This window comes from Bubalus bubalis, chromosome 4 (genome assembly GCF_019923935.1).
Source record: "Bubalus bubalis isolate 160015118507 breed Murrah chromosome 4, NDDB_SH_1, whole genome shotgun sequence".
Classification (NCBI taxonomy): Eukaryota; Metazoa; Chordata; class Mammalia; order Artiodactyla; family Bovidae; genus Bubalus; species Bubalus bubalis.
The window spans coordinates 128,595,497-128,739,675 of record NC_059160.1 but is presented as its reverse complement, the minus strand read 5'-3'; the positions used below and the strand labels follow the sequence as shown (position 1 = coordinate 128,739,675).

At 41.4% G+C, this 144,179-nt stretch overlaps 2 protein-coding genes and 1 long non-coding RNA gene across 5 annotated transcripts; 2 read left to right on the top strand and 1 right to left on the bottom strand.

Annotated features, from left to right (window-relative positions):
- The first annotated feature begins 27,253 nt into the window (after positions 1-27,253).
- Positions 27,254-37,950, top strand: LOC123333402. The gene is made up of 4 exons (XR_006550720.2): positions 27,254-27,427; positions 31,935-32,976; positions 33,499-33,881; positions 37,637-37,950. It is a non-coding gene; the product is annotated as an uncharacterized LOC123333402 (long non-coding RNA).
- A 29,201-nt stretch (positions 37,951-67,151) lies between these two features.
- Positions 67,152-118,168, top strand: HEATR1 (HEAT repeat containing 1). The gene is made up of 45 exons (XM_044942055.2): positions 67,152-67,305; positions 67,622-67,782; positions 68,296-68,512; positions 70,561-70,702; positions 72,194-72,295; positions 72,722-72,862; positions 73,801-74,012; positions 74,171-74,304; positions 76,082-76,184; positions 77,311-77,421; positions 77,852-77,969; positions 79,343-79,450; positions 84,170-84,265; positions 84,721-84,809; positions 85,769-85,980; positions 86,335-86,456; positions 87,034-87,225; positions 89,047-89,230; positions 89,378-89,514; positions 90,488-90,680; positions 94,551-94,720; positions 95,111-95,269; positions 97,469-97,711; positions 97,972-98,103; positions 98,919-99,022; positions 99,166-99,309; positions 99,932-100,050; positions 100,145-100,266; positions 101,989-102,117; positions 103,801-104,031; positions 105,082-105,208; positions 106,392-106,552; positions 109,050-109,096; positions 109,200-109,323; positions 109,938-110,078; positions 110,582-110,871; positions 111,856-112,006; positions 112,967-113,125; positions 113,286-113,420; positions 113,565-113,669; positions 113,758-113,926; positions 114,595-114,749; positions 115,242-115,400; positions 116,775-116,883; positions 117,865-118,168. The coding sequence occupies exons 2-45, from the start codon at positions 67,641-67,643 to the stop codon at positions 117,951-117,953; spliced, it is 6,429 nt and encodes a 2,142-aa protein (XP_044797990.2). The 5' UTR covers positions 67,152-67,305; positions 67,622-67,640; the 3' UTR covers positions 117,954-118,168.
- On the bottom strand, positions 115,907-143,565 carry LGALS8 (galectin 8). Of its 3 annotated transcripts, none has more exons than XM_006075503.4 (11): positions 143,124-143,565; positions 140,485-140,632; positions 130,282-130,370; positions 129,184-129,394; positions 127,612-127,731; positions 126,619-126,675; positions 125,765-125,791; positions 125,520-125,642; positions 124,940-125,028; positions 123,878-124,043; positions 115,907-121,095 (listed from the first exon to the last, which is right to left on the bottom strand). In XM_006075503.4, exons 2-11 carry the CDS (start codon positions 140,527-140,529, stop codon positions 120,946-120,948), a joined length of 1,077 nt encoding a protein of 358 aa, XP_006075565.3. In that variant the 5' UTR covers positions 140,530-140,632; positions 143,124-143,565; the 3' UTR covers positions 115,907-120,945. The 3 variants fall into 3 exon arrangements, with proteins under 3 accessions (XP_006075565.3, XP_044797991.1, XP_044797992.1); XM_044942056.2 differs by lacking the exon at positions 143,124-143,565 and adding an exon at positions 142,817-143,070; XM_044942057.2 differs by lacking the exon at positions 125,520-125,642 and having other exon boundaries at positions 143,124-143,552.
- Between the last annotated feature and the right edge of the window lie 614 nt (positions 143,566-144,179).

The following is a 144,179-nucleotide window of genomic DNA, read 5'->3' as shown; positions in this document are numbered from 1 at the left end:
CCTTCTGGGAAGGACTCACCAATCTATATGCCATTAAGAAGAACCATTATTCATGGGATAAAGTAAAAATATCAACAATGACAGGACTTTGGAAGATGTTGATTCCAACCTTCACAGATGACTCTGAGTGATTCAAGATTTTAGTGGAGGAAGTAAGTAGTTGAACTGGATTTAGAAGTGAGGTCTGAAGGTGTGACTCAATTGCTGCAATCTCAATAAAACTTGAACAGATGAAGAGTTCTTTTGAATGAGCAAAGAAAGTGGTTGTGTAGATGGAGTCTACTCCTGGGGAAGATGCTATGAAAATTATCAAAATGACAACTAAGGATTTGAATATTACATAAACTTAGTTGATAGAGCAGTGGCAGGGTTTGAGAGCACTGACTTCAATTTTGAAAAAAATTCTACTGTGGGTAAAATGCTATCAAAGGTCATTGCAAAGAAATCATTTATGAAAAGAAGAGTCAAATAATGTGACAAACTTCTTGTGTTGTTGTAAGAAATTGCCACAGCCACTCAGTCTTCAGCAACCACCACCCATAAACATCGAGGCAGGACCCGCCACCAGCAAAAAGATTGCGACTTGCTGAAGGCTTAGATGATGGTTAGCATTTTTATGAGACCAGTGCTCTAACCCCTGAGCTACAGAGCCTGCTAGCATTTTTAAACAATAAAATTTATAAAGTCTCTATCCTTCCTTCCGCAACTTCTCCCCAACTTCTCCCACCTACATGTAAAGATTAATGGTGAAGGACAGATGAATGGGTAAAACACACGCATACATACACACACACACACACACACAGGAATTTACTCAGCCACAAAAAAGGATGAAATAATGCCATTTGCAGCAACATGGGATGGGCCTAGAGATTATCATACTAAGGGAAGTGAGTCAGACAGAGAAAGGCAAATATCATATGATATCACTTATATGTAGAGCCTAAAATTTGATACAAATTAACTTGTTTATAGAACAGAGTCACAGACATAGAAAACAAACTTATGGTTACCAAAGGGGAAAGGGGGGGCAAAGCACAAATTAGGAAGGAGCTTGGAATTCACAGATACATACTACTACATATAAAATAGATAAACAACAGCAAAGACCTCCTATATAGCACAGGGAACTATATTCAATATGTCATAATAGCCTATAACAAAAAAGAATGTATATATACACACATATAAATATATATATCTTTATATATGTATATATATTTATAGATGTATATATATATTTATATATATGAATCACTTTGCTGTACACCAGAAACTAACCAAACATTGTAAACCAACTATACTTTAATTTTTAAAAATTGATGGTCAAAGTTAAATGAACATTACTGAGAAGATTCTGCCTTTAGGAATAATGATTTACATGCAGTAATATAGAAACATATCCAAGATGTAGTGTTACATTAAAAAAAGAAGTTGCACGATCATATAGTTTGATCTTATTTTAAAAACTTATGGAAAAGCATTACATTCACAAATGTACATTTATTTTTTAAAAAAATTGAAATACCCCCAAGCACTGTCAAATACCCCTAACTGCACACACCACCCACCTGTCCTTTTTCACTCCCTTAAGAGACAATGAACATCATGGAAACTCAAGGAAATCATAAACATAATCAATAGAAAAGAGAACGTGGGTTGATGTATGAATAAATGTTGGAAATGCCAAGCATTTCATGTTGTTTTAAGTCTGTTGTTAACAATAAGCAACAATAATTGGACTGAATTTTATCTCTTGTTTTTTTTTAACCCACACTGCTTTCTGTGAAAAAGACCTGGGTGTCTTAACTGACAGCAAGTTCAATAGAAGCCAAGTGTAGGCGGACCAAAAAAATAAAATGCAAAGTTAAACTGAATTAATAGATGTGATGTTCAGTTCTGGATGATGCATTGTTCTCTGAGCTGGCAAGAATACAGCTGGAGTAATAAAGGCTATCATTTATTATAAATGTGACACGTACTCCAGGTAAAAAACAAATAGTACAAAACTGTAGGAAATAAATAGCTGACGTCCCCACATGTTTCTGGCCCATACCCATTCGCCATGGTTTGATGATATGAACAGTTTGGAGTGTTTTCTTCTAAATACAAATATTTTATAGACATATGTTATTTTCTTCCACAAAAGAAATCACTTTTGCAAGTTGCCTTTCATTTCCAAATCACAGACATCAACATTTAGAGATGTTTCATAATTTCCTTAATCAATCCCCTACACATGGACATTTGTCTATATCTGTAGGATAGGTTTATAAAAATGGAATTTTGGGGCCAAAGGATCCATTTACAGATTTTTTTTAAAAATTATTTGCATATAGTTGCTTTATATTATTGTGTTCAGATCAGATCAGTCACTCAGTCGTGTCCGACTCTTTGTGACCCCATGAATCGCAGCACGCCAGGGCCTCCCTGTCCATCACCAACTCTCGGAGTTCACCCAGACTCACGTCCATCGAGTCAGTGATGCCATCCAGCCATCTCATCCTCTGTTGTCCCCTTCTCCTCTTGCCCCCAATCCCTCCCAACATCAGAGTCTTTTCCAATGAGTCAACTCTTCGCATGAGGTGGCCAAAGTACTGGAGTTTCAGCTTCAGCATCATTCCCTCCAAAGAAATCCCAGGGCTGATCTCCTTCAGAATGGACAGGTTGGATCTCCTTGCAGTCCAAGGGACTCTCCAAGAGTCTTCTTCAACACCACAGTTCAAAAGCATCAATTCTTTGGCGCTCAGCCTTCTTCACAGTCCAACTCTCACATCCATACATGACCACAGGAAAAACCATAGCCTTGACTAGACGGACCTTTGTTGGCAAAGTAATGTCTCTGCTTTTGAATATGCATGCTATCTAGGTTGGTCATAACTTTTCTTCCAAGGAATAAGCGTCTTTTAATTTGCAAAGCCGAAATAGAGACATAGATGTAGAGAACAAATGTATGGACGTTAAGGGGGAAAGGGGGGTGGTGGATGACTTGGGAGCCTGGGATTGATATACATACAATGTTGATAGTATGTATAAAATAGTATATATTCTGGAGGAGGTAACGGCAACCCCCCCCAGTATACTTGCTGTAAGAACCTCATGAACTATATAAAAGGACAAAAATGACACCAAAAGAGGAGTCCCCCAGGTCCGAAGGTGTCCAATATGCTACTGGGGGAGAGTGGAGGAGGAGTACTAATGGCCCCCAGAAAGAAGGAAGTGGCTGGGCCAAAGCAGAAACAACGCTCAGTTGTGGATGTGTCTGGTGATGAAATCCGATGCTGCAAAGAACAGCATTGCATAGGAAACCTGGAATGTTAGGTCCATGAATCAAGGTAAATTGAACGTGGTCAAGCAGGAGATGGTAAGAATAAACATCGACATCCTAAGAATCAGTGAACTAAAATGGATGTGAATGGGTCAATTTAACTCAGATGACCATTATATCTACTAGTGTGGGCAGGAATCCAATAGAAAAAATGGAGTAGCCCTCATAATCAACAAGAGAGTCCGAAATACAATACCTGGGTGCAACTTCAAAAATGACAGAATGATCTCGGTTTGTTTCCAAGGCAAGCCATTCAATATCACATAATCCAAGCCTATGCCCCAACCACTGATGCTGAAGAAGCTGAAGTTGATCAGTTCTATGAAGCTGAAGTTGATCAGTTCTATGAAGACCTACAAGACTTTCTGGAACTAACACCAAAAAAGATGTTCTATTCATTACTGGGAATTGGAATGCAAAAGTAGGAAGTCAAGAGACACCTGGAACAGGTAAGTTTGGCCTTAGAGAACAAAATGAAGCAGGACATAGGCTAACTGAATTCTGCCAAAAGACAACACTGGTCATAGCAAATACCTTTTTTCAACAACACAAGAGATGACTTTACACATGGACATCACCAAATGATGTAGCTGAAGATGGAGAAGCTGTACACAGTCAGCAAAAACAGACCTGCAGCTGATTGTGGCTCAGACCATCAGCTTCTCAAAGAAAAATTCAGGCTTAAACTAAAGAAAGCAGGGAAAACCACTAGGCCAGCCAGGTACAACTTAAATCAAGTCCCCTGTGAATATGCAGTGGAGTAATGAATAGATTCAAGAGATTAGAATTTGTAAAGAATGTGCCTGAAGAACTGTGGATGAAAGTCCATACTGTACACGTGGCAGCAAACAAAACCAACCCAAAGAGAAAGAAGAGCAAGAAGGCAAAGTGGTTATCTGAGGAGGCCTTACAAATAGCTGGAATCCCTGGTGGCTCAGAGGTTAAAGCATCTGCCCGCAATGCGGGAGACCCAGGTTCAATCCCTGAGCTGGGAAGATCCCCTGGAGAAGGAAATGGCAACCCACTCCAGTATTCTTGCCTGGAGAATCCCATGGAAGGAAGAGCCTGATAGGCTACAGTCCACCGGGTCGCAAAGAGTCGGACACGACTGAGCTACTTCACTTTCATTTTCACTTAGAAATAGCTAAAGAAAGAAGAGAAGCAAAAAAGCAAGGGAGGAAAGCAAAGGTATATCCAACTAAATGCAGATTTCCTAAGAACAGCACAGAGAGACAGGAAGGCCTTCTTCAATGAACAGTGTATAGACATAGAAGAAAACAACAGAAGGGGAAAGACTAGAGATCTTTTAGGGAAAATTGGAGATATCAAGGGAACATTTCCCAAAGGTGGGCACAATAAAGGATAGAGATGATAGAGATCGAGTAGACACTGAAGAGATCAAAAACAGATGGAAAATATACAGGGAAGAACTGTACAAAAAAGATGTTAATGAACCAGATTACTCTGATGGTGTGGTCAGGCATCCAGAGCCAGACCTTCTGGAGAGTGAAGTCAAGTGGGCTTTAGGAAGCACTGCTGTTAATCAAGCTAGTGGATGCGACAGAATTCCAGTAAAACTATTCAAAACCCTAAAGGATGATGCCTAGGTGTTGCATTCAATATGTCAGCAAATCTGGAAGACCCAGCAGTGGCCACAGGACTGGAAAAGGTTAGTTCTCATTCCAGTTCCCAAGAAGGGTAGTACTAAAGAATGTGCTAACCATCGGACAATTGCACTCATCTCCCATGCTAGTATGGTCATGCTTAAAATCTTGCATGCTAGGCTGCAGCATTATGCAAACCAAAGACTTCCAGATATCCAAGCTAAGTTTAGAAAAGGCAGAGGAACCAGAGATCAAATTGCCAACATTCGCTGGATCATTGAGAAAGCTAGGGAATTCCAGAAAAACATCTATCTCTGTTTCCTTGACTACACCAAAACCTTAACTGTGTGGATCATAATAAACTGTGGAAAGCTCTTAAAATGGGAATGAAAGTGAAAGTCGCTCAGTCATGTCTGACTCTTTGCAACTCCATGGACTGTATAGTCCATGGAATTCTTCAGGCCTGAATACTGGGTGGGTAGCCTTTCCCTTCTCCAGGGGATCTTCCCAACCCAGGGATCAAACCCACGTCTCCTGCATTGCAGGCAGATTCTTTACCAGCTGAGCCACAAGGGAAGCCCAAACGGGAATACCAGACCATCTTACCTGTCTCCTAAGAAACCTGTATGCAGGTCAAGAAACAACAGTTAGTACCCTGTATGGAACAGATTGGTTCAAGATTGAGAAAGGAGTGTGATAGGGCAGTCTGCCATCACTCTGTTTAATCTATGCACTGACCACATCATAAGAAACGCCGGGCTGAATGAGTTACAAGCTGGAATCAAGATAGGCGGGAGAAACATCAACAACCTCACACATGCAGATGATACCACTCTAATGGCAGAAAGCGAAGAGAAGTAAAAAGCCTCTTGATGAGGGTGAAGGAGGAAAGTGAAAGAGCCAGCTTAAAACTAAATATTACAAAACTAAGATCACAGCATCCAGCCCCATTACTGCATGGCAAATAGAAGGGGGAAAGGTGGAAGTAGTGACAGATTGCCTCTTCTTGGGCTCTAAAATCACTGCGGATGGTGACTGCAGCCATGAAATCAGAAGGCATTTGCTTCTTGACAGGAAAGCTATGACAAACCTAACAGTGTGTTGAAAAGTAGAGACATTATTCTGCTGACAAAGCTCTGTCTACGTCAAGGCTATGTCTTCCCAGTGGTCACGTACGGTTATGAGAGGTGAACCATAAAGGCTGTGGATCACCGCCTTCAAACTGTGGTGCTGGAGAAGACTCCTGAGAGCCCCTTGGACAGCAAGGAAATCAAGCCAGCCAATCTTGAGGGAAGTCAACCCTGAATAGTCATTGGAAAGACTGATGCTAAAGATGAAACTCCAGTATTTTGGGCATCTGATGCGAACAGCTGACTCATTGGGAAAGCCCCTGATGCTGGGAAAGATTGACGGCAGAAGGAGAAGAGGGCATCAGAGGATAAGATGGCTGGATGGCATCACTGATGCAATGGACATGAACTTGGGCAAACTTCAGGAGATGGTGAGAGACAGAGAGGCCTGGCATGCTGCAGATCATGGGGTTGCAAAGACTCGGACACGACTAGGTGGCTGGACAACAACAACAACATGGAATAGATAACTAATGAGAACCGTCTGTATAGCACAGGGAACTCTACTCATTTACAGTGTTTGATAGATAATCTCCAAGGAAGAGACCCTCTCCCTGTCAGAAATGCCCTTCTGACTTCACCTGAACCAAGTTCACCCCAGGAGAGCATTCTCCCATATGTGGGGGGTTGTGGTTGGAAGGCTGGAGAACATACAGTGTTAACTCTTCCTGTTTATAAATGTCCATCCATGCCAATTGTTTTATTCATGCAATGTCTGAGATGATCTTGTGAATCTGAGTTTAGGTTCTAGGCAGCGAGGTTTAATTTGGAGTTTGGGGAAATGGGAAGGCCTGGGTGGGTGGGGATGTAGGATGTTAGATGGTAAAGAACAGAACACAGTGCTGGGAGAGAAGAAGAAGGAAGTGAGAAAGGTGGGCAAAGACTTTTACATACTTTATAATTTTGACAGAGCTTGGATAATGGCCGGAATCATTTCTTAAAAGCTCTCTAATGCTATTGGCAGATTTAGGTTCCATAGGGTTTCAGTGTCTGAATTTGGGATCTTTCTAACGGGATAATCTAATTATGAGCCCTTCGTAAATTCTCTAGTAGCTCCCCCTGTCTTAGAGACCAAACCTGCATTGTCCAGTGCGGTGCATAAGGCCCCTCCTCAGGGTTTGCATCAGCCCACATGCACTGTGTCTGCTCTAACTTCCTGCTATGGTCACTCTGTCCACCTCACATTAGAGTCCCACACTTAGGGCTCTAATAGGCATACATGCTATTGCATGTATCTTTTCCTTCTTCCTAAACACCAGTTCCAGCATAGGTACCTGGAAAACTGCTCATCTTTCACAGCCCCCACCTCCCCTGTAGAGTCTGCCTTGTCTCACCTGATCAGACCTGAGTCCCGCCTTCCCGTACACCTGTGCATTTGTGTGCAAACTTCTATCACAGCTACTGCATGACTGTCCTGTTAAGCCCTCATTTGTGTGACCCTCTCCCCTTTAGTCTGTGAGCTCCTTGAAGGTGGGAGCAATTGGCCTTATTCTTGGTGTCCCTGCAGCTACCTTTGTCTTTGGTACTTAGAACCTGCTCAAAAATTATTTGCTGAATAAAGAAGTGACCTTTTTTGACCTGCCTTTTCCAAATTGTTCGGCTGTGACAGAGCTGATTCAGAGAAGATTCTGGAAGTTCTTCACTTGTTATATGGGAGTATGTCTACATTGGAGTGGCCCAGGGAAGTGGGTCATTCAAGAACAAAAATTGAACCTACTTTTCTCCAACCACATGTTTGGCAAATTCTTTTGCCTTGAGTTTCCACACGTTCTTTTGCAGAGAATCACTAAATTCAAAATTGCTTCAGACTGCAACTATAGATTAGCATACTAAGAGAAGTAAGTCAGAAAGAGAAAGACGAATACCACATGATTTCACTCATATGTGGGATCTAAAATATGACCCAAATGAACCTATCTACAGAACAGAAACAGACTCAGAGACAGAACAGACTTGTGCTTGCCAGGGGGAGGGCGGTGGGGAAGGGCTGGATTGGGAATTTAGGGTTAGCAGATGTAAACTATTATACAGAGAATGGATAAGCAGCATGGTCCAACTCTATATCACAAGGAACTATATCAATATCCTTTAATAAACCGTAATCAAAAATAATATATAAAAAAATGAATGTCTATATGTGTTTAACTGAGTTACTTTGCTGTAAGCAGAAATCGACACTACATTGTAAATCAACTATACTTCAACTTAAAAAAAGTAACATTTGAAAAAAATGCATCAGATGATATTTGACTAGCTTGGATCAGAGTCTAACAGCTGAAATGAGATAGACTAAGATTATTGCCTCTGATAAAAGCAGTATAGGGGGATTTTCCTGGTGGTCCAGTGGCTGGGACTCTTCACTCCCAATGAAGAGAACCCTGGTTCAATCCCAGATCAGGGAACTAGATCCTACGTGCCGCAACTGGGAGTTCTCAGGCCGCAACTAAATATCTCATATGCCACAACTAAGACCCAGAGCAGCCAAATAAATAAACATTGAAGGGAAAAGAAAAGCTTAAAAAAATATAAAAGCGGTATACGACAATAGCTAAAGAGTTTGAAATCAGAAAGATCTATGTTTGAATCCTGACTGCAGCTCTTAACTAGCTGTGGGCGAATTTGCTCACTGATGTGACAATCATTTTTTTAACAGCCTACTGCTTTCATTAGCAAAGATTCAAAATACCTATTGTTAGCTGGAATTTAATCAGGATGTATAGATCTACTGAATATACCAAAAGGCTAGCTATTTTTCTTTGACAGGAAGCCAGAAAATTTTCTGTCCTATTTCAGTCTCCTTTTTCTTTCTTTTGTATGTGTGTTTGAGTAATACGGTTTCTTTTTTCTGAATATTCATACAAATATGCTTGTTTTCTAGAAAGTTATAAAATCATTAGGAATTTTTATTTCTTTTATGGAAGAGAAATCTTCAAACACATCTTCTAAAGACCAATTACAGTCTGAGTGTTTCTTTCTCAATCCCCAGTAATGGACCCTGACCCTCTAAACGAAATGAAAAGTCAAGCAGTGGAAGAAGTGTAGGAAGACCACAACTGAAGGGCTATTAAAGTTCCCTACTGGAAGATTTGGCAATGATAAAGGGACAGGATGATGAGTTTTTGTTGTTATGTCTTCATCCCAGAAAGGAAGCCAAGTTCCAAGTCTGCCCTATAATTTAGTCTTTAAGGCAACTCAGCAGAAAATAAGACAAGTGCTTTGAGGCAAAACAATTTTCTCACTTGACAGAGACTGAGAAAATCAGGGGACTTGCTTCTCACGGTGAAAAGAGTACATTCCCACTTGAAATTTTATTTTAAACAACACTTTGTGCTTGCGTTAATTCCCTTCAGTCTAAACTTCTATAGGAGGAGGCGACCCATCTCTTATCTTTCTATTCTTTTCCCACAGGAGAAGTAGGGAAGATTCAAGTTTCAGAGAGGATTAGAGGTGGTGGAATCTTAGTGATCATGTCTAACCCTCTCATTTTACATGTAAGGATACTTACTGAGGCCGAGGGATTAAGGGACCTGTCCCAGGGCTAATCATCACTGATGTCTGGAGAGGCTGTGTGTGGTGGCAGCAAAGAACTGCTCCTAGAGGGACTTCCATGGTGGTCCAGTGGTTAAGACTCCACGCTTCCAATTTAGGGGGTGTGGGTTCGATCCCTGGTCAGGGAACTAAGATCCCACATGCCAAGAGGTGCATCCAAACAAACATACAAACAAAAAGAACGGATACTAGAGCCAGGTTTACTTGGGCTCTGGTTCTGCTCTGACCTCAGAAAGGTTTAGTTACCTTTCTGAGCTAGATTTCCATACATGTAAAAATGAAAAACCTGGATTGTAAAATCTCTACACTCACTTCAAGTGATAGAAGCCACTGCCTTGACCACTTAGCCACCAAAGTCTTGGGGCTGGGGGATGGGTCACACTGGAAGCGGGAGGGGGGGCCACTCATGGACAGCAGCTAAGTGACTTTTTAAAATTAATTAATTATTTTGTGCTCTGCTGGGCCTTCGGTGCTGCTCAGGCTTTTCTCTAGTTGCAGCAAGCAGGACCTATTCTCTGGTTGCAGCAAGTGGGACCTATTCTCTGGTTGCAGCACTCGGGACCTACTCTCTAGTTGTGTTGTGTGGGCTCCTAGCTGCAGTGACATCTTTTGTTGCTGAGCACAGGCTCTAGGGTGCGTGGGGTTCAGCAGATGTGGCTTCTGGACTTTAGAGCACAGGGTCAGAAGTGGTGCACGGGCTTAGATGCTACACGCCATGTGGGATTTTGAGGGACCACGCATTGGACCCATGTCTCCTGCATTAGCAGGCGGATTCTTTATCACCGAGCCATCAGGGAAGCCCCCAAGTGGCTTTTTACGGTTGGAGCCAACATTACCTGGTCCCTCCTCTAGGACATTTTAACCACACTTTACTGGCCCTCTCACCTAAGTTCTTATTTATAAAACTTATGAAACCTTTGCTGCTCAAAGAGTGGTCTGCCTGCAGACCTGCAGCTACACTTGGGGGCTGGCTTATTAGACAGTAGAGCTTGGTGGTCAAACCCTAGACTAGACCTTGAGAATTAGAATCTGCGTTTTAAAAAGATACACCTGGGTGTAAAACCGGCGCACCTTCGCAGTCCAGGTTTGATGCACGATACTGGATGCTTGGGGCTGGTGCACTGGGAGGACCCAGAGAGATGGAATGGGGAGGGAGGAGGGAGGAGGGTTCAGGATGGGGAACACATGTATACCTGTGGCGGATTCATTTTGATATTTGGCAAAACTAATACAATTATGTAAAGTTTAAAAATCAAATAAAATTAAAAAAAAAAACCATCACACACAGCTTTGAAAAATTGTAAGAAAAAAAAATAAAAAAAAATAAAAATAAAAAGATACACCATTGGCTTGTAGTTTGAGAAGCACTGTGCTTAAATACTTTGTGCTGTAGTATTGATCATGCTGCTGCTAAGTCTCTTCAGTCGTGTCCAACTCTGTGTGACCCCATAGACGGCAGGCAGCCCACCAGGCTCCCCCGTCCCTGGGATTCTCCAGGCAAGAACACTGGAATGGGTTGCCATTTCCTTCTCCAATAGTATTGATCATAAACACTCTAATTAAGTTAACATTACCTGTATATGTATATTATTTATTTATACTTATATTATTTATATATGTATAGTAACATTACATGTAATGTGTTTAAACTTAAAAAAACATAAATTAGAAGCATATATAAGCAAATCACTTACTGTAAGGATCACATTCATATTTCACATCATCAGGACTTGAGAATCTAGACTCAAGCCCCAGCATTATCACTTTTGGCGCTGGCTAAAAAGTTCACTGGGGTTTTTCCAAACACCGTACAGAAAAACCCGAATGAACACTTTGGCCAACCCAGTACTTGGGTGATACTGGACAAATCATTCTCCAAGTTTCAGCTTCCCCAGCTGTGAATGTGAGTAATTCCTGCCTTGCACACATACACCAGGGGTATTATGAAGAGCAAATGAAATACTACATGCAGAAAAACTTTGCAAATGTTTATTATAAAGAATCAACTTTTAAGAAAGTGGATTATCCTGACTCTACTGACAGTAGAACAAAGTACCTTTAAGAAGTTGAGAGGGTAGATTTTGTTTAAATAGAGAGATAATTATTACCTGCACAGTGACGTTTATAAAACGATGAGAAGACTTCTTCCATCTTCTTCATTCTCTCATCTAGAAAATGTTAGAGTTTTTCTAATGGAAGCCTGGGATTGAAAGAAGTTCAACACAATAAATAAATTAAGAGACTTGAGGTAATATCTTAAAACATCTTTGTGAATACATTAATGAGCTGACATTAAAGTAAGACATATCTAGAAAGCAGAACTAAGTGAGAAGTAGGAGCTGTGAGAAGTAATACAAACATCTAAACCTAGATTTTGTCCTGAGGGCATTTGATCAAAAAAACAAAAACAAAACAAGACTTTCTGGGCATGCAGGGTACAAAGCACAGAAGACTAAGGCTAGGGAATACAGGAAATACTCCACAGAGAAAGTCTAATAGAAGATTCTTCCCCTTAAAAAGCTGAAACTCCAAAGGGTCAGTCAGTGACTGGTGTGCTAGAATGACTGGCAGAGGATAATAGGAATGGCCTGCTGGGAGGGTCCTGAGTGCAGGAGCCTGTGTCCCCATGGAGTTGGTAGGGGCAGGGGGCAGGGGGGACGTATCATCTCCCAGTGTGGAGATATTTGCAACCTGAAAGCTCTCCAAACCCCATGCTATTGGGTTGTATGGAGTCATCCTTGCTCAGTTCAGTTCAGTTGCTCAGTCTTGTCCAACTCTTGGTGACCCCATGAATCGCAGCACACCAGGCCTCCCTATCCATCACCAACTCCCGGAGTTCACTCAGACTCACGTCCATCTAGTCAGTGATGCCATCCAGCCATCTCATCCTCGGCGTCCCCTTCTTCTCCTGCCCCCAATCCCTCCCAGCTTCACGGTCTTTTCCAATGAGTCAGCCCTTCACAAGAGGTGGCCAAAGTATTGGAGTTTCAGCTTCAGCATCAGTCCTTCCAATAAGCACCCAGGACTGATCTCCTTTAGGATGGACTGGTTGGATCTCCTTGCAGTCCAAGGGACTCTCCAAGAGTCTTCTCCAACACCACAGTTCAAAAGCATCAATTCTTCGGCGCTCAGCTTTCTTCACAGTCCAACACTCACATACATGACCACTGGAAGAACCATAGCCTTGACTAGATGGACCTTTGTTGGGAAAGTAATATCTCTGCTTTTTAATGTGCTATCTAGGTTGGTCATAACTTTCCTTCCAAGGAGTAAGTGTCTTTTAATTTCATGGCTGCAATCACCATCTGCAGTGATTTTGGAGCCCAAAAAAATAAAGTCTGACACTGTTTCCACTGTTTCCCCATCTATTTCCCATGAAGTGATGGGACCAGATGCCATGATCTTAGTTTTCTGCATGTTGAGCTTTAAGCCAACTTTTTCACTCTCCACTGTCACTTTCATCAAGAGGCTTTTGAGTTCCTCTTCACTTTCTGCCATAAGGGTGGTGTCATCTGCATATCTGAGGTTATTGATATTTCTCCCAGCAATCTTGATTCCAGCTTGTGCTTCCTCCAGCCCAGCGTTTCTCATGATGTACTCTACATATAAGTTAAATAAGCAGGGTGACAATATACAGCCTTGATGTACTCCTTTTCCTATTTGGAACCAGTCTGTTGTTCCATGTCCAGTTCTAACTGTTGCTTCCTGACCTGCATATAGGTTTCTCAAGAGATCCTTGCTTGGGCAGGATCAAAAATCAACTCCATTTCCAGCTGCTCTCCCATCTCTGGAGGATGGAGGGTAAGGCTGAAAATTTCTAGCTTTTAATCATGACTTGGCCTTTCTGGTGACCAGCCCCTCTCCAGGAGCCATCCAGAGTCATTCATTATATAAAAAAATGTTCTTATTGCTCTTATTACTTAGGAATGTACAAGCATTTTAGGAGCTCTGTGCCAGAAACTGTGGGCAGAGACCAATATATATTTTTTCTATTGTTTCACAATAATAAAGAAATATTATGAACAACTGTATTGCCAGCCTCCTCCCACACAGATACAACTTGGATAAAATGGATGGATTCCTTTAAAGACATAACTTACTAAATTTCACTCAACAAAAAATAGATGTTCTAGGATTTCCTGGCTGTCCAGTGCTTAAGACTCCAGTCTTCCACTGCAGGGGGCAAGGGTTTGATCCCTGGTCAGAGAACTAAGATTCTACATGTCGAGTGGTGCAGCCAAAAAAAGATGCCCTAAACAGTCTTGTTGAAGATACTGAAACTTTAAAGACCTTTCCACAAAGAAACCTCCAGACCCTGATGGCTTAACTGATTAATTCCACCAGTGAGTTTTATAAGGTTGCAGGAATACAAGACTGATGTATAAAAATCTATTATATATCTATATACTATCAATGAAGAACCAGAAAATGTAATTTTAAAATAATGGCACTTATTAACAGCATCAAAAATATTAACTACTTAGGAATAAATCTAACAAAAGACATATAAAACCTTTACACTGAAAACTACAAAAGTTTATTAAAGAAATACCTAAATAAAAGCAGTGATATACTATGTTCATGGTCTAGAAAAGTCAACATTGTCAAGATGTATTTTCTACTCAAATTGATCTATGGGGTAAATGCAGTCATGATCAAAATCATAGCAGGCTTTTTGTAAAAATTGAAAAATGTAATTCCAAAAGGCATATAGAAATGCAAAGGATCTATAGTAGCCAACACAAACTTGAAAAAGAAGGACAAATTGAAGAGCTAACACTACCTAATTTCAAGAATTTTTATAAACCTATGGTAAACAAACAAAAAACAATTAGTATTGACGTCACGATAGACAAACAGATCAATGGGACAGAGTAGAAAACCCCAAAATAGACTCACACGTATATGAGCAATTGGTTTTAAAAGCTGCCAGTTTTTTTTTCAGTTTTCTCATGACTTGATTTTATTTTATTTATTTTTATTTTCTATTTTTTATTAGAGTATAATTGCTTTACAAGGTTGTATTACTTATGCTGTACAACATCATGAATCAGCAATATGTATACATATATGCTCTCCCTCTTGAGCCTCCCAAGATGTTAGTTTGTTTTTTTTTTAAGAATTTTACTGAAATATAGTTGATTTATAATGCTGTGTTAATTTCTGCCATACAGCAAAATGACTGAGGAACCGATTTTTGACAAAGTTGCAGAGGTATTAATCAGAGAATGAATAATCTTTTCAACACAGGTGCTAGAACAATTGAATAACCATACGAAAAACTAAACTTCAATTTATACATTGCACGATACACAAAAAATAATTCAAAGTGGATCATAGATGTAAATGTAAAACCTAGAACTATAAAACTTCTGAAAGAAAACCTTGTGGAAAGTCTGTTTACCCTTTGGTTAGACAAATATCATTATTTTAGACATGATATGACACCCAAAGCATTATCCATGAAGGGAAATAAATTGATAAATTGGGGTTCCTCAAAATTAAGAGATTCTGTTTTTCAAAAGACACTGGTAAGAAAATGAAAAAACAAATTGCGCATGGGAGAAAATATATACAAGCCCTATCTTGTAAATAGGTAAATACCTAAATGTAGGTAAAATATCAAGAATATGTAAAGATGTTTCAAAACTCAATCATAATAAAACCAGCAATCCAATTAAAAAATGGGCAAAATATTTAAACAGGCTCTTCACCAATAAAAATATAGGAGTGGCAAATAAACACTGTAAAAGATGCCAATATCAATTGTTAACCATGGAAATGAATATCAAAAGTATAATGAAATAACATCACATGCATGTTAGAATGGCTAGAATTAAAAAGATTTACTGTACCAAGTGTTAGGCTTCCCTGGTGGCTGAGATGGCAAAGAATCTGCCCATAATGCAGAAGACCTGGGTTTGATCCCTGGGTTGGGAAGATTCCTTGGAGAAGGGAATAGCTACCCATTCCAGTGTATTCCTGCCATCTCTTCTTAATATCTTCTGCTTCTGTTAGGTCCATACCATTTCTGGTAAGAATACACAGAAGAACTATATAAGAAAGATCTTCACAACCCAGATAATCACAAAGGTGTGATCACTCACCTAGAGCCTGACATCCTGGAATTCAAAGTCAAATGGGCCTTGGGAAGCATCACTACAAACAAAGCTAGTGGAAGTGATGGAATTCCAGTTGAGCTATTTCAAATCCTAAAAGATGATGCTGTGAAAGTGCTGCACTCAATATGCCACCAAATTTGGAAGACTCAGCAGTGGCCACAGGACTGGAAAAGGTCAGTTTTCATTCCAATCCCAAAGAAGGCAATGCCAAAGAACGCTCAGACTACTGCACAATTGCACTCATCTCACGCTAGTAAAGTAATGCTCAAAATTCTCCAAGCCAGGCTTCAGCAGTATGTGAACTGTGAACTTCCAGATGTTCAAACTGGATTTAGGAAAGGCAGAGGAACCAGAGATCAAATTGCCAGGATCCACTGGATCATTGAAAAAGCAAGCAAGTTCCAGAAAAACATCTACTTCTGCTTTATTGACTATGCCAACGCCTTTGACTTTGTGGATCACAACAAACTGTGGAAAATTCTGAAAGAGATGGGAATACCAGACCACCTGACCTGCCTCCTGAGAAATCTGTATGCAAGTCAAGAAGCAACAGTTACGACTGGACATGGAACAACAGACTGGTTCCAAATTGGGAAAGAGTATGTTAAGGCTGTATATTGTCACCCTACTTATATAACTTATATGCAGAGTACATCCTGAGAAATCCTGGACTGGATGAAGCACAAGCTGGAATCAAGATTGCCGGGAGAAATATCAATCACCTCAGATATGCAGATGACACCACCCTTATGGTAGACAGCAAAGAAGAACTAAAGAGCCTTTTGATGAAAGTAAAAGAGGAGAGTGAAAAACCTGGCTTAAAACTCAACATTCAGAACACTAAGATCATGGCATCTGGTCCCATCACTTCATGGCAAATAGATGGGAAAACAGTGGTAACAGTGTCAGACTTTATTTTGGGGGGCTCCAAAATCACTGCAGATGGTGACTGCAGCCATGAAATTAAAAGATGCTTACTCCTTGGAAGGAAAGTTATGACCAACCTAGACAGCATATTAAAAAGCAGAGACATTACTTTGCCAACAAAGTTCCATCTAGTCAAAGCTATAGTTTTTCCAGTGGTCAGGTATGGATGTGAGAGTTGAGCTATAAGGAAAGCTGAGCACTGAAGAACTGATGCTTTTGAACTATGGTGTTGGAGAAGACTCTTGAGAGTCCCTTGGACTGCAAGGAGATCCAACCAGTCCATCCTAAAGGAGATCAACCATGAATATTCATTGGAAGTGCTGATGTTGAAGCTGAAACTCCAATTGTCCACCTGATGCAAAGAACTGATTCATTTGAAAAGATGAATTGGGAAAGATTTAAGGCAGGAGGAGAAGGGGACAACAGAGGATGAGATGGTTGGATGACATCACTGACTCAATGGACATGAGTTTGAGTAAACTCTGGGAGTTAGCGATGGACAGGGAGGCCTGGCATGGTGCAATTCATGGGGTCGCAAAGAGTCAGACATGGCTGAGTGACTGAACTGAACTGAACCCACTCCAGTATTTTTGCCTGTAGAATCCCATGGACAGAGGAGCCTGGTAGGCTACCGTCCACAGGATCTCAAAAAGTCAGACATGACTGAACGACTCATGTTTTCATACCAAGTGTTAGCCAGGATGTGGAAAAAACAGAACTCTCAGACATTGCTGATGAAAAATGATTTGCCAGTTTCTTTAAAAGTTAGGTATATGCCTACCATATCTTCCAACCAATCCACTCCTAGATATATACCTAGAGATATGAAAACATGTGTACATACTCAGACTTATTCATGAGTGTTCATATTTGTAGTAGCCAAAAACTGAAAATAATTGCCAGCAACAGGTGTGTAGATTAAAGAATTGTGGTGTATCCATTCTGTGGTAGGCTGAAAAACTGCCCCCCAAAGACATCCAGATATAATGCCCAAAACCTCTGAATGTTACTTTATTTGGAAAAAGGGTCCTTTTTTTTTTTTTTTTTTTTACGAATTTTCTAATGAAAAGATAATCCCGGATTTTCCAGATGGACCTAAAATACCATAATAGTGACCTGATTAGAGACCTGAAGAGAAGAGGAGGAGGCCCTCTGACCACAGAGGCAGAGATTATGATGCAGCAATAAGTAAAGGGTTCCGCACTTTTGCCAGGAACTGGAAAAGGTGAGGAATAGTTTCTCCCCTGCAGCCCCTGGAAAAAGAGTGGTCTTCTGAAATTTCGGACTTTCAGCTGCCAGAACTGTGGAAAGAATACATTTCTGTTGTTTCAAGCCATTTGGTTTGTGGAAATTTGTTGCAGAAGCCCCAGGAAATGAGTATACATTCAAGAGAAAAGTTTTCGGTAATAAAAAAGAAATGAACACTTCATCCGCATAATAATACAGCTAAATTGGAAAATAATTATGCCGAGGAAAAGAAGCAAGACCAAAAACAAGACTGCATATGGCAGGATTCCACTTGCTGCAAACTATGGAGACAGAAAGCAGAAGAGTGCTTGCCTAGGGTGGTAAGGGGCAGAAATGAGACATGACAAAGGGCACGAGAAAACTCTGGGGGGTGATATATATCTTCAGTATCTTGACTCTGGTGATGGTTTCACAGGTATATACATATGACAGCTTTATTAAATTAGACATTTTAAATGTATGCACATTATTATATGTTCATGATGCTCTATTATATTTTAAACAAAGCAAAGCAAATCGAGGGCCAAATATAGAGGGCCATCGATCGCTAGTGCCCATAGTGTCCTGGTAGAAGTAAATCCAGATGCTGTCTGGAGGACCAGACACTTTCAACAGTGGGGTTAATAAATTCTTATCAAACAGCCTCAAAAGAATGTGAAGTCTGGGGGCTTCCCTGGTGGTCCAGTGGTTAAGACTCTGCCTCTCAAAGCAAGGGGACCAACTTTCATCTTTGGTCAGGAAGCTAAGGTCCCACATGCCTCAAGGTGCAGCCAAAATTTAAAAAACACAAGAAAATGTGAAGTCATGGTATAAACTCCCAAAACACAGAAGGATGGAAGGCAGATAAAAGGCCTTGCAGGAAAAAAAGTATCAAAATCAGACTAACAGTTCAGATATTGGAATGACCGGAATTGGAACATAAAATAAAATATGCCTACTATGTTTAAAGAAATAAAATTAAAAATAATTCTTTAATTTTAAAGAATTAAAAATGTGAAAAATATAAAGGACTATAAAGTAATAATACAATAAAAGTTTAAAAAATAAACCCATAATGTTTAAAAATAAGCCTATAATAGTGGAAAATTAAAACCAAAAGAGCTTTCCTGGTGGCTCAGTGGTAAAGAATCCGCCTGCACTAAGCAGGAGTTGTGGGTTCAACCCCTGGGTCAGGAAGATCCGCTGGAGAAGGAAATGGCAACCCACTCCAGTATTCTTGCCTGGGAAATCCCATGGACAGAGGAGCCTGGCAGGCTACAGTCCAGTCCATGGGGTTGCAAAACAGTTGGGCACGACTTGGTGACTAAATAACAACAGCAACTGAAACACAATTTTCTTTTCCTTTTATGACCCAGAACTCACTTGATCTTACAAAACTCCAACATCATGAGGGAGATCAGTGCCAGAGCACGCAGGACCACCTGCATAAACACAGAGAAAAGTGTTCTGGAAAAATCCCACGCAGAAGTGAGGATTTTGTCATCTACCATGTTTTCCATCAATAAAGTCTTACAAAATTTGAATGTGGAAGCATCATGTTACCTAAAAGGAAAGCGAACCTGCCCCCGCACACACAGAAGATGATGTGCTGGTGAGGAAGTGTAGAAACTGGAACACTGGTGCCCTGTTGGTGGGAATGCAAAGTGGTGCAGTCACGATGGAAAACCATATGGAGGCTCCTCAAAAAAGTTAGATATAGAACTGCTGTATGATCCAGCAACACAGAATTCTCTTTGATCTAGTAGATGCCCCCAAAATTGAAAGTAGGGGTTCAAAGAGATCCTTGTACACTCATGTTTATAGCAGCATTGTTCACACTAGCCAAGAGGTGGAAGCAACTCATATGTCTATGGACAGATGGATGGACAAGCAAAATGTGAAAAAAAAGTCACTTGCTTTTTCATTATAACATCCCCAGGCATCTTTTTTGCTTTTTAGCCCCCTAAACCTGTACCTTCTCCCATACACTTAAAATATGAGAGAGAATCTGTAAATCTCTTTAGATACTATATGTTTATCTGTGCTTTTACACATAAAAAAAAGCAAGATTCAGTTCAGTTCAGTTAAGTCACTCAGTCATGTCCGACTCTTTGCAACCCCATGAACTGCAGCACGTCAGGCCTCCCTGTCCATCACCAACTCCTGGAGTTCACGCAAAGATGTCACTTAAACAAGAAAAATGTATAGCCCCCCTCATAACAAGAAATCCAGAGGTAGATGATTCAGGCTTGGTTAATCCTTTATTCTAGTGTAAGCTTATATGATCTTTTAACTAATCAACTTTTTTTAAAGTTTTTGTTTTGTTTTTTAAATTTACAGAAAAATTAAACTGAAAGTACAGAGGGTTCCCATTTACTTCCTCACCTATTTCCCCTATTACTTCTAGTCGCCCCTGTTACTAACATCTTGCAATTGGTGTACATTTGTTACAATTGATTCACCAACATTAATTCATTACTAGTAACTAAAGTGGGGCTTCCCTCATAGCTCAGTTGGTAAAGTATCTGCCTGCAGTGAAGGAGACCCGGGTTCAATTCCTGGGTTGGGAAGGTCCCCAGGAGAAGGAAATGATGACTAAAGTGGGCTTCCCTGGTGGCTCAGATGGTAAAGAATCCGACAGCAATGCAGAAGACCTGGGTTCAATCCCTGGGTTGGGAAGATCCCCTGGAGAAGGAAATGGCAACCCACTCCCGTATTCTTGCCTAGAGAATCCCACGACAGAGGAGCCTGCCAGGCTACATACAGTCCATGGGATTGCAAAGAGTCGGACACAACTGAGTGACTTACAAGCACACACACACACACAGTAACTAAAGTTCATCATTTACATTAGGGTTCCTAGTCGGTATTGTAGAGTCTTTGGATCTTGAAATATGTGTATAATGACTTGTGTCCTTTATTAGAGAATCATATCAAATGCTTTCACTGACCTAAAAATGGCCTGTGCTTCACACCTTTATTACTTCTTCCCCCCAAATCCCGGACAACCATCTTTTTACTGTCTCAATATTTTTGCCTTTTCCAGAATGTCATACATAGTCATATAGTATGTAGCTTTTTCAGATTGGCTTCTTCTTAATAGCAAACATTTACACTTAGTCCATTTCTTTTTTTATACAGCCTTTTAAAAAATGTATTTGTTTACTTTTTATTTAAATGGCTGCACCAGATCTTATGGCATGAGGGACCATTAGTGCATGTGGGATCTTAAGCTGCAGCAAGCAGGATTGTTTTTAGTGGTGCCACGTGAACTCTTAGTCGCAGCATGTGGGATCTCTTTCCTCAACCAGAGATCAAACCAGGGGCCCCCTGCATTGGGAGCTTGGAGTCTTAGCCACTGGACCATCAGAGAAGTCCCTCTCTGTGTCTTTTTATGCCTAATAGCTCATTTCTTTTTATCATTGAATAATATTCCACAGTCTGAATGTACTATAATTTGTTTATTCATTCATGTACTTGGTTGCTTCCAAGTTTTGGCAGTTATAAACAAAACTGCTATAAACACTCATATGCAGGTTCTCATATGGACTTAGGTTTTTAAACTACTTGGGTAAACTCTATTTCTGGATCATATGTTTACTTTTGGAAGAAACTCCAACTGTCTTCCAAAGTGGCTGTGTGGTGTTGCATTCCCACCAGCAATGAGTGAGAATTCTTAGTGCTCCATATCCTCACCAGCGTTTGGGTTGTCAGCGTTTTGGATATTAGCCTTTCTAACAGGTATGTAATAGGATCTTGTTATTGTTTTAATTTGCAGTTCCCAGTGGGGTCGCAAAGAGTCAGACACGACTGAGCGACTGAACTGAACTGAACTGAAGGACATATGATGTAGAACATATTTTCATATGCTTATTTGCCATCTGTACATTCTCTCTTAAGTATCAGTTCAGATCTTCCTGTTGAGTTTTGAGTCCTTTGTATATTTTGGATAACTATCCTTTATCAGGACTTCCCTGGTGGCCCAGACGGTAAAGCGTCTGCCTACAATGCGGGAGATCAGGGTTCAATCCCTGGGTTGAGAAGATCTCCTAGAGAAGGAAATGGCAACCCACTCCAGTACTCTTGCCTGGAAAATCCCATGGACGGAGGAGCCTGGTAGGCTACAGTCCATGGTGTCGCAAAAAGTCAGACACGACTGAGTGACTTCACTTTCCTTTTCCATCCTTTATCAGAGATGTCTTTTGCAAGTATTTTCTCCCAGTATGTAGCTTGTCATTTCATTCTCTTAATATTAACTTTCACAGAACAGGAGTTCTTTTTTTTTAATGTTCAACTTATTACTTTAAAAAATTATTTTTACTGAACTATAGTTGGTTTGAAATATGTTGGTTTCAGATGTTGTTGTTGTTTAGTCAGCAACTCATGTCCAACTCTTTTGTGACCTCATGGACTGTACTATACACATATTCTTTTTCAGATTCTATTCCCCTATGCTAATGCTAATGCTAAGTCACTTTAGTCGTGTCCGACTCTGTGCTACCCCATAGACAGCAGCCCACCAGGCTCCCCCGTCCCTGGGATTCTCCAGGCAAGAACACTGGAGTGGGTTGCCAAATTGAGTATAGTTCCCTGTGCTCAATATAGTAAGTCCTTGTTGGTTATCTATTTTATATATAATAGTGTATATATGTTAATCCCAAACTCCTAATTTATCCCTCCCCCACTTCACCTTTGGTAACCATAAGTCTGTTTTCTATCTCAACTTATCATTTCTTTCTTTCATGGATAATACTTTTGGTGTTGTATTTAAAAGTTCATCATCAAATCCAAGCTCACCTGAATTTTCTCTGTGTTATCTTCTAGGATTTTTACGTTTAGGTCTATGATACATTCCATTTTATTTCTTGATTAATAATATTCACAGTTTCCCATTTAAATTATGGCTTTGGTGACTATTTTCCATTTGCACTATAAATTTCACTCTGAAAATTTGTTTCCTCTTACTTTCTATTGCATTATGTTTTCCTGCTTCCTGTCCATGGCATTTCTTCTATAATAATCCTGTATGGTTTGGACTCATGCACTAACTTGTGTAATCAGGAGCATATTATGCAATTAGTAAGTTGTCAAAGATTTCTCATTTACAAATGGGAAATAATTCAAACCTTAAAGGAAACTAACTTCATACATATCTAACTCAATATGTATCACCCAACCCAAGTGAAAGGGCACAGCTGAAAAGCTGTGAAGATTCATAAAGGATCCCTCGAATGGAACGTTCAAAGAAAGCATGGTGTTCTAAAGGAGCTTGAGTTGGGATCGTGCAATTCATGAAGCTGCACTCGCCCTTTGCAGCCTAACATACATGGTGACAGGTGGAGAAACTACAAATAGCCTTGGCCTAAGAATGGAAAAAATGATAAGCCGAGGCCAAGACTTTCAAAGTAACTGAATGATAGGAATGCAAGGAGAAGACATGAGGATACAGAAGAGGGTGTTACAGGCCTCCTAAAGAGCCTTAGACTAGGAGAGAAAACTCCTAACTCAATTCTGTGCCGGTGGCGAGATCCATGAGTCCACACGGCATGAACCACAAACACCAGCTTCTTCAGAACAACCCAGGCTTCCATCAGTCCTTGCCAGGACTCCAAACTGAGCCACCGTGAGCTGCACATTTCCTGGGGACTTTGGGCTCCATTGGTTGGTGTTGGGTTTGGATGCTGGTGGAGAGTGGCTAGCCGGTTAGCTCACCTGTATCGCATTACCTGTAGGCCGAGCAGAGGGCCCTGGGCAGGGCATTTAGGAATTCTGGGTTTTAATTCCAGCTCTGCTTGTGGACTCACTGAACAATTTTGGCATTTTGATTTCCTCATCTTTAAAACTGGGATATGAGCTGGCTTGGCTGGGAAGATGACCATGAGTGATGAACCATAGACCATTCGGTGCTCTAAAAATTGTTCAGCAGATGAGTAGAGAGTTAACCATGAACTCTAGGCCTCACTCTGCTTCACCCCACCCTTAATTTTCTTGTACATGAGATAGGCCTCATGATCCCTGAGATTACTTCCATTCCAAAATTCATCATTTGGGGACTTCTCTGGAGGTCCAGTGATTAAGACTTGTGCTTCCAATGCAGAGGGCATGAATTTGATCCCTGGTCAGGGAACTAATATCCCACATAATACAAGCCAAAAAATAAAATGTAAAATGAGTTTAAAAAAAAGAAGATAACAATTAAAAAAGGAAGATAAAACCCTCCAAATCCATTATTTTTTTTAACATGGTATTTCATTTTATTATTTTTATTTTTTATCAAAGTATAGTTGATACACAATATTATGTAAGTTGTAGTGTATAACATAGTGATTTATAATTTTTAATAGTTATGTTCCATTTATAATTATTATAAAATATTGGCTATATTCCCTGTGTTGTACAATATACCCTCATAGCTTATTTATTTTATGTATAATAGTTTGTGCCTCTCTATCCCTCACCCCTCTCTTTGACCCGCCCCACTTTCTTCTCCTGACGAATAACCACTAGACTGTTCTCTATATCTGTGAGTCTGTTTCTTTTTTGCTATATTCACTAGTTCATTGCATTTTTTGGAGTCCACATGTAAGTGATACCATACAACATTTGTCCTTCTCCATCATTTTAAGCACCAAAATCCATCATGTGGCAGTGGTTCTCAAACATGAGTGTGAGACAGAATCACCTGGAAGGCTGGTTAAAACACAGGCAGGCGCCCAAGATGGGAACGTCCCACAAGTTGCCCTAGGTCTCTGTTGCTGGTTTCTAGGGACCTCGCCCCCAAGAACACTAGTTTGTGGCTGTTGAGAAAACTAGTCAAAGGAAAGTTGCTGAGTCAAGCTCTTCATGGGCACACAGCCTGTGCAGTACCCCAGGCTCGCCCCCTCCCCTCAGAAGGTTGTGCTTGGCTTCATGCTCTGCTGTCACCGCCGGGAAGTCTTCAGTTTTCAACTAGAGGCCTTGCATTTTCATTTTGCACTGGGCTCCATAAATTACGTAGCCCGTCCTGTTCAAAGTTTTGGTTCTACAAATAAATTTTGGGTTGTGAACAAGTGTCATTTGGAAAAGGCATCTTAAAAACCACTAAGAACCTTTCAGCTGTTTCTACACCCCAAGAAACAGGCTTACTGAGAAATTGTTCTTTTAGTTACAAGTGTTTTGCCAGTCTGCTCATCCACTCAGCAGAGGCTGGTATGCAGAACTGGGCAAGTCCTTGTTAAAATAGGGCAGGGTGAGGTCCAGTCTCATCCTCCCACTTCCTTTGCTCCTCCCTCTCCTCTGTATACCAAGACATCTGGGTTTTCCTCACTGCCCTAGGCAGAAAAGCCTTTAATAGGTTGTAGCAGGAATGTCAGGGCTTCCCTGGTGGCTCAGATGGTAAAGAATCTGCCTGCAATATAGGAGACTGGGTTCGATCCCTGAGTCGGGAAGATCCTCTCGAGAAGGGAATGCCTACCCACCTAGTATTCTTGCCTGGAGAATTCCATAGACAGAGGAGCCTGGTGGGCTACAGTCCATGGGGTCGCAAGGAGTCAGACATGACTGAGCGCTAAGCACACACACACAGCAGGAGTGTCTGTGTTTTAGAAGACGAATACTTCTGATCTTTTTTGAATAACACAGATTTGAACTGCCTGGGTCACTCATAAAGAAAACAGGAAACCTATCAAAGCATGAGTTTTAATTTATTTGCTATCTGTTTAATCATTTTGTCTTTGATCAACCCAAGTTCTTAAAGAAAAGTGTGGAAAAAAATAATTTGAAGTTGAGAAAATCCTAGCCATCAAATCATTATTTTCTGAAAGCTGAGAAAGTTACCATTCTTTGAACTTAGCAGCAGAATGCTTGAGTTCAGCATTGGAGCAAGAGGGTTTTTGCAGCAGCATAGACTGCGATCCACCTCAAAATGTGGGCCCGACAGGATATTTGTGGGGCACATAAGACATTTTCCAGAAGAGTTGGCAGAGTTAGTCCCTCAGTAGTGTTCAACTCTTTGCGACCCCATGGACTGTAGCCCCCCGCCACCCCCTCCAGCTCCTCTGTCCATAGAATTCTCCAGATAAGAATGCTGGAGTGGGTAGCCATTCCGTTCTCCAGGGCATCTTCCCAACCCAGGGATCAAACCTGGGTCTCCTGCATTGCCGGCAGATTCTTTACCATCTGAGCCATCAGGGAAGCCCATTTTCCAGAAGGAGACCAAAAATAGAAGCCAGAATAAAAATTCAATCAAACTTATTCATAAGAGGATTAGCATTTGTATCAGTATGCCAGTGCCTAGGATAAGATTATCATCCAAACCAACAAGATACTACTTAGGTTCCAGCAAAGAGTTGGCTTTTATTCTACCAAGGTTAATTGAACATACCCCTCACCTCTGAAATTTTGCACTGTTCACAAGGTATCTAAGCACACTGAACACTAATGTAACATTGCTTGTACCAAAAATATACATATTTCAGGAGGGGAAATCTGGCTACAAGAGTCAATTCTGAATCCTGCCATCCTGTAACAGTTTTGTGAGTCTGAACTGAGTGCATTTCTCACACTAAGGGTTCCAGGGCTCAACCAGGTGCCCAACTTGAAGGCAGCCCTCTATATATGGAGGGTAAAATGGCCTTTACGACTGCCAATGCTGGAGACACAGAGAGGTGGATTCAAGCCCTGGGTCAGGAAGGACCCCTGGAGGAGGAAGTGGCAACTCACTCCAGTATTCTTGCCTCGAAAATCCCATGGACAGAGGAACCTGGCAGGCTGCAGTCCATAGGGTTGCAAAGAGCTGGACACAACTGAGCCCCTGAGCACACACGCATGACCCACTGCTGAACAGATAATTCTCACAAATTGTGCCTATTGCCAAAAGGGCCATACTAAATTCAGATCAAGGCAATATCTACTATTTTCAGAGGAATTAAAACAAGAATCTAAGTTCTCAAATCACATTGCTTGGGTGGATCACATCTTAATTGACTGCTCAGGGACTAAGTAAAATTTTAATTCCTTAATCCCTTTGATACCAATGATAATTGACATCCAAAAACACATCTTCCTTGTACCACTCATTATAATAATGTTTTAAAATATCAGAGATCTACTTTGCTGTCTCATTCTGTCACCTACTGATTTAATACCGTGCTTACACTCAGACCCATAGGGTTAGGTCAGACTACTTGAAGAACAGCGAGTTTGTTCTGGATCACCTCTGTGCCACCCAGCTTCTGCGCTTGTCTTCATCGGCTAAGCCAAGAGAAGAACAACAGTGTTTTGCATACAGCTTTTCAAGAAATGATTCACTGCTGGACTTACAATGAAGATTACAATTCTTTATTTTCATGTGAAAGAGCTGCTAATGAATGTTCTTGTTTTCAGAAAAAAACATCCAAACAATCTGGCGGTGACATGGAGAAAGGAAAGGAAAGGGAAAAAGAAGCTAGATAATATGCAGCCTGAAGGATGCTTCTGAGCCATGATCACAGTCCACAGTCACTTATTCATAGGGTGACCAGAAAGTTTGCCTTCCAAACTGGAATACATCTGAAAGTAGAGGTAAGTAGCCTTGTGATTAGGAATTGGCCTTTTTTCCCTCCAAGTCTGAAATGTACAATAGTAGTTACATTTCATGCACTGATTGGTTGCATGTTGATTGGTTGATCCCAAGGAAATGCATGTTGATTGGTTGATCCCAAGGAAATGCATGTTGATTGGTTGATCCCAAGATTGGAACCTAAGCGATTAAAACTTATGAAGCACCACGTACTATGGGCCAACACGATGAGGAAGGCTCTAGTTATGTCACCTCATTTCATCCAGGGATGAAAAGCAGATTAGAAAGAGAAAACGTTCAGTTTGCTTCGTCACACATTCATATAAATTTCAGTAGTACACTTTTATATCATTGTATAATTCCATTTTTACTAATTCCAAAAATACAGGAATGCTATTATTATTTTATACATTTAATTATACATATTATAATTAAATATTTTCTAATTAAATGTAGAAGCCAAATGATCTAGGAAATTATATTTATAATTACATACTGATTGTGAATGTAGCATATTACCATATATTACTAGTTATACTTAAAATATTATTTTACTGTGCTAGATGCAATCATTTCTGCTTCTGCTTGTTGTTTCCTCTTTCCCTTTCCTTCTTCTTCTTACTCTTTTTCTTCTCTTCCTCCTCCTTGCCTTCCTCCTTCTCCTTCATTGCTGTCTTTAACCACAACAAAATAAACATTCAAGTTCCATTTTTCCTGTTCCTTATGATAATCATTATGGATAAAAGAATATTCCCTTAGGCATGGGAATTAGCTTTTATTCTGTCTTTTTTATTGTTAACCTAAAAGAACCCCCTCAAACTTCTTTCTTTGTCCTGTTATTTTTTTCTTTCTATAATATTTCCTTTTTCCAATACCAAGTTACATGGAAACATCAATTCTATCTACTGCCTAGGTAAATCTCAGCTGTGAATTTGAGGAGGCACTGAAGAACCCTGAAAGCTGGTATTTGTGTGATCTGAGATTCAGGAAACCTTTGCCATCTCTTTCTGTACCACCAATTTCTTTTTATTAAAGGATAATTGCTTTACAATGTTGTGTTAGTTCCTGCTGTACAGTATTTTGAATCAGTCATATGTATATATATATCCCCTCCCTCTTGACCTTCCCTCCCAGCCCCCTCCAGCCCACCCCTCTAGGTCATCACAGAGCATACAGCTGAACTCCCTGTGCTGTATAGCAGCTTCCCACTAGCTATCTATTGTATTTATGTCAATGCTGCCCTCTCAATTCATTTTACCCTCTCCATTCATTCTATCCTCTCCATCCCCCACTGTGTCTACAAGTCTATTTTCTATGTCCGCATCTTGTATCACCAAATTTTTATGTGGTTGGGCTGTGAAGGTCATAAGGCCAGCATCCTGTGTTAGATTCCCAGGTAAGCCAGGCAGAGTCATTAGCTTCTGTGCTTTTAATCCCAACCCACCTTCTCTCCAGCACACATAGATGGGAGAGGAAGCAAGGTTGAAAGCGGAATGGATCAGCCAACTGATGAAGGGAGGTAAAAGCACCCCAGAGGCTCTCTTCTCTGAAGCCTCTTCCTCTGAGGAAGTCCACATAAGTGGGCTAGGTCTACCCTTTTCCCCTCCTTGATTATGATGCTGGGGGAGGTGAGTCTTCACACTTCGGATCTCTGGGTAGCACTAAATGGGAAGGGCATCATTCCAGGGTGCTGGGGCTTGGCAGGTGTGGGGAAAGGGGAAGCTGGCCCTTGAGCCCTTTCCGGGGCTCTCCCCACATGATATCTTTGGAGCCTCAGCAGCTCTGCTCTTGCCAGAGATGGAAGATAGGGCCCTCATCTTCTGCCCAGCCACTGAGCTGTCAGCAGCTTTCAAAACACACACAAACATACTTCTGCCAGAGTCCACACTTTCTTTTTGTGTGTTTTTGTTTGTTTGTTTTAGGCACAAAGTAATCTGTAAGTACATGTAAGAGGGAAAAAAATGAATAAACATTCAGCAGCTAGGATCTGCAGCGCTGCCTGCCACAGAGCATCTTAGGTAACTGTATCCTTTGCCATGCTTTGGATGCTAAGAGCAGAAAGTTTTACTGACAGCTTAAATTAGTCTAAGGTGATGAAAAGAATAATAAGGCTGCATATCCAGAAGGCCATGTGTGTGGTGCCTCACAATTGCAACACAGATGCCTCAGCTCAGGCATTCCAGTCAAGAGGGAGGGCACAGGTCATGCCAGCATGTCCTTGTCTCCCACCTGGACTTTTTGGGGGAAAGCAGATTTCTAAGAAACAGCTCTCACCTATTTCCTGGTCTCATTGGTGAGAACTCAGACACATGGCCATGCTGGCTGCAAGGTAGGCCAGGAAAAGAAATATTTGTTTCCTGTTTGTTTTCCTCAGTTTCTCCGGTGGAACCATAAAGAGCTTTTTATTTATGTGGCTTATATCTCTCAGTATTTACCATGTGCTGTGTGCTTAATCACTTCAATCATGTCTAACTCTTTGTGACCCCACAGACTGTAGCCTGCCAGGCTCCTCTGTCCACTGGATTCTCCAGGCAAGAATACTAGAGTGGGTTGCCATTTCCTACTCCAGGGAGTCTTCCCGACCCAGGGATTGAACCTGTATCTCTTGAATCTCCTGTATTGGCAGACAGTTCTTTACCACTAGCGCCACCCAGGAAGCCCAGTATAAGCCCAAGAATACTGGGTAGCCTATCCCTTCTCCAGCGAATCTTCCTGACCCAGGAATCGAACCGGGGTCTCCTGCATTGCAGGTGGATTCTCTACCAGCTGAGCTACCAGGGAAGCCCAATATTTACCATAGCAGATACTAAAATTGAGGATTATTTTAGTTAAAAAATTTTTACTTGAGAACAATTTTGTATTTTCAGAAAAGTTGTAAAGAGAGTAAGTAAGGAATTCCAACATGCCCAGTTTCCCCTGTTGTTAACATCGTAATACAATTTCATGGAACATTTGTCAAAGCTAAGAAAATGACATTGGCATATTACTATCAAGTAAATATCTATATTTAATTTTTTTTAAAAAAAACTACCAAACCATTTTCCAAAGTAACTGTACTGTTATGCATGCCAATCAGCAATAATGAAAGTTCCTGCATTATTTGAGTAGAAGAACATGATGAAAACCAGTTATGTTGAAACATCAGTATTTTAACTACTTAGAAATCACAAAAAAATAAGTAAAAGGAAATGTCTTAAAATCGCTAAGCCATTGATTACAAATGACAAAACAGAGATTCTGTGGTATGTACTTACACTGGAATATTATACAGCCTTAAAAAGGAATGAAATTCTGATGCAACATAGATGAATCTTGGAAACATTAAGTGATGGGAGCCAACCACAAGAGGACAAATACTGTGTGATTCCACTTGTACGAGGTACCTGGTGTAGTCAAATTCATAGAAACAAAGGAGAATAGTGGTTACCAGGGCCTGGGAGAAAGGGCTAATGAGGCATTAATGTTTAATGGGTACAGTTTAGTTTGGGATGATGAAAAAGTTCTGAATATGGATAGTGGTGATGGTTGTACAGTAATATGAATGCACTTGATGCCACTGAACTGTACATTTAAAACAGTTAAAATGTTAAATTGTGATGTATATTTAATCACAATAATAATTTTAAGAAGAAAAAGCCAGAAATTTTAAGAATATTTATTACTTCATTTTAAAATAACAATAACAAACCCATAATATTGGTTTCACACAAAGTATATTTTTATGAAACATAACTATATTTTCAAAAAATATAGTGAATGTAGTAGCATTTTTTGCACATCTTTATTATGTCTCTTTTTGTTTAGGTTGTAAAATTGACTTTTGTCATTTAAAGATTTTTTTGATGTGGATGATTATCAGAGTCTTTATTGAATTTGTTATAATAATGCTCCTGCCTTGTGTTTTGACCTTCTGCTGAGGCATGTGGGGATCAAACCTGTACCCCTTGCATTGGAAGACAAAGTCTCAACCACTGGACTGCCAGGGAGGTCCCTATACAGTATGTTCATAGAAGATAGCCAGATTCTCCTATCAGCTCCAGCAATCTGTTTCATTATCACATGTCATATAACATTGGAAGAATTTGACTATACACTTGTGAGAGAGTCTGAGTAGCAAAACCAAGTTCTGTCTTTGTGTTGGAAAAATAGTTCCAATCTCACAGATACCCTGAAAGGGTCTCAGGACCGCTTTGAGAACCAGAGTGGCATAGACGTGGTCATTAGTTTGGAATCCATCAAGGGGTGTCTGCCAAGGTCTCATGTTCCAATTTGGGGCTTTATCTTTTATTTGCATAAGTAAATGGCCAATATAAGTGTTAGCCTCAGAAGGAACAGTTGTCCTCACAATTATGTAAAATTCTTTGTGCCTTACCAAACAGAAAATGACCAGCAGCTTTGAAAATGCAGGCTCATTTTTGTTTCCCTAGTATGCATTTGGATTTCAAAAGTCATAAGATCTTTCCCATCACAGCTCAGAAAAATAATGCCTGTGTTTTACCCTCTTTCCAGGCATCTCTGCAAGAAGGATGCTTCCTTTGAAAGCTCAGGGCATGAGAATGGGGTATGGAGCGGGAAAACGCATCTGAGTCAGGGCAGTGGAAGGATGTATCTGCCTCTACCATCAGACTTTTGCTTCAGGGCTTATGGAAGATGTGATTGATGACATCCAAATTTACACTTGAGATCTTCTGATGAAGATCTTCTGCTCCAAGGATCAAACTTAACTACTCAGCCAACTGTTGTCAACGTTTGATTATATGCACTTCTTTCTCTCTATGCTCTGTGTGAAAAAGTTCACGTGGCAGTATTGGCAGAGGGAGGCTTGTATCATCTTCCCTAAGTGCTTCAGAGGTTAACTCTGAAATGTCAGGAGCACTGTGGGCAAATTGCAGAAGCCAGAGAGGGCCTCCATCAGCATCCAAGATCTGTGCCAGCGGTTTTCTGAAGAGGCACTGGGGTTTGCAGGTGGAACACGGAATCACCTGGGAGCTTCCTCAGACTACACTTGCCAGTTCCTTCCCCCAAACCCAAAGAGATGGATCTCGCCTCACCACCAGCCTGTTTAAAATCACTGATCTGGGTTGTTAGGAAAGAGCTTCATTAAACTTAAATTTAGCATGTGAGGCTGTGGATAACCCCATCTCTGTTTCGGAGAAACAACTGTTTACTATTCTAACACTCTGGAAACCTGGCAAGCCGCTATGGGAGGGCTGGCAACCCTGAGCTCCCGAGGCTTCTGTGCAGCTGCTCTGTAAGGGACCCCTGCCCCAAGGGCTCCCACCTGCCCAACTTGGTGTTCAAATTAGGAGGGGGTACATGACCAAGAACTTTGCAGGACCCAGAAGGGCAGCCGGAACCTATTTTTGATGATCCTGAGGATTATTAAGAAAGGAAATTCCACAAAGTCCTTGTAACTCTCAGAAAGGATTTTGTTCCACTGCTTGCTTTCTTTGTCTTCCAATTCTATTTCTGGATTTCCCTCTTTACGTTTCTAGGTCTGGAACTGAATAGCAATGAAGTAAAAGTGATCATCCTAAAGAGATATTCCTGGGTGAGAAAATGGGTTACTGAGAATCCCTGCCCCCACCTATGTGATAGCGGTCTTGGTGGACTTGTGGGAGGATCTGAAGGACAATTGGAGCCCTGGGAATTTGGAGGGGGATTTTTATTCTATTGTCGCTTACTCTAGGGGAAAGGCGATGTGGATTACAGCTACCTAGGTTGTGGAGCTGAATTAATTGCAGCAAACTGAAAAGTTGCCTTGCTCACACTTTCTTTCTGTATTTATTTATTTTATTGAAGTATAGTTGATTTACAATGCTGTATCACTTAGCAAAATGATTCAGATATATATATATTACATATATATATGAAACTTACAACCATATACTTCCATTATATTTTATTATAAGGTATTGAATATAGTTCCCTGTGTTATACAGTAGGACCTTGTTGTTTATCTGTTTTATATATAGTAGTATGTATCTGCTAATCCCAAACTCCTAATTGTCCCTACCCTCCTTCCCCTTTGCTAACCGTAAGTTTGTACCCTGTGTCTCACACTTTCCTCTAGAAACATCTGTTGCAGGAAAAGCCTTCTGGTTAGATCCTCATCTTCTAAATCACACGCACGGTACGTGACCCTGGGTGTTGGGAGTAGGGACACTGGACTGTAGAGGCGAAACAGCCCCAGGATCCACAAGTGACGTGATAAACAAGCCGCGTGATCTCGGCAGCTAAAATGAGACTCCAGACGCCGGAGGGAATGGAAAGTGATGACGCCAGACACCCGAACAGCATCGTAACCTCAGAGGATGTTCACAGCCAGGACTCTGTAAGCTGAATGGACTGGAACTAAATGCGTAAGACAGCCTTGTGGACAGAGAATGTAATGACGTTGCCTTTTATTTCCTGTTTGAAGTGTCCTGTCGAGCGAGCCTACTCATTACTGAGAAGGTAAAGTAAAGCTTTAATTCATCACTATTTGATGTTGGAAATGCACCCTGGAAGAGGATAGAGTTTACACACTTGAAGGCTATGTTTAGCCAAATTTGTCCAAAGCCATCTTTTCTGTAGTTATCTTTATTTTTGCCCAGCAGACCATACAGCAGGCAGTGAATACATAATTAGTCCTTACAATGGACTATTCTCCCCAGAATTCTGGAAGCCAGGGCAAGATTTCAGAACCTTCTTTTTAAAAGATGTTAGTTACTGTTATAACAAAAATAACAGCAGTGAGCTAACAGTGAAATATGATATATACATGTATTTATATATATATATATACACTCCTTGTATAATTTAGTGAATGATACCTTTTATTTTTGAGATTTTTGCTCTTTTCTCATCTTTTTAAAACCATTTATATATATATATATATATATATATATATATATATATATAAAACGCCTGCTCAGTCGCTTCCATCATGTCCAACTCTTTGCAATCCCATGGACTGTAGCCCACCAAACTCCTCTGTCTATGGGATTCTCCAGGCAAGAATACTGGAATGGATTGCCATGCCCTCCTCCAGGGGATCTTCCCGACCCAAGGATCAAACCTGTGTCTCCCGACTCTCTTGCATTGGCAGGAGGATTCTTTACCACTGGGCCACCTGGGAAGCCCTGACAGTTCTTATACTTTGATTTTGAAATATACATACATGTTAGAGTTACCTAAATACTGTTCTTTTATAGGCTTTCAATAATTAAACTGACTCCATTTAAATTTAAACAGTTACTTCTAATAGCAATAGAATGAAGTCTTAGTGGAGAAGGCAAGTTTTGCAACCTGAAATCTTTATTTATATATATATATATATATATATATATATATATATAGCTATAGAAAAACAGTGCATAGAATTGGAACCATTCTAGGAGTTTGGAGAAAGGCTTAAAAGCAAATTTGAAATATGTCCTTTAAACTTCTTAATTAAAAACCAAAACAAAGCAAGCAATCTGACCATCAGATGACTAGCATGCTTTTCTTTAATTTACACCCTCTTGGTCTTGCCCTAGGGGAGCCATTCTTTCCACTGAAGGTCAATGCCAATCCTGTAGGAGTCCATCAAGGAGTTCTTGGCACGAACCTCAGAAGCCTCCGCAGTAGAACCACTGAGACAAGCCCTGTGGCTTCCCTTCTGCTAGGAGGCTCTGGGCCTGGGCAGCCCCTCCCTGACCTCAGGACATTGATCTACGCAGGCCGCTTGCACCTGCCCCTCCCCAACACCCCCACTGGGCAATTCCAGAGATTCCCTGTCCCTCCGCTTCATAACAGTTGAGGTACCCGCCTGCTCCTGGGAACACACACACACTTTGCCTGTCTCTGCTGGTTCCTTTGCCACTGCAGAATCATCGCTGCATCACACCATGTCTGAGTTTAGCCAATACTGTCTTCCACATAACAACCCCTCCTCGCCCCCTCCTCTCTTGTTTCTACAGTGAGTATCTGTTGAAAATAAGAGCTTTGCTGGAGAAAAGATAGAGAGGGGGCGGCATAGAGATAGAGAGTTTCTTTCCACCTTAGCCTCCTCACCAGGCACCCTCCCCAACACTAGTCCCTGGTATTGACAATGCAAAGACTCTCATCTTGTCACCTATGTCCTGCTTCTGCACCTCTTCCCCTCCCTACCGCCTTGCTTCCTCCACATGTCTGTGATGAGAAGAGTGAGAGGAAGATGGGAAAAGATAGACCCAAAGAGGCTGGGGCCCAATGCTGTCCCTCACTGCCCCTGACCCACTCGCTGTGTCACACCATTACTCACCACCCAGAGGGACCTCCACCCACCAGCCCTGCCCAGTCCACGCCCAGCCCCTCTCTGTTCCCACATCTCCTGCCCAAGTCCCTTCCTCTTTAGGATCTCCAATCCTTGCTCCCCACTTCTTCCCAGCCTCCAAGGCTCAGTAACCTCTGACCTCGGCCAGGGGATCCTTGCTAGTAGTGTAGACCCAGGGGGTTCTTAATCATTTCTAGGACTACAGTGGTGGAAAGGTAAGTTCTTGACATCCAGAGTTAAGTCTCTGTCAAGAGTAGGATTTGCTCTCATCTCCCCAGTACCTACAGAACAAAGTACAGATTATGATCCACAGGCATTTTATAACCTAGTCCTGCCCCTCTCTCCAGCCCTACCTGCCGCCCACCCTCTTTCCTATACCCTCCCCATATCAAGCCAACATAACACTTACCTTTTCCTTCAGGTGTGCTTAGTCACTCAGTTGTGTTCGACTCTTTGCGATCCCATGGACTGTAGCCCACCAAGCTCCTCTGTCAATGACTGTAGCCCGCCAGGCTCCTCTGTCAATGGGGATTCTCAAGGCATGAACGCTGGAGTGGGTTGCCATGCCCTCCTCCAGGGGATCTTCCCAACCTAGGTATCGAGCCCACATGTACCACATGGCAGACGGATTCTTTACCATCTGAGCCACCAGGGAAGCCCAAGAATATTGGAGTGGGTAGCCTATCCCTTCTCCCGGGGAATCTTCCCAACCCAGGAATCGATTCTTTACCAGCTGAGCTACCCGGGAAGCCTATTATCCTTCATACTCTTTTCTTTTATTTTTCCTTTTGGCTGGGCTGGGTCTTCATTGCCATGCACAGGCTCTTTGTTTCTGAGCATGGGCTCAGTAGCTGAGTGTGGGGCCTTAGCTGCTTCACAGCATGTGGGCTCTTAGTTCCCCCACCAGGGGTCAAATCCACGTTCCCTGCATTGGAAGATGAATTCTTAACCACTGGAGCTCCAGGGAAGTCCCCACACTCTTTTTTTTGTATGAAATGTTGCCTTTCACCTCCTAACCATTTGCTATTCGTTCTTCAAGGAGCAACTAAAATGTCCTATCTGTTGTTCTCTATGACCTGCTTCTCCAGGCAGAATTAATTGTTCCCTAACCTGGATTTCCATCCCTCTTCTTATGCACACTTCTATTAGAATGTTTATCACATTATGTTCAAGGTTCTGTCTATGTTCTGCCCTCCTCCAGGCACTGTATGCAGCCAGGGGCAATGTTTGGGAGGTCAAGGAACATATCTGATCTATCTTCAAGTCCCAGGGAACTAGTGTGTGATAAACTAATGTGTGTTTCATGAATGGAGTCAAATATATGATACACCTTTGACTTATCATGTAAGATGGTAATGTTATATGCAAGATGATAACCTTGACCTTGGGCTTCCAGCCTCTGGAACTGTAAGAAAAGAAATTTCTGTTGTTTAAGCCCCCAATCTGTGGTATTTTGTGATGAAAGACCAAGCTGACTAGCACAGAGAGTAATACCAGAGGAAGTCAGAACAGCAGGCGGAGGAAGAGATCTTTTAGGACCTGGTACACTGGGCTAAGGAATATGAAACTGTCACACTATTTGTGTTCTGCCTAGTGCCAGGTATTTCAGTTGTCTCTTTATGCATGAAAACCACCTGAACCCTTAGTGTCTTGAAGCAAACACCACCGTTTATCTGCTCCTGATTTTGCAATCTGGGCAGAGCTCCATGGGGATGACTTCACTCTGTTCCATGAGGTATTGGCTGAGGTCCCACATGCAGCTGTGCTCAGCTTGGGGCTCCCCTGAGGATAGACCACAAACATGGCTTCCTTAACTGCATGTTACGGGCTGCACGCTGCGAACAACGAAGCCGAATGGCTGGGGGCTGGCTGGGCCTTCTGCTCTCCCTCTGGTTTCTCATCATTTAGTGGTATATCTTGAACTCCTTTCTAGGCAACTGGATCCCATGATGGGGAAAGGAGAAGCCACGGTGCCTTTTAAGTGCTGGGACTGGAAGTCCCAGAATGTCACTTCTGCCACATCTGCCAATATTCGAAGAGGCTGGAGATGCTGAAAATACAAAATAGTTTTATTTTCCAACCCAACAAGCTGGGAAATATCTCCTCTAACTTTTGCTTGAAAAGAAGACAGGTTTTTTTGTTTGCTTGTTTGTTTTCCTTTTTTGGCCATGCTGTCTGGCATATAGGATCTTAGTTCCTTGACTAATCCAACCTGCATCCCCTGCAGTGGAATCATGGAGTCTTAACCACTGGACAACGAGGGAAGTGTCTTCTTTTTTTAATGGTTAAGATAGTCAATTTTATGTTATATGTTTTTTACCACAATAAAAAAGTGGCACAGCTTCTGCTTTGTTCTCTTGGAATCCTTAGCTGTGTTGTGAGGAAGCCCAGACCAGCCCTAGCAGAGACATCACATGGAGAGGTATCCGCTCCCCCAACATGGAGAGATATCCCCTCCCCCAACATGGAGAGGTATCCCCTCCCCACCACATGGAGAGGTATCCCCTCCCCACCACATGGAGAGGTATCCCCTCCCCACCACATGGAGAGGTATCCCCTCTCTAATGAGGTATCCCCTCAGTGGGTCCCACTGAGGTCCCAGCCACCAACCAGCATCAACAACTGGGGTGTGAGTTAAGGCAACAACAAGTCACCCCTGCCTTCCAGGCTTCCCAGCCCCAACATGCTGGAGCAGAGATGAGTCAACCCCCTCATTAACTATAGTCACCGTGCTGTACATTACATCCCCAGGACTTATTTATTTTATAACTGGAAATTTGTGCCTCTTGACACCCTTCACCCATTTCTCCCATCCTCCCACCTTCCTACCCCATCTCTGGCAACCCTCAGTCTAGCTATGAGTTCAATTGTTTGTTTGTTTTAGATTCCACACCTAAGCAAGATCATATAGTATTTGTCTTTGTCTGTCTGACTTATTTCACTAAGCACATGCCTTCAAAATTCATCCACGTTGTTGCAAATGGCAAGTTTTCCTTATCTTTTTATGGCTGAATAATTTTCCATAATATTATTATGAGTAATAAAGTATAAAATATACTTTATACCATAAAATACACCATGTTTTTCTTTATCCACTCATCCATTAATGGACTCCTAGGTTATTTCCTTATTTTGGCTATTGTAAATAATACTCTGTTCTTGGGGATTCTCCAGGCAAGAATACTGAGCGGGTTGCCATGCCTTCCTCCAAGGTATCTTCTCAACCCAGGGATCAAACCCAGGTCTCCTGCATTGCAGGCGGATTCTTTACCATCTGAGCTACCAGGGAAGCCCAAATAATGCTGCAATGAACATTGGAGTGCCTATATCTTTCTGAGTTAAGGTTTTTATTTTCTTTGGATTAATATCCAAAATAGGATTTTCTGGGTCATTCAGTAGTTCTATTTAAATTTTTGAGGCTCCTATACTGTTTTCCAGTAGCTGCACCAATTTACATTCCAATCAATGGAACACAAGTGTTCCATTCTCTCCACAACCTCACCAACACTTATTTCTGGTCTTGCTAAATAATAGCCATTCTAACAGGTGTTAGGTAATATCTCACCGTGGTTTTGATTTTCATTTTCTTTTTTTTTTAATTTTTTTATTATTATTTTTTTTTTTTTACTTTACAATTTTGTATTGGTTTTGCCATACACCAACATGAATCCACCACGGGTGTACAGGTGTTGCCCATCCTGAACCCCCCTCCCACCTCCCTCCCCATACCATCCCTCTGGGTCATCCCAGTGCACCAGCCCCAAGCTTCCTGTATCCTGCATCGAACCTGGACTGGTGATTCGTTTCTTATATGATATTATACATGTTTTAATGCCATTCTCCCAAATCATCCCCCCTCCCTCTCCCACAGAGTCCAAAAGACTGTTCTATACATCTGTGTCTCTTTTGCTGTCTCGCATACAGGGTTGTTGTTACCATCTTTCTAAATTCCATATATATGCATTAGTATACTGTATTGGTGTTTTTCTTTCTGGCTTGCTTCACTCTGTATAATAGACTCCAGTTTCATCCACCTCGTTAGAACTGATTCAAATGTGATGCTGAGCATCTTTTCATATATCTGTTGGCCATCTGTATGTCTCCTTTGGGAAAATGTTTATCCTGCTCATTTTTAATTGAACTGCTTAGTTTTTTGCTACTAAGTTGTATGAATTCTTTATGTATCTTGGATTTTCACTTTTATCAGATATCTGACTTGCAAGTACTTTTTCCCATTTGGTAGGTTGCTTTTTCATTTTGTTGATAGTTTCCTTTGCTGTGCAGAAGCTTTTTAGTTTGATGACATCTCACTTATTTTTCTCTTTGCATTTGATGTCAAATCCAAAAAACTATCGCCAACGCTGATGACAAGGAGCTTACTGATTATGTTTTCTTCTAGGAATTTTATAGTCTATGGTTTATGTCCAGGTCTTTAAACCAGGTTTAAAGAGTTACTTTCTTGTGTATGGTATGAGCGTGGTCCAGTTTCATTCTTCGGTATGTGGCTGTCCAGTTTTCCCAATACCATTTCTTGAAGAGACTTCCCTTTCCCTATTGTATATTCTTGTTTCTCTTATGTTTTATTAATTAATTTATTTTAATTGCAGGCTAATGGCTTTACAATATTGTGGTGGTTTTTGCCATACATCGGCATGAGTCAGCCGTGATTGTACATGTGTTCCACCTTCTTGTCTCTTTTTTCATAAATGAATTGATAACGTATGTGTAGATTCATTTCTGGGCTGTCATTTCTGTCCCACTGATTTATGTGTCTGTTCTTATGGCAATACCATTCGATCTCCAGTCTTCCAAGTGTTAGCCATTCTGGGGGATGTGTAGTGAAGTCTCACTGTGGCTTTAGTGTGACTGTTACAATTGATGCTAAGAACATATCCATGTGTTTATTAGACATTTAGAGATTGTCTTTTTTGAAATGACTGCTAAAGACTTTTGCCCATGTTTCTGTTGGATCATCTATCTTTCCTTTTTTATTTGAAGTTGTTCCTTAAATAATCTGGATATGGTCCATTTGTCAGATATGCAGTAAATATTTTCTCTCTATTCTTTGGCTTGCCTTTGAGCTTCATGGTTTTTTCGATCAACTCATCTTTAAAGTATCATTACTCCTAGACGGCCATTTCGGAAAAGGCAATGGCAACCCACTCCAGTACTCTTGCCTGGAAAATCCCATGGACAGAGGAGCCTGGTGGGCTGCAGTCCATGGGGTCGCTAGGAGTCAGACACAACTGAGCGACTTTACTTTCACTTTTCACTTTCGTGCACTGGAGAAGGAAATGGCAACCCACACCAGTATGCTTGCCTGGAGGATCCTAGGGACAGAGGAGCCTGATGGGCTGCCATCTATGGGGTCGCACAGAGTTGGACACGACTGAAGCGACTTAGCAGCAGCAGACGGCCATTTGCTAAACTCTGCTTCCCAATGGGGTCACCCCGTTTCTTTGGATTCTCTCTAATGTAACTGCTGCCTGTGCCCTGGCCTTCAGGACAGTGTCTCCCGCTGGCTGCATGGAACACCCTCAGAGTTCAGTGCACCTGTTGCTGTCCTTTTGGGGTCTGCCCCATCCCAGTGGGCATATCTGGTTCCCAGTTCTGGCATTATCCAGTCTTCTCAGACTCCCTGCAGTTAACTAGCTGTGCCCATAGTGTTCTGAAAATAAGTTCAGGATGTGCAAACAATTGACTTATAAATGAACTTTGGAACCCATGACTCTGTCCATTGGGAACTCCTAGATATTCTATGTACTTCGCCTTAGTCACTTAAGAACAAGTACTTCTAGTCAAAAGGAACTGAAATATTAAAACCGTAATCGTGGATCACCAAGACATCTCTGCAACTTAGTACTAGCCTAAAAGTCTATGGGAGAAATGGTACTATGAGAAAAAGAATCTTTTAAACCAAGTTGAGAAATTCAAGTAATGATTGACATGTCAGTCACTGTTCTAAATACTACAGAAGTAACAAAAGGAAAAAAAAAAAAAAACATGCACCAATCCATGCCTCCACAGCCAGCACTTATATTTTAGCTGGAGTGACAGATAGCAAACAGGATAAAGAAACAAAACATCTAGCATATTAAATAAAAAGTGCTAAGGGAAAAGAGATAGGTGCTTCATGAGAGAGGTCGTGGGGTGATAATTTTAGATGGAATTTGCAGGTAAGAGCTCACCAAAAGAATGATAGTTGAAGGACTTCCCTGGTGATCCAGTGGTTAAAGCTTTGCCTTCCAATCAGAGGGTACAGGTTTGATTCCCGGTTGGAGAGCTAAGATCCCGCAAACCTCAGGTCCAAAAAACCAAGGTACAAAAAGAGCAATATTGTAATAAATTCAATGTGTGCATGTGTTAGCTGCTGAGTCCTGTCGGAATCTTTGCAACCCCATGGACTGTAGCTCGCCAGGCTCCTCTGTCCATGGAATTCTCCAAGCAAGAATACTGGAGTGGGTTGCCATTCCCTTCTCTAGAGGATCTTCTCAACCCAGGGATCAAACCCGAGTCTCCTGCATTGCAGGTAGATTCTTGACCAATTTCCAACTAACAAATTCAGTAAAATTTTAAAAAGATCCACGTAAAAAAATCTTTATATTAAAAAAAAAGTGATATTTAAGCAAAGACCTGAGAAAAGAAAGAGAGCCATGGACATATTTGGGGAATGAAACTTTAAGGCAGAGGAAACAGCAAGTTCAAAGGCCCTGAGGTGGAAATGTGTCTCCTGTGTTAGAGGAACAGCAAACATCAACAATGCAAATGTGGCTGGATTTGAGAGAGAAAAACAGAAATAGGTGAAGAGGTCAAGGAGATATTAGGGGACTAGGGCCTTACGGGGCAGTGGTCTACAATATGACATAATTGTCAGTCACTTAGTTGTATCCAACTCTTTGTGACCCTATGGACTGTAGCCTTTCAGGCTCCTTGGTCCGTGGGATTTTCCAGGCAAAAGTACTGGAGTGGGTAACCATTCCCTTCTCCAGGGGATCTTCCTGATCCAGAGATCGAACCTGGGTTTCTCACATTGCAGGCAGATTTTTTACCATATGATCCACCAGGGAAGCCCTGCAATATGACCTAGGACTATACTGACTTGGGATGGTGATGCTCAGAGGCCAAATCCACCTTGTGTTGTTCATAAGGTGGTAATTTCTGCAGCCCTGAGAAGAAAAGGAAAACGAGACATGGGGAAGGGAAGGGCTAGAGACCTCAATATTGAGTCAGAGGTTTGGCCGGCACTAAGTGAGGAACACTGCAATTCTGAGTCCACAGAGGCAAGAAGATTCAAGGAGAGGCCAGGACATAGGAGGGGATCAACAGACCCCAGACTCAGAGGTTCAGCAGTGCCTGGCTGGTGTCTTGCAGAGAATTAATAAATGAGAAAAAGAGCTGAGGTCACTTTGAGAGATCTTACTGGTTCACAGCTTATTATTCAAGGAATATCTCTGCAGTGTCTGCCTGCTATGGGTAATTCTCTACTACCTCAAATTATAAGATTTTTAAACAATTTGTGAAGACTTAATGATTTTTATCAGCAAGAAAATTGGTCCATCTGAGCTACTATATCAGTTCTAGAAGTGACTTCTTTTCTTATTTTTTAAAATCCAAGATGTTGGTAATCATTTTCAGCAACATGTATTGTGTTAGTTCTGACTTATATTCCTCTGTTTGGCTATTTCCACATCTTTGGAAATAAGGTACATTTTTCTTTGTTTTTTCTTTTTTCCAGGGAAGAAGTTCCTTCTTTTCCCATGGCTCATTTTTCCTTTCCTTCTAAAGGTTGCAGCATGCTTTTCTTAACAATTCCCAAATTACAGCCATTCTTCTGGTCTGATATTGGATTGCCCAAGTTGATGGCTCCCTTCATGTAATAAAAGCTGAAGCTGTTGCTCCTCCTATGACTTGACAGTACAGAACCAGGCGGGTGAAGAGTCTCATCGAGGATCACAGACAAAATCTTTCTGTTCCAAGTTTCTTCTTACTTTCCTAGCCTAGAGACCAGTGATGACTCAGGGCATTATCAAACTTTGCATTAGTCATCATTGCTAGGTACCAACGTTACTGCAAAACCACACGTTCATTATCTCACACTTGCTGTGGGTCAGGGGTCCAGGCACAGTTCAGCATCTCACAGACCTGAAATTAAAGCATCAGCAGAGGCTGTGGGTGCATCTGAGGCTCAAGTAGGGAAGGATTCGCATCCCAGTTCATGTGGTTGTTGGCAGCCTTTAGTTCTTTATGGGCTGTTGGACTGAGGGCCTCCATTTCCCTCTGGCTGTCAGCTGAAAGCTGCCTTAAGTTCCTTGCTAGGTAGATATTCTCAACAGTCCCTTGTTTCCTCAGAGCCAACAAGGAAGAGAGTCTCCTGGTGAAATTAATGCTACAATTGTATACATTGCTGAAGAATTGATGCTTTTGAACTGTGGTGTTGGAGAAGACTCTTGAGAGTCCCTTGGACTGCAAGGAGATCCAACCAGTCCATTCTGAAGGAGATCAGCCCTGGGTGTTCTTTGGAAGGAATGATGCTAAAGCTGAAACTCCAGTACTTTGGCCACCTCATGCAAAGAGTTGACTCATTGGAAAAGACTGATGCTGGGAGGGATTGGGGGCAGGAGAAAAGGGGACGACAGAGGATGAGATGGCTGGATGGCATCACCGACTCGATGGACATAAGTTTGGGTGAACTCCAGGAGTTGGTGATGGACAGGGAGGCCTGGAGTGCTGCAATTCATGGGGTCGCAAAGAGTCGGACAAGACTGAGCGACTGAACTGAACTGAACTGAACTGAATCACATATCTTGTCACCTTTGCCATATTCCATTGGTTGGAAGCAAGTCACCAATCACAAGCCCCATTTTCACTCAAAAGGAAACGTAAAGGCATGAAGACCAGTAAAGGGGATATGGGAGACCACTTCAGGATCTGTCTGCCAGCAGTTTCTTTCTTTTTTTGTCACACGGGGCAGCATCTTAAGCTCCCCAACCAGAGATGGAACCTGTGCTCCCTGTGGAGTCTTAACCATTGGACCACCAGAGAAGTCCCAGCCACAAGTTTCTTCTCGCCCTCTTGGGGCCAAGAAGACCGGACACACTCACACATTCAAAGCCAACCTACCAGAGGAGGGAGCATAGATTTTAGCAGGACATGCTCTACCCAGGAGTCTCTCCTTTATGGTCTTCATGCAAGAGTTTCTTGATGTTATTAGACTCCATGCTCTTCCCTGGTACCTAGAGAGCATCCCAACCACACACACACAACAAAGGATCTGCTTCTGGCTGCTGCTGCTGCAGCTACCTGGTCCAGGTGAGGCACAGACAGTAAAGTCACAATTTAGCCTCACTCAGGTGGCACCGACTCAGAATCCTCTCTGGAGTATATTGTGTGTGTGTGTGTGTGTGTGTGTGTGTGTATGTGTGTGTTTAGTTGCTTCACAGTTGTGTCTGACTCTTTTGCAGCCCCATGGACTGTCGCCTGCCAGACTTCTCTGTCTATGGGATTTCCCAGGCAACATACTAGGAGTGGGTCGCCATTCCCTTCTCCAGGGCATTTTCTTCATCCAGGGATCAACCCACATCTCCTGCATCTCCTCCATTGCAGGTGGATTCTTTACCACTGAGCCATCAGGGAAGCCCATATTTTTTAATAACGTGGAATATTTTCCAGAGCTTAAATGTTTGGGAAATATTTAAATAAATTATGACCCCCATAAAGTATAGTACCCTCAAATTTTGTAGCTATTAACAGAGATTTTAGCATGGAAAAATATTCCTGGAGTAGGGAAGCAGTGTGGAAAAATAGTAGTGATTTCAAACATGATTTCTTTATAATATATGCATTTATGTGTATATATTAAAAGTGGTTATTTTTAGGTGATAAGGAAAATGGGTGATTTTCTATTTCTTGTTTTAACTTAGCTATATCAAAAAATACAGTGAAATATATTCATTTGTATTAAAAGTCCTAGTTTTAGAACTTTTTGCTTATTTTTATTTGAGAGTTTGATCTATTTGAGATTGAGGGCTGTGTTATTTATCTTTGTATGTCTAACCCCTTAGTATAACTCCCTTTGATATATTAAGCTCTTAATAAGTGGGTTTTTTTTTTTTGACAAACAGATTGGTTTCAGAAGATTTAAAACTGATATCAAGATATTCTGTGGAGATATGCAAGCAATATTAATTTCTCTGCATTATTACAAAAAAAAAAAAAAAAAAAAAACCTCCCCAATCTCCAAAACTTGCACTCTACTTCTTCTAAGAAACCAACTCCACTGCACCTTCCCCAATGCCATCAACTATTAGAGGAGGTAAAAGTGGCAAATGGCATGGTCCCTGGTTAAGGATGCTTTAGGCAGGTGAAATTCACAGATAATCTAGTATTCCTTGTTTTAAGCTATAGTTTCAACTGTCTTTCTTGATATGACTTCTGAAACTGACTAACAAGAAGAAAAATGGAAGGAATTGGCATTACATTTCCTATTTTGGACCACAACTTTAGCAGTTGGTAATGAATATCCAATTGACTTTGAACTTTAGAATGAATGAGGAAGAAAAATAAGGAACCAAGTAAATAACCCCAGTACTATTGAGAACTTACTATAAATAATTCCTTGCTATTTTTTACTTCACCCAAAACAACTGTTACTCACCAGGACTGAGTGGGCTAGAGAATATTCCCCCAAGAATACGAAATGCTAACATATCATGATATGTTTATAAGTTGTTATTTCAGCAGTGCATTTTAATGCTTACACCATTTTTAAGGAATATTCAGTTCAGTTCAGTTCAGTTGCTCAGTCGTGTCCAACTCTTTGATACCCCATGGACTGCAGCACGCCAGGCCTCCCTGTCCATCACCAACTCCCAGAGTTTATTCAAACTCATGTTCATCGAGTCAATGATGCTATCCAACCATCTCATGCTCTGTCGTCCCCTTCTCCCATCTTCAATCTTTCCCAGCATCAGGGTCTTTTCGAATGAATCAGTTCTTCACATCAGGTGGCCAAAGTATTGGGAGTTTCAGCTTCAGCATCAGTCCCTCCAATCAATATTCATGGTTGATTTCCTTTAGGAGGGACTGGTTGGACCTCCTTGCAATCCAAGGGACTCTCAAGAGTCTTCTCAAAAGCATCAATTCTTCGGCACTCAGCTTTCTTTATAGTCCAACTCTCACATCCATACATGACTACTGGAAAAACCATAGCCTTGACTAGACGGACCTTTGTTGGCAAAGTAATGTCTCTGCTTTAAGGAATATGGACGAGTATAATGTGGATCCTATTTTACAGAGGTGAATATTGAAGCATGGAAAGAGGCTAAATTTTTTTTACAAGATGAAAAAGTCAGCAGCCTATCAAATAACAGCTGTTATTTTTATTTTGAAAGTCAGTGGTCCATCAAATAATAGATATTAATATCACTTATCAATCTATCTTTAGTATGACTAAGACCTTTTTATCTCCTACTCAATGTTTTCTTTTTTTAATGTATGAAAAATTTTTTTTAGTTTTATTGAAGTGTGGTTGATTCACAGTGTTAATTTCTGCTCTTCAGCAAAGTGATTGTTATACACATATATATATATTCATATAGAACCATGCTCTATTATGGTTTATCCCAGCATTTTGAATATAGTTCCTTGTGCTCTACAGTAGGACCTTGCTGTTTATCCATCCTATACATAATAGTTTGCATTTGCTAATCCCAAACTCCCAATCGTTCCCTCCCCCTTGATAACCACAAGTCTGTTCTCTTTATGTCTTTGAGTCTGTTTCTGTAGTTTATTTGAGTTGTATTTTAGATTCCACATATAACTGATATCATATAGCATTTGTCTTTCTCTTTCTGATGAACTTCACTTAGTGTGATAATCTCTAGATCCATCCATCCATTCTACTCAACATTTCTTGATTCCTAGGAAGATAAAACAACAAATAACTAATTAGATCATTGGTCTTTTCTTTTTCCTTCTACAACTCCTGTATTTTATGATAATTAGCTCAGTTTCCCCATTTTAGTCTACTCTTTGCCTAACTGTCATGTCAGGATCCACGACGGGGCTTTCAGGTACCAACTCTTCTGGCCTCAGCTGAGTAACAGAGCTGTCCACCAACATCATGATCCCAGCAAGAGTGAGCTGCATCTTGGATTTCCCCCTATATAATTGTAGTCACTACTTCAGTCCTATCTAGGTTCAAACAGCTGTACTTTCTTCATTTATCATCCTAAAAAAAGAGAAAAAAGCCTGCCACGTACTTGAGATTGTGTTAAGGCATGGCTGAAGGATGGGGTGAGGAAAGGAAAACCCCGTTACAGCTGCTGCTTTCCTGTGCCCAGAAGAAAGTTTCCTTTCCCGGTCACTCTATAACACACCTTCCCTTCTACCGTCAAGTCCCTGCTTGGAAGTCCCTGGCTTTGCACATCCTAGTTTGAAATCTGTGCTCCACCCAGGCAAATCAAGTCAGTCTACTTCTTTTCCCTCTCTTGTCATTTAGTTTCCTTTTCTCTCTTCACTGAAGGCTAATTTTTCTTTAAAAAAGTCAAATTTCAATTAGACCTTACCACCAGCAAGAATGTTTAATTGCCATGTTGTGTTGGACTCTTTTGCTGCCCCATGGATGGTAGCCCTCCAGGCTCCTCTGTCCATGGGATTCCCCAGGCAAGAATTCTGGAGTGGGTTGCCATTTCCTTCTCTAGGGGATCTTCCCGACTCGGGGATTGAACTGGTGTCTCCTGCTTAGCAAACCAGCGAGAACATACACACAAATTAAAATGAGATTATGTCACTCTCTTCCAGAAGTGCCTAAAGTTGACTATTGTTCTCAGAAAATGACATTTAGAAAGTATTGTTTCAAGTTAAATTGGCTTCTAGGTCTTTTTTCCTGATGTTGAAAATAAACATTCTTTCAACAAAATGAGAAACTGCAAGGAATTCAGAGAAGAAAACAGAAATCAGAGTTTCATCATCCAGAGTTAATATTAATATTGGCATATGTTTCTTTCAAGCTCTTATTTTATGCATATATGATTAGATATAAAATACACACGATTACTGAGTAGGGATAATTTGAGATACACATTTTGGTATCTCTTTTTATTTAGCATAGTGACATTTCCAACATAATTAAGTATTCAATTAAACATGTAATTACCCTTGAATTACTTTTAGATGCTTCCTTTCATTTATCAATTGAGAAAAAGATCAACCCAATAATTACGGCCTTCCCTAGTGGTTCAGACGGTAAAGAAATCTGCCTGCAATATGGGAGACCTGGGTTTGATCCCTCGGTCAGGAAGATCCCCTGGCAAAGGGAATGGCTACCCACTTCAGTATTCTTCGGGCTTCCCTGGTGGCTCAGATGGTAAAGAATTTGCCTGCAATGCGGAAGACCTGATTGAATTACTTTCAGATGTCTCATTTATCAATTGAGTAAAAGATCAACCACATATTATGGCCACTCCCAAAGTTTGAAAATTCTAACTCCACACTGAAAATTTTTTAATCTCTAAAAGTAAACTTAAAAAACTAGACATATGGAAAAATCTATTATTGCTGTCGATTTTAAACAAAGATTTCATATATTTTATTTTATTTTATGAAGAGCAGTGGTGCCATCCATCATGAATACCAAAATACAGCTAAAAATAACAACTATGGTTGAGTAAGACGGCAAAAGATATTCTAAGAACAGATGAGGAAACATGATAGCAAATTCCTCTGTAGTTTGCGAATAGACTTATGAGCTCTGTTGGAAAGTCTGGGTCTTCTGTTCAACTATGAAATAAGATCCAACTTAATTTCAATCTTGTCTTTGTGGGCTAGTAGTTAGGGAAATGGTCAGAACTGGTCAATAAATAAAATATAGTAGTTGTAAATGAATATTTCCATGATGATTATAACAGTACTAGAGAAAAAAATTTTTAGAAGGATATATTGTTAAGAGGCTCAGAAGTTTATTTGCCTTGATAAAAGAAGGAAATGATACATTTTACCTACTTTCTTTTTTTTACTTTTTCTTAAAAAAATTTTTTTTGTAATTTAAAATTTTATTTATTTACTTATTTTTAGGCCACAACATGTGGTGTGCAGAATCCTAGTTCCCCAACTAGTGATCAAACCCATGCCCCCTGCTTTGGAAGCACAGAGTCTTAACCATTGGACAACTAGGGAAGCCCTATTTTTAACCTACTTTCTTAAGAAATATGCAACCTGACTAGATCTGCAGAAAGCTAATGTGTGTGTGTGCTGTTAATCACTCAGTCATATCAGACTCTTTTGACCCCGTGGACTGTAGCCCTCCAGGCTCCTCTGTCCATGGAATTCTCCAGGCAAGAATACTGGGGTAGGTAGTCATTGCCTTCTCCAGGGGATTTTTCCGACACGAGGATCGAACCCAGGTCTCCTGTGTTGCAGGCAGATTCTTTACCATCTGAGCCACCAGGGAAGCCCTTCAGGAAGCTAGATGTTCAGGTGAAGTATCTCAGGGCCTTGTTTGGGAGAAAAAGCATCTGGTTGGGATTAGAAAACCTGGATTCTCATCCTGTCATTTCCCTAACTGTTTGAGTGAACAAATTACTTCACTTACCTGAGACTCAGATTTTTCTTCCAAAAAAAGAAAAGATAAAAGTAATGCATGCTTGTTAAAAAAAAAAACTGTAAGCAATATTTAAGTATGTAAAGTAAAAATTTACTTTGCCTCACTTTCTGAGTCCACTCCATGGTGTAATGTAATCGCTGTTAAAAATCTGGTGTACATCATTCAAATATACTTCTCTATAACAAGGTAAAACATATTTTTAAAATAAAAATGGGATCAAACTCCATATATTATCTTATAATTAGCTTTTTCCACTTAATACTATATGGTGGACATTCTATCCAACTTCAGTCTTATATTTCATGCTACAGAGATACCCTAGCGATGAAACAGTTTCCATTACTGATGGACATTTACATTGCCCCCAGTTTTTCATCATCTAAAAATTATGAAACAAACACATTGGAACATATGTTCAATGTGTATGTATTAGGTTTCTTTAGGATAGCTTTTTTATTTTTTTCTGCTTTTTGGCCATGCTGCATTGCGTGTAGAATCTTAGTTCCCTGACCAGGGATGGAACCTGTGGCCTTCGCACTGGGAGTGCACTGTCTTAACTGCTGGACCACCAGGGAAGTCCCAGGATTGCTTTCTTAAAATGAGCAAATTTTAAAAATTTGTGTAGGTGCTGCCAAACTGCCCTCCCAAAACATACCATTTGATATTTTCCTTAATCAGGTACAAGAATGTTCCTCCTGGACACTTTTGCCAACTTTAAATATCACATATCTTCTTATATTCTGCCACTATGGTTAGTGAAAATGGAATCCTACTGAAACTTTCTTAATTTATAAGAGGAAGAGTTGGATTGCATTATCTTTATGGACATCTTGGTTCTAAAATGGTACATGTGGCGGCTTTCCCTGGCTCTTCAGTGATTAAGACTGTGCTTCCAATGCAGGGGGTGTGGGTTCGATCCCTTGTGAGGGAACTAAAGATTCCATATGCTGCATGATGTGGCAAAATAAAATTTTTTTAATATACAAAAGACTACATGTGGAGTTACATGGAAAACAAAATTGCCTTCCCTAAAGACGTAAATGTCTGGCATCATAATGGACTTTTCTGGGCCGTTTCTGATCTATCTACAAAACTATAATGTACAGTCCTGAGATTTCTGCTGAGGATTCCAGAGGAGGTGGGAGATCTAGTTAGAGATATGGGATCTGACAATCTCATCTGATTCGAAGAAAGACAGATGTTGCTTTGTCAGCAATTTTAACTAAAAACAAAAAAAAGCACCAAAAAAAAAGTAACAAAAACACCAGAAATACATAATCCTTCATTCAGTGCTACATGTTGTAACAATTCAAGGACAAAAGCTCAATATTTGACATGGACTCTGTAACTATTGGTAATTCTACTGATGAAACTATATCAGTTAATGTCTTTCTGGCTAAATTTAGATATGTAGATGTCATGCTAATGCTAATAAAATCGTCAGTTAGCCTCAGGAGGGGAAAAAAAGATTATGACAGAGCAATGGAAAATCTACCCAGGGCAAGGTTAGTTTGACTGATGTGCCCTTCCGACTCTGGCACTCACTTATCCCATTGAGTTACTATTTCTTTTAAGTGGCAGTTTGGAAGCCAGCTCCTAAATTAAGGCATTTGTGAGTCTCCACGGAGCTCCAGACATAGGCAGAGGCTTATGTCTTAATTACCTTTGGCTTTTGTGTGACACTTTCCTTTCTGGTAGCTTTTTATTTCATAAAATCCTTGCACAGTTTCAAAACTTTTGCCTTTTAAATTTTCAGTCAATCATACTATAAAATGAAGGAAATAATTTATTTTTTTCTTTTAAAAATAAACCTTTTCTTTTATATTGGTGTATAGGCTCAGACAGTAAAGAATCTGCCTGTAATGTGTGAGACCCAGGCTCGATCCCTGGGTTGGGAAGATTCCCTGGAGAAGGGCCTGGCAACTCACTCCAGTATTCTTGACTGGAGAATCCCATGGACAGAGGAGCCTCGTGGGCTACCGTCCATGGGGTCAGAAAGAGTCAGACATGATAGACTAACACTTTCACTTTTCATGGCCGATTAACAGTGTTGTGATAGTTTCAGGTGGTCAGCAAAGGGACTCAGCCATACAGATACACGTATCCAAAGTGAAAGTGAAGTCGCTCAGTCGTGTCCGACTCTTTGCGACCCCATGGACTGTAGCCTATCAGGCTCCTCCGTCCATGGGATTTTCCAGGCAAGAGTGCTGGAGTGGGGTGCCATTTCCTTCGCCAGGGGATCTTCCCGACCCAGGAATCGAATCCAGGTCTCCCGCATTGCGGGCAGACGCTTTACCGTCTGAGCCACCAGGACACGTATCCAAACCCCTCCCAAATTCCCTAAAATGCAGGAAATAATTTCTAAATGGCATTTGTGAAGAAATTTATTAGAATGGTAACATAACCCCAAGGATGAACTATCATAATCATCACCTCCTACTGGTCTCTGCCAGCAGCCTTTGCTCCTTTGACCCGATTTACAACTTTCCTGCCCTAAAGAGATTTGGCTTAGAGCATCTTCCATATCCAATCTTGGTCTCCCAATCCCACTTCCTTTCTTGCCTTTTTTGCTTGAGTGTACTCCGCGTTCCTATCAGCCTGGCAGTTCCCCAAACTCTCTGCTTTGTTTCAGTGACTTTTCACAGGTAGATGCACTGCTCAAAATAACTCATCCCCAGGCATGTCACCCCTTGTTTGTTTCTTTTCAGTGTTTCAAGATGCAGCTCACATGTCACCTTCCCTGGGAAGATGAACTCCCTGGGGAAAGCTGACCCCTTTTGTGCCCTCAATCTCTGGTCTCATGTCTGTTACACAGATAGCAGAGGTTATTTTCAACGGCTGCCTCTGTACTACTAGACTCTGCTAACACCTCTTTCTGGGAGAACATTGGTCATCTTTCCATCATTTATCAAAGTGTCAAGAACACTGCAGAGATGTAGTTGACGTTCACTGAATTAACTTGAACTGACACTCCAGGAAAACCTGGAATGTACTTGGAGACTCATTTTATGATTGTGGTGATCGTGGTGTGAGTTCTAAGAAAGCATTGTGTATAAACTAGTTACAAATCATGCAAACTCTGAATGAATCATATCTCTTGCACAGCGATCCTCAGCTCCTTATTACTGGGAAAAGGATGTATAACATTTCATTCTGTTATTTTTATAGTCTTCTTTGATGTACTTCTTGTACAATAGCCATGGTTCCCTAAAGATTCTGCGATCTTTTGAAATGTTTGACAGAACATTCAATGAAAACACAAGGCTAACAATGTGTGAAATAAAATAGAACTCCCTTTGCTATTGTTAATCCAATTAACTTTTAAAGGTATATGACCATCCTTCCAACCTTTAAAATGTTCAGAGAACTTTGATGTGACCAATTTTGAAGCTTTAAAGTAATGGATTCCCCATTTACCTATCTGATAGTCCAAAATAATAACTGTCTATATAGGAATACATTGCCTTTTAATCTAAGGCCTTAAATTCTTTAATGTCTGTAATTACACTTGTAGCTTAAAATTTGTATAAATGATTTTTACAGAGAGGTCCTCTGAGATACAGACTGAAAATTTTTTTGTCTTTATATGTATAGCAAATAGAGTGAATTCATTTCATTATTCTTTCTGTTATAGAAATCTGATTCCCAGAACTGAATATCTTCTTCAAAGTATGCTCTTTTGTTCTAATGCTAAAGAAAAGCCCTTGAAAAAAATAACATAATTCAAAAGGTACCAGTGTCCAGTTATAAGTATGAAGGATGTACTCTATAACATAATGACTGTAGTGACCACTGCTGTGTGATAGATAGGAAAGTTATTAGAGAATAAATCCTAAGAGTTCTCATCACAAGGAGAAATCTTTTTTCTCTTCCTTTTACTGAATCTACTCAGGAAGATGGATTTTAGCTGAACTTATTGTAGTAATCATTTCACAATATATGTAAGTGAAACCATCACATTGTATGCCTTATACAGTGATGTAGGCCAATTATTTCTCAATCAAACTGGGACTAAAAAGCATATCCCAAAATGTCCTTTTTTATTTAAATACTTGTTAACAGATTTTGTTTACTCAATTATATGGAGCTATTTATGAAGAAAACTTAACTATATTAAGGTTCAAATATTAGAAGCTGACTTCAAATGAAAAATAACATTATGTAAAAATGGTTGGTATGCATAGATAATTCAGGAAAAGACCTTTGATTATTTTTTTTTCATTTTTCAACTGATCTTTGATTATTTTTGTTTTGAACTGTTAAACTATATGCTTATATTTAAAATCTATACTTGTATATTAACTGTACATTTAATTATATGTAACTTTACTTTTTAGAATCCACCATTCCACATAATAAAGTGACAACAGTCTGTTTACAACTGTGGCATGTTGGACAGCTACAGACTTAACAGACATGAAATTAGAAGTTAATGGATATAAACATATTTTGCATTCCTGCTGTATATTTCCAAATTGCGTCTGAAAGGGTGATACTGATTTATAGTATCACTCGTAATGCATCAATATATAAATTAAAATCTGCTTTTTCCAGGAATAAACATTACTAGGTAGAAAATTTAGTAGATATATGGTACATTAATTTAGTAGGTATATGGTACATATTTAGTAGGTATATGGTACATTAACCTAATCTACATTCCTACAGAGTTGAACATTTTCCTGTAAATTTAATAATTGGACTTTGTATATGTGAATCATTTGTTTATATTTTCTGGCTGTTTATCTATTGAACTCAGTGTTTTTATCATTATTCTTATGAGCTATGTGTTAAAAGCATACATATATACATATTTTATCCTTTTATTTTCTGTATTTGTTGTTTTTTCACTCTGTTGCTTGTCTTTTAAAGGTCATTTAGTTTGTTTACCCATTATTTTAAAAAACAGAAGATACTTAAATTTGCCATTTATATGTAGTTATATCTGCTGAACTTTTCCTCAATAATTGTTTTCTGAAACACCTAGAAATTCTTTTCTCACATCATTCCTCATATTGATAAATATGCAGCTCCATTATTTTCTGGGTTTTCTAATACTTGTTTTAATATAGATTTTCAGCATTTGATTAGGATGAGACTCAGTGTTGTTTTCATCTTGTTCCTTGTGTGGGTACTTATTGAGCTTCCTGGATCTATGGATCATCATTCTTCATAAATTTGGAAAATGTCCAGTGATTGCCTCTTCAAATATTTTTTCTACCTGCCCCATTTCTTTGGGGACTCAAATTACAAACACATTAGTCCACTTGAAATTGTTCCTTAGTTTACTGATGTTTTGTTCATTAAACAAACAAACAAAACCTCTTTTCTCTGGATGTTTCATTCTGATTACTTTCTATTGCTATGCTTTCAAGTTCTTTTCTTCTGTGATACCGGTGTGTGTGCTCAGTTGCTCAGTCATGTCCGATTCTTTGCGACCCCGTGGACTGTAGCCCGCCAGGCTCCCCTGTCCATGGGATTTCCCAGGCAAGAATACTGGAGTGGGTTGCCATTTCCTCCTCCAGGGGATCTTCCCGACCCAGGGATCAAACCCGCATCTCCTGCTTCTCCTGCCTTGGCAGACAAATCCTTTACTGCTGAGTCACCTAGGAAGGCCTCTGTGGTATTTACTTTGTCATTATTCCCATGTAGTGTATTTTTCATCTCACACATTGTAGTTTCTTTCTCACTGGTGAAATGACTGAGATGACAGCCTCATGATTGGATAGAATTTCACTCCTGGTCATGTGTGAATACAGGTATTGTCCCCTCTGACTCTTTCAGACTGTTCTTTCCTCAGCTTGAGGTAGTTCCCTCATCAGCAAGTGCCAACCATTACTCGAGGGGGCCCTCTGCAGATCTCCAGAGCCTTCTTTCAGATTCTCTCTTCATACTCTTCTACAAATTTCAGCCTCTGTGTCCTCCCTGCACTCTTAGGTCCATTTCTTCAGCTCAGAGAGTCCATCCTGCTCTGCCTGGGTTTCCTCTTCTTGGGCTGCGGCCAGGAGACTCACCCAAGGTGATAAACTGGGGCAACCATGAGGCTCACCTTGCTTATCTCATTTCTTTCTAGGACCACTGACAACTTAGTTGCCTGATGTACAGTGTCTTGAAAAGCCTTTCGTATATTTGTCCACGTTTTGGTTGTTTCCAGTAGGAGTGTAAAAACGGTACCTGTTATTCCATTCTGTTCAGGACTATAATTTCTTTAGGTATCTGGAGTCCCTTCTTACATATGGATTGAAGAGATTATACATTTTGATTTTTTTTTTTACTCCATTCAAAGAATTTACCCCAACACCAATTAGTGAAAATTTTCTTCCCGGATTGTTTTTGATACTTACATTGTACTATTTTAAATGCTTACTAAAATTGGGGTTTATTTCTTGATTATCTAGCTCTTTGGGTGGTGGTGGTGGCGGCGGTGGCTTAGTCACTAAGTCCTGTGCAACTGGTTTGTGACCCCATGGACTGTAGCCAGGCTCCTCTGTCCATGGGATTTCCCAGGCAAGAATACTGGAGTGGGTTGCCATACCCTCTTCCAAGGGATCTTCCCAACCCAGGGATCAAACCCACGTCTCCTGCATCTCTTGTATCGCAGGCAGGTTCTTTACCACTGAGCCACCTGGGAAACCCAGCTCTTTGGGTACTGAGGATCTAGTTGTCTAATTTTCCCCAGAGCTATACTCTTTTACTGGCAGCTGCTTTGTCATATATTTTTAATATATGATAATACTAATCTTCCCTATTATACTTTTCCATTAAGTGTTCCTCTGAGAATTTTTAAGATGTATTCTTTTATACTTATTCTTTTATATCAATTTAAGAAACATTTTGTCAAATTAAAAAAAAACATTCTGGGATTTTTTCTTAAGACTGAATTAAATATGTATATTAACTCGGAAATGGCACACAGACATTTTACATAATATTTGTCTTCCTATCCAGGAGCATAATATAGCTATCAATCTTCTCCATTCATTCAAACCTTTCATTTTAATTTTCTAATGGCTTTTATAGTTTCTTCTCAAAGACCTTATACATTTTTCTCTCAGGCACTTTTATGTGTGTGTTTTGCTTTGGAAATTGGTCTTTTTTTCCCAGTTTGTTTTTGTGAAATTACAGATAAAACATTCTAGACATCACATGTATGTTTCTATGTGTATTTATACTTGCACTGATTTAATGTCCTATATTCTATACTATATCCAATTGTTTTCAGAACTGAATCCTTGACTTTTCTAATATATAATCATATCACTAGGAAATATGTTTTTTTGTCACTTTATTTACACTTAAATAACTCCAGAAAACTAGTCTGACTTACTGGGTCATGAAGCTAGCTACAGCATAGTTACACAACAAGAATATTAGTCTGGATCCCAAATAGAGCTGAAAATAAATTGAATCTTCATAGAAGTCTTTTAAAAATACCAAAGGAAGAATTCAAATGTAACACAAATCAAATAAATTGTATTTTTTTCTGTTTACCTCTATCTGTCTAATATCATGTCATACAAAGAACTGGTCTTCTCTTCAATTTATCCCCCAAACTGCTCTCTCTGCCCCAAGTTTTTCTTCAAATTTAACTCACATAGAGCCAAGTCCTTCCCCCGATCCCCACTCCCACCCAAAGTTTTCTGATAACGATTTACTTCACTTTGCTGGCTTTCCTGGTTCTCTACTTCACCATTACTCTAATAAAAAAAAAATCTTTCCAGTGGCAAATATTCAATGGAATTTAACTTAGGATGGGGTGGGAGTAACAGGACTCAGGCTACCCACACCTATCATTTAGGGTACTTATTAAACATGATTGTGAATGCTTCTCATTAGCTAAGAAAATATAAACATGTAAAAGTCCCATTGCTTTCCAAAAAATGTTTTAAAACATTATTTTTATTAAAAATCTTAATATATGTGGAAGATTTAATGAACCAATTTTTATCATCGTATATCACACTCAAACCTTAAGTTTGGAAACCGTAGCTCCTTTAAGGTACCTGGAGATACAGCTGAATGCACTCTGGGGGTCAGAAAAATGCTCTGGTGCCATCTGCTGGTTGTTAAAGATATAGCAGGTATTTGCTATAGTTTGATTTCCAATTTTTTTTTATCTTTTCAACTTCCTCCCAGTGCCTTTCAAAATAACCAGAAAAAAATAGTTGTAATTTTGGGTGGCAAGATCACAAGTGCTCAGATTCATAATAATGTATATGGCTTTGTGCAGGACACAACATGAAGAAACAAATTCTTCTCAGTTCTCACTGAACCAGTCATCTATTTGTTGGCACTTGGCTAACATATAGATTTCACATGCTGCATTTACAGTGTTAATTATGTACATCTTATTTTGTTTCTCATCAATAGATACATTTTCAAGGAGACAGTATGCCATCAGTCATAATATAGTGAGAATAATCCTATTTTAAGTTATTCCTGTAACAATGCTACTCTGACTTACTTGCATTCTGATACACACTTCTTGAACAGGAAGGAGATAGAGCTAGAGCTTACACGCATTTACATTCATTCATTCATTCATTTGTTCAGTTAATAAATATTTACTGTCAACCATATTGACTATGCCAAAGCTTTTGACTGTGTAGATCACAATAAACTGTGGAAAATTCTGAAAGAGATGGGAATACCAGACCACCTGACCTGCCTCTTGAGAAACCTGTATGCAGCTCAGGAAGCAACAGTTAGAACTGGACATGGAACTACATACTGGTTCCAAATAGGAAAAGGAATACGTCAAGGCTGTATATTGTCACCCTGCTTATTTAACTTTTATGCAGAGTACATCATGAGAAACGTTGGGCTGGAGGAAGCACAAGCTGGAATCAAGATTGCTGGAGGAAATATCAATAACCTCAGATATGCAGATGACACCACCCTTATGGCAGAAAGTGAAGAACTAAAGAGCCTCTTGATGAAAGTGAAAGAGGAGAGTGAAAAAGTTGGCTTAAAGCTCAACATTCAGAAAACTAAGATCATGGCATCTGGTCCCATCACTTCATGGGAAATAGATGGGGAAACAGTGGAAACAGTGTCAGACTTTATTTTGGGGGGCTCCAAAATCACTGCAGATGGTGATTACAGCCATGAAATTAAAAGACGCTTACTCCTTGGAAGGAAAGTTATGACTAACCTAGATAATATATTCAAAAGCAGAGACATTACTTTGTCAACAAAGGTCTGTCTAGTCAAGTCAAGGCTATGGTTTTTCCAGTGGTCATGTATGGACATGAGAGTTGGACTGTGAAGAAGGCTGAGCACTGAAGAATTGATGCTTTTGAACTGTGGTGTTGGAGAAGACTCTAGAGAGTCCCTTGGACGGCAAGGAGATCCAACCAGTCCATCCTAAAGGAGATCAGCCCTGGGTGTTCATTGGTATGACTGATGTTGAAGCTGAAACTCCAATACTTTGGCCACCTGATGCGAAGAGCTGACTCATTTGAAAAGACCCTGATGCTGGGAAAGATTGAGGGCAGGAGGAGAAGGGGACGACAGAGGATGAATGGTTGGATGGCATCATCGACACAATGGACATGGGTTTGTGTGGACTCCGGGAGTTAGTGATGGACAGGGAGGCCTGGTGTGCTGCGGTTCATGGAGTTGCAAAGAATCGGACACAACTGAGTGACTGAACTGAACTGAACTGAGCTGATATGCCAGGCACTTTACTTTGGAGCAGTGATTCAGCACCAACCTTGAGAAAGTCCTGTCTTCAACAGCATCCTTCGACCAGCCTAAGGTATCCACATCGGTTCAGTTCATTTCAGTCACTCAGTCGTGTCCGACTCTTTGCAACCCCATGAACTGCAGCACGCCAGGCCTCCCTGTCCTTCGCCAACTCCCAGAGCTTACTCAAACTCAAACTTACTCAAACTCAGTGATGCCATCCAACCATCTCCTCCTCTGTCATCCCCTTCTCCTGCCTTCAGTCTTTCCCAGCATCAGGGTCTTTTCCAATTAGTCAGTTCTTCTCATCAAGTGGCCAAACTATTGGAGTTTCAGCTTCAGCATCAGTCTCTCCAATGAATATTCAGGACTGATTTCCTTTAGGATGGACTGGTTGAATCTCCTTGCAGTCCAAGGGACTCTCAAGAGTCTTCTCTAACACCACAGTTCAAAAGCATCAATTCTTTAGCACTCAGCTTTCTTTATAGTCCAAATCTCACATCCATACATGACTACTGGAAAAACCATAGCTGTGACTAGACAGACCTTTGTCGACAAAGTAATGTCTCTGCTTTTCAATATCCTGTGTAGGTTGGTCACAGCTTTTCTTCCAAGGAGCAAGTGTCTTTTAAACAAGCATCTTTTAATTTCATGGCTGTAGTCACCATCTGCAGTGATTTGGGAGCCCAGAAAAATAAAGTGTGTCACTGTTTCCATTGTTTCCCCATCTATTTGCCATGAAGTGATGGGACCAGATGCCATGATCTTAGTTTTCTGAATGTTGAGTTTTAAACCAGGTTTTTCACTCTCCTCTTTCATGTTAATCAAGAGGCTCTTTAGTTCCTCTTTGCTTTCTGCCATAAGGGTGATGTCATCTGCATATCTGAGGTTATTGATATTTCTTCCAGCAATCTTAATTCCAGCTTGTGCTTCATCCAGCCTGGGATTTCGCATGATGTACTCTGCCTAGAAGTTAAATAAGCAGGGTGACAATATACAGTCTTGACACACCAGTCCATTGTTCCATGTCCGGATCTATCTGTTGCTTCTCGACCTGCATATAGATTTCTCAGGAGGTAGGTAAAGTGGTCTGGTGGTCCCATCTCTTGAAGAATTTTCCACAGTTTGTTGTGATCTACATTCAAAGGTTTTGGTGTAGTCAATAAAGTAGAAGTAGATTTTTTCTGGAATTCTCTTGCTTTTTCTATGTGTTGGCAATTTGATATCTGGTTCCTCTGCCTTTTCTAAATCCAAATTGAACATCTGGAAGTTCTCAATTCACATACTGTTGAAGCCTGCCTTGGAGAATTTTGAGCATTACTTTGCTAGCGTGTGAGATGAGTGCAACTGGGCAGTAGTTTGAACATTCATTGGCATTGCCTTTCTTTGGGATTGGAATGAAAACTGTCGTTTTCCAGTCCTGTGGCCACTGCTGAGTTTTCCAAATTTGCTGGCATATTGAGTGCAGCACTTTCAGAGCATCATCTTTTGGGATTTGAAATAATTCAGCTTGAATTCCATCACCTCCACTAGTTTTGTTTGCAGTGATGCTTCCTAAGTCCCACTTTGCACTCCAGGATGTCTGGCTCTAGGTGAGTGATCACATCATCTTTGTCTTCTGGGTCATTAAGATCTTTTCTGTGTAGTTCTTCTGTGTGTTGTTGCCACCTCTTCTTAATATTTTCTGCTTCTGTTAGGTCCCACAAACTACAGAACAATTATACCAAAAAAATTCTAGCACTGTTAAGAAAGTTCTAGGACTCACAACAGGTTTCCCAACATGGGAATCCAGCAAAGGACTGAGAAACCATCCCCTCCCCCCACCCAGGGAATTTGACTTTGGAGGCCAGTGGGATTTGATTACAGAACTTCCAGAGAACTGGGGAAACAGACTCTTGGAGGGCACAAACAAAACCTTGTGCGCCCCAGGAGCCAGGACAAAAACAGTGTCCCCACAGGAGACTGAGCCAGATTTGCCTGTGAGTGTCCTGGGGTCTCTGGCAGAAGCATGGCCCGACAGTGGCCTGCTGCAGGGTCAGGGTCACTGAATACAACAGTGTGTGCACAAGTCCTTTTGAAGGAGATCGCCATTACCTTCATTACCCCTACTTCAGTCTAGCCTCAGGCCAAACAACAGGGAGGGAACACAGTTCCACACATCAACAGAAAATTGGGTTAAAAATTTACAGAACATGGCCCCGCCCTTCAGAACAAGACCCAGTTTCCCCTATAGTCAGTCTCTCCCATCAGGAAGCTTCCATAAGCCTCTATCCTTCTCCATCAGAGGGGAGACAGAATGAAAATCACAATCACAGAAAACTAACCAAACTGATCACATGGACTACAGCCTTGTCCAACTCAATGAAACTATGAGCCATGCTGTGTGGGGCCACCCAAGATGGACTAGTCATAGTGGAGAGTTCTGACAAAACGTGGTCTCCTGGAGAAGGGAATGGCAAACCACCTTAGTATCCTTACCTTGAGAACCCCATGAACCGTATGAAAAGGCAAAAAGGTATGACACTGAAAGATGAACTCCCCAAGGTCTGCACATGAATATCGCAAATACATGAGAAATTTGTTTTAAAATGTAGACGTCTGTCCTTCAGAAACTGCCATTTAGCCCTGCTGTGGCACATTCCATAACTCTGAATCCATCTCCAGTCTTTGATTTATATACTTAAGCTTCAGGGAAACAGTTTCTCGCCCTGTGTTCTCGAATAAAAGACAACCTTGTCTGAATGTTCTGAAGGTTTGTGGATTGTACTATTTCTGGACACTGCTTTAGTATAGGGGGAGGATTCAAAATCCAGAAGTGCTTAAGTAAGAGAAAAGACAAATTGATGAACTCATCACACTTTTCCTTTTAGACTGCATGTACATACTAGATTTTTGCATAGTAGTGTAAAGTATTATTTCTAAGTAGTTCCAAACATGCAATTTCTTGTTTCCTTTTGTTTTCCAATTTACTGTTCTGGAGGTACAAATGAACTACTGTACTATATATTCTCAACAATTGGATGTGGTAACTAAAGATCCTTTAACAGCATTAAACAATTCTGTTGCTGCTAAGTTACTTCAGTCGTGTCTGACTCTGTGCGACCCCATAGACGGCAGCCCACCAGGCTCCCCCGTCCCTGGGATTCTCCAGGCAAGAACACTGGAGTGGGTTGCCATTTCCTTCTCCAATGCATGAAAGTGAAAAGTGAAAGTGACGTTGCTCAGTCGTGTCCGACTCTTCGCAACCCCATGGACTGCAGCCTACCAGGCTCCTCTGCCCATGAGATCTTCCAGGCAAGAGTACTGGAGTGGGGTGCCATCGCCTTCTCCGATTAAACAATTCATATGACCCTAAATTTGAAAATAGGTAGATATAGATAAGGGCTTCACTGGTGGCTCAGACATAAAGAATTTGCCTGCAATGTGGGAAACCTGGGTTCAATCCCTGGTTGGGGAAGATCCCTTGGAGAAGGGAATGGCTATCCACTCCAGTATTTTTGCCTTGTGAATCCCAAGAACAGAGGAGCCTGGCAGGCTACAGTCTATGGGGTTGCAAAGAGTTGTACGTGACTGAGTGACTAACACAGATATAAGGATAGAATGAATGAAAAGGAATACTGATCTTTCCTTTTTTTGGCAGAGGGGATGTGGTGGGATATTGATTCTTTACACTGGCAACTAGATAGACATGGAATGACAAACTTGTGAATAACTTTTATGAATATTTTATTATAATAAGGTAATAATATTTTCCAAAAATAAAAATTAGCTTTATTTAATTTTAGTTAAAATGTTGACATTATAACCTGTGCTTTTGCCTTGTTGAGGATAATTCTTTTGAAAGCACTGAGAATAAGTGAAAAATATAATGTATGGATTTTTTACATAATTTATATTTTTATGAAAATATATTCAAATTTTGTACACTTTGAATGTAATTACATTTTATTTTTTAATCTTTTCAATCATTTTTATCAATAGGACACAATTTGTGAAAGTCTGAATTAAACAACATAATTGATAATTATGCTGCTATGAAGGCAAAATTCTATGGGCTAAATATATAGGAAATCTATTAACTCTCAGTCAATCAATATTGTATCCAGTGTGTGCATGTGTGCATGCTTAGTCACTCAGTTGTGTCCAGCTCTTTGCAACTCCATGGACTGTAGCCCGCCAGGCTCCTCTGTCCATGGGATTTCCCAGGCAAGAATACTGGAGTGGGTAGCCATTTTCCTCCTCCAGGGGATCTTCCCAACCCAGAGATTGAGCCTGCCTTTCCCATATTGCAGGCAGATTTTTTACCGCTGGGCCACCAGGGAAGCCCGTATTGTATCCAGACAGGTATGATAATAATTAAATGCTGTCATCTTTTGTATTTTGCTGTCTTTGAGTCATATGAAAATATTTTTGTTTTGTCATTATACTTGTTTTTTTTTTTCATCAAAGTTAAAGGTTATAACATATTGGAGGTTACGGGGTGTTAGGTTGATTTATATCTCTTAAGTATTTTAGACTGACAGCTGCGTTTCCCTCTGCACCTTTGCCTTGGTTCCAAAATCTTAGGGATGGGCTCCATGCCAGTGTGAAGACAGTATTCTCTGTGGATACAAGAAATAAATAGGTAAGCAAACAAATCAGATCATTCCAGGTAGTTGTAACTCTGTGAAGAAAATACAAGCTTGGTATATTTGGTAGGCATAAAATAGCCTTGCTGTGATTGGAGTGAACATCAAGATTGATCCTGTCTAGGGTACTTCCAGTTTATCAAGAATTTATAATCACAAATGTTCCCTCTTCAGAAGGTCCTTCTCCAAAACACTGAAATTAATGATGCCCTCCTTCTTTTACCCCTATCCTATGGCTTTTTATTATTGCCAGCAGAGCTTTTATTACATTACCTAATGTTTTTCTGATTTATCTATTTGCTTTTTACCTGTCACTTCCTGGTGGGATGTAAATTCCACAAGAGCAGAGAACTTAACCTGTCTTATCCACACTGTATGCCTAGCTTGGTATAAAGTGCATATGGAATGAAAGTATCTGTGCTCTGGAGTAAAGAAGAATGGGGTGAGGGAGGGCTTTCAAAAGTCCTTTTAAAAAAAGCTCATTTATTCAAGTCACTCTTACAAACTTGTTTTTTGGGGGTTAGAGTCCTTGCCATGAATAGTGATGGAAATAAGCAGCAGAATCGATCACTCTGCCATGTGACATCTCCCATCAAATGAATGAATGAACGGTTAATATACCATGTCTGAAAACAATGCTTACCCTTGCGTCAAGAAATACAGATCACTATGGCTAAAATTTTGGATTTAATGTGTGTAAAATGGCAAAATGCATTAAAAGGGTTATTAAGAGGAATTGCAGAGCAACAGATAATCTATGACCAATATCTTAAATTCAAGTAACAACAGAAAAGAAGTTTGCTCTGGTCCTCAGCTGAATAATCAAACCAGGAGATAAGTTTATAATCACAAAAACTGAGGAGGTAGTAATCAGAAAACAATCAGGAATACATCCAAACAATTCTTTTAAAATGGAGAAAAATACACAATTCAAGGTCACAGCATGTTTTTTAAAACAGATATTATATTTACGAATCTCTGTCTTGTTCTTTTTACTTTTCTAGTTTACTTAAAAATTTTTTTTCTTGTCATTTACTTCTAAAGTAAAATTCAGCACAGTACCATATATCACTGAAACTAATATAAACACTTGAACCAAACACTTTGAACCAAACACTTGTGGCATCTCTCTGTTTATTTGCATGTTGATGAGGCTTGTAAAAATATGAGGATTTTTTTAGGTGAAAAAACTAATGTGTCTTGAGGATAAAAATAGGCCTGATTTTCATTTCTCACTATTTTCATTTCTCCCAAAGCTGATCATTTTTGTAAAGAACAACAAGAAAAATTCCTTTGAGAGATCTGTTTTTAAGGATGAAAGAGATATCCCTGGGACTTATAAAAACCACATCATTCTCTGCAAGGCAGTCAACACCCCATGCAAAAGATCATTAGCTATCTCTGGAAGTAACTGAGAAGTTTTTTTGGTTGTTGTAGATGCTGTTAAAACAAAACAAAAATGAAAGTTTGTGTTCACAAAAAAGAGAGATCTGCATGGAGTAGAGAAGGGAGCCCCTCAAACTATCTCTGTTTCCAACAATCTTTGAGAAAAAAGACTGACACCCTGCATCAAAGAGAGCTCCACGTCCTAAGAGAAAGGAATGCATCTAAAAAATATAGGTAGGATATCCGATCTCACTCCCGCATCTCGTGCAGCTTCTTGGAGGGGCCAGTTCACTCCATTTGGGCACACACCCTTGCTTGGGGAACAGACTGTGGTATACTCATATAGGACACTCTTCAGCAGCACCAATCTATAGTGATACTAAGATGCCTAGTGGTTATCTGGGACCAGGAGTGGGGCGGGCAACACAGCCAAGGGACCAGAGGAACTTTTGCGAGTGACGGAAACTTTCTATGTCTTGAATGGACAGATAGTGATACCCACTTATTCCTTTGTTAAAACTCATCGAACTGCTAAACGGAAGTGTGCGATGTAGTTTGTAAATTGTATTTCACCAGGGTTAGTGAAAAACAAAACAACAAAACACACAGGGCGTGTACTCCGGAAATACAGTGGCTGGCCCCAAGCTTCAGGATAGTGGTAGCCAACATTTTATTTGCAGAGCGGCTCGCGCTGCGATCAGTAGGTCATTTGATGAAATTCTCAGCCTGTTTTCATTTTATAGAGGAGATACCGAACTCCGAGAGACGAGAATTCAGTGTAGCTCACACAGCCCAAAGCCCTAGAGCGGGTATATCAACCCAGGCTCTGACTGCATGGTTCAGTTTTAACCACTGCGCCATGCTGCCGGTATGTAGTAAAAATCTGGATAAGTATGTTGAATGAAAGATTTCTGCTGCTGCTGCTACGGCTGCTGCTGCTAAGTCACTTCAGTCGTGTCCGACTCTGTGCGACCCCATAGACTCCTGCTACGGAACGTCAAAGATCACAAAAGGCCCAGTCAGAAAACTGAAATCCAGCACCGAGCCAAGTACAGACCACAAGCCTCCAACAGATCAGGACCGCACGGCGGAGGGGCGGGGCTTCGCTGCCTGGGGGCGGAGTCATCGTTTCGCTTTCCGGCAAGCTTGTACCTCTTCTCTTGCCGTAGTGCCTGAAACCGGAAGTTCGCGTGAGGTGTGCTCTACATTTCCGGCCGAGAGCTGGGCTTCTTGGTACCCATGTGGGAGCTGCTGTGAAGATTCATTGGCTTCTGAGTCCAGTCCAGAGTCGAGCTCTGGGTAAGCAGGGGCTATGAGTCGGGGCGGTATGCAGGGGAGGGTAAGATGTCCTCGGCTTTTCGAGTCTCCGCGGTGTTGAAGCTGAGAAACGCTTGGCGCGGCCCTCGGGGATGTCATTAGCTATTATCGCTGTTGCTTTAAGGTTTGCACGTTTGGCGTATGGGGGTTCCTGGACAGCAGGTGATGTGTCCGCAGCCGCGCTGAGTGCGGAGGAAAGTTGCTTATACGTGAGACATTTGCTGTTTGCCCGTTACGCCGTCTTACTATTTTGTAGAGGGTTCTCACGGTGGGTCTGTTTCTTAACCTGTGTTTTTAGAAGTCTGCCAACGTGAAAGATGACGTCCTTAGCGCAGCAGCTGCAACGACTCGCCCTCCCTCAGAGTGACTCCAGTCTCTTATCTAGAGATGAAGTTGCCTCTTTGTTGTTTGACCCCAAGGAAGCGGCCACCATCGACAGAGACACCGCCTTTGCCATTGGTGAGCTGCCTTTTAACTTAGAAAAAGCCCTGGGAAGCATGTGTTACCCCGATGTTGCTGTGTTTTCTGATCCGCTCTCTTAGCGGTTTGTAACTTGCTAACTCGACTTATGTTGTTAAGGGAAAGAGAATGGCAAATAACTACGTTCTAGATGCATAAAATGTGTATAGGTAGCCGTATCTGAATTTCACACCAAGGTTGGGGGGAGTCATCTAAGGTGTAGAAAGGAAGAGGCTGGAAGCAGAGGTTAGGGGGTCAGGGAGGGGTCTTCCAAGGACTGGCCTAGTTATTGTGCTGAAATTGTATTGGAAAAAAAAGAAAAAAGGCCCCCTGTCTGGAGGTACTTTTTCTTCTCCTTGGTGAGATGAAATTTATTTTTTATGTTGGATAGAAATCTATGTTTGGGACTGTATTATTCTAAAAGAGAGAGTGTTAGAGAAAACTAAAACTGTAAAAGAAGTGCGAGGTGAGTTTACTTGCTAAGAATTGTTAAATAAACTGGAGTTTTCCTAGGATGCACTGGCCTGGAAGAGCTGCTTGGAATTGATCCTTCCTTTGAGCAGTTTGAAGCACCGTTGTTCAGCCAGCTAGCAAAAACCTTGGAGCGCAGCGTTCAGACCAAAGCAGTGAACAAACAGCTGGATGAAAACATTTCATTGTTTCTTATTCACTTGTCTCCTTACTTCCTGCTGAAGCCTGCACAGAAGTGTCTGGAGTGGTTGATCCACAGGTAGCAAATGAAATTACAGAAATAATTATGGGATGATAACATTGATGTTTTTAAGTAATGAGAACATTTATTAATTGAGGTAATACGGTTTGTATTGGGTGAGATAAGCATGTCCTTCTATGTTGAACTCATTTTTATTGATAGTGAAAAGTAAAACTACTTTTTAGAAGATCTTGAGTAAATAGTCTAACCTCATTAGTTCTAAGGGACTTATGTCACTTCGCTATTACAAATTGCTACTGCATATTTGGGGCAATGAGTGTTATTGAACTTCTTGCCAAAATAACAAAAATGGTAGCTTGGGAAGAGAATAATAACTTAAGAAAAGCAGTAATAGCTAATGTGTATGGAACACTACACCAGGCTGGATGGTAAGCATGTATGTGTTACCTCAGTGCTTACAACATTCCTATGGGGGAGGTGCTTCTTTTATCCCCATTATACAATTGAGAAAACAGGTGTAGAAAGTTAAGCTGGCAGAGCCACATGACTAGTAAGCGGTGATATAAATTTGTTTCCAAGGTGTGATCTTTCATCTCCTTTTGAAATTGTCTTAAGTTTACTCAGTTTATTTTCTCATTTATTTACATCACATTGGTATCACATCATAGTTAACACATTTTTTTTTTTCTTATGTATATTTTAAAAGTAGAAAGGCTTCCACTTCATTAACTGGAGGCATGGAGGTAAGGGAAGCCAGTGAGTCATTGAGAAAACATAGTTTAACCTGGATCTTCTGATTATCACATCCTTAGATTCTTCAGACAAAAAAAGTCAAATTTGTACTATTTCCTTCTGTCTTCTAGCATTTAATTTCCCCCAAATAGATCATTATTGTAAGGAGTACTTTTTGCCTTTGGTTTTGCATTTATTTATTCATGTAACTTATTTATTTAGCAAACATTAAGTTCAATACAAGGATAAATATGCTGCCCTTTCTTACCATTGTGAAATAAATGCCACAGTAAGGGTGTACACAAGGTTTTGGGAGTGTATGGTGATGCCTGAAGTAGTTGAATAAAGCTTCATGGAGGAAGTGATGTCTTGGCTAGTACTAAAGCCCTAATATAGAACTAATAAAAGGCAAGAGGTATGGTGCTATAAGAGAGAAGGGATAGGAGAGCTTAGACAGACAGAGGGATCACTTGGCTGGGAGAATTAAGAAAAACATCTTGAGAAAGAAGCCTGGAAAGGATTTAGATCTTAAAGGCTGCTGCTGCTGCTAAGTCGCTTCAGTCGGGTCCGACTCTGTGGGACCCCATAGACGGCAGCCCACCAGGCTCGCTGTCCCTGGGATTCTCCAGGCAAGAACACTGGAGTGGGTTGCCATTTCCTCCTCCAATGCATGAAAGTGAAAAGTGAAAGTGAAGTCACTCAGTCGTGTCCGACTCTTAGCGACCCCATGGACTGCAGCCTACCAGGCTTCTCCAGCCATGGGATTTTCCAGGCAAGAGTATCTTAAAGGCTAGAAAGGATTTAATGAATCTGACAGAATTAATAAATCTCTTGTGTTAATTACGTGGCATGACCATTATCAAGTTTTGTAAAATTCATGGACAAATTAAATATGCTTGTAATTACATAATTTTTGTATTCAAAGAAGGCAATATGATTTTCTTTGTAATTAGTCTTCTGGTTTTAGGATCATGATATTAATAGTTAGGTAAACTGAGGAAACAGCTGTGGAAGGTGAATTTTGGAGAACAGAGAGGAATTGAGTGTTGCCTAGTTGACCCAGTTTGGTTTTCTGTTGGTTTGACTGCAGTGATCCCAAAATCATGTTAATGTAATAAATGGGTTTTTTTTAAGTTGAGAAAAAGTGAATGGATGTCAATTTTGATATTGAATATTTAAAAATATTACTGCATAAGAATTGGCCAACCCTATTGAATACTTTAATGCCTGTGCTTTAAGTGTGCTATACCTTGCTTCTAGTTTTATCGTTGTTTTAGGTGGGTTTAGGTCACTGATGTACCATTTGGGCATGTAAGGAAATACATGCTTGTAAGTTTTGTATCAGTTTGAATTGTTTGCTTCTTTTTTTCCAGGTTCCATATCCATCTTTACAATCAAGATAGCCTCATTGCTTGTGTTCTGCCATACCACGAGACAAGAATATTTGTGCGGGTTATACAGCTTCTAAAAATTAATAATTCAAAGCACAAATGGTTCTGGTTATTACCAATTAAGGTATGATTGTTGAATGACATGTATCTGTATTAATTGCAAGGCTTCATAAAAGGTATTATTTGGAAAAAATAAAGCCATTGGTGTTCGTTCCTAAGAGTACACCAAGTATTACCTCCATCCCTTTTATTTCCTAGCTTCCATTTGAAACTAGTATGAATAATAGCTGGCTTTTATTTGGTATGTGATAGTAGAATAGGCAGTTTGTATTTTATTATCTTTGATTCTCACACACAAAAAAAACTTTACAGATGAATACAGGTTCAGAGAATTAAGTTACTCACCAAAGTTCAAGCAGCTCTAAAGTGGCAGAGTCAAGATTTGAATCTTTAGATCTGATTCTAAAGCTTGTCTTTCCATTATACTATGCTGTCTGGCGTTTAGAATTTTGGAACTGAAAAGCTTAAAAAAGCTAGGTGAAGAAAAGCATAAAATACTTAGAAAAAGTAAAAAAAAAGAAAGACTTGAAGGACATCAGGAAATTATTGTTGTGAAGAAGATGCTAAGAATTAATTTACAGATAAATAATAGGATGATTGCCTTACAGGAAGGCTCTGGCTGAGATCACATAGCGTAATTTTATAGGAAAACAACTGACTTGCCATTACCACCTTGTTTGTAACTATAGTAAAGAAAGTAGATGTATGTTGTTAGCAAGAATTTTGTTAAGTGTTGAGTGGTGATTTGGGCCAGCAGGCAGCAAATGGGATGAAAGTAGGCTAATAGGCTGTGACCTTGGAACGAGTAACTTTCTGATGACAGGTGGTCCATGATCAGAATTAGTAAAGAGAAAGGAATGGAAATTTTAATTAGAAGAAGAAAAGAATTTGGATGTAAAGCACTTAAACTAAAGAATATTCAGGAAGAGAAGGCCAATCTGTAGTAAAGCCTACCAAACTTTTACTCATTTTGCTAGTAACATTATTTTTTTCCCTAATCTACACACAGACCCTGCTGTTCTCTAGACACACTTATTTTGGGTATCCAAACCACACTTATCTATTACAATTTGCTGCAAATTATCTTTTCATTGATCTATTCAAAATTTATTGAGCACTTACATATGCCATGCACAGTGCTAGGTCGTGGGAAGAGCAGTATAAGTTGACTGGGTTCCTAGTCTGTTTCTGTTACTAGTGTTATTGTAAAGCAGTGACAAAACCATATCCCATTGACTCAAAAACCAAGTCTAAATGATAGAGTTACTAAGAATCTAGAGAATCTGGATTTAGATAAATACATATCAAAATGCAGCACATGATAAGTAACCATTTTTCACTGAGTACCTCCACACACATTGCAGGCCCTTCTCTTTTGAATTTCTTAAGTTTGCACAATTTTATATGTTAATCTCTTCTTTACCACGAGTTATAATGGAAGACTATATTTTGTTAATGAACTGTAGCAGTTTGAAGCTGTTACTTTGATAGGTACTTAAATGATGAGTTGGTGAATTATCCTTAGTTAACAGTTGGTTCTTTCTGTCTGTAACAGCAATCTGGAGTGCCCTTAGCTAAAGGAACTTTGGTTACCCACTGCTACAAAGATCTTGGATTCATGGATTTCATTTGTAGTCTGGTGACAAAATCTGTGAAGGTGAGTAGTACACTGTTTCATGAACGTGTGATTCCATTAGAAGGTTGTTTCCTCGGCCTGGAGAAAGCAAATGGCCTTTTGGAGTAATAGTGGGACTTTGAAGAAGTGCCTTTTGTCAAGTGATCTCCTCTTTTGGAACATGAGCAGCTAGATCAGTCTTTCATCCTCAAAACTGTTTTTCTATAAAAATAAATTATTGTCTTCCTTACTAAATTCTTTACAATGACTGTTTAAACAAAGACACAGTCTAAAAATGTCAGGAAGCTTGTTTATTCTTGCCATGTTTAATTGAACTGTTAAATGTATTTGTCTAATATGGTAAAATTAGTGTCAGCCTGAAGTAGTTGAGAGCTATAAATATTTTTATACTTAAATCTCATTAGCTTTTCACTTCTGAATGTGTTTGGTTTGTGATTTTTGTTCCAGGCTTTTGCTGAGTATCCTGGGAGTTCCAGTCAGTTGAGGGTGCTCTTAACTTTCTATGCCTCTACCATCGTGTCTGCTCTGGTGGCTGCCGAGAACTTATCCGACAATATAGTTGCCAAGCTGTTTCCATATATTCAAAAGGTTGGCCCTGCTTATGTGTAAAATAGATTATTTTGTACTGGAAGAAATTTTCTTGCTTTTGAAAATTTCACTTAGGCATAAATATTTTTACATTGGCAGTTTATTTCAGATGGTTGATGAAATTTAATTTTTAGGTAAAAAAAATGACTTCTTAAAAACTTAGCAGAGTGGAATCTTAGTTAGGGAGCTCCTTAAGAATGAACGCTGGGGGACTTCTGGCTGGTCCAGTGGTTGAGATTTGGGCTTCCAACGCAGGGGGTGCAGATGCAGTTCCTGGTCAGGGAGCTAAGATTCCACATGCCTTGTGGCCAAAAAACCCAAAACAGAAGCAATATAGTAACAGATGCAGTAAAGGCTTTAAAAAATGGTCTAAATCAGAAAATCTTTGAGAAAAAAAAAGAAAAAGTGAAATTGTTTTTAAAAGAGAATGGATTAGAAAATCTCTTCAAGGCAGAGGCTGTCTTTTCATTCCTTTTGTATTGACTTCTTGATGTTTCTCCTGCCCTAGTGCCTCATAGCCTCCTGCCTTTCCAGGTCCCCCATAGACGAACTGCAAAAGCCCCCCCCACCAGTGTCCCCAAATTATTGTCTTTAATCAGATACTGTTTTGTTTCTGATTGAAGTCTCCCTTACACAGGTGGATGTTTGCATATAAAAGAAGACTCCTTTGCTCCTTTTAGCATGTGTAGTGGATGTTTGAGTTAGGAGACCTTCTGAGATCCCTTCTGTCATCTGAGAGTCTTGTCTCATTTCCATGTCCCCTCAGGAAAGGGGGCCAGCATCTTGATTTTTCACTTCCGAGGAGTGTTGACTCTCAGTGTGCATTAGGTTGTATTCATCTCTAATTTATGACACTTCCAATTTGTCAAAGTAACATTTTTCATTAGGCTAAAATAACATAGTTTGTCGCTTTTCCTTATATTTTAAAAAATATTCAGGGATTGAAATCATCTTTACCAGATTACAGAGCTGCAACATACATGATAATATGTCAGATTTCCGTGAAAGTGACCATGGAAGATACCTTCGTTAACTCCTTGGCTTCACAGATTATCAGAACACTGATCAGAATTCCCTCTCTGATCAAGGATGGATTGAGTTGCTTGATAGTGCTCCTTCAGAGACAGAAGCCAGAGAGCCTGGGGAAAAAGTACGTACAATTGAATTGAGAATGATGATAATTGGAGGTGAATGAAGTTATTTTGAGTAGTTTTTTTCATAGGATAAATTTTATGCTATTTTAAAAAACTGCCGTTCATTGTCTTCTAATATGTAAAGTCAATATCTTATGTCCTTGTTTCTTCAAAGGCCATTTCCTCACTTGTGTAATGTTCCTAATCTTATTACACTACTTCAAGGGATTTCTGAAACATATGACATTAGTCCTCTTCTGCGTTACATGCTTCCCCACCTGGTTGTCTCCATGATTAATCAGATTACAGGTAAATGGTTTTACATGTTGTGTCCAAAAATTTACTTTCTCATATTTGATTTTCTTAAGATAAAACCACACCCTGGTTAATATCTTTTAGATCTCTAGAATTTTCTGCTGTCCAACTCTTTTTGTGTAATTTGTCTGTTTTTCTGACATGAGAAACATTTAGGGTGGGGAGCAGATTGGTTGAAGGGAGAACCTTGTTTATTGAGTAATACACTCAGTATTTTTTTAAATTAATTTTTATTGAAGTAAAGTTGCTTTACGATGCTTTGTTAGTTTCTCCTGTACAGCAAAATGAATCAGTTATAAATGTACCTATATCCTTTTGCATTCCCTTCAGGTTACCACAGAGCGTTAAATAGAGTTCCTTATGCTATACAGTAGGTTCTCATTGGTGGTGGTGTTTTAGTTGCTAAGTCGTGTCTGACTCTTGAGATCCTGTGGACTGTAGCCTGTCAGGCTCCTCTGTCCATGGGATTCTCTAGGCAAGAATACTCGAGTGGGTTACCATTTCCTTCTCCAGGGGATCTTCCCTACCCAGGAATTGAAAGTGGGACTCCTTCATTGCAGGCCGATGATTTACCAGCTGAGCTATGAGGGAAGCCCAGGTTCTCATTAATTACCTATTTTATACATAGGATCAATAGTGTGTATGTGTCAGTCCCAATCTCCCAGTTCCTCCCACCTGCTGCCTTTCCCCCTTGGTATCCATACATTCGTTACCTATATCTGTTTCTCTGTTCTGTTGCAAATAAGATCATCTATACAGTTTTTCTAGATTCCACAAAATATTTGTTTTTCAGACTTACGTCACTCTGTGACACTATCTAGATAGTATTTTTTTTTTAATATGTGTTCTTTTACATGTTTCTACATGAAAAAAGACTATGGAATTATTTTAAAATAGTTAAAACACATTGTTGAGTCAAACTTTCGCTTTTCATCTAGATATTTAATAAACTTTAGTGATTCCTTTATAATAAATATCTAGTTGCCCAAAAAAGTTTTTCTCCCTTGAGTCATTGAAAATATAAGATGAAAAATCTCATGTGTGAAAATCCAGATTTAAAAAAAGCCCAGAAGTTAATTAGAAGGTGATTATTGGCATTCTGTGTTTTTCACCTTTCAATAAATATGGAAAGATAAGGAAGACATTCTTGGTGCTGTTGCTACTAGACTAAGAAAGACATCCTAAGAAAGTCGTCTCTAAAGTACATCCATTTATTGGAAAACAAGGTTTACTTAACCCAATCTCAGTTTAAACATGAGTTTTAGAAACATGACTAGCACAAAAGAAAGGGTACATTCCCTGTTCAGGTGGTGAGTAATGAAGTCAGGGCCAACATTCATTCTTACATAATGGAAGATGGCAGCTCTTGCTTCAGTAAGGAGGCACTGAGGTGAAAGTGTGGTCTGTATTCAGAGAGTTTATTGAAATGTAGATTCAGGTCCCAGCTTCACCACTTGTAATGTGGCTTGGGGAAAGACTGTGTTCATTGGACTTCTGTTTCATTAATGAGAGAGGCATGATAGTACTTGTTTTTAAAAAATTTAGAGGATTTCAACTAAAGGATAAATGAGGGTGATGTATACAAAATGATTTTAAAAAATACAAATGACCAAATAGGTGAAGTACACTTGAAAATAGGTATAAAGCTGGATGTGGATATATGTCTTAAAGTTATTCCTGTAGAAAGATTTTCTGCTATAAAAAAACCTAATAGCATGCACATGCAAAAACATTTTTCTCCAGTCAATTTTAATTTGTTGTGTGTGCTAAGGAGAAGAAACTGAAGAGATGGATGGTCAAGTCTATAGGAGACTCTTAGAAGCCATACTTACAAATATACCCCTGAAGAACAACTTAGACCATTTGTTGGCTGGGTAAGCTCTTACTTTTGACATGCTTTTGATATTTGTATTTCTGTGGCTTAGTATACTTCTCAGGGTTGGTTAACAGTTTTCCAGTATCCCTTTATAATGTATTTTTTGCTTTGTCCATGTTCATTTAATTGTAAGTACTTAGTCAAGTGATTGTGGCAACAGAAAAAGAAGTAATTTCTCTTGTTTGTCTTTAGTGTATATATGTGATCATGCAGAGTTAATAGTGAAGATAAATTTGGGTTATATTATATGTAATTTGTGATTGTTTAAAATTTCCTCATATTAAGTGGACCAAAATGCAAGAAACAATGTATCACAGTTGGTAATCAGTAAATGTCATTAAGAAACTTAAACCACTAAGTAAAGATAGTTGAGAGTCTCCCATTTTCTTTTCTTACTGAAAGGGCAGCTTGATACAGTGAAAAGAATGTAGTCATGTAGTCAGAAAAAAAGTGGAGGTGTTGGTTGCTCAGTCACTCTTTATGACCCCATGGGCTCTAGCCTACCAGGCTCCTCTGTCCATGGAATTCTCCAGGCCAGAGTACTGGAGTGGGTTGCCATTTCCTCCTCCAGGTGATTTCCCAACCCTAGGGATTGAACCTGGGTCTCCTGCAGTGCAGGCAGATTCTTTACAATCTGAGCCACCAGGGAAGCCCAGACATAAGTTAAATCCTTCCTCTTATCACCTCCAGGCAAGTAGAGTAGTAAGTTCTGAAGGTCAGGCTGTGTGGATCTGGTTTTGTCACTGTGTATCGTTGGGCAGGTACCCATCTACAGGGTGTGTCATTTGTGCACCCTGCTCCCAAGTTGGCTTGTGAATTAAATGAGGTTAAATATGCAAAGTACTGTTGAGAGCTTGACTGTGGATTCAGACAGGGATTGAAAACTGTGCTCCACTTTTTATGATATAATAGGGCTCACTGAGTATTGCCTCTTGTTGCTGTTCTTGTTTAACCTCAGGCAAATTGTAAGACTTCTTAGTCTGAGTTTTTGTACCTGTAAAATTAATCTAGTTTTTACCCTGTAGAGGTCTGACAGAGATAATACATTCTAAAGCACGTAGTACGTAGTAGGTGTTCAATACATAGTAACTCTGATGCCTGCTAGTATTTGTTTTGTTTTGCAGCCTTCTTTTTGAAGAGTATATTTCATATAGTTCCCAGGACAAAATGGATTCTGATAAAGTATCTTTGCTTAATGAACAGTTTCTTCCACTTATCAGACTTTTAGAAAGCAGGTAAGCTCTGTGTGTGTGTGTGTGTGTGTGTGTGTGTGTGCGTGCACTTATTAATGTGTACCTCTGGTTTTATAAAAAGATGATTTACAAGTTACTTAATAAAGTGAAGGAATTATAAAGGGATTGTTTTTCTTTTCTACCTTTCAGGAAGGGACAATTATAGGATTTAAATATATTTGAAATATAAGAGGGAATAAAGGTTGTATGGGGACTATGGAGAGTATAATTTTTTATATAGACTGTTGTTGAAATAGTCATAGTAACAAAGTCGATCAATATCATTTGGTTTTACATATTCCGTTTGTCAAAAATTTAAGTCTTAATCTTAGTAATTTTAAAAAGTTACAATTTTTTTCTTTTATACCTGGATGGTCTGTGTAGTTAATAACTTTATTAAGAATAATGAACTGACTCTTTAATTTCATCCCAGATACCCCAAAACATTAGATGCTGTGTTAGAGGAACGCCTAAAGGAAATTACAGACCTGAAAAAGCAGGAGCTTTTTCACCAATTTATCTCTCTTTCTACAAGTGGAGGAAAGTATCAGGTAACTTTTTCTTCAGGGGATTTGTGACCCGGATATTCGTGGGATTATTTGAAGAGCTTGGGAAGGAAATTTGCTACTTCACTCCTCTGTTTGAGAAGTTCCATGGAAAGAGAAGATGTACTCAGTTTGCCTTAGTTACCAGAAGTAAGACTCTGAGGCAGGAATTAAATAATTGCAGAAAGGTACAGTAATTTTTAAATAACTGTGAACCTGATGCTTATTTCAGGAAAAGTGTTATTTGGAAATTTTATATCTAATACTCATTAGCAGTCACCAAAAGATGGCCTAACTTAGATTTCTAGAGATCCTTATCTTTCTCCTGCATCTTCACTTCTTAGCACAGCACCCGCCAGCCACATGTGGCTATGTAAGTCATTGATTAGGAAAAGGGAAATAGATTTTGTTTCATGATTATGTTAGGACTTCAGAAATTTTCTAGGGACAATATGCCCCAAGTCTTTATGCTAGAAGTTAGACATTTATGTAGTTCTTATTGTTTGCCTTGAAAACAAATGTTATGAAGAGAAATGTGATTGTTTTGGTTTTTCTCTTCCATGATTAGACTTTCATCTTTAGTGGTACTTCATTTCCAGATCACAGGTTGATGGACTTCCTTCTTAGTCTAATTACATAAATAAATGAAGTTGTCAACAACTCCAGTGTCACATCATTTTCTTAATAGATGAAATGCATTCCCTCTTAAGTGATCAATTTTTTTGATACATATTTTAATTTAGGTGCTAATACCCAGTGGTTTATCTTAGGTGTTTTTCACCTTGCCATCAGATATACATAAAGAACACAGAATCACTTCATAAATTACTTCACTGATGTAAACCTACATATAGACACAACTATAAACAAAATCCCACTCCAGTACTCTTGCCTGGAAAATCCCATGGACAGAGGAGCCTGATGGGCCGCAGTCCATGGGGTTGCTAAGAGTCGGACAGGACTGAGCGACTTCACTTTCACTTTTCACTTTCATGCATTGGAGGAGGAAATGGCAACCCACTCCAGTGTTCTTGCCTGGAGAATCCCAGGGAAGGGGGAGCCTGGTGGGCTGCCCTCTATGGGGTCATACAGAGTCACACAGAGTTGCACAGGGGACACGACTGATACCACTGAGCAGCAGCAGCATACACGAAATCACAGCATTCACAGTACAGGTTTTTGTATCTATTTACAAATCATACTGTGTTTTGGAGGCAAAGATTTTGCTTTACTTTTTACTTTTGGTTTACTTTACATTTTGCTTTCTGAAATTAGATGGTTTAGAATATGTCAGCGTGGTGTGGTTTTCTTTGGTTCTTGATTATATGCTGCTCAGATTTAATGGTGAGATCATTTGCTAATTGTGATGAATCCTATAGTTTTTAGCAGATTCTGATACCTCCTTGATGCTCAGTCTGAATCATCCGCTTGCTCCTGTGAGACTTCTGGCCATTAATCATCTGAAAAATGTCATGACAACACCAGAGGTTTGTGTCAAATAGCTTTCATTTTTGATGTTTTTATCCTTGTGATGAACAGTGTAATTCTAGAGTAAGAAATTGAAGTTACCACCTAGAATCAATATTGTTTAATTATAGAGGTAAAGCTAATAAAGCAGATGCGAGTTCATTGGACAAAGATTTAGGACCATACGTACTGGAAGCCACCATTTTTAACCTGTATATGTCCTAGCTGGTAAAGAATCCACATGCAATGTGGGAGACCTGGGTTCAATCCCTGGGTTGGGAAGATCCTCTGGAGAAGGGAAAGGCAACCCACTTCAGTATTCTGGCCTGGAGAATTCTATAGACTGTAAAATCCATGGAGTCGCAAAGAATCGGAGACGACTGAGCGACTTTCACTTTCTTTCATGTCCTAGTAGCAATTTGTTATCAATATGTTTCCACATTGCAGATGATTAGGTTAGCTTTAATTGAGAGTTTTTCAAACTGGGATTAGGGATGAATTTATAGAGGGTCACAAATTATCTGAGTTTTCAGTTTTGAAATTTGAATTTGACAGTCTTACTTAACATGAACATATTTGAGGATATCAGAATGATAGCTTTTGGAACCCTGTTCAGTTTTGGTACCTGCCAGTCTCATTTGTGTTTAAAATTTAAGTACAGAAGCTGACGTAATTTGTAAATAAAGCTTTTATGCCCAAATAATATTTTACAAAGACTTTGCAGTGATTCGAGTAGAGTGGTATTTTCCAAACTTTAGTCATTCAGCCACTTTTTTTGGCTGTATTAGCTTACAACTGATGTTACTTTTTAGCTTCTTTTAAATGGACTCACTGCTTTTTCACATAGCCTTGATTGTTTGTTTTCTTAAAATATGGTGGATTGGGGCTTCCATGGTGGCTCAGTGGTAAAAGAATCTGCTTGGCAATGAAGGAGACTTGGGTTTGATCCCTGCGTTGGGAAGATCACGTGGGGAAGGAAATGGCAGCTCACTTCTATATTCTTGCCTGGGAAATCCATTGGACAGAGGAGCCTTGTGGGCTGCAGTCCATGGGGTCACAAAGGACTCGGACATGATTTAGTGACTAAGCTACAACAATAATGGTTGATTTAAGTATTATATTTCTTTTTTTTTTTTTTACTTTTAATTTTGTTTTGGGGTATAGCCGATTAACCAACAATGTTGTAATAGTTTCAGGTACGGTATTATATTTCATGTGAACAGCTTAGTAATTCAGTATTTTTATAGGTTATGCTTCATACAAAGTGAATACAAAATATTGACTATATTCCCTGTGCTATGAATTAATTCCTTGTAACTTACTGAATTTATACCTAGTAGGCTTGTACTTCTTTATCCTCTTCATCTGTTTCACATAGCTTTTACATCATGAGTTTGAAGTGCTAATTGTATGTACATTTTATTATAGTACAGTTGGAAATAAGAATGTTCACCTATGTAATATCTAAAATCACCTCGTGCTCTACCGCTTGCATATTTGGGAAATTTTTGGACTAGAGAAAAACAGTAGGAGAAATTCATTTCTTCATAGCAGATAGCAGTGTAAACAGGCTGAACTCTAAACTTGTGTCGTGGCCATTAAAACCAGATTCATACTGCACGTAGAATTTAATTCAGCTAATCATAATTACTGCTTTAAATTTATTTTTTTTTTTTTTAGTTTTTTAGCTTTTAACTTACAACTTTATAAGTATTTTGAAAATGTTCTAATTTAGATTTTTAAACAGTTATACTTGTGAAAATGGTTGATGTACTCATATTTGAAAAATACTGCTTTGCTGATTCATTCCTGATCTGGTACAAATTATGTTTCTTTCATAAATTGCTGGTAGATTTGTCTTGCTGACTGGTTGGATAAGTAAACTCAGTGAGTACTGTTCTTTGTTGTAATAGGAAGATTTCAGTGAGTAGAATAAGAAAGGAGTTCCTGAAATCTCCTCTAATATTCTTGAAGTCATTCGCATCCTTCTTTTACTCTTAATCCAGTCCTACCCTGGACTTGTTAGTTTTTCAGTGAAGGGCAGTGTATACGTATGTTCAACTTACAGGCTTAGGTACTGTAATTGCAGTTAATGTCTGTCCTCGCATGCATTGATTTCCTTTCACTTCTCCATTAATGTCTGGACACAAGTAGGTTCTGTTCTTGAATTCCAGATTGAGCTATTGGGCTACTTGTTAGCTTTTGAGGAAAATTTGACATTATACTTTGACTTAGTTTTGTGGATTTGAAGGATTTTACTTTTTCTCTCCCAACCTTCCCTTCTGATCTACACTTTTCTTCTATAGGATTATTTACTTTTTTTTTTCTTACCACCTACAGGGAGAGCTATATTCAATTGGGTTCAGTTCAGTTCAGTCCCTTAGTCGTGTCCAACTCTGCAACCCCATGAATTGCAGCATGCCAGGCCTCCCTGTCCATCACCAACTCCTAGAGTTTACTCAAATTCACGTCCATCAAGTCAGTGATGCCATCCAGCCATCTCATCCTCTGTCGTCCCCTTCTCCTTCTGCCCCCAATCCCTCCCAGCATCAGAGTCTTTTCCAATGAGTCAACTCTTCACATGAGGTGGCCAAAGTACTGGAGTTTCAGCTTTAGCATCAGTCCTTCCAATGAACACCCAGGACTGATCTCCTTTAGAATGGACTGGTTGGATCTCCTTGCAGTCCAAGGGATTCTCCAAGACTCTTCTCCAACACCACAGTTCAAAAGCATCAATTCTTTGGCGCTCAGCCTTCTTCACAGTCCAACTCTCACATCCATACATGACCACTGGAAAAACCATAGCCTTGACTAGATGGAGCTTTGTTGGCAAAGTGATGTCTCTGCTTTTGAATATGCTATCTAGGTTGGTCATAACTTTCCTTCCAAGGAGTAAGCGTTTTTTAATTTCATGGCTGCAATCACCATCTGCAGTGATTTGGAACCCCCCCAAAAAAAGTCTGACACTGTTTCCACTGTTTCCCCATTTTATTTCCCATGAAGTGATGGGACCAGATGCCATGATCTTCGTTTTCTGAATGTTGAGCTTTAAGCCAACTTTTTCACTCTCCTCTTTCACTTTCATCAAGAGGCTTTTTAGGTCCTCTTCACTTTCTGCCACAAGGGTGGTGTCATCTGCATATCTGAGGTTATTGATAGTTCTCCTGGCAGCCTTGATTCCAGCTTGTGCTTCCTCCAGCCCAGCCTTTCTCACAATGTACTCTGCATATAAGTTAAATAAGCAAGGTGACAATATACAGCCTTGATGTACTCCTTTTCCTATTTGGAACCAGTCTGTTCCTGCATATAGGTTTCTGAAGAGGCAGGTCAGGTGGTCTGGTATTCCCATCTCTTGCAGAATTTTCCACAGTTTATTGTGATCCACACAGTCAAAGGCTTTGGCATAGTCAATAAAGCAGAAATAGATGTTTTTCTGGAACTCTCCTGTTCTTTGGATGATCCAGCAGATGTTGGCAATTTGATCTCTGGTTCCTCTGCCTTTTCTATAACCAGCTTGAACATCTGGAAGTTCACGGTTCACGTATTGCTGAAGCCTGGCGTGGAGAATTTTGAGCATGACTTTACTAGCGTGTGAGATGAGAGCAATTGTGCGGTAGTTTGAGCATTCTTTGGCATTGCCTTTCTTTGGGATTGGAATGAAAACTGACCTTTTCCAGTCCTGTGGCCAGTGCTGAGTTTTCCAAATTTGCTGGCATATTGAGTGCAGCACTTTCACAGCATCATCTTTCAGGATTTGAAATAGCTCTACTGGAATTCCATCACCTCCACTAGCTTTGTTCATAGTGATGCTTTCTAAGGCCCACTTGACTTCACATTCCAGGATGTCTGGCTCTAGGCGAGTGATCACACCATCAAGATTATCTGGGTCATGAAGATCTTTTTGGTACAGTTCTTCTGTGTATTCTTGCCACCTCTTCTTAATATCTTCTGCTTCTGTTAGGTCCATAACATTTCTGTCCTTTATCGAGCCCATCTTTGCATGAAATGTTCCCTTGGTATCTCTAATTTTCTTGAAGAGACCTCTAGTCTTTCCCATTCTGTTTTCCTCTATTTCTTAAGGAGTCTTCTATTTTTGTTGTGAATGATTTTATGTTTTATTTTCTTTCATAATTTAAAAGAAAAACATGAACTTCTTTTTGGCAGAGTGCGTGTCACCATCCTTATAAAAACTTTGCAAATTAATATGCTTAATTTTAACACTGCTGATGTCTAAGGCACTGTTTTAAGTATTGATATGTATTATTTGATCCTTAGCAACCTTTTGAGGGACGTACTGTTACTAGCCCTGTGTTACAGATGAGAATAACGAGGCTTAGGAAGGTTATGTAACTTACTCAAGATCTCATAGCTTGTCCAGTGGTAGAGCTGGGATTTCAACCTAGACAATCTGGTTCTGTAATCTCTCTCAATATGTAGGTTTTCTCTCATTTTAACAAAATAAAAATTGCATTTCAATTACACGTGTTATATTTTCAGTGGATACCGGAAAAAGTTTGTACCAAACAATTATTCATCTCAAAAGGACTTCTAGAGATGGCCTAGTTCAATGCAAATTCAATTCATGTGTGCTTAGTTTTGAATTTGCACCAGGGGCAGCAGAGCCTGTGTTCCTTGACTGGAATTCTGGGATGCCTTTCACAAAACCATACTTCCTTTCTAATTTAAAGTCTCAAGAGATTTTAGCAACAACTAAATTAATTTTTTCCCCTATTGTTCAGGAGAGTATCGATGAGTCTTTCATAAAAGAAGCTATTTTAACCCGATTAGATGATGACAGCGTGGATGTTGTTTTGTCGGCTGTAAGTGCTTTTGAGGTGAGTAACTTTGTTGTTCATGAAGTGCATGTTTTGCTTGTAAATATTTACTTATCCTTCTTCATCACATGAATCACCTCTAGGCAGGAATATACTTGTAAATTATTCCTTTTTGGAAATAGTTCTGTTGAGATCACAGACTTTTAATTGGGGAGAGCACATAGGAGTAGTTAGATTACACAGCTTTATATATCTGGAAGTTCTTTTAAAATGGGAAAGTGCTTTTTATTATTAGTAAATTCCCGAGGTTCATGGGAAATTGGCTCCTGAGTGCCACTTTTGAGAAACTGCTCACATACAACTTTTAAATTATGTTGGGATTCTTGGGAGATAAATTCTCTTTTTTGGGGGGGGGGGGGATAAATTCTTTATAATTCATAATTTTTTTTTAAGTTTAATAAGCACCATATTTGAAGCAAGTAAAAATTTACTCATGGGTATTTTTTTCTCTCTAGATTTTCAAACAACACTTTAGTTCAGAAGTGACAGTTTCACATCTCCTGAATCTCTTTCGAAGAGCAGAACTTTCAAAAAATAGGGGATGGTAAGTATTTATATCTCCTCTTACAAATAAATTAGTGAAATTCTTGTATGAAGTTCACTTTTATTTGGGTTTGTATGGGTCATAATATTCTCTGTGTTTGAAATTTTTCTTAATAAAATGGAAAAAGCAATATAATATGTGACATAATGCTAAGATCTGGGAAGTAGGATGGGAGGTGACTTTAATTTTTTACTTTATATAATTTTGTGGGGTCTTTTTTTCTTAACAAGAATAATACTTTAGAACTAAAAACAAATACAAATACATTAAATAAAAAATAGACTAGAGGCACATGACACTTTTTATAATATTTGATGAGCTTTTATTATTTCATTTTTGGCACCTGTGCTTTTTACATGGAAAACTGACTAAGCTCTTTAGAGAATGAGAGTGTGTCTTACAAGTTTTTATATCCTATGTAGTTGAACAGAACATAATATCTGCTCAGATATTTTTTGAACTTAAGAGTGAATCTTGGATTTCTAGTGGAGTTGAGACATAGTATAGTGTGATCTATGTTTGATGTTATAATTAATGATCTCTCAAAAAAAAATTGGGCTTCCCCTGTGGCTCAGCTGGTAAAGAATCCACCTGCCATGTGGGAGACCTGGGTTCGATCCCTGGGTTGGGAATATCCCCAGAAGGGAAGGGCTACCCACTCCAGTATTCTGGCGTGGAGAATTCCAGGGACTAAGTCCATGGGGTTGTGAAGAATCGGACATGACTGAGCGACTTTCACTTTCAAAATAAATATGATTTGACAGAATTGATTCAAAATGCATGCCCCAAATAACTCCTTTGTTAGCATGGATTTTAAGTGATGTCTTGATGTTTCTTAGTAATGTGTTTGGTAAAGAGACCAGGATAGTGTCAGTTGAGCTGGGAAAGTATAATGATGAGTTTTTGCTGAACTGAAGTCTCTAATGTGTCTCAACCAAATGTGTTTATGTATCTTTTAGGTACAAGGTACTTGAGATCGCAGCAGGCATACTGGTTAAAGAGGAAATACTGGGTGAAAATGATCAGTTGTCGAATCAGGTGGTGGTGCATCTGTTGCCATTTATGGTCGTCAACAGTGATGATATGGAGTCTGCTGAGATGAAAATGGCTGTTTATTTATCAGAATCAGGAATTTGCTCTTTGCATCCTTTATTAAGAGGCTGGAAAGAAGGTAAGAGATGAAGTTGTTTTTCAGAAAAAGTGAACAAGTGACACTTTAAAGAAGGAAGATAATGACAATTAAAAATGGACAGTGATTGTTATTTGAAATCGTTTATGTTACATGCCAGCAATAATTTTAAAACTTTTTGCTAATATGAAAAGTATACTTTGAAAAGGAAGCTGACCCACTGATGAATTCTAAATTGTATGAAAAGAAAAATAAAAAGCAAACCTTCACAGGAACATTGTAAAACTTTTGCCTAAATTCCTTACTCTGCATTCAAGTGAATGCAGACACATTGGTGACATAAGAGCCCCTGGTGTTTGATTCTTATATATGCATTCTTTTTTTTTTTCTAAATAGCTCTTGAAAATGTGATTAAAAGCACAAAGTCAGAAGAACTAATTGGTGTAGCGAATCAGAAGATGATTGAGTTGCTGGCTGACAATATAAATTCAGGGAATCCCTCTTCAATGTTAAAGATGGTAGGTACACTATTGAAGTCCACACCCTGGGTTTCCTTCTCAGAATCTTTCTGGACTCTCAGTGGTTACTTTACTAAGTTCTTCTTTTATTTAAAATAACTTTTCCATTCTTGAGTACTTTGTTTTGTTTTAAAAATATATAGTGTTATTTAGTGTATCTTGCAGATTGTTTGAAATCCTTAACATTTTGGAGAATTTATTTCATCGTGGTTGTTTATTGGATCAGTAGGAATATAATGTACACTTTTTAATCTTTTTTCCTCTCATTTAAAGTATTAAAGTCATGTTTTTCTTAAAAGAAGAAAATATTATCTGAGAGGAGAAGTTTTCTTTTGCCTTAGTAAATAAACCTTTTAAAAACATAAAAACATTTACCTAGTTGGCAGGTGCAATTATGTTCATTGTAATTTCTCAAAATTATTTTTATAATTACTCAGAAGTCAATGATTATTTTTTAAGGTTTTATATTTATCATCTCTGAATATAGAACAAATGATACCTAGATAGGCAGAGGTTGAGAAAATTGTTTTTATGCAAACCGAGAGCCACCATTAATGGAGTTTGTTTATTTTTCAAGGTAGAGGATTTAATAAGTGTTGGAGAGAAGGAATCCTTTAGCTTGAAGCAGAAGGTGACTTTTCACGTAGTCATGGCTGTGCTTGTCTCCTGCTGTTCGTCCTTGAAAGAAACTCACTTTCCATTTGCAACAAGAGTCTTCAGTTTGTTGCAGAAAAAAATAAAGAAGCTTGAAAATGTCATTACTACAGTGGTAAGTGAGGAGTGCAGAGTCTCTGGAGAGTCGAATGTTGAGACCACTTTGTCAGTCACAGTAGAACTGAAAATTGGAGGCTGAGATGCTGAGTCTTTGGATTCTAGGAGTAGAATATGAAGTGGCCTTTTGTAGTATTAGGTAATGAATTAGGCTCTCTCTTCTTTTTGCAGGAAATGTGATTAAGTAGTGGGATTTCAGGTTTGCAGTGTTTGTGTCTGATAATTGACTCTACTCTGTGTTATCTCTATTGGGCCATTTTCCGAGTTATACTTAACTACATCTAGTGATAAGGAATTTACTAGATACATTACTGTTTGAATAATATTGTTTTGTTCTGTTGTTTACTAAAATAGATCTTTTGTATTATTTTTTTGGGGATTTTGCAAGCATATTATTATCTTTGACAGTCTTACATATTGATATTTTTACCTACTACCACACCTTGAGTTTACAGATGTTTTTCTTTTAATATCTGCCATAAATAGCGTCTTACAGTAGTATCATTTTTATTTCTTGTGTTCCTTGTTGTAGGAGTTACTCAACAAATCTCGTCTTTTTCACATTCATTTATACCCTTAGAATTTTATAAGTTCTATCACAGCCATTATAGCTAAATTTTTGTAAATTTTATAGAAATGAATCTTCATATATTAAAAAAGTAGCCTAGGGAATTCCCTGGTGGTCTCGTGGCTAGGACTCTGTGCTTTCACTGCTGGGGCCCAGGTTCGATCCCTGATCGGGGAGTTAAGATCCCACAAGCCATGAGGCTCAGCCAAAAAAAAATAAAACATAGTTCAGATGAGCCCTTCTTAACTTCTTTCTTTATTTTTTTGAATGCATGGTGACCTGGACTCTACTTGTTTTCAGTGGTAAAGTGTGGACAAATTGAACATTTTATTAATGGATAGATAACATGTTGTTTTATATCTGATACCCTTTCTGAAAGTTTTGAGCATCTTTTCGGCTGAAGTAGATCCATGGACGGAGGAGCCTGGAAGGCTGCAGTCCATGGGGTCGCTAAGAGTAGGACACGACTGAGCGACTTCACTTTCACTTTTTACTTTTCATGTATTGGAGAAGGAAATGGCAACCCGCTCCAGTGTTTTTGCCTGGAGAATCCCAGGGACAGGGGAGCCTGGTGGGCTGCCGTCTGTGGGGTCGCACAGAGTCGGATACGACTGAAGCAACTTAGCAGCAGCAGCAGCAGCACATTGAGCCAGTGAAATCCACCACCAGAGCCATTATCTTGAAAGTCTGGCTTTGGGTTATTTTACTTCCAAGTTATTACTCTGCACTTGCCTTGCGGAGCCTCATTTGTCATTTTCCTGCACCACTTCTCATGCTTCCTGTTGGCATTTTAGTGTAATTCCTATGCACCTTGACTTTATGCTTCTTGTTTAGAATCATCTGCAAATCTGGGGATTTGACCATGTATTATTCTTCAGATCAGCAGTAAAAGTGTGAAATGAGAAAAGTCTCTTCAAGGATCTCTTGGAAATGCAATTCCTTATCTTCTGTTTAGAAACATGCCTACCCTTTATTTGATAAAGCATAATTAACAGGAATAACATTTGATTTAGGGATGGGTTTTAAGATAAAATGAAGCCACGCTGAACTTATTTGTGTCTTTTCTTGTGAATAGTGATGGTTAGATGTCTTCAAAAATCGGATTAAAACAACTAATCTCCCTACCCAAATACATGTATAGACAAAATTTTGCAGATTACACAATTGTACAGCCACTGCAGTCCATCTCTATAAGTCATGTTCAGGACACCTTTAAATTAGTGCTGTATTTGCTCTGCTTTAACATTTCAGGAGATCTCCTCAGAATGGCATTTTGAGCTGATGATGGACAGAGGGATACCATTGGAGCTGTGGGCACATTACGTAAAACAGCTCAAAACTGGCCAGCGGATTGCCGTGGAGGACTCAGTTTTACTCTTGTTTTCACTGAAAAATTTTATTCATACTCTAAAGGCTCCTAAATATTTTCCTAAAGGTAAGACAAGCCATGAATCCCTTGAGTGTGTTACTGTGGAAAATTGAAGTATTGATTCTCCAGTGTTCTTTGTCTTGAATGAAAAGTTCCCAGGGTTTATTCACATAAGCTTATGCGCCATTTCCCGTTCTCTTCGCGTCCCCGTAGATGATACATGGTGGAATCCCGAACAGCTGCAAGAAGACAGCAGAGACTACCTGCGTCTGCTCATTGGGCTCTTTGAGACGGTTCTCAGTGGTGCTGATGCCATTCACTTTCGGGTTCTGATGAAACTTTTCATAAAGGTACCGGGTCATCTTTTTCAGACATACTCTTCCCTTGAAGATGATGTTATAGATGATTTCAGTTTTGGTAGTTTTTAATGAAAAAGAAAGCAGACCTTTAAACAGTGAAGTGCGTGATGATGGAGGCAGGCTGGTAAAGCTGTGCTGAATCATGACAGCAGTCCGGAGGTTGGACAGACTGACATTGCTGCTGGCCTCCTAATGTATTAGTCCTGCTCAGGTATTTAATAATCACAACAGCCCAGTATATCTGGCTGACTAATGCCATTACCAGAGAGAGACTGGGGTTCAGAGAGGCAGTTTAGGACGTGCAGAGCCACTCAGTGGAGAGATTTCGTCACAGCACCATGACCTCCATGCTGCCAGGCCCAGTGGTCAGTTCTTTATCCTGTCTTAACCTCTAAACAGCATTTGACACAGCTGACATGGGTCACTCCGTCCTTAAAGTACTTTCTCAGTGAGGCTTCCTAACATCATTCTTGTCTGCGTTGTCTGCTTGGTGACCTCATCCTTTTCGTTGCTTGAGCCCAAAATTATAGAGAAGTCCTCTGAATACCACTGCCAATAAGTCCTCTGAACGTGTCTATATCTTTCCCAGTGGGTTAAAGTACCCAGCAGAGATGAATTTTAAAGTGAGTAGACAAAGCAAAACATTGCAATAAATTGTTTTTTGTAATTGTACACTAGAGGAAAGATTTGGAAGCAAATTATTTGAGTAAAGGGCTTCCCTGGTGGCTCAGATGGTAAAGAATCTGCCTGCAATACAGGAGTCCCAGGTTCAATCCCTGGGTCAGAAAGATCCTGTGGAGGAGGGAATGGCTACCCACTCCAGTCTTCTTGCCTGGAGAGTCCCTCGGACAGAGGAACCTGGCGGGCCACAGTCCATGGGGTCGCAAAGAGTCAGACACGACTGAGCGACTAAGACTTTACATGCTGTTTGACTAAAATTAACTTCACTATCTTTTTTTTTTAGGTACATTTAGAAGATGTTCTTCAGTTATTCAAGTTCTTTTCTGTTTTATGGACCTATGGTTCCAGCCTTTCAAACCCACTCAACTGCAGAGTGACAGCGGCGCTGCAGACGCAAGCTCTCTACGTGGGCCGCGCCCTGCTCCCTCCTCAGAAGACGCAGCAGGGACATCAGCTGGCGTCTGCAGCTTCTCCAGGTACTCAAGAATCCTTGTCCTGTTCTGTCATGACCAGCTGGTAATGCTTTCTCTGTGTGAGATGTATGAAGGTTGTGGTTTGGAGAATTTGTTTTTATTAGTGTGAGTGCACACTCTCTCTCTCTGTAGAGGGGTGTATGTGTGTGCGTGTGTATTTGTGTATATGTAGACTGTGGTTATTTTTACATTGCTTTTAAGTTCTAAATATAAATTGCAAAATCTTGCCAAAACAGATAGCAAAAATGGTAGGTGATTAATTTTGGGTTTTTACTATCCAACTGTTCATTTTTTGAGTAGTAACAGGGCTATCTAGGGAAACCAAACCATCTTAATACAATTCAGCATTTAACTGATTGATTATATAAAATTGGTCTCCATTCAGGCAACCCTTCTGGATTTATCTCTTTTATCTGGTATAATTTTCAGGTTGGGCACTCAGTAATGAAACAGCCAAAAATAAAACTTATGTTTTTTATAAGTGAAATTGTAAATTTTGCAAAACATGCAGAATTTCATAAAGTTGATGAATATGATTTTGAGAAGTGGATTGACTTATAAAGTTATTGACAAATGAGAGGATCTGGCAGAATCAGACCCTATAGTGACTGAAGGTGAGAAAGTTGATGAGGATGATAGAATCATTTTAGTATGAGAGGAAGAAGAGTGGCCTGTGGGAAATCTGAACATGCTCTTGATTTTGTCTTCCCAAATCACTCTTTATAAGTGGTCTGTGAAAGCAAAGTGAATGATCCTACATTTTCCTCAGAACAGTTTCTCAGTGTTTTATTAGCTCCTTGAAAGACAACATAATTATAATCAAAATTTTGTTGTATGTGAGATAGATACAATTTTAAGTTTTACTTACAAAGTAAATCCCATGAATGTAATTCTTTTTCCAGTGCTTACTGTAAAATTGCAGTCCTCTTTTTAAATGGATTTACTTTTTTTTTTTAATTCATGTTTTGGCTCTCTGGATCTTCATTGTTGCATGCGGGCTTTCTCGAATTGTGATGAGCAGGGGCTACTCTAGTTTCGACGCATAGGCTTCTCACTGTGGTGGCTTTTCTTGTTGAGCACAGGCTCTAGGGTGCTCCAGCGTCCGTAGTTGTGGTATGCAGGCTTAGTTGCCTTGTGGCACGAGGAGTCTTCTCAGACCAGGCGTCAAACCCATGTCCCCTGTATTGGCAGATGGGTTCTGGACCACCAGAAAGTCCTGGATTTACTTTTAAGAAGGTGTATTTAGATTTTTTGGATGTGAACTTCCTGCACATTTCTTAAACTTTTTCATTGAATATATTGCAAGCATCTTTCTATATTAATATATATATAATTATATATTTTTTAAATGCAGAATATTTTATATGGAGATATGCCATATTTTATGGGAATAGTTCTCCACTGTTAAACTTGTGAGTTTTTTAAAAAAAGTCACAAGTAGTTAGATTTTCTAGTTAGGTATGAAATGTGCTATCCTTTAGCATCAAAGGCAGGGGCTTCTGAGGGCCATGTCTCTTTGTAGGCAGCACGACAGAGGACCTAACTTTTCCTGTAGTATTGCAGCAAGATGAACTCCCTTCATACTCCTGCCACTTTGCTTTCTGTCACCTCCCCCTTCCTAAAGTACTTTTGCATTTATGCTGCCTAGACATGTCCCAGGACTCTGTTAAAAACAGGAGAGGTACGTTCCACTCTGCTTGAAAGCTCAAGGACCACTAGCATCGCCTAGGCCCAGAGGTCGCTTACTCATTGCACCTGTCCTCAGACCACTCGACTGTGAGTGTGCAGTGAGCTGCTGCTGCTGCTGCTGCTGCTGCTAAGTCACTTCAGTCATGTCCGACTCTGTGCGACCTCAGAGACAGCAGCCTACCAGGCTCCTCTGTCCCTGGGATTCTCCAGGCAAGAACACTGGAGTGGGTTGCCATTTCCTTCTCCAGTGCATGCATGCATGCTAAGTTGCTTCAGTTGGGTCCAACTCTATGCGACCCTATGGACAGCAGCCCACCAGGCTCCTCTGTCCACAGGATTCTCTAGGCAAGAATACTGGAGTGGGTTGCCATTTCCTTCTCTGCAGTGAGCTTCTAGCCATACCTTATCCATAAGAAATCTTGGCTGGTATTTGTTTTCATATAATTACAAAAAACATGATGTTGTTTAAAAGAAAAAGAAAAAGGACTGGAAATTCTAGCAAATAGATACCTGGGCCTGAAGCTGCCCTTTGTGTGAATTCAACTTTTCAGCTGTTCATTTCTGGCTTTATTTTATAAATTAATTTTCTGGAGACCAGAAAAGTCTAACTTTTATATGACCTCAGAAAGGTATGAACACTTGTCATACTGTTTCTTGGCATTCCAGAAATAGTATATGTAGAATGGATCATTTCTAGCAAGATAAAAATTACCAAAATTTACCCCAGTAAATAGCATGGAATAAAGCATAAATAACTAACTACTATAAAAAGAATTTAGTTCTCTTTATCCCAGAGACTTCTCTTTCAAAAAACCCTGGTTCAGTTGCTTTCACATATTCATTTTACCAGATCCTTGAAGCCAGCTTATTTCGATGTTGTTGAGCTGGGCAGGGAATGAAGGAAATGAGGGAAAGCTTCCAGATTTTGTTTAAAACCAGCACAACATGCTGACAGACAAAAGGCAATGGGTACTTTGAATAATAATGCAACAATTCTAAATAAAATATTTGTTGGGTCCAGGAGCATTATTTTAGAGAATAAACATTTCCCCAGAATTCATTCCAGCAGGACAAAATTGGTTCAAAACTAGGAACTCTATTATGTAATTGGCTAGAGAAAACTCATATAATCATGTCCAAAGATTTGAAAAGGCATGAGATAAAAATCAGTAGCTATTCCTAATTAAGTAACAACAGAATAGGAGTAACATGATGCAAATACTTCTCACATCAGAAGCTAGTATTTTTGCCACATAATTGGGGAAACAGAAACATTCTTGTTAAATTCATCATTTTTATTGAACAAGGTTCTAGTTGGCAGAAATAGATGCCTTTCAAATACTAGTGAGGTGTATGAATGATCAAGCTGACATCCCAGATCTGTGGGGTTCTTAGGTTGAATATTAAACAGGACATCTGGCTGGTCATTTGGAAATATTAAAGAAGTTTGACTCCAGCCTTATTCCTTAGACAAAAATGTGAGCTGAACTAAAGATTGCACATTAAAAAGAAAACTTAGCTTTAGTGTTAGAAAATGTGGAGTACATATGATCACTATCTAAATATAGAGGTAGATACTTTTTAAAGAGAGCACCTTTCTAAGCAACATAAAACTAGAAGAAAGATTCTTCTATAAAGCTATAAAGTTTCCACGTCAAAAAGAATGTGAAAGCAAACATGAGTTCAGAATAAAATATCTGCCAAGCCTGATGCACGAGCGGGTTATTTCCTCTGCACACTTGCTCAGGGGTGTATGTGCAGGGTGTTTGTTGCAGCGGTTTTAATGCCAAAAGACTAGAAACAATCTAAACTTGTACTAGTAAGGTACTAGTTTTTAAAAATATGGACAACACGATCTGGCATTTGTGTACAATTTTAAAAGGCTATGTACTTTAGATATGTATGTATCAGTAGTGGTATGGGAAACACTGCCAGTGTACACTGAGATGTGAGAGCGGCTGTGCAGAACAGGATGTGTGTGCTCTGGTCTCTTGTATTTTCAGACAAGCACACCAGTATACATCTAGCATTTCTCTAGGGTAGTGAAATGATTAAACAGTGACTTCAGAGAGGGGGTTTGTGCTGGGAGGAAAGCTTTCATCATGTACCTCTTGATACTGTTGCAATTTTGTGCTGTTTCAATGTTTTCAATTGTTACTTAAATGTTTTTCCCTTTGGTTTTAGTGGTGATCTCTCTACTCATTAATCTGGGTAGCCCCATAAAGGAAGTGCGCAGGGCTGCCATTCACTGTCTCCAGGCTCTCAGCGGAGTGGCGTCCCCGTTTCATCTGGTCATAGATCACGTGGTTCCTAAAGTAGAGGAGATCACCTCAGACGCCACCTACGTTGTTCAGGTAAACTCAGTGGCAGAGAAGATGGAGAGTGTGCAGACCGTTGTGGACACGTGAGCCTTTCTCCCCTTCGTTGACGTTCTGCTTTGCAGGGCATTTGATTGGCTAAGTCATTGAATTTAGAAACTGATATGTCAATATCTGCACATCTTTATCCCCTAATCTTAAAAAGATAGCAGTATCATGTTGTATTTCTGCTATCTTTTTACTGGCTAAAAGACCAGTGTTGGTAGTAAGCTACCAGACGGGTAGTGATACCATTTCCTATTCAGGTTTCAAGGAGAAATGAAAAATCGTGAGCTGTGTCGCATCATTTGGGAAAGCATCTCCCTGAGTAGCACATGGAGCCCCCACCCCTTTTTCTTTAAGCCAGTTTCCTTTTTTGTATCCTAGGACTTGGCATCTTTATTTGAGGAACTGCAGAGTGAAAAGAAGCTGAAATCTCATCAGAAGTTATCTGAAACTTTGAAAAACCTCCTTTATTGTGTATATAGTTGCCCATCTTATATTACAAAAGGTTTGATGAAAGTACTTCAGGATACCAACAATGAGGTATGTGTAACTTAGTGGGCTGTATCCATTGCAGGTGATGTTAGTGAAGATTATTTTAACTAATCATGTGTGTACAAGACTGCGTGAGAGTTATGTATATACACACCCAGGCGTGAATACTTTCATATTAATGTGAAAGAGAGAAGAGCTGAGGTGGAGGAAAAAGATACAGAGTACAAAAAACAAGCAGTAGTGCATTTCTGTCCATTTTAAAATTGTGTGTTATCCCTGCCTCTTCATTGACTTGATGTTAAATGATTTTTAAAATCACAGGGAAAACCGATGACAATGCATTGATGAAAAACAGTTTGTGTTTATTCGCAGGTGAAAATCTCCACAAAATAATAATATTTTAGCATAAAAGTCTATGTATATTGCAAAATTGTTTACTCTTTTTTAAAATATACATGGCTGTACATTTCTGGAGAGGTGGGGGTGAGAAACAGAGCTTTCTCTATGGTTCCAGGGAAGCCTGTGTTACAAAAGAAAGAGGTTTATGAACCACTTGTGTGATGGTTTGTGCTTGTAAGCCAGAGAAAACTGCTCCTTATCCTTGTGTTCCAAAAACTCCTCTGGACCTTACCAGTCTTGGGACTTGACTGCAAGTTGGAGAAGTAAGAGAGGGGTCGTGTTGTTATTTAGTCGCTAGGTCAAGTCTGACTCTTGTGACCTTGTGGACTGTAGCCTGCCAGGCTCCTCTGTCCATGGATTTCCCAGGTAAGAATACTAGAGTGGGTTGCCATTTCCTTCCCCAGGGGATCTTTCCAACCCAGGGATCAAACCCGAGTCTCCTGCATTGACAGATGAATTCTTTACCACTGACCCACTAGTGATGAAGAAGGCAATGGCACCCCACTCCAGTACTCTTGCCTGGAAAATGCCATGGATGGAGGAGCCTGGTGGGTGGGCTGCAGTCCGTGGGGTCGCAAAGAGTCGGACACGACTGAGCGACTTCACTTTCATGCGTTGGAGAAGGAAATGGCAACCCACTCCAGTGTTCTTGCCTGGAGAATCCCAGGGATGGCAGAACCTGGTTGGCTGCCATCTATGGGGTCGCACAGAGTTGGACATGACTGAAGCGACTTAGCAGCAGCCGCAAGCCACTAGTGAAGCCCAAAAGAGGGATAAAATGGAGTAAAAGACATTTCATTACATTGTCCAGGCCAAGAAAATAGATGGCCTGTGTCAGCTCTGTGTTGTTCCTGATGCAGTTTAGGAATTGACAGTCTTGTTCTATGAAGCAGTGTCCCCGAGCTTCTTGGCACCACGGACTGGTTTTGTGGAAGACAGTTTTTCCACAGAAGGGGTGGCGGGATGGTTTCGGGATAATTCAAGTGCATTACTTTTATTGTGCACCCTCTTTCTGTTTTGTGGCCATTTTGGGATAGTGCGCCTTGACTTTAAGGTTAGGGTTCATGCTCCTGTGAGAATCTAATGCCACCGCTGATCTGACGGTAGGAGAAGTTCAGGCGGTAAAGCAAGTGATGGAGAGCAGCTTTAAATACAGATGAAGCTTCACTCACTCGTCTGCTGCTTACCTCCTACCGTGTGGCCCAGTTTTTAATGGGCCCCAGCCCAGCCCTGGTCCACAACCCTGGGGTTGGGGATCCCTGCTGTAAAGGACCAGATAATAACTATTTTAGGCCCTGTGGCTGTACAGACTCTGTTGCAGATGCTCTGCTCTGCCATCATATTGCCAAAGCAGCCTCAGACAGTATGTAAACAGAAGAGCATACTTGTGATTTTCAACAAAATTTACAGAAACAGATGGTCCTCTGAACGTGTCCTGCAAGCCATAATTTGCTGGCTGCTGCTTTAGTTATTGAAGACTTCACATATATAATTTGAATTAATATTAATTATACCAAGTTGGAAATGTGTGGAAAAGCTTAATTTTATTTTTGTAGTCTAAAACTTCAGTTTGTATTTCCTGTTTTTAGAAAGTCTTAGAATGCCCACAGAGTATTACTGCTGAAAGATTCAGAGCTTTTGATTATTACAGACTGAACTGTCATGAGGGACCTGGGTGCCTTAGTTGGATTAATAGCTGTCCTTATGCCTAGGAGGTCATTACTGTTGGTTTTTTCCTTCTGTGTGAAGCTTCTAGTCTTACAACATATCTTTGGATGTTTTTGTACAGCAAGGAAAAACTTGTATCAGTATAAATAACTATTTACTAATAAATTTTCCAAACTTTAGCTGGTGCTTTCTCAGCTGTTGTCAATGATTGAACAACTTTTAGAAAAGAGCCAGAAGGAGCCCACAGCTGTCCTTAAAGATGAGGCCATTGCCCTGCATCTCACTCTGGGAAAATATAATGAATATTCAGCTTCTCTTTTACATAAGGACCCGAAGAGTCTAGATATATTTATAAAAGCTGTGCACACAACAAAGGAACTTTGCACCGGAATGCCAGCCATTCAGATTACAGCTCTCGAAAAGGTCAGTGATTTCTTTCAGAGATTAAAGCATGTTAAGCTTTTGAATATTTGTAATGTTTACTTCGAGAAGATAAAATGGTCTGAACATGTTTCAAAGGAATATGATATATTTGACCCATTTTTGCAAAACTGGATAATGTACATGAGTTATTTAAACTGACAAAATGGGGACCAATTTCATATTGTAAGACAATGATGGAAACATCATTTTTAGAATTCAACTTTGTTCATAGATCTCAATTGCCTTTTTTCTACCTCTAGATTACGAAGCCATTTTTTGCAGCTATAACAGATGAAAAGGTTCAGCAGAAGCTTTTATGCGTGTTGTTTGATTTATTGGTGAACTGTAAGAACTCACATTGTTCTCAGACTGTTAGCAGTGTTTTCAAAGGGGTAAGTTGCAAACTTGTCATTTATTAATATTTACTCTCTTCCAAGTAATGCCATGTTTAAGCCTTCTCCCTTTTGTAATTCCTTTAGGAAGTCAGATATTCCCATTAGCCAGAATCATAGAAAAGTAGGTCATAGAGAAATGCAAAATCAAAGTTGTAAGTCCTCACTATTACTTTTATGGTATGAAATATTTAGTTTTGAACGGTAGGGTGTGTGTTAGTTTAGGTGTTACTCACCTCCTAGGCAAGAACAGGGAGGTATAGTGACTTGATGTTCAACAGGGTCACAGATTATTATTCTACTTAATTTAAGCTGTTCAATGACACATAGAATGGGATTGAGAATCTGCTCATTGGTTTATTTGTATGTTAAAACCTAGCTGTAGATCTGAATAACCACCTAATTACCCTGTGTGTTGCTTTGTTGTGCTTTTTAGGGAAACTTTCTTTCACAAAAATACATAATAGCGTGGTGAAGTCCTAGTATCCAGATTCTGCAGTTCTCAGAATTATATTTTCTTAGATTTCTAAGAAAATTTGTTCTAAGTGGAACAAATTGAGGTACAGAGCAGTGTGATAATGTGCTCCTGCGTGTGTCTAATCTTTATGGAGCTGCTGGTGTATGGAAGATTCCCCAGGAATACATAAGGGATTGTCAGTGAAGTTTCCCTTTGGGTATTGGACTGGGCTCTAGGGTCATAGGGAGACGTAAAATGGGACAGAGATGTCTGCATTGTATCTCTCTAAATCTGCGTAAACTGCTCTAATGGTATCCCATGGAATCCTATCATCACCCATTCCTCCTTAATATTCTAGATTTCTGTTAATGCTGAACAAGTCAGAATAGAACTGGAGCCACCAGATAAAGCCAAGTCCTTAGGCACAATTCAGCAGACGAGGAGGCAGAAGATGCAGCACAAGTAAGCGTGGCTGTCCCCAGGCCGTGAATGTTTGGAACCATCGTGACTTTTTTTATGCCCATCAATGTGGCATAATTAGTTACAATAGTCCGTACTTAACATTGACAGTATTTGCTTTTCTTTTTGTCTCGTCCGGTTCCCAGAAAATCACAAGATCAAGAATCTGTCCAGGAAGTTGGCGGTTCTTACTGGCAAAGAGTAACCCTCATCCTGGAATTATTGCAGCACAAAAAGAAACTCAAAAATCCTCAGATACTGATACCGACTCTTTTTAACCTGCTGTCAAGGTAATGACACTTGCCTTAGATCTGTGAGAGAATAAGGTTCTAATTCTTGCCTGTTTTCACACTCTCTTCTTGCTCAGCTAGTCTGTAAAACAATGCAAGTTGAATACTATAGTTGGAAGATTTAAAGAATGGTTACAGGAACCTGTTTGCCAAGGCCTGAAACTAACCTTCATCCTGTATGTGTGGTAAATGAGCACTCACCTTGCAGCCTGCTTTCCTGCTTTGTGGTCAATACCATGTCCCTGGGGCATCATTACCTCTGTTTAAGGATGTAGTGTGACACCTGGTTCTTTTAGCCCTGCATCATTAGATAGCCATAGTGTGTGCCTTGCATGGTGGATGTGTGCTCTCGCCTGAAGAAAAATAATTCTCAAGGTTGTCCTCTAAGAAGGTTCAAAATGGGTTGATGGAAAGTTCGGTCGAAAGGAGAGGTCATGGGACATCAGCGCCTGCCTGCAATAGAAGAATCAGCGTTAGAAATCTCACACTGTGTTTACAGACAAAATGTTAATATTTTAGTTCTTCGTCATTTAATACATGCTCTAGGCATTGGTCATTACTGCAGAACTGAAACTGTACAACCCTTTCATTTCCCATCGTTTCTCTTCCGGGATTCCTGAAGGTGTTTGGAGCCTTTGCCACCCGAGCAGGGAAGCATGGAATACACCAAACAGTTAATTCTCAGCTGTCTGCTTAACATCTGCCAAAAACTGTCTCCAGAAGGTGGCAGAATACCCAAAGGTGCGTACTTTGTTGGAAGCAAGTGGGGAAGGATTATCTGCTCTGAGTGTGAATGTACTTACCACTTGGAGATATTTTATTTCTTGCCCTATAGACATTCTGGATGAGGAGAAATTCAATGTGGAATTGATAGTCCAGTGCATCCGTGTTTCTGAGATGCCTCAGACCCATCACCATGCCCTTCTGCTCTTGGGTACTGTTGCTGGAATATTTCCTGTAAGTGTTAATGATCTTAAGGCTTATGCAGATATTTTGGATCTTTTCCTCCGTGGACATATATAGGCGCATATGGTTGGGATTCTGTGGGATTCTGGACCTTACAGTGCAGGTGGACTCCCAGGCCTGCCTCTTTAGTTGAGGCAGTGAGCTGGTTGATCTCTCTAAGCTTTGGCTCCACCTTTTGTAAAGTGGAAAATACAGTAACCTTTACAGAATCGTGAGAGTGGGACTGGATAATTTATGGTTAGCACTTAGCATGGTACTTGGTGCAAGGTAACTCCAGTAAGTGGACTTAAAAGTAATTTGATTATAAACTACCTCAGTTAAAGAAATCGTGTTCCTTATAGAAATACATCATTTAAAGATTTTTGAAGAGGTGGAAATTATTTTCATCTAAGGGATATGTTCCTAACTGATGATTTTTGATTCTTCCATGAGCTTCTGTGGGTCTCTTAATCTACTGAAATGATGTGTAAGATTTAATGTGTAGGGGATTTTTTTTTCCCTTGGTACAGAGTCAGTAACCCTCAAAGGGGTTGATAATCCAGAAACAATGGAGAATCATTGATATTTTTCTTTTGTTTTTATTGAAATATAGTTCATATTGTTAGAAAATCTGCCTGTTAGAAGTGTGCAGCTTCGTGGTTAGTGTACTCACAGAGTCGCACGGCTGCCACCATTATGGATTTCCACAACACTGTCATCAGCCTCAGAAAGAAGCCCCATGTACATTAGCGTTCAGTCCCCATTCCCTTCACCACCAGCACCACCCCCTCTGGCAGCCACCTATCTACTCCTCTGTTCTGGACATGTCCTGTGAATGGAATCGTATAATATGTGGCCTTTTTTGTGTCTGACTTTTTGCACTTTGCATGTTTTCAAGGCTAATCCATTTGGAAGCTTGAATCAATACTCCTTTTATGGCTGAGTAGTAAACCGTTGTAGGACTTTCCCTGGTAGCTCAATGGTAAAGAATCTGCCAGCACTGCAGGAGACATGGTTCAGTCTCTGGGTGGGAAGGTCCTCTGGAGGAGGGCATGGCCACCCACTCCAGTGTTCTTGCCTGGAGAATCCCATGGACGGAGGAGCCTGGCAGGCTAAGTCCGCGGGGCCATAAAGAGTCAGACACGACTTAGAGACTAAACAACAGTAAACCCTTGTATGCGCATTATTTCATTTATCTGTTCAGTAATTGATGGACATTTAAGTTGTTTCCACTTTTTATCTGTTCATTAATTGACATATTTGTTGTTTCCACTTTTTGGCTGTTAATCATGCTGCTGTGAACATTCATATAGGAGGCTTTGTGTGAACGTGTTTTCAGTATTTTCAGTAGGAGTAGAATTGCCGGGTCTATGCTAACTTTAACTTCATGAGAAACTGTCAGGCCATTTTCAAAGTGAGGTCATTTTGTGCCCACCATGCAGTGTCTAGTTTGTCCACTCTAATTTGTCCACTCCCTCACAGTTATTACCGTCTGTCTTTTTTATTATACTCGTCCGAATCGGTGGTTCCAGATTTGGATTTTGCATTTCCCTCATAACTGATGTTGATCATCTTTTCATGTGCTTATCAATTGTTTATTTGTGGAGAAATGTCTTTGTGCATCATTTGCCTGTTTTTAAGCTGGGTTATATCTTTTTATTGCTGAGTTGTAGTGAATCGTTGATATTTGATCTGCTTAAGATGGAAAATGTTGAAAAATGTGTTTGCTTTCAGGATAAAGTTCTACACAACATCATGTCTATTTTTACATTTATGGGAGCCAATGTGATGCGTCTAGATGATACTTACAGTTTTCAGGTTATCAACAAGACAGTGAAAATGGTTATTCCAGCACTTATTCAGGTGAGTTTTCTGCCATCATTGGTGGTTATTTTTTAATTTTTAAGATTTTACATAGCATGAGATTCAAGTAGTAGTTAATAAATGACATTAAAAGCCTGTCCAGAACGCTCAGGTATCAGTGCCTGTTAAATTTGAGAGTGATGAAGCTAAGGAGTAGTCTTGGAAATAACATCTTTTCCAGAAATATCTATAAACATCCCTAGCTGATTGTGCTGTACTGCAAGGGTATAAATTAAACAAGTACCTTAACATTCTTCTGACAAAGTGAATTTATAGTCAGGTTTTATTTCAGGACATTGCATCAGTTTGATGAGACCCTTTAGGTCTGTGCAGATAGGAAGTTTTAAAGGTACAGTGGCAAATGTGTTAACATACAATTTAACAGACGTTTACCAAGTGTTCTCTGAAACTTAATACACAAAGAGATGACTGAGACCTGGTCTCTAACAGCCTAGTCTCAGGAAGAAGTGAAGACTTTGAAACTAAAAAATAGCCTTGAAGATGAACGGGCATGGTTATCCACTTTACCTCCACTGCTGTTACTTTCTTTTCTCATGTTATTGACCATTCTCTCAGTGACCATACCGAGCACCTTCTCCTTTTAATCTTGGTGTAAGGTTGGTATTCTTTGTGTCCAGCAAATTAACCAGTGTGGGACACATATATAAAAAAGAAAATAGCATTATGCATTCATGTGATGTATGCCAGTGGGATAGATAAACACTGAAGAGTTCATTGTAGGGGAAGGCCCATACGGGCCAGAATGACCACAGACTTTCATAAGAAATGCACCTGAAACTGGTATGAAGAGGGTAGGATTTGTCCTCTGAAACAGCTGGCAGTCCCGGCCTGGGGTTGTGCACAGTGTGTGTGAGGGATGTGGAAAGCAAAGTCGGGTGGAAGTCGGGGCGCTGGGTTAGCTGTTCGTGTCTCTTTCTTCATTCTTTCATTGATTCAGCAGTTGTCTTTCATGCACCCATACCAGATGGTCAGAATTGTATTCTGAAAGCAGCAGGGGGCTGTTGGCTTTGTACTGCTGCACTTGTTAGATTACACTGTCCTTCTCCAGGCATAGCTCAAATCCTGTTTGGTTTTTCTGGACGCCCCGAGAGCAGCCTTGCTCTCAGGGCCTGTCGTTGGCCTCTGTGGTTTTTTCACGGGAGTGTGGTGTCTGGCCAAGACGATATGCCTCCTTCCGGGCAGGGCTCACGTCTTGCACTTTGTGGTCCCCTCTTGGGAACGTTGGAGAAGGCAATGGCACCCCACTCCAGTTCTCTTGCCTGGAAAATCCCATGGACGGATGAGCCTGGTAGGCTGCAGTCCATGGGGTCGTGAAGAGTCGGACACGACTGAGCAACTTCACTTTCACTTTTCACTTTCATGCATTGAAGAAGGAAATGGCAACCCGCTCCAGTGTTCTTGCCTGGAGAATCCCAGGGACGGGGGAGCCTGGTGGGCTGCCATCTATGGGGTCGCACAGAGTTGGACACGACTGAAGCGACGCAGCAGCAGCAGCAGCAGCATCATGGGAACGTAGTTTGTACTCCTTGAAAACGTACTGATTGGTCTTTGATTGTTAGAATTCCTTTGATAACTATCTTGGGGGCACTTTTCGAGTCTACTTAAAGCTTGTCTCATGGCGAGTTGGCTTCTCCTTGCTGTCCCCTGCTTGCTGCCCTGCAGTCTGATGGTGGCGACTCCGCCGAAGTCACGAGGAACGTGGAGGACATCGTGGTCAAGATCATTAACGTGTTTGTGGATGCGCTGCCCCATGTGCCCGAGCACAGGCGCCTGCCCGTCCTTGTCCAGCTTGTTGACACGCTGGGCGCAGAGAGGTTCCTCTGGGTTCTCCTGGTCCTGCTGTTTGAACAGTACGTCACTAAAACCGTGCTGGCGGCCGCCTATGGAGAAAAGGTCAGAGCACAGAGCGGGGTGACAAGAGAAAATGGGAGGTGTTTCACATAGATTTTGCATTACTTTTCACTTTAAACTTGTGGCTGGTGTTGCTTAATGCTCATGAGCTCAGAAGTGCTTTTAAAGGCATTTTTTATATTCTTTGGACCTACTTCCAGAGCCTAAGGCACTGAATATCCTTGGGAGTAACAGGACTTCTCCTGAGGGTGACTGGAATTTAAGAAACAATTGGTGCCATGCTGGGTGGGTCATAGCCCAACAGCATAGGGCTGTACAGGAATTAAACTGTGGCTCATTTCAGGGGGCAGGGGAAGAGAGTCAGTGTTACAGAGGTCAGTGAGATGCAGGTAACTGTTTTGAAGAGCCCTGTTGAGAGAGATGAGGGGGGACTTACAGGTCCAAGGCTGTTTCTAAATGACTTCTTAGACACTGGGATCCAGGAATAGATCTAGAACCTGTGTTAAGTAATTCAGTTCTACCAGCAATCATAATGCAGTTTATCCTGGACTTAAACCTCTTAATTCTTGTAAATTGGCTTTGTTATGTAAGGAGCTCACTATCTGATTCTTCTAGTCATATACATGACCATCCTTATGGTCAGTGTGGAGTGGCTTTGTGTGCTGAGAAGTATTTTTAAAATGTTTCCCTTATTTGTACTTGTTAAGTAATGTAATGGACTGCAAGGAGATCCAACCAGTCCATTCTAAAGCAGGTCAGCCCTGAGTGTTCTTTGGAAGGAATGATGCTAAAGCTGAAACTCTAGTACTTTGGCCACCTCATGCGAAGAGTTGACTCATTGGAAAAGACATGATGCTGGGAGGGATTGGGGGCAGGAGGAGAAGGGGACGACAGAGGATGAGATGGCTGGATGGCATCACCGACTCGATGGATGTGAGTTTGAGTGAACTCCGGGAGTTGGTGATGGACAGGGAGGCCTGGCAATTCATAGGGTCGAAAAGAGTCGGACACGACTGAGTGACTGAACTGAACTGAACTGAAGTAATGTAAATTTGAGAGGTACAGTTTTATTACTTCCTTTTCTCTACACAGGATGCTATTTTAGAGGCAGACACTGAATTTTGGATTTCCGTCTGTTGTGAGTTTAGTGTCCAGCATCAGATCCAAAGCTTGATGACCATCCTTGAGTACTTACTGAAGCTTCCAGAGGAAAAAGAAGGTAGGTGTAAGTCAGATGTTAATTATTGTTTGATCTGGAAGCTTGAGAGAAGCAGAAGATTATGCACTGTATCCTCAGAACCCATGGCATGTCTTTAGAAGGGTTTTTTAAAGTAAGTCAGTAATTTATATGGCTGTCACCTTCTCAAATCTTTGTAGAAAACAGTAAGTAGGATTTCTACCTGCCATTCCTCAAACGTTGGTTTTTGTGTCTCTGTGCTGGTATGTGAGCTGTGGAGTGTTCTGAGTGGGATGAATTATAGTAAAAAGACAGCAAGTTAGTAGGACCTTACTAGCTGTATCTTAGCTTTCCATTAAAATGCGAGCCATCTGTGGTGACAGGCTAAGTACAACAAAGCCTGAATTTTGATTCCCCATCTAGGACAGTGATTTGTAAGTGGCCCACCAGTAGACACATACCCCTTTTATATTCGATACATTTGAGTGTGGAATTTTACAGAGTTTAAGGACAAAGGTCCTCAACTTTTAGTTTTAAATGTTGAAGGGGAGGGATGACCCTCCTTCAGTCCGTTGTGGGCCATCAAAGTACATGCCTCTGTGGCTTCAAAAATGGGGCATGGAGCCCGTTTAGACTCTCTTTGCAATATCTTTGTCTTCCATTTGTTTGTCTCAGTTACCTTGTTTTTTGTTTGTTTGCTTTTGTCTTATATACTCTATTCTCAGGGCTGTTGGATATTTTATTTGTAAATATATCTTTCACTAATTTAGAAGAGTAAAAAGTGGATATAACAAATTTTTTATATATATATATATTTTATTATATATATATATATAATAGCGCTTCTCTGGTGGTTCAGACAGTAAAGAATCTGGCTGCAATGCAGGAGACCCAGGGTTGATCCTTGGGTTGGGAAGATCCCCTGGAGAAGCAAATGCTATAATACCCACTCCAGTATTCCTGCCTGGAGAATTCCATGGGCAGAGGAACCTGGCAGGTTACAGTCCATGGGGTGGCAGAGTCAGACATGACTGAGCAACTAACACTTTCACTTTCTTTCCATGTATATTATATGGATATGTTTAGTAATATACATGTATTTTATGCATAACAGAGTTCTCTCTAAAACTTGTATGTATTTACCATGCTCATTAATATATGTATCTATACACTAAAATATCAGGTCGAAGATGAGTGAGGTCACTTGTTCGTTGTTCTTTTTCAGAAACCATTCCCAAATCAGTATCTAACAAGAGCGAATCACAAGAAGAAATGCTACAGGTCTTTAACATAGATGCGCACACTAGCAAGCAGCTGCGGCATTTTAAATTTCTGTCTGTGTCCTTCATGTCTCAGCTCCTGGCTTCCAACAATTTTATCAGAAAGGTGAGATGTTCTTTAAATGTATTTATGATATAATTTTGCTTGTTCTGAAAAAATTGTGATTTAGGCTAGTAAAAATAGCTTGGCAAGTCTCTCATGGAAACATGAGGCATGCCTATAATAGAAAACAAATAGTGCTGTTCACTTCAACATGAATATGTGTTGGGCACGACCTACTAAGACTGTGTATGCATAAACCCTGTGGCTCAGCAGTTCTATCCTCAAATGGTACATACCTGCAGAAGTATGAATGTGTGCACCCAAAGACATTGAAAAGTATGTTAATGGTAGCATTGTTGATGGCGCCAGGACTGGAACAGTCCAAGTGTCCATCAGCAGTGGGGTGGATAAAGGGTCATCACTGGACGCGGGTGAACCTCACTGACACACGGTTGACACTCATCAGTATAACATCGAAGGAAAGAAGGCAGAAAGAATGCATCCTGTGGTTCCTGTCATATTAAGTTCAAAAACAGGCAAAACACACTTGTGGTTTTAGAAGTAACAACGGTGTCTATCTTTGGAAGGAGGAGAGGGCAGGAGTCGGGGTCAGGTAGGGGAGGAATTCTGAGGTGCCGAATATATGCTGTTTCTTTACCACATATAGTGAGCTCTGCACACACTATTTGTGCACCTTTCTGTTTGTGTGCTAAACTTTAAACAACAAGAGAGAAAGAAGTACATATGGAAACAAAACGAAGACATGAAGAAACAGAAAGAAGAGTCAGGGTCATGACCAGGAACACAAGAATGGCTGAGCATTTGAATATCTCTGTCCTTATAATGCATGATCGAGACAGGAAATCTGTGATCACTGAAGTATTCAGACAAACAGCTTAGTGAATTCTGTACTTACTCATGACTTAAGGACAGTGATCATCAGCATCATGAGGTAGGTGGATCTCCTTGGCCTGATAAAGACATGGTTTATACCACACTTCATAATGAGGCCTGAACGTGTGCCCATCAGAGCTTGGAACAAGGGTGCTCTGGGTCACTGTTCACACTCAGCTAAAGGAACAAAGTGTAAGAATCAGAAGAGGACTTGACAAACTTGCTCAACTAGTAATTAGCTAAGCAAGCTTGCTTGAGAGTGACCAGTGTAGACTGCTTGTGTCAAGCAGAGTCGAGGACAGTGGCGGTGCCTGATGATGCGAGTGGATCCGTGTGACTGGACATCAGCTGGCCACACCCACGTGATGTAAAAAGCACTTCTCATGTCGGGTGGCACCGTGTGACAGAGCGGGGAGAGAAGTGCGCGAGCCCTAGGTCTGGTATGATTTGTGCCAAGTAGGGGGAAAGGCTCACGTCACATAAAGTTAGATTAAACAAAAGGTAGATTAAAAACTTCAATGTGAAAAGGAGTGCTTGGCACTTTGAGAAGAAAATCAAAGAAAACATAACCAGAGGATGGAAAGAAGAATTTCTTAAAAACTTTAGTAAAAAGCCACCATAAGCAAAATGAAAAGAAAACCACAGACTAAGCTGTTTATAAGTCAAGAGGCATCTGTTTCTATTAGAACAATTGGCAAGAAATATGAATTCACTGAAGAGGAATCTCAAATGGCCAGTGAGATGAAACGACCTCCTTAGTAAGAAGGAAAATGCAGATGAAAGGGGATGCCACTGTGATGTTATCAAACTGGCAGAAATTTTAAAGTTGTTAGTACAGGAAGCCGCAGGGCTATGGGGACACGATCATTGTTCTGTGCGGGGTTGGGTAGCGGGACTCGGCACTGCCACTTCAGGAAGCGCTGAGCAGTGTCCCATCAGGGTGAAGGTGTTGGCCCCTGTGATCTAGCAGTTCCCTTTCTCTACAAAACTTGGCTAGGTGCTCAAGGAGAAAGGTTCTTTTTAGCGCTGTCACTAAAGGAAAAAAGGATGAGGGGGGTGACATAAACTAAATATCCACAAAGAGAGTGAATGAATAAGTTGTGATACATCAGGAGGAATAGTGTGTGCAGTTAAAATAAGTGAACTAGAGCACCATGACTCACTGTAGAGAGACCCCCCAAAATCGAACGTCATCAGGGAAAGCGTGTTGCTGCCTGCTATGTACTCTCTAATGACATTTAACTGCAGGTTGAAGTTTGTGGGGCTCGGGGTGGGAGGAGATTGGGATTAGAGAGCAGTGAAGTAGGGATTACGGCTGTACCCTTCATGTTTATTAACATCTTAAAATTCGATACAGGCCTCACAAAAGATTAACATTTCATAAAATTAATAGGTAAGTGTTAAATCATTTGCCGTATTTTTTGAATCTGTAGTACTTTATAGATAATATCTATAAAATGTAATCAAAATAAATTAAGGGAAGTGGAGTTAATACAGTATGATGGGGGTGATTTGGACCTGATTAAGTTGTAATATCAGAAAACACTGGGAAGTGAGTTGAAGAATTTCTGAAGTTTCACTTCACTTTCTTCAAGTGATTTTTCATCACTGACTTCCATATTGTTCTAATGAACATATGTCCATATTGTTCTTCTTTAAAAATCAGGTAGTTGAAAGTGGCGGTCCTCAGGTGTTGACAGGCCTGGAACAGAGGTATGTTCCCTTTCTTTCTTTAATTTGTATTTGGAAATAATTTCAAACTTTTAATCAGAAAGCTGGAAGAAGTTAAAACTCACATGAGTCTCCTGTGTTCCAGGTTGCTAGAAACAGTTCTGGGCTACATCAATGCTGTAGCACAGTCCATGGAGAGAAATGCAGACAAGCTAACTGGGAAGTTCTGGCGAGCACTCCTCAGTAAAGCTTACGACATGCTGGACAAGGTGGGCATTTATTTCTCTCCATCTTCTGTGTTTTGTTGCTGTGCTATGTCATTGTCAAGTTATTTATCAGAAAGTTTTACTTTAAGAATAAAGTTAGCGATACCTTCTCTTAATAGAATACAGCTCAGATTTTTCTTGGAAAAGAATTTGATGCCTAGAGATCATTTTATCTGAAAAACAGTTGCTTATCTACTGATTATGAGATCGTGTGTATCAGTAAATTTAAAGCATTAGCTTTAAATGTTGAGTCATATCCTACTGTATAACGTTCCAGTTTATTCAAGTGGAATAAATGATAACCTGTTAGATGCAGTATGTAGTTCATCAGTAAAATTAAACAGTGGCCAGGGCCACTGTTTAAAATTGAGCTGAATTGCTTACCGGCATTGAGCAGTTAGCTTAATGATAGCATCCTCTTTTATTGTTGTGTGTTTGATAAATGTGGTTAGTCATGCCTCCCTGAAACGTGAGTGTAAGAACTAGATAAGAATTGGTGTGTGCAAACGCCTCATACTTGGAAGGTGTGCAGCGAGTGGAAGTCTGTCTTAAATGATTCATCTTCCCATTTGTATTTTATATTTTCCTCTTTTGTTAAATGTGAACCTGCTGTTTAGGTCAACGCCTTGCTGCCCACAGAAACCTTCATTCCCGTGATCAGAGGACTGCTAGAGAACCCACTGCCATCTGTTCGCCGGAAAGCTTTGGATCTTTTGAACAACAAGCTACAGCAGAAAACCTCCTGGAAGAAGAAAATTGTAAGTGAAGACTGTACTACAGACCCATTTCCCAGTCCTTGCTTCATCAGAGCTGCAGTTAACTCCTTGTAGTTTCTCTAATGGTACAGTTTAAATAAGTATGTTATTATCCAATAATGCTGTGATCCTGTGTGTTTAAATGTGATGTGAACTCTGGTAGGAGCACTATATATGTGTTATAAGAGCTATTAGAGTAGAATTGCAACCAAATGGAATTCTTGCTTAATATTGACCACATGTTGCCTTAACTTTATCATGATTCTAGTCCTTTTTCACTCCAAACTGGTAGGGTGCTTTATATAAATACAGAACTGATTGCAAGCACATGCATTCATTTATTCGTAAGTAACTCAAGTGGGGAAATGGTTGCTTGTGTATAATCATATGGCTTAGGACTTCTTGGTCTGATCTCCATTTAAGCAATCTCAAGCAGTAAAAATGGACAGAAGACTAGCATTTCTTTGCAGCTTTAATTGTTTGGGAATTCTGGCTGTCTTCCTCAGATTTACCATTTCCTCGACCTGGTCCCCGTCCTCGTGGCCATGGTGAAGCATAAAAGAAAGACGTTAGAAGACCAACCAATAAACAGACAGACGGCTCTGTATACCTTAAAGCTCTTATGCAAGAATTTCGGTGCAGAAAACCCAGAGCCTTTCATCCCGGTGCTGAACACCACTGTGAAGTTGATTGCTCTGGGTGCAAAGGAGGAGAAGAACGTCCTGGGCAGTGCCCTGCTATGCGTGGCCGAGGTGGTCTCCACCCTGGAAGCCCTGGCCATCCCTCAGCTCCCCAGGTACGCCGAGGGGACCTGGGGCAGGACCGCTGCACAAGGTTTCTGCTACCAACTGGGAAGTAAAACCTTAGTGACTTTTTTTTTTGCCCATTAGCAGAAGTTTCATAAAATTCGATTTGTTAGAGAAGTGATCTTTTCTTCAAACTGGAAAACACAGCATTCTCATTTACCTTTGTGATGTGTGTTGGCCCGTTTTTGCTCCCCTTGGACCAGCAGTCCTAGGAAGCAGTGGTGACGGCACGGTTTCATGGAGGAGCCCTTCCTTCCGTGGTCGGGCCGTGACTGGCCCGTGCCGCCCAGGCCGGAAGTGGCCACTCCTGGCTGTCTCGCTGGCTCCGGTATCGCTGGCTGTGCAGCCTTGCCAGGGTTACTTAGCCTGTAGAGCTTTGCCACCTACAAACCGAGACAGTGCCTGTCTCATGGGGTAATGATGGGGCAGTGCATGCAAGGCTTTTTTTTTGGGGGGGGGGGGGGGGGGATTAAAAAATTTTTTTAATTGCATAGACTGCTATTTTCATAAAATACAGTAAAAATAACTAGAAAAATGAAATAACACAGGCACACAAAATTTCTTATTACTGTTAGAGTCACAGACATAAAATTACTCTGCCCAACTGCTATAAATGTTTAAGAGCTTGCTGTCTCTTTACTTACTCTTTGTAGACCAGTAACAGTTTTTTTTTTTTTTTTTTTGGTCTTTTTTTTTAATTGGAGTACAATTGCTTCCATGCTTACCTGACACATAGCAAGTGTTCAGCTGAAAGACATTGTCATGTTTTAAGTAAAGTGATATTGTGTTGGTACTATGGGCCCTGGGAGAGCTCTTGCTCTTGGTTACGTGAAATGTATAGATGTTTCATGGGCTCGGACGTCAGAATATAAGGGGCACAGATGGCAGTTTGGATTTTTTCATGGTGACTTCTGCTCCGTCTTCCATTCTCTGTTTCTGCTTTAAGTTTTGAAACTTGTGTCCTTTCTTTCCAGCCTGATGCCGCCACTGCTGACAACCATGAGAAGCACCCGCGAGCTGGTCTCGGGTGAGGTCTACCTGCTCAGCGCCCTGGCAGCCCTGCAGAAGGTGGTCGAGACCCTGCCGCACTTCATCAGCCCCTACCTGGAAGGGGTCCTGTTGCAGGTGAGTCAGTGACCACAGTAGGGGAAGGAAAAAGTTAAGAGATTCGATCATTTTATTTGCGCCTGAAACTTTTCGTTTGGCACGGAGACTCTTATTCTGACAAGATGTGCTTCTTACCAAATGTGTGCCTTTCTCACTTTCGCTGTCCCTCCAGTTCAGTCATGAGGTTGGTATGGGCGTTGCTTTGTCATGAGGCTCTTTCCTTCTTTGATTTTGCAGGATGTATTTTACTGCTTTCTTTTGCTGTGAGCTCTTTGGACTTGGGCTGATAGAGCTTCTTGTAGAAATGGGCATGACTGCTTTGTTCCTAACGTGAGGGTTTCTTGACCCTAAGGTGTCTTTCAGAGTGGAATGCCTCTGCTGCAATTCAGACAGTGGGCCATTGGCATTTCTAGCCAAATGAAAATGCCTGAGAATGGCCCCTGATCTGTTGTGTTGTGTTGATCACTGGCCATTTATGAGGTTAGGAGCCTTAGCTGCTTGGACGCAGATGACTTGATTGATTCACATACTTTCTAGCCACACCTTGAAGGTAGACATCATGAAGAAAGGGACCTCTGCATCTGAGCAGCTTTCTAGATTCTTCAGCAAAGAACGTAGCTTTCCTCATGGTCCCTGGATCCTTGTCCTCTTAAGATCACTGTCCTGAGCCCTGCCCTCTGTGTCCTGCCTCCCACCATTTGCCTGCATCCCTGACTCCTCCTCGGAAAGAGGCATCTGTCCATTTTCTTCTATTTTAATTTACATTAAATATTAAAAATAAGTCTTTATTTTTATTTATTCTTACGTTTGGGGTTGGTGCATGAGGAGTTCTGTGTGAGGCTAAGTGCACTGAGCATTCCCAGTCACTGGCACGTGGACTGGCTTCTCCATCCTCACCAGGACTTTCTGTGCGTGTGTAGACAGACGCTCTCAGCGAGGACCTGTGGTGGCCTTAATGGTGGTTGTTATTTCCTACAGGTGATTCACTTGGAGAAAATCACTAGTGAAATGGGTCCTGCCTCCCAGGCTAATGTCCGTCTCACGTCCCTTAAAAAGACACTGGCTACCACGCTGTCACCCCGAGTGTTACTGCCAGCCATCAACAAGACATACAAGCAGATTGAGAAGAACTGGAAGGTTAGACTGTACAGGGTATTAGACTTGGGAGGACGGCGATGTGGTACTGAAATTTTTAGATTTTCACTTAAAGAAGAATATGGTTATTTAATGCCATTACAGATGGCATTAATGAACTCTAGGAGTAGTAAAAACGGGCACATCTCCTGTGTGTTTTCAGAATCTCATGGGCCCGTTTATGAGCATCTTGCGCGAGCACATTGGGGTGATGAGGAAGGAGGAGCTCGCCTCCCACCAGCCCCAGCTCACCACGTTCTTCCTGGAGGCCCTGGACTTCCGCACCCAGCACGCTGAGGTAGGCGTGTTTCCACCCGCCTGTCCTGAAGTTACCACCTAGCTCAGAGCCAGAGAAAAGTCTAGCTGTGTAACCTGTTGTACCTGCCAGAGTTAGACCTAGATGTCAGTACTCTGGCTAATAAATTAGCTCTTCTGTTTTTAGAATGATCTGGAGGAAATCGGAAAAACGGAAAATTACATCATTGACTGTCTTGTAGCCATGGTGGTCAAACTTTCTGAGGTCACATTCAGACCCCTGTTCTTCAAGGTGAGCTTTCTTCCTCCACTTCTCTTACTCACGTATCAGTCACAAGATCCATAGAAGAAACTAATATTATTACTCTTTATCTTTTTAGCTATTTGATTGGGCTAAGACTGAGGATGCTCCCAAGGACAGGCTGTTGACATTTTACAACTTGGCAGATTGCATTGCTGAAAAACTAAAAGGGCTTTTTACCCTGTTTGCTGGTCACTTAGTGAAGCCTTTTGCTGACACCTTGAACCAGGTGAACATCTCCAAAACAGGTAGGTAGCGGACTCTAGGTCAGTTGGCACACTTGCTCTGTGTACCTTACACAAGGTATAGTAAGGAAGATAAATTTCTTACTTTATAGTCAGTTGTCAGACACTGTTTTAGCATGTTATTAATTGGGGCTTCCCTGGTGACTCAGACAGTGAAAGAATCTGCCTGCGATGTGGGGGATCTGGGTTCAATCCCTGGGTTGGGAAGATCCCCTGGAGAAGGGAACAGCTCTCACTCCAATATTCTAGCCTAGAGAATTACATGGACAGAGGAGCCTGGCAGTCCATGGGGTCGCAAAGAATCAGACATGACTGAGCAACTTTCATACACACAATATTAATTTACTCACTTGGGAGAAAGAATAAAGGTCATTTCTTTGCTTCTAGAATTAACTCTAAAACATTAAAATTGATTTATTCTTTAATACTAATAACAAGCAGTCCATTTGCCAGACTAAGCAATCTTAACAACCGAGAATGTTAACGACTCTGAAAGAGTGAGCCAGTCCCCTGAGACGTCGATTTTCCTTCATCCTGATTGATTTCTAGATCATTTTAGAAATACCCCTCTACTTATAGTTCTTATAATAGTGATTTGAGTTTAAACACTGGAGATTTGAAACTCAGCTTTTCTTGGTTTTGTTTCCATTTTTACTCTCCCCAATCTACAGATGAAGCGTTTTTTGACTCTGAGAATGATCCTGAAAAGTGCTGCTTGCTACTCCAGTTGATTCTGAACTGTTTATACAAGATCTTCCTTTTTGACGCCCGGCATTTTCTAAGTAAAGAGAGAGCGGAAGCCTTGATGATGCCCCTGGTGGATCAGGTAACCAGTGGAACCATTTGCTGTTAACAACTGGGACAGTCAGTGGTACATGCCTGCAGGCTTTATGTTGACCAGAACCACAGTTTGCTGGGTTTTCTTCTCCTTTTTATGAAATTTTAATTTCAAAATAGATTTCATGTTTCTCACAAATGTAACTTGTCTTCACAGTGGCATTGACTGAGTTTTTAATTTTTCAAATAAAAGGCATGATTAAGGTCTATTAAATTTTTACTTCTTAAAAACTGAGTTTCTTGAGAATGTGTAAGGGTTTGGCTGCTCTTCTCTATTTCTGCAGAGGAAAAGGGGTGATGCTATGGGCTGATTCCATTTGAGTTCCTCGAAGGTGGTAAATTTGCTCTAGAGAGTAATAGAATAAATAGTACCTGGTTTTTGAGCCTGCTATTAGGAAGGATAGTAAAATATCATATACGTTGAGTATTTTTTTCAAACAGCAAGAGACCCACTGCTCAGTCCTTGTCTCACTGTCAACAGCTGGAAAACAGGCTTGGAGGCGAAGAGAAGTTCCAGGAACGGGTGACAAAGCACCTGATACCGTGCCTTGCGCAGTTCTCAGTGGCCATGGCCGACGACTCGCTCTGGAAACCACTCAACTACCAGATTCTGCTGAAGACGAGGGACTCCTCACCCAAGGTCAGGCGCCGTGTGCAGCATGGATGCTGTGCGCTTGCACCCGTGGCCGTGGCTGCAGGACCTGCACTGCTGTGTTTAGTGCCAGGGGTTGGCCTGTGTCAGGCAGAAGACTGAACCTGAGAAATCTGAATTCCATTTACAGGCTATTTATAAACAGCAGTCCTTCCCATGCCCATGGTGTGTTAAGACAGGACCACTAAAATGCTTTATACTTTTAAATACTGTCAAGACTTTAGTTCCTCGTGTTTCTTAAGCACCATTTACCTGTCAGTGTACCCCCAGACACATGCTGTGTTTGTCCACAGACCATTCCTTTTGAGTTCGAGCAGTGTATTATCCTGTTGTATACACATCTCCGGCCTAGGACTTTGTGGAATAACGTGCATCAGCATGGGGAAGTGATGTGTGGAGGTTTAAAGTTTTCAAGCTGTCCTAGTGATGGATCACCATTTCGCAAGCTGATTATTACACTGGAATTTCAGTGGATAAATCAGACCGAAGCAGAATTTTATTAATAGATTTATTGGTTGAAATTTCACAACATTTAGTTTTTTGGAAGTAATGGAAACAATGAGGCTCTTCCAGTGTACCCCTACATTTTAAATTGTAGGTTCTTACAAAGTTTCTGCAATAGATTTATTGTAACATGTTTTGATTGTACCAGATCAGGAAAATCCTGATTGAACATAGGCAGTTACAAATGTTTTTAAATATCTCACTTTGCTGTATCCAGATATTCTTTAAATTACCCCAAACCAGAAAGAGGACTAACATGGCTTTTGTTTCAGAGTGAATGACTAACAAAGCAAACAGCTGCTTGGGTTCCTTGTCACAGGCAAGACATGTGAGCAGCACTCCAATCTTAAGTTCCAAAACTAGGACATTTACGACACAGTGAGTGTCTTCTAGTCAGGCTGAGGAGCATGCCGCCCCTCACCCCGCCACATGGTGACCCCAGTCGGGCTTGAGGGCAGGAGTCCTGCCTGCAGTGGCTGGGGACACGCGCCCGCCAGGTGGGCACCAGCCAGGCCAGCCAGCAGCTCCAGTGCAGTCACGTTTGGTGACACACTCCAATTTGCATGTGGCTTTTTTTTAGTGTTTTTGTTTAAGGAAAATGTTACAAAAAAAAAAATTCAAATGAAAGGCCTGCAGTACTAGAACACAGATTGAAAGGCTGTGACTTACAAGGTTGCCCATGTTATACAACAGGTCTCAAACTGTTAAATGAACTGGTATGCTAAGATGAAGCTTGAATGGAGAGAGTGAAATAACAGTTTAAGATTCAGAGCATGTCTCAAGTTAGATCATAAATTAACAAACAGAGCTGTAATAGTTCTTTGGTTTTTAAAAAAAATGGTTCTTCCATCTTCTCAGGTTCGATTTGCTGCTCTGATAACTGTGTTAGCACTGGCTGAGAAACTGAGAGAGAATTACATCGTCTTGTTACCAGAGTCCATTCCGTTCTTAGCTGAATTGATGGAAGGTAATTCCCAGACTTCTAAGAAGTAATTAAACCTCTGTGGGAATGTGCCCAGTGGGAATGTGCGTTTGGAGAGACTGTGATGAGCTCTTGGCTCCAGCCCTTTGCCTGGAGGCTGAGCTCCTGTTTTGAGTGGGGTGGAGGGAACAGTTAGAAAGCAAATGCCTCCTCATCATTTGAGATTTGTTTACAGCATAATCCATACTGTCTTTACCTTTGTGTTTTTTTGCTGACAGTACAGACTATAATATTGTTTTGCTTTAACCTCATACATGACTATGAATGAATATTTTGGTCCACAGATGCAGGGTTATTATATCAAAACATCCAGTGCCACTAAGGATACAATGGAGTAGCACTGTTAATGCCCAGCACTTACTCTGTACTCTGTGTGGATGAGCTCATTAATCCTCACCAGGCACATGCCCGTATCCCTTTTTTTTTTTAATAAAGGAAAAAATTAGAGGCTTTAACAGGATTAAGTAATCTGATAACAAGTGTGACAGGTGGAACTGGGGTTGAAGTTCAGGTTTGTGCAGCTCTGCACACAGAGCAGAGTGAGCATGGTGCTACCATGCAGCCCAGGAAGTAGTACAGATACGAGCAGGGGTGGCGGAGGCAAGGACTGATGCTTTCACGTTGGGCGTTCACTGCACATCCCCAACCAGGTGCCTGCACCTTTGTTCCCCCCTGCCGCGGGAGGGGGCTGTGTGAATGACTAAACAGAGCAGCATTGCTAGGTGTCTGGAATGTTCATTTGTGCACCACTATTTGGGGTCTTTCTCCACTTCCCTAGTCTAAGACCAGACCGTAAGAAGGGGAGGCAGGCAGGAAGGAGAAAGGCAGGAGGGACTTCAGGATGGCTTCCGCCTCAGCACTGTGCTTCACTTCTCTCCTGACTTAGGGACTCGCAGCGAGAGCAGGATGTGCAGACCAGGCTGACGAGAACCAAGGCAGGAAGACTGACTTGATTTTTTTTTTTAGATGAATGTGAAGAGGTAGAGCACCAGTGCCAGAAGACCATCCAGCAGCTGGAAACCATCCTGGGAGAGCCTCTCCAGAGCTACTTCTGAAACTCTGGGTTTGGGTATTTCGTACTCTGTTCAGGGATCAGACTGCTCTTTCATATCTTTATTCTGGGTGTTCAGGACCATATTACTTTTGGTGCCTTAACCCTACTTGGACTTCGTTACAAAATTCCCTCCTGATCTATGCGACCACAGAAGCCTTTCCTGCCGGTTGTACAGAATCTACAAAGAGTAAATGATACGTGGTATTTTTATACAGACTGCTGTGTTTGTTTCAGCATTGATTATGTGTGTAGTGTGTGCTCAGTTGCTCAGTCTTTGGGACCCTTTGGACTGTAACTCGTCAGGCTTCTCTTTCCATGGGATTCTTCAGGTGAGAATACTGGAGTGGGTTGCCATTTTCTCCTGCACGGGATCTCCCCGAGCCTGGGGATCAAACCCAGGTCTCCTGCATCGCAGGTGGATTCTTTGACCGATAAACCATCGGGGAAGCCCCAGCACCGATTACAGTCTCTTGATGTTACTGCCACTACATACATGTTTAATGTTAGCATCCAAAGCTAACCTGCATTTGGACTATAAAACCTGAATGTTCGTGGTAAAGGATAGCTTTTGCATGGTATCCATGTCAGGGATTTCACTCAAAGTAGCTCTTTAAGAAAATGACAGTTACTCAGCACCCAACAAGAATGCTTTCAGCCCTGAAGCCACTGGATTTTTACTTTTTGTTCTGGGTGGATAACACTTCAGTCTTAATTTTTGTGTGTGCCCCACAGAGCAGGTAGTTCTGGAATGCATCTTCTACTCTGGACTGTCCTTTATCCTTCAGTCTCTTGGGGGTAGGGTGGAGTGGTAGAGGCAATAGACTGTTAACAGAACCACCACACCCAATGATCCTACAAATAGCCAGGGCCTTGAAACACTCAGTGGCAAGAAGGAGCCCCTCCAGTTAGATGTGCTCACATTTCCATTGGCAGTTAACCAAGCAAGAATTGAGGAATAAAGTAAATAAAAGAATTTTTTCAAAGCTTTAAAGTTCTCTCTATACCATGTCATGGTGAAGCTAGAAAGTGAACGCTCAAGCCGAATTAAATCTGCCTTTATTTTGTTTAGGACATTAATTGATGCCTTTTAAAAATTTAAGGCATCTAAGAACTGTTCCATAGCTCTGTTAAAGTCTGAAAGCCCTTGGTCTAATTTAATATAGAAATTTAGTGTGGAATTGTCGCAAGCAGAAGGCTGGTTTGCGCCTGGAGACAGAGCTTGCTAGGAGTGCATATTTCTCTTTAAGAAATGTCACAACAGGATTTATTAATAAATGGTACCAGCTTATTTTCTAAAAATGATCTTAAGATTTTATATTTACTCTATCAAAGAACTGTCTTAGTATTGTCCACATAAAAGGAAAACATACTGTGGTTAAGAATTAAAGAAAACAAGGTAAGGGGGCTTCTCTTTTTTTCTAAGTGGTCCACAGTTTCTGCCATCTGCCAGGCCCTCTGATGTTCTTTTCTGAAGGAAAAAAATAACCCTGGGGATTCTAGACCCTTCTTGCCTTGTACAGCTTTCCCAACATCCCCACCTCCACTATTTTTTTTTTTTTTTTTGAGTTTGGTGAGACTCCGCATAATAAATTAACATGAAAAGATGGAAAAGAATTAAGTGCTAAAAGTGTCCACACTGAGTACCTTTAGGAGTAAGATTGGTAATAGTATTTTCTGCAATATATGGATACAAATAATACCTAACCACAAACTGTTATGAAAATATCCCCAAATCCTGGCAGAATTCAGCCCAGCAATTTAACATGATAAAATGATGCGACTGATCTAGCTCTCTCCCTCCCCCACTCACAAACCTCTGAAATTCCCTGTAACAAGATCTGACCTGTGAGAATTCTACAAAGAACTTCTGCCAAACTTGCTTCAAAGAATAATAGACAAAAATTACAGAAATGCAACAGTTTGACTTGCTGATACAGGTTCTGATTTTAATCACTAAAAGCAGAACCATGTTTTGATCTCCGTCACTAATGATGATGGACCCGTCTTCAGACGGGCAGGGGCAGTGCTGGTCTGCACTGACCAGGGGCAGAATACCAGCGCCTCTCCACTCACTGGTCTCGGCTGCTGTAGTTTACTGATAGGGCCTGCTTTATAAACAGTCATTAAATCTAATCTTGACACTGCTTTGTTACCCACAGACATTTTACAGATTGAGACCGTCTCTTGTCTACCTTACACTCTCTGTAGAGTCTGTGCATAGGAGACCTCTGGCTCACTCGAAACTCCAATATTCTAAAATATGCATTTACTGGTACAGAAATCAGTGGCCTTAAGACTGACGTCGTTAATTTCAACACCATTTGGTTCAGTTTTGCTTTGCTTTTTGCCTTTATCATTGTGCTGCGTTTAGAGTTCAAAGTGTTAATCATTTGGTAATGCTTCCAACTAGCAGAGCTAGATATTTTATCATGCTAAAGAAAATCTCCAGACGTAAATCAACATCAAACCTCCCAATTATGGGATACAGTCAAACCCTGAGCCAGCACTGGAGGAAGCGTCACCTATAAATTTGTGCCCTTAGGAGACTTAATAGACTAATTCTTCTAAGTCCCTGGTGAGTCTAGAGCGTGAAGGAGCAACAGTGGCCCAGGGCTTGGCAGAGCAGGGAACGTACGCGCCCCACTGTGTATCCCTGGCTCCCACCACACGTGAGAAGATAAATGCTCAGTGCAGGCTGGCTTTCTCTGTTGCAGTGGGCACTTCCTAAATACTTGCTGAATGCAAAGTAGGTTTAAACGAGGCAGCAAGCTGCAGAGGAGAGAGCAGGAAAGCCTGTTAGAGTAATGGCCGTGACTACTGTCGCATCCGTCCTCTCACTCGGCTCGGCAAGGCGCGCGGCAGGGACTGAGCACACCCAGCGGGACTTGAGGACTTTAACAATGTAAATAAAGCATGTCATGATAGAGCCATTTTACCAAGGCCAGTGTTACCGAGGTCATGCTGTATTTCAGCATTTGCAGCCCTCGTGTCGGCTACCAGCTCCGCACTTCCAGTAAGTGGATGTCGCCGTCGATCTCCAGCGTGTCGACTTTACTCAGCTCCTTAAACCTGTGCTTGTACTCCAGGCTGTGGACACCGTTCACCGCGACTTTGAATTCTCTGGCGTCACAGTAAATTATCATCTGGAAGGAAAGCACACACGAGGGTTCCCCAGGCTCTAGAAGGTTTTGTGTCTTGCACACAGAGTGTTAAAAAGTACACCATTTAGTTCTTCTCCCAGCCTGCCAGCGCTGACACCCTGCCACGGTTTCTAAGCTCTGACGAACGCATATCTGGTGGCGGCACTTTCTGCCTTGTCCCACTCAGGGAAGTGGCTCTCACGTGCCTGGAACCTCACTGTGGCCTGAGGCCCGCTGGTCGCTCGGTCCCCCGCTCCTGCCCCGCATGCACCCGCTCCTGCCCCGGCTCTCAGTGAAGTGGGAAGTCGCCTTCCTCAAGACACATGGGAACTCAATTGAAGGAGAGCGAGCTGCTTCTTGCCCATGGGCTAGGAACCCAGGGGCTTCGGTCCTCACTTCTCTGCCTCAAACTTGGGTTTGGGGCAGCTCAGAAAATACGAAATCCCAGAGGGTTAGGGCAGCTGGAGGGGACTGCACAGCTGCCTGGTGACTCTGATTGCCACCCCCGCTCAGCACACTGTTTCTGTAACGCTGGTCAAAGCTCCTTGTTCTATGAACCTCTGCATTCTGGCAGAGATGCGGTTCAGAGTCATCACTGGTGTTAGCCCTTCCGAGTTAACAGAACAATCTCCCGTCCACCTCAACCTATTCCCTGCTACCATCCCCCATGCCAGTCCAGCCACTCACTCCACCCTGTCTCCACCCTCACTGAACAGCTCAGCGGGGCGAGTCCACGGCTCTCCCCTCGTGCCCTGCCTCCGCCCCAGAGGCAGACGGAGGCACAAAGTCTGGATCCTCAAAAGCAGCAAACTGAGTGTCTTTTTTCTTTTGATACAACTAGTAGAAATGACTGCTGGGGGAGATTAGGAAGGGGGAAATTCCACGGATAACAGCAGTAACTGACACAGATGAAGGCCGAAGGGTGATGTAGAGAACTGGGGGAGCTATCCGTGACTGGGGGTCCTGTGCCCACAATAGTTGAAACCCAAGTTTGAACCAGGCAGAAAGACTTCTCTGGTGAACATTTAACAATCTCCACAGAACAGAGGACACACCACCCCAACAAGCTCAGAAGGGAAAACAGGCTGGCGTTAGGCAGACACTGTGGAAACAGTTTCTACGGGACATCAGAGCAAGTGGAGAGCCAGCATGTTAACAATGGGAGATAAGTGGCCCACAGCCTGCTGGACACGTTACTGTGCCAACTGAATTTATAAAAAACGAGCTCACAAATGAAGTTAAAGAACCAAAAGACAGTTTTAAAATGAAAAAAATTAGCACCACAAAAAACCACAATGATCCAACATGACGTCAATTACCCTTCCTGAAGTAGAAAACCAGGAAAAGATTATTTAAGAGAATTTATTATTGTCCTCTTTCATATTAATGCAGTAGTCCCAAACTTGGGGCTCAAACGGGTCAAAAAAGAAGACACCAGTTCCCAGTCATCAAACACAATCCTCGACCTTCTTCCAAAGCATCCACCGCTCCTTTAGTGAACCCACGTCACCCACACACCCTGACACCTGCCAAGTCAGCAACCCTGGGGCCGCGCTTCCCACCTCCAGCGACTTGTCCATACGTCCGCAACATCCGAAAAATGCAGTGTACCCACATCCTTCTGAATCCCAAACCAGTATCCGTCACTTTCAGAAGCCTGTGCTTGGCTCATTTCTGTCTGTTACCCCACACACACCAGGGCATGCCTTAGACTGGAACTTACTAATAAAACTAGTGTCAAATTGCCACCTTTTATTCAGCCTGATGTTCATGCTTCCAGCAACTCTGAGGAGTCTGGCAAGCTCGAATTGTCCAGAGCACGTGACAATTTAAAATGCAGAGGCATGACCGAAATCAGTGACCCTCAGTGACCACATGAGGAGTCAGTCACGTGAGCTAGTGACCACATGGCATCCGACACATTGAGGAGACTGGGCTCAGCAGCCTGGAAGCACACCTGGGGAAAGGCTGTGCTGTGATACTCCGCCTTTGGGGGCTCAGGACTACATGCCTTCAAGTCCTGATGGTCTAAATGCATCTTTCTCTGAAGGTGCACAAGCAGGATCGCTTTAGAAAGTGCTGCCACCTCAGCTGCATGTCACCAAGACGACAGGGCAAGGAGTCTCGGCTCCCATGTCCTCGTGGTCACTTAGGATTCAACATGTTACTCAGCCCTGAGACCAGGTTCCTGTTAAAATTCCTATTAACTAATAGGGGCTACACAGAAACTGTCATCATGAAAACAAACATGAGATAATTCCAGTGTAAATGATGTGGCACTCGACTGGCTTGGCCGTTTATGCTGATTACCTACGTTACAAAATGGCATTCAAAATAACAGTCTCCAGCTAAACAAAACCACACACAAGCTCCACATATTAAGCTGTACTTGATTTAAATAGTGAAAGTCGCTCAGTCGTGTCCAACTTTTTTTGGCCCCATGGAGTATCAGTCCATGGAATTTTCCAGGTCAGAATACTGGAGTGGGTAGCCTGTCCCTTTTCCAGGGGATCTTTCCAACCCAGGGATTGAACCCAGGTCTCCCACATTGCAGAAGGATTCTTTACCAGCTCAGCCACCAGGGAATCCCAAGAAGACTAGAGTGGGTAGCCTATCCCTTCTCCAGTGCATCGTCCCAACCCAGGAATTGAACTAGGGTCTCCTGCATTGCAGGTGGAGTCTTACCAACTGAGCTATGAGGGAAGCCCAGGATGAACAATTTATCCTACCCCTACCCCCAGGATTATTTTTCCTGTACTGTTTTCAAAGAAGATAATCATCTCACCTCAAAGTACATCCCAGGACTAAAAGGGAAACAGGTAATATTTCTCTCTTCTTCTCCCCAGGCCTCCTGAAGAAAAGAATTTCTTACAAATGCTTTCACATTCAGGCGTGGGTTCAAGTGGAGAGCAATATCCTTGGATTTTCCTGATAGCAGATCAACAGTAAAGCTTTTGAGAGAATTAAAGAAAAAATTAATTAGCCAAGGAGAAGAGAGGGGTGCCGTTTTAACAATAAGGATTAAACTCAAAGACCCAGGAATGCCACCGAAGGTGGTATTTAAAATTGTGAGTCAGTATACCATTGGTATAAGTATGTTATTTGCAAAATGAAAATATGGAAAGCTTAAAAATCAGTGTTTATAGATCCTACTGGGAAGAAATTACTGGGTTAGAATAAGTGACCTGAAGGATCACATCTGTCACAGGAATAGGGTCCCTCCAAAGCAGAAGCTCTCTCAACATTTACAAGTTAGCCTGTTCTTCATAGGGTACTGTGCATGCTCAGTCGTGTCTGACTCTTTGCAAACCCTTGGACTGCAGCCCGCCAGGCTCCTCTGTCCATGGGATTCTGCAGGCAAGAATACTGGAGCAAGCTGCCATTTCCTTTTCCTGGGAATCTCCCCAACCCAGGGACTGAACCTGAGCCTTATGTCGCCTGCACTGGCAGGCAGGTTCCTTACCACTAGTGCCACCCGGGAAAATAGCTCTCACTTCAAACTTTCAGAACTCTGGACATCTCTGGAAAAGATTATCAAAGTAGGAATTTTGTAAGTCCATGACAAGAGGAGTCCTGACAAAACTGATCTGCTCTCGTAGGCTGCCCTGCAGTTCAAGGCGAGGGCGTGCCTTGTGGACAAAAAGCCACCCTCCTGTCTAGCCACAAAAAGCCTAGGGCTCTGCCACCAACTTTGTCCTTAGCAGTCTAACTGCCTCTGGCTTTAACTGTCTTATTTTTCAAATGAAGCTTATGATGCTAGCCCGACTTGCACCTCACGAGCCTGCTGTGACAGGGTGAGAGACACACAGCCGCAGCTGCACTTTTAAGGTCACTTAACGATACTGACCCTTTGGCGTTTGTATTTACTTCTCCTTTTATGACGACGGTCCGTCCAGGGCCCATGGAGGAGTTCAACCTTGCTACGAACGGCAGAGTCTGCAAAGAAACCCCAGTCAGTGCCAGGCAACCTCAGAGAGAGATCTTGTGGGAGAACTGCCTGAAGACACCGGGACATGTTTAAAGGCTGTGACCCTGTGACCCCCGTGAAGGGACAGATGAGTCTGCCTTGGTCCCACGGGGGTCCCCGGCCGTCAGCACTGTGCCGGCTCCCAGCAGACTCTCCGTGAGGCTATTTCAGACCATGACGTGAACGGATGTGGGGAGGGCCCTGAGCCTCCGACACGCCCTCTGAGAAGTCACCTCGGCTGGGGTCTGGCGCGTGCTCTGTGTCCAGCCTGGAGGGGAGGCGGCCGAGGCGGGGGCAGTTACGGAAACACACTCGGGCCTCAGGGACCTGCTCTCCGTCCATGACACACAATGCCAGCGCCAAGTGGCTGCTTCGAGCGTGGACTGAGGGTGGAGGTTATGCAACCAGCTAACTAAAACTTAACTCATTACACAGAATTAGGAAAATTTTGGCTCTTCACCTTTGACAAACAGTTGGTAGGTAGTATTTTGGCGCAAGTCAAAGTGTGATTGGCCGGCGAACCTTTGCTCTTGGTGTAGACAGTTCTGGGGACGATTTTAGAAATGTCTCCTCTATTACTAGGCTGTAGGGAAACAGTTCTGCAGTAAGGTATGGAATAAGTGAAACTGTCTTCCAAGGTTTAAACTTCATTTCCTGGACATTCTTATAAAAAGGTTCCACATGTTATATAGCAAAAATACTTACAAGCTGTGACCCGCCAGGCTTTTGTACCTATTGAAAAAGAAAGACAAAAGGAGAATGTGTGACAGGCAAGAAATAAACGGTATAACATGAGCAATCAGATGTTCGTGGCTGTACGACTCAGAGCCTGGGGCAGCAGGGCCTGCCCAGCCCTGGGCAGGGGACATGTGGGTGCCGGCGCCTTCTGAACACCTGCAGGGAGCTGCAGAGTGCCACGCAGGCTGCAGACAGTCTGCCTGTCCAGTTCATTGTCTGAATTCTGTAACCTCCACCATGAGCTAAGCATTTTCCAAAGGCCACACACAGGGTCAAACATGTTTTACTTCTTTCCAGGGTGCTCCCCAGATGCTGAGATTAGAGTCTGCTTATGAATGTGCTGAGATCAGTTAAGGCCTCACTTTTCTCCACTAATAACAGCTAAAAGGTCTGAACTGCACTTGTTTCCATGGGGAACAAGTGGAAACGTGGAAGTTGTTTACTGATGCATTGGTTGTGCTCACTAGGTAGAAACACCTCCTGCCAGCCCTACTCGGCAGTTAAGAGAGTTTTTTGTACATGAGATTGGTGGAGACTGGTCAGATCAGAGTCTAAACAGCAAAACTTAATGCAACCGGCACCCTGAAGTATATGCCTCAATTTTCAACTTCCAGCATATTATTAAAAATGTAAGTTTTCACATTAAAAACATGTTTTCATATTAAAAATGTAAGTGTTCATATTAAAAATGTAAGTTTTCATATTAAAAACATAACTTAAAAAAAACTCAGCCTGCCTGCCACCAAATTTACATGGCAACTAAAAAAGACATTTTTAAACATTTTTAGACATTTTTAAACTTTAAGAGATTTAATATTTACATTTTCTTTACTTATCCCTGTCGGTTCCAGAGTAGATCCTTGGGTACTTCCTAAATCCTGAAAAAAAGTTCAGATTAATGTTTAACATCCATCAGAATTGTAAATATAATCTTCTTGACATATCAAAAAAATCATAATGGTACTAAACATGGAAAATATGCAAATATCCAAAATATCTAAAAAGGCAGGAACATTAGCATCCTTCTCCTACTACCAAACTGACAAAAGTTACAGAGGTAGGAACAAGTGTGAAGACTCTGAGCGAATGAATCAGAGTCTTGAGACTGTAATTTGTTTTACTGTTTGTGGAGGGCAGGTTAGCAATTTCAACTGGACATCCCACTGCTGGGAAACAGTTTTAGAGAGAACTACTCCACGGTACTCCCACGTCAAGGAAATATACCCCCACTCCAGCTATAAAAGGTTGGTTGGTTGTTTCATGGTTATCACTTCGGGTTTTTTGTTAGAACCATGCTAGATTTGACATCTACAGGCAATAAAGCTCTAGTCAATGATTAGCATTCTACTAGTGTGAGTATTTCAGAGAAGGCAATGGCACCCCACTCCAGTACTCTTGCCTGGAAAATCCCGTGGACGGAGGAGCCTGGTAGGCTGTAGTCCATGGGGTCGCTAAGAGTTGGACACGACTGAGCGACTTCGCTTTCCCTTTTCACTTTCATGCACTGGAGAAGAAAATGGCAACCCACTCCAGTGTTCTTGCCTGGAGAATCCCAGGGACAAAGGAGCCTGGTGGGCTGCCGTCTATGGGGTCGCACAGAGTCAGACACGACTGAAGCGACTTAGCAGCAGCAGCAGCAGCAGTCCGAATATTTACTTCTAAGAAATTAACACACTAGTGAGGGATATATTTACACTGTTTTCATCTCAACAGATGATGTTAGTTAAAGATGTTTCCTACCATTTCATCAGAAAATGTCACCAAAGAAGACCCCCAGACCACCCTCCCCCCGCCTCCTATGGAAGGGCTCTCACCGAGCTGAAGCTGAAGCCCACAGAGTGAATGATGACTTTGCCGTAAATGCCCAGCGTGTCTATCCTCTCTGGGCTGATCCTGTGGGCATACAGCAGGGTATGCCTTCCATTGACAGCCACCTGGACAAACAGAAAACAACAGCCCCCTCCAATAAAGCAGTTAATAAATGAATTTTATTAATTTATCCAAGTTTAAATCTGCTGACTCAGATTTATTTTGAGACTTTTTCCCACAGGTCTCCCCATGACACGTCTGTCCAAACTGTGATGAAAGCAACCACAGCGGACGGCACTCTTAACTTCCTCTGAGTTCTTCATCTGACTGAGCACCAGGGACACTCTCTCCAGACGGATCACACATCGGTGAACACACGACCGCATCCCCGTGTGTAGCAGGCCTGTACATGAGACAACCTGGGTGCCCATGAGCCCTGGCAGAGACCTGCCCCACGACCTCATCACCCTGCTGTCCTGAGGACCAGACTCTGGAGACCACCCCGCATGAGGCAGGTGCTCCACACACATTTGGGTAATTTGCTGAATGAATGAACCCAGGCAAATGACCCAAGTTCTCTGAAATTCCTATCTGTGAGCAGGAAGCATGCGCCCTCCAGACGCCGTTGTTGGGAGATGACCCTGTCCCTTTCGTGAGACTCCAGCCCAGTGCCTGACCGAGAGGGCACCAGTGCTCCGGGCTCCTTCTTCCTCCCTCCCAGATGCCAGTACATGTGTATGGAGTGTCAGGAAGACACGCAGAACACAATATGGTCTCAGACCTCAGGGAGCTGCAAATCCCGATGCAAGGCAAAAGAAAGGCAGGAAAAAAAAACCAAAGCACAACAGTACAGACAGGTGTTAAAAAAAAAATTATACAGACACAAGGACTCCAACAGCCAGAAGAGGGAGGGATGGGGGGAGGGGGAGGTTTTGGGGAGGAGGGATGGTGGGAGCCGGCTCTGAAGGTCAGAGGGGTCTGCACCTCGGGTGGGACATTTCCCTTTGTGCCGTCAAGTGTCTGCTCTGGGAGGTTCCACAGGCTGGAGCAGCCTCGGGACCACATTCCACCTCTGCACACACTAGGGATAAAGTGCTCAGCAGTCCTGACGATACGTGGGCTTTCTAAGATCTCCTCTGGTTAGAATCTCTGGATCCTACGGGACGAGGCAGCACAGGACGGAACTGAACAACCCCCTGGCCCCGACTCCAACGCCAGGATCCCATGTGTCTGTCAGTTCAGACTCCCCCACACTCAGGGTTCTAGTGCCTGCAGTTAACTCTCCATCATCAGTGTAAGCCTGAGCCAGTTCAGAACGAACTCAGTCCTGCAAGGAGAACAATCCAGCAAAGATTCAGTCACACTGGACCTGCATGGTGACATGAGCAGGGACACAGGAGCCAGGCTGTTCCCACCTCAAGGGAAGGTACCCGCCATGCCCTACTTCTGAGGAGAGTTATAAAGCCAAACCCTTTCTCTGGAATTAGGAGATGTATGGGCGAGTTCACGTGTGTGAAGGGCTTCCCTCATGCTCACTGTCATGAGTGAGGAGTCAACCTCCACCCTCCAAAACCTGCCTGGAACTTCTCTTTCAGCACCATGATCACGATCTCGAATGACTTCTCTTTCTTGAAAGGCATGTCGTAGGTGATCTCCTCCCAGCCCCACTTCTCATTTCTCAGAGTGTTGCAGACAATGCAGTTGGCCCTTTTGAAGCGTGGATTGAAATGGAAGGCCACATCCGCTCGGGGTTTCACGCTGCTGCCACATTGCAGGTCCACCTGGAACCTGTGGAGGGAAGAGATGGGCCATGTGGGGACTCAGGAAGGTGGCCACGTGGAAACCCAGGCCTGCTGACCCCTGTCCACTCCTCTGCTCACGCACCCAGGGGGCCTGAACGGCCCAGAATAAGCACCTAATTTCCCAGCCACCCTGCAGGAGGGCTGGCCCAGGAGTCCCAAGCTCTGCCAACGGGGTGGAAGGGAAGAATTCACGGAAAACTACAGGAAACAGCCTCAACAGTCAGTTGACATCTGTCTCCTGTCCACCCCAAATCTTCCCCCCAAAAACCACATATGGACCCAGGCAGATACAGACACAACGTGAGGACCAGAGTCGCAGCTTCCAGGAACCGTGAGAAAGAAGACATCACCCTGGGACAGCGGGTGCGAGCAGGAAGGGGCTCCTGCCTCTGCCAGCTCGATGGCACGGCCTTCAGCTGTCGGGCTGTCCCCTTTAGACGTCACATTCGCCTCTTATTTAAACCACTGTTACTCGGGCGTCAGTCATACAGAGCCAAGTCCAACTCCAGCTGATACTGCTCATCCAGACTTTGTGCCCAAGGCAAGCATTAGATAAAACCAGCTGGACAGGTCTGAAGAGATGCTGTGCGAAAGTTACACTGTAACTAGGCCACGTCCTTGTCATCTGACCACAATTCCCTCCACTAGCTGTGTTTCTAATTCTGCACACTAAAGTCAGACTCACAGCAATAAAAATCCAAATCACCTGTATTTCAGTTTTTCATTCCAGTTTCCTCAGCACCTTGGCCAAGGCTGTTGTAAAAGCAAAATCAGCCTCAAGTACCCAGATGGTCTCTCCTACATTATTTGCTGTTGTCCCACAATCACAAAGACGCACTTTACTTGTGTTCTCATCTAACACAATGACTTTACCTGTCCGAGTCACTAGGAACATGCCCACGTAGTACAATCAACGTTCCCGGCTCCAACTGCTCAGAAATGGTCCCAACATAGGGGATTACCTAGGAAAAATAATTTTAACAAATGGTCACTTACAAAATCAAAGGACTACACTCTTAAAAGCTGCCCATGAATTTGCTCAGACCCTAGCATTTTTCCAAGTCCTCAACATTCAAACAGCTGAGCAGGAACAACATAGCTTAGAGACAGCAGGACACCCGCAAACCACTCTGGGTTCTTTAGAAATAGACACATTCTATTTCCAGTACTTTTTATCTGGCTGGAACGTGTGTTCGTGCTCAGAGTGTCCGCCTCTTTGTGGCCCCATGGACTGTAGCCCACCAGGCTTTGTGTCCATGGGTTTCTCCAGACAAGAATACTGGAGTGGGTTGCCATTTCCTCCTCCAGGGGATCTTCCCAACCCAGGCACTGAACCCACGTCTCTTGAGTCTCCTGCCTTGGCAGGCGGATTCTTTACCACTTGAGCCACCTGGGAATATCTGGCAAAGGGTTGTATGAAATGCCACACCTTGCCCCTCTGTTTTTCCTAAGGTTCCACGGATGATCCCAACATGATGTAGGCCAGGCCAGGCCCTACTCTAGTGCTGAAGAAGACAATGACAAGCACACACTGCCTGCAGACAGCACTCCACTAAGCCACTCCACCATACCTGGGACTGGGTGCCTTACCTTACCCACTGGGCTTCCATACTGCACCCCCCATGGGAACCAGAGACCTGCACGGTCTGAAGGATGCACTCAGGGTGCCTGTGGGTCTCTCAAGACATGGGATCTACAGACCTCGCCTGGTCCAGGGTGCAGGCCTGGGCCCTGACAGGGGTTCTCACACAGGATTCAGGTCTCCCACCTGCCCCTTCCTCACCTGGAACCCAGCATTTTTGTCTGGGGCCTGACACACGATCAGATCTTCTCACTCCCCTCCCCTGGGTGGCTCCACCATCCTCCCTGACCACTGGTTATGTGGCTGCATCTCCTGCACCCCAACCACATCCCATTTCCATCTGGAGCCTCTGACCGACCGAGACAAGCAGGCCAGACGCCAGCATACCAGCATACCGAGCTCACCTGGGTTATGACATCTACGCTAAAATTGATCAAGGTAGCTTTGATTGTCAAGAAGTAAGAAATGAAACAAAAGAGGCCATATAATCCCATCTCAAACACAATCTCCTGTGTGAAGCCTTTTCCGGACTCCCTGGGCCAACTGAGTCAGCCCCCTCTGAGGGTCATCATGGTACTCATTACTCTGTTCCTGTGCAAACATATGCCTAGATTTTGAGCTGCATGGGGCAGGACCCAGCCATCATCTTTACACCCCCAGGACAGAGGTCAGACGATGATCTACAATCACTTGGTGAATGAATGAGTTCTCACCATTCTGGAAACTGGGTTCTGACAGGCCTCACATAGAGGCATGGCAACTAAACAGCTGCTGAACAGAGTGTTGCTGCCTTAAGCAGTAGGACAAGAAATCACCAAAGCCAGTGACCATCTGGTGTCACAGCCATTGCTGGGGGCAGCGTGGGGGAGATGAATGGGGCATCAAACCAGAAAAGGAAAAATATAACAGATGTGTAGAGCATGGCCACAGCCACACATCAGACTGGATGGTTTCTGTGTATAGAGAACGTGGAAGTCTCTTGGCCACAGGCAAGAATAAACAGCAGCATCTTTCATGATGTATATCTCTTAATAAAATGAGAACCGTTTTTGTGACTTCAATTTTTTTTTATATTTTCAACTTATATTTGGGCTTCCCAGGTGGCTCAGTGGTAAAAGAATCCACCTGCCAATGCAGGAGACACAAGAGATGCAGGTATGATCCCTGGGTCCAGAAGATTCCCTGGAGTAGGAAATGGCAACCCACTCCAGTATTCTTGCCTGGAGAATACAGAGGAGCCTGGCAGGCTACAGCCCAAAAAGTCGGACATGACTAGCAACTGAGCACAACTTATATTTATGCAGAATATTTAATAACACAGAACTGTTAGTGAAATAATTATCAGTGAGAAAGCAGCCTACAAAACTCCATACAGTGTGGTCTCAACCAAGTTAATAATAAACATCAAAAAGGAAAGAGAAAACACTAAAGAAGTAAGCCAAAACTGTTACAACACTTTTCTTGAGGAATGAGATTTTAATTTTCTTCTTTATATATTTGTATATTTTCCAGATTTATATAATAAGCATTTATAATGTTTATTACCACAGATTTTTTTATTGTATCAGTCTGAGAAACAACTGTGCTATAAATTTGGGCCATTTGCTGTTTGTTTTCCATATTAATACTTTCTACTTAGGAATGCACCCTAATTTATATTAATACCACTGCTGCTGCTGCTCTGTCATGTCTGACTCCTTGTGACCCCATGGACTGTAGCCCGCCAGGCTCCACTCTGTCCATGGGATTTTCCAGGCAAGAATACTAGAGTGGGTTGCCATTTCCTCCTCCAAGGGATCTTCCCAACCCAGGAAATGAACCAGGGTCTCCTGCATTGCAGGCGGATTCTTTACCTGCTGAGCCATCAGCAATACTCAACTTTTTTGGACCATGTGAAGGAAACAAAAGCCCCTCAGCCCACTTACTCCCTCACAAATAGGCTCCTGTGGAAAGGGAGAAGGGTGCTGTTTTCAAGGCAATTCCAAGCTTTGAGGCTTTGATGTTTCACAAATAGTTTACATGAAACAATACAATACAGACCTGAACACACTGGAGACAGTATCATAAACTTAAGCCTTACTCAGGTTTGGCATTAACCTGCCTGAACATCCCAGCTGATTCATACTGCTTTGCCTTTTTTATGTCATTTATCAGATGTCTGCTCTACACCAGGGTTGGGTCAGGCAGCCTGCAGCTGGAAAGAAGTATGAGTTCCGTCCATCCAGGAGGAGCTGATGATACATCTGGGAAGAAGTCAGATACCCTCCAAAAGATGATTAGTGGAAACGTGACACTCTGTCTAGCTTTTCGAATTGGAACCTCCTTCCAGATGGGAAACCCTCTATCTTATGAACACGAGCCTCATCCAAGCTGTGATGAAGGCACACGATGCAGATCTGCCCGTCAGCACCCCCAGTTCAGACTCTAAGCTGGACGTCATGACAAGCCGCAGCCAGAATCCTGCCGTGCTCACTCGGGCCGAGGGGGCAGCAGCTCCACGTGGGCCAGAGGCAGCAGTGGCGCCGGCGCTGCCAGGGCGCAGAGGACCGCCGGTCGGCTGCGCAGACAGCCCTGAGCCCGGTTCGGGCTGCTGTCTGTGATGACATGGGTGACAAGCCTGGTTCTTTGGTCCAGCCTGCTGACATCACTTAATACATTCCTTTTCTGCTCAAATTAGCAGCTGGCTTCTGTTTTTGCAACTACCAGCCCTGGCCAAGTCAGCATCTTCCCAGAAATGGGGCAGGAAGGAAGTGTTGAATAAATGCTTCAGAAAAATATATAAAGAGCTGTAACTGAGGTGGCCACAGCTGATGAATGAGGTATGATGTGACCTGGGGAAAAAGTATGGTTAGGCAGAAAGGAGAAGGAAGCCAGTTCAGGTAGAAATGTCCAGCTACGAAGGCAGAGAGGCAGGGAAAGACAAAACTTATCCGGGAGACAGTAAACAGTAAGGGAGCAGTTAAAGACAGAGTTAGAGACAGACGTTAGAGTAACAAGACAAAAGTGGCATTGGGAACAACAATCCAGTGGGCAGGGGAATATCGGGGAGGCCGCCTGGCAGCAAGTAAGCCTGGCGTGGAGAGATAAGAGCCTGATCCACGCTAATGGCAGCAGATGCTGAGCGGGTGGGGGTGGGAGAAGATAAACACTGAGCTATATCAAAGAAAACTGTCTACGTGGGGCCCCCACCTAAAATGGTAAAACTGTGGAAGAAACAAATTTCAGAAGGAAGATGACGACTTTAGCTGTGAACACCCTTAGTGTGAAAGGTTGGCAAGACATCTAAGGGGAAATACACTGAAAGGAGTGGGAGACTCAGGACCAACATTAAGTGAATGGCCAAGACTCAGCACTCAGAGAAAAGATGATGACTTAATGAAATGAGAGATACTAGACAAACTGAGAGAGGAAGTCAGGAGCAAAGTCTCAATGGTGGTCAGTTACGGGCTGTGCGGTGTCAACACAGCAGACCTGGCTGCTGGCTTTGAAAGGCCTCCTTCCAAGAAACGTGAATTTAGGGAGAGCACCCACCACCCTAACTGATAAGGGGGGGTTACCCACCTCAACTGTTTGTGCAAACATGACTTATCCTGAACACCTGCTTTCCTGCTGGGAGTCTGGAGTTTTGGTACCTGCTAGGCAGATGCTACGGAGAAGGCAACGGCACCCCACTCCAGTACTCTTGCCTGGAAAATCCCATGGATGGAGGAGCCTGGTAGGCTGCAGTCCATGGGGTCGCTGAGAGTAGGAAACAACTGAGTGACTTCACTCAGTTCATGCATTGGAGAAGGAAATGGCAACCCACTCCGGTGTTCTTGCCTGGAGAATCCCAGGGACGGGGGAGCCTGGTGGGCTGCCGTCTATGGGGTTGCACAGAGTCAGACACGACTGACACGACTTAGCAGCAGCAGCAGCAGGCAGATGCTATCTACACAACATCTCCCAATAAAGACCCCGGGTGGTGAGTCTCTAATGAGCTTCCCTAGTAGAGAAAATGTCACACGGTCACAGCTAGCTGCTGGGAGATTTAAGTCCATCCCCTGTGACACCACTGGCAGGATACCCTTGAAATCCTGTTCCAATTCCCCCCGGACTTGGCCCCATGTGCCTCTTCCCTTTGTGGTTTTTGCTCTCCATCCTTTCACTGGGACACATCACAGCCACAGGCATGACTGAGCTGGTGAATCATTACAACTGAGGGTATATGGGAGACTTCAATGCAGGGAGTGAGAAAAGAAAGAAGAAAGAAGGATCTGACAGAGCAGGGCAGTCATGTCAAAGAAGTCAATTTCAAAAAGGGAATGTCTCTAACATGGAAAAATAAGGAAGGAAGACCTCACTCCTGCCTCCACCAAAAGATAATGAAACGGATATCATACTCTCTGACACAGTGATTCCACTTTTATAGATTTCTCTTGTAAAATACTAGCACATGTGCACAAAGATGCAGCTCTAAGGATGTACACTACAGCCCTGGATAATCATAAATAGATCTAGCCCTTTAACAGGGGGCTGGTTAAATAAGTCACAGTACATCCACACAGTGGGCAAATTACACAGCCACTAAAATAAGTGAGGAAACTCTATGCTGACACCTCCAAAATGTGTTAAATGGAATAAAGCACAGTATAGCACAGCTTATCCAATATGATACATGCATGTAAAGAAACAGTATACAAAAGGTGATACACACAACATATGTTCACTCTTGGATATTCACATATAGTCTCAGGAAGGATATACAAAAACCTGGTAGAAAAGTTACCTTTAGGGAGGGTAAATGAGCACCAAGGTAGAAGGAAAATTTATGTTTTAATGAAATCCTGAAATACTGCTTGAATTTTAAAAACGTTGTACATATCTTTTCTTTGTATTTTTAACATAATAATAAGGAAAAGTCATTTGAATTTGGGATAAATGAATTTAAAATTTTGACGACAGATTAACTTCAAACTGTTGGGGGCTTGGCAGCATGGAAGGACACTGAAAGAAATGGACATCCACAAAAGGGAAACTGGTTTGGAAAGAAGATGGGAGTTTTGTTTTGAACTCACAGTCCTGAAGGGCCGGCAGGGCATCTAAGTGAGCTGGAGGTCACAGAACGATATACAAACTGTACACATATTCAAAAGGTGATCAGTCAACACAGAAATAGATGAAGCACAGGCTGGAATCAGGATTTCAGGGAGTAATGTCAATAACCTCAGATGTGCAGATGACACCACCCTTATGGCAGAAAGTGAAGAGGAACTAAAGAGCCTCTTGATGAAAGTGAAAGAGGAGAGTGAAAAACTCAACATTCAAAAAACAAAGACCACGCATCCGGTCCCATCACTTTATGGCAAACAGAGGGGGAAACAACAGAAAAAGTGACAGACTTCCTTTTCTTGGGCTTCAAAATCACTGCAGATGGTGACTGCAGCCATGAAAGTAAAAGACACTTGCTCCTTGGAAGAAAGGCTATGACAAATTGAGACAGCATATTCAAAAGCAGAGACATTACTTTGCCAACAAAGGTCCGCCTAATCAAAGCTATGGTTTTAGTGGTCATGTATGGATGTGAGAGTTGGACCGTAAAGAAAGCTGAAGGCCAAAGAATTGATGCTTTTGAACTGTGGTGTTAGAGAAGACTCGAGAGTCCCTTGGACAGAAAGGAGATCAAACTGTGTGTCAGTTGCTTAGTCGCGTCTGACTCTTTGTGACCCCATGGACTGTAACCTGCCGGGCTCCCCTGTCCATGGAATTCTCTCGGCAAGAATACTGGAGTGGGTTGCCATTTCCTTCTCCAGAGGATCTTCCTGACCCAGGGATTGAACCCAGGTCCCCTGTATTGCAGGCAGACTCTTTACCATCTGAGCTATAGAGAAGTCCCTGAGATCAAACCAGTCCATCCTAAAGGAAATCAGTGCTGAGTATTCATTGGAAGGACTGATGCTGAAGCTGAAACTCCAATACTTTGGCCACCTGATACAAACAACTGACTGACTGGAAAAGACCGTGATGCTGGGAAAGACTGAAGGCAGAAGGGGACGACACAGGATGAGATGGTTGGATGGCATCACCGACTCGATGGACATGAGTTTGAGCAAGCTTAGGGAGTTAGTGATGGACAGGGAAGCCTGGTGTGTTGCAGTCCATGGGGTCACAAAGAGCTGCACACGACTGAATGAACTGAAAAGACAGCAAAGAAATAAAGAGAGACACTGAAGACGAGAGTGGTAAAAAGACAAGAAAGAAATGAAACTACAGGTAAAAACACAAGAGGGCAGGGAGGAATAAATTAGGAGCTTGGGATTAACATACACACACTACTACTTACAAAATGGATAATCAATAAGGACCTACTATATAGCACAGGGAACTCTACTCAGTACTCTGTGATTATCTACATGGGAAAAAAATCTGAAAAAGAATGGATATGTGTATATTTATAACTGAATCACTGTGCTATACACCTGAAACTAACACAACCCTGTAAATCACCAATATGCCAATATAAACTTGGAATTTCAAAAAAATTAGGATTCAGAAAAAAAAAATCAAAATGCAGAGTCATGGTGCAGAAATCAAGACAACAGAAATCGACTGTCTCAGGAAGGAAGTTAGCAAAAGAACAAGGGAACAAATAGGAAGGATCTTCAGAGATTAAAAAGATATTTTATCGTTTTGTGTTTTAAGGTTAAACTGCAAGGTAGAAAGGGAGGTCCTTAGAATACTAAGGAAAAAAGAATCAATGTGGAAGTAAGGTCCCTAAGGAAATTGGAATCATGAGCTTTTCAGGGTGGGATTAATATTAGCAAATGGCTTGTTAACTAAAAGCGAGAACCAAATGGATTAATTTCTAAATAACTTCTCAACTCACACCTGATCACATCCTAAGACCTCTATAAACAACAATAATAAAATATTTAAGCAGATTATTGAGTTGCCAAACAAGAGATTTCACTGAAGGAACTTCTGGTATGAAGATACTGTCTTCCAAATTACTCACTCAATTTGAGTGGAAAGAAAAGTGAGCCTGACTTTCTTAAGTCTTGGAATTCTATCAACTGAACTTGTCGATGAAATATACTAAATAGGAAAAAAATTATACAGGCCAGTTATACAACTGACTTAATCTTTTCCAAGAGTGAATATGAACAGAATTTGTCTACCACCATTTTTAAATATATTTTAAGTCATTTTTATTGAACTGATTTTAATTATACTGTTTTAGCTGGTGGCAGCTGCCCCAAACCAAGACAAAGCCCTTGTGAAGGCTATTCAACATCCCCAAAGCAATCCAGTTTGCGTCTGTATTTGGAATACATTGTTGAAATAGTTATACTTTTGAAATTATACAATCAAGCAAACCATGCAGACAAGTGTGGTGGCCAAAATGTTCATTTGGGTTTCTCCATAACATGACGGAAAAACCTGAATGAACTTTTGGGCCAAACCAATATATTATTCAAAAAAACATTATGTATTAAAAAATAATTTTGAAAGAAGCTTCAGTTTTATAATTGACACATTCTGTACTTCATGCTCTCAAAATAAGAAATGCCTTAAAACTAGCTCTATGTTTCTTTACTGATGTGAATGAACAGAATTCATATCAGTAGGAACTGAAATTTAACATATAAGAGACAATACACGTGGACCAAAATGTTAGAAATATAAAGAGATAAAAATAGAAAGACAGCAGTTCTGTGTTTTCACAAGCTGAATGAAGAGTATAGTAGAAACTCCATCAACACTTCCCAGTTGAGTGAACTGATCACTAAGGAAATACCCAGAATGCAGGAAGATATCTACTCTGGAAACATGCTGTCATGAACCATTCTCAGAACAGCACCAGGAGTCCTGAATGCAGCATCTGTTCCAAGTGCCCTGTCCTCAGGAAATGAAACGTCAGCTGATTTTTGTTTCAACTCTGCAGTTGAGGGTGCTAACCCCAGAAACCACAGCAAACATCGGTGCGCTAGTATCAAGACAGGCGAAGATCTCAGGTTATAAAATTGTTTTCTAAATAACACTCAAATAAAGTGTCTCTGTGATGCAGGGCAGAGCTGAACATTAACCTGACCATCCACCCCTCCTGGCTTGAGCAAGGGTTACATTTCGGTTCCCCTTGGCAGGGAGAGTATTTCTTTTTTTCTTTCAATCTTTGCAGAAAGTCAAGTCTACAACTTTGAGATGTTTTTAATTCTTGAGATGCACAAAATCTTTTAAAATGTCTAGCTGACATTTTAAACCTAGAAATTCAAGTGTTCAGCAAGTGTTCCTTTTTAAACCTACTAGAAGTGAAGGCTATTTCTTCCAAAACTGACTTTGCTTTATATGGTGGTTGTACCTCATTCTTACACAATGACAGTAAACATTAGGGGGAAAAAAAGAGCTAGAGCTACAAAGAAAATAACAAAAAACTGAACTCACTTACACTAATAAGACTGGCTGAAGGCTTTACTTGAAGGACTCTTACCAGGAATCTCCTACAGAGGGTTTACCAAAAAAAAACAAAAGCAAACCAAACAAGCAGCAACTCTGTCTTGGATCTAAATTCAAGATTCAGTTTCGGACATATAGAAACTAGACATTTCTAAAGATTCTCCTACCACAGGAACTTAAACCAGTTCATTACTGAAATTCTAGCAATTACATTCACGGGTTCCTGAACTGGCCTGAGGTTCACACAAGACTATTAGTTTTTCTCCTTCTCCACCTTACCACTGGCTTTGAACATTCCCCCTGTTCAAGTAACAAGCAGGATTTGAAAGGCAGAGGGAAAGCTGAGAAATGAACTTCTCACGAACAGGTCTAGTTAAAAAAGAAAATGAAAATGCGTACAGAAAGAAATCCATTCCCTCTGGAAATTACATCTTATGATGGTTTGAGTCTTCTTCCCACCAAGATCAGAGTGGCTTTCCCATTGCTCTTCCTCCATGTTCTTTATTCACAGCATGTCTCATCACCTCGTACAGCTGACCTTTGAACTACACAGTTTGAACTGCACAGGTCTGAATCCACTTACACTTGGATTTTTTTTTTTTTTTTCAGTAAATACGTACTATCTATTGGCGATTGGCTGAATTCCCAGATGCCGAATTGTGGGTACTGAGAGGAGAGCTGAATATTGAATTTAAGCATCTGTGGGGCTGCAAGGGCTGGAAATGGCTTTTAGTCAGCACCCACTGCAATTCCATCACATAGCAGCTGCTCCATTTATGTTTACTGAACTTTACTTCTGCCCCCACCCACCCCCTGCAATGAGTAATTATTTGTTGTTGTTCAGTCGCTAAGTCATGTCCTGATTCTTTACACTGCAGCATGCCAGGCTCCTCTGTCCTCCACTATCTCCCAGGTAATTATTGGGTTGGCCAAAAACTTCATTTGAGTTTTCCCGTAAGATGTTATTGAAAAACCTGAACTAACTTTCCAGCCAATCTGATATTACTCTTTGGACTTGCTCTCAACACTGTCACAGGCAAAAAGTGATTGTGGAGATCAGTTACCGGGTTATAGATGACATTCTGTAGATTGTTTAAGGACAACATCATTCTCTTCCACCTTATTGTTGACTGGGCTCTCTTCCGGGTATGGTCTAAGATTTTAAATACGTTTCACTTAAAGAATTCCCAGATTGAAGCCGAGGCACGTGCCCTATGTAAAATCAAAAGAGAGGGAAAGAAAAATAAGCATACACCATTTTCCTTCATATTATAACTATTTTTAAATATATAAATTATTTTACTGATATTTATCAAATAACAGGATGCTATTACAATCAAAGATCTGACTCCAACTCTTATCAAATGTACTCTACTAAATAATTTTGTATTATGAGGACAGGACATATTAAATTTAAAAAATATATCTGTAGAACATTTCTAACTTGGAAACTTTATTAAAAATACTTATTACTGGGAGTTCCCAGTGGCTAGTGGCTTTTACTGCTGTGGCCCAGGTTCAATCCCTGGTCAAGGAACTGGGATCCCACAAGCTGTATAGCACGGCCAAAAACAAAAACAAAAACAAAAACTTATTATTAAAATACTAAACCAAATGGTAGGAAATACCCCTATAAATCATCAGAGATATTCACTTAAACTTTCTCATCTGTACAATGAGAATAATAATAGTGTTCACCTCACAGGTTTATTCTACAGATTAAATGAATAAATAAAACAATGGAATAGCACATGCTTTAGAAGTTTTATATATTGTTATTAGTAGAAGGGAATGCTCTTCCTCCTCCAAATTAAACAAGTTGAAAGAAAAAAAAAATCCAATGCCTCAAATATTAACTTCCCTGTGGCTTAGAAAAAAAGTGGGGTGTGGAGGATCAGCAACAGTTTTCAAGATAAAAGGACCCATCAGTACCACATTTAACAGCTCCAGGGAAGACCTGAAGACAAAGGAGAACTAAAAGAGAAACAGAACTAAAGCTTCTGACATTTTACTTCCACTTATTCTATCATTATACCAAAGGGCAATACACACTGATCACATCTATCACTTTGAATCTATTAAGAAAAAAAACTGCATTTCCAACGCTGGATGTAACAAACTGAGTGGTTATGTTAAATTACAGCAAGAGGGATTTTGTAGGTGAAATTATAGTTACAAATCAGCTGATGTCAAGACAAGGAGATTGTCCTCCATTATCTAGTGCTGCTGCTGCTGCTAAGTCGCTTCAGTTGTGTCCGACTCTGTGCGACCCCATAGACAGCAGCCCATCAGGCTTCCCCTTCCCTGGGATTCTCCAGGCAAGAACACTGGAGTGGGTTGCCATTTCCTTCTCCAATGCATGAAAGTGAAAAGTGAAAGTGAAGTCACTCAGTCGTGCCCGACCCTCAGCGACCCCGTGGACTGCAGCCTACCAGGCTCCTCCATCCATGGGATTTTCCAGGCAAGAGTACTGGAGTGGGGTGCCATTGCCTTCTCCGATTATCTCGTGGGCCCCATGTAATTACATGAGCCCTTAATAAAGAAGGAAGCCAGAGAGATGTGGTTTCAAGAAGAAATCAGAGATGTGAAGCATGAGAATTCAACACATGATTGCTGGCATTTGAGAGGGAGTGTAGGTGGGCACACAAGGAAACTGTAAGAAAGAAACTACGAAAACAAACTCAAGTATCCTGGAAGTGGGCTATGCCCGAGAGAATAGAGCCCAAACTGCTAACACCGGCACTTATCTTTTGACACCGTAATCACCTAACTTAGCTAGTAACACTCATCCTGGTCCCCCTAATTTCTGATCAAAGATCTGTAAGAAATAAGTGGGTGTAATCAAAACATCAAGTTTTATGCCCTAAATATATACAATTTCTGTTTGTCACATATACCCCAATAAAGTTGGCAAAAAAAAAAAAAAACACAACTGTATCCTTCTTGGTTTATAAATGTGACCGCAATCTATTAACTTGCTACGTTAGTCAAAAATCTCAAAACTTTTTGTTTTGCACCATCAAACTCGGGAAGTATCAACAAGACCAAAAAAGAAAGGATACAGAGATTCCACGGCCACATTCAGAATTTACTTGTGTCCAGAGAGTGATCCAATTTAAGCCATAGGCCCGTGTGAAACCAATCATTCCCGGAAACATCCACAGGCACGAGTCCTGCTCTAATTAATTAACACTTGGTTCGCATCCCAAGAAGCCATCATGATGCTGAAGCAGTTAAAGGACTTGCGTTTCCCTAACGTTTAATCCTACAGTCAATGACTCTGCATCTCACAAAAAGAGTGTTCAGAGTCCGGGAGGACCAAGGAGGTCTGCCATTCAACTTGAAGAGCCCGTCATTTAATTTAAAACACTGGGAAGGAAACGACCGCGATCCCACCGAGTGAAGGCGGCGCTCAGCCCCAGGCGGGGAGGTCAATGGTGCGAAGGCAGCCCCGAAGGAGGGGGTGGTCAGCAGCGGGGCCAGCGCCGAGGGCCCGGGGGCCGCGACCCGGGACCGCGACTCATCCCTGGGGCGCCGCGCGCCGGGCAATGCCCGCCGCCCAGCCGGATCCTCCGCGGTGACAACACGCGAGACGGGGAGACGGGAGCCAGTCCCGCCGTCTGACTCTGACGCAGGGCCAAAAACGCCCGGCCCCCTGCTCGGCCGGCGCACCCATCGCGGCGACAGCCCCCCGACGACTCACCCCGGGACTGGCGTCGCAGGCGCTGAGCACTGGAAGCTGTCGGTCCGTAGCGGCGCGTGGTCCGCGTTCCCGGCCGGGCGCGCGCGGGCGGCGACCGGAAGCGAGAGGAGTCAGTCCGCCGCCACTTCCCGGTTCGAGCGCCCCGGGCGTCGCCGTCGGCGTTGCGTTTGTGTCCGGGTCGCGCTCCCGGCTCCGCTGGGCTGGGGGCCCGGCCTCAATGCTGCCCGCCACCGGGCTGGGCCTCCTGCACAGCCTGGGGACGCGGAGCGCGACCGGCTTGCTGCGGGACGGCAGAGAGGGAGGGGGCAGAGTGTGTTTACAAAATTCCTAGACTCTTTCCTGCAGTCGGGACTGAGGGGCCGGGAAGTGCGGCAGAGAGGAGGGACCACCTGCTCCCTCCGCCTGCGTGTGCGCGGCCTCCAGCACCGGTGTGGACGCCGCACAGGCCCCCCTGGACCCGGCGAGGGCCCCTTCCACGCGGACTGGGGTAGGGAGGGGGGCGTCTCTGACCTTCCCTGGTCGCGGGGGTCAACGGGATAGGTGTCAGGTATTTATTTCTCTAGGTTTGCTTCCTTGTCTGCCTGGGGTCAGAGTCCAACCAGTGCAATGAAAGAGAACCTGATTTCGAAGCACCCCGTTTTGGGCCACACCTTCGGGTGTAAGTAAAGTAATGGGGAAATGGGTTCAGCATAGCTGGACTTCGTCCAGTCTGGAGCCGCCAAACATTGAATCTAACTTGGACTTAAGTCACTGCGGCTTCTCCACCAGTTTTGTGTGTTGCCGTTTTTTTAGTTTTATCAGGAAAAAATGTCAGCGGTACAGAGCCCAGTTGTAGGTGTTCACAAATAACCAGCTTTCCTGTCCAGGGCCCATACTGACTGCCAGTTTGACCTACTGGCCGTAAAAAAAAAGTCAGCAAGTACAAAATTACGTAAGCTACCTTGAACACCTGGTCCACTTTGTTTTCTGATAGGGATCATGAAGTTATTATCTTCCTACTTGTCTCTGCTTGACTTTTATCCAGGTTTCCTTTGAAAGGCAGGTTTTGCTGTCCCT

Coding starts and splice junctions, on each gene's coding strand:
- LGALS8 (XM_006075503.4), bottom strand. CDS start 140,529: ATGATGTTGTCCTTAAACAATCTACAGAATGTCATCTATAACCCG. Junction 127,732..129,183: donor TGCTGAAAGAGAAGTTCCAG/GCAGGTTTTGGA, acceptor CTGTTTGTCCAG/GTGGCTGTCAATGGAAGGCA. Junction 125,643..125,764: donor AGCCTGGCGGGTCACAGCTT/GTAAGTATTTTT, acceptor GTTTCCCTACAG/CCTAGTAATAGAGGAGACAT.
- HEATR1 (XM_044942055.2), top strand. CDS start 67,641: ATGACGTCCTTAGCGCAGCAGCTGCAACGACTCGCCCTCCCTCAGAGT. Junction 102,118..103,800: donor TTATTCCAGCACTTATTCAG/GTGAGTTTTCTG, acceptor GCTGCCCTGCAG/TCTGATGGTGGCGACTCCGC. Junction 110,872..111,855: donor GCCATCCCTCAGCTCCCCAG/GTACGCCGAGGG, acceptor CTTTCTTTCCAG/CCTGATGCCGCCACTGCTGA.